Source organism: Cetorhinus maximus, chromosome 7 (assembly GCF_964194155.1).
Source record: "Cetorhinus maximus chromosome 7, sCetMax3.hap1.1, whole genome shotgun sequence".
Classification (NCBI taxonomy): domain Eukaryota; kingdom Metazoa; phylum Chordata; class Chondrichthyes; order Lamniformes; family Cetorhinidae; genus Cetorhinus; species Cetorhinus maximus.
In genome coordinates this window covers 72,620,255-72,734,018 of record NC_135885.1, presented here as the reverse complement: position 1 = coordinate 72,734,018, position 113,764 = coordinate 72,620,255, and the positions used below count along the sequence as shown (strand labels likewise).

At 41.2% G+C, this 113,764-nt stretch overlaps 2 protein-coding genes across 4 annotated transcripts; both read right to left on the bottom strand.

Moving 5' to 3' along the window:
• Positions 1 to 5,172: 5,172 nt before the first annotated feature.
• Positions 5,173 to 56,594, bottom strand: LOC144682873 (ankyrin repeat domain-containing protein 42-like). Of its 2 annotated transcripts, XM_078545702.1 has the most exons (12): positions 56,456 to 56,594; positions 38,862 to 39,025; positions 37,689 to 37,796; positions 25,654 to 25,773; positions 25,181 to 25,316; positions 22,833 to 23,033; positions 20,754 to 20,879; positions 12,508 to 12,613; positions 11,093 to 11,262; positions 10,241 to 10,367; positions 8,765 to 8,906; positions 5,173 to 5,403 (listed from the first exon to the last, which is right to left on the bottom strand). In XM_078545702.1, the coding sequence occupies exons 1-12, from the start codon at positions 56,496 to 56,498 to the stop codon at positions 5,278 to 5,280; spliced, it is 1,569 nt and encodes a 522-aa protein (XP_078401828.1). In that variant the 5' UTR covers positions 56,499 to 56,594; the 3' UTR covers positions 5,173 to 5,277. The 2 variants fall into 2 exon arrangements, with proteins under 2 accessions (XP_078401828.1, XP_078401829.1); XM_078545703.1 differs by lacking the exon at positions 22,833 to 23,033.
• Positions 56,595 to 71,096: 14,502 nt separating this feature from the next.
• Positions 71,097 to 112,782, bottom strand: pcf11 (PCF11 cleavage and polyadenylation factor subunit). 2 transcript variants are annotated; one of them, XM_078545700.1, is made up of 16 exons: positions 112,418 to 112,782; positions 105,624 to 105,749; positions 102,592 to 102,780; positions 102,168 to 102,365; positions 94,162 to 95,348; positions 92,444 to 92,627; positions 87,468 to 88,347; positions 84,103 to 85,823; positions 83,460 to 83,562; positions 81,644 to 81,760; positions 81,413 to 81,533; positions 78,712 to 78,895; positions 77,305 to 77,460; positions 73,552 to 73,644; positions 72,354 to 72,389; positions 71,097 to 72,077 (listed from the first exon to the last, which is right to left on the bottom strand). In XM_078545700.1, the coding sequence occupies exons 1-16, from the start codon at positions 112,583 to 112,585 to the stop codon at positions 71,865 to 71,867; spliced, it is 5,676 nt and encodes a 1,891-aa protein (XP_078401826.1). In that variant the 5' UTR covers positions 112,586 to 112,782; the 3' UTR covers positions 71,097 to 71,864. The 2 variants fall into 2 exon arrangements, with proteins under 2 accessions (XP_078401826.1, XP_078401827.1); XM_078545701.1 differs by lacking the exon at positions 105,624 to 105,749 and having other exon boundaries at positions 112,418 to 112,728.
• Positions 112,783 to 113,764: the final 982 nt, after the last annotated feature.

The window sequence follows — 113,764 nt, the reverse complement described above, 5'->3', positions numbered from 1 at the left end:
CTCAGGAACTGACAACAAACGTCTGCTGAATGGACTGCCACCTACAAACCACTATTAGCTTGGTAACCAAATCCCCAGCCATAAGTCAACGATCTCCCTCTATATCTCCACTTTAAGAAAGATGTCAAGGTCTTGAGGCAGGTTCAGAGCTTTACGAGAATTGCATCTGGGTGAAGGACTTCAGTTAGCTGGAGAGACTAAAGAAGTTGAGATTGTTCTCCTTGGAGCAGAGAAGGCTAAGGGGAGATTTAATAGAGATGTTCAAAATTTTGAAGGGCTTTGTACAGAGAAACTGTTTCACTGAAAGGAGGGTCAATAACCAAAGTATACCACTATAGAATCATTGCTAAAAAATACTAGGAGGGATACAAGGAAAATGTTTTTTCCCCCCACAGTGAGTTACAATCTGGATTGCAACACCTGAAACAATGATGGAAGCAGATTCAAGCATAACTTTAAAAAGTTCCTACGTACTTAACGATTATGATTCTACTCATAACTGCAATATCGATTAGAAGTTAGGATTACAAGGCTTTGCTGAAGGGCTCGCCTGATTGGCATCAGCTAGAACATTAAAAGCTCCACATTCATGTGTAAACAGGGTTCCTGCTAACATTATGGAAGCCGGTCATGAGAAACCCTGACAAAATGCGCACTGCTGTCAGACTGCACACAGCAACAGCCACTGGTCATCAGGTGGCATTGAGAAACAGTCGAAGGGTCTGAACCTTCAGTGGTGTCACCTATTTTGCAACGGTAAGCTTAAAATAAAACTTGAGGAAATATTATTTTAAATGTATTTGAACTTTTCAAATTCCCTTTTTTTATTCATTCATGGGATGTGGGCGTTGAGGGTAGATCAGTCCATTCCTAATTGCCCTTGAGAAGGTGGTGGTGAGCTGCCTTCTTGAACCGCTGCAGTCCATGTGGTGTTGGTATACCCATGGTGCTGTTGGGGAGGGAGTTCTAGGATTTTGACCCAGTGACAATGAAGGAACAGTGATATATTTCCAAGTCAGGATGGTGAGTGGCTTGGAGGGCAACTTTCAGGCGGTGGAATCCCCATGTGTCTGCTGTGTTTGTCCTCCTAGATGGTTGCTGTCATGGGTTTGGAAGGTGCTGCCTAGGCAGCTTTGGTGAGCTCCTGCAGTGCATCTTGTAAATGGTACACACTGCTGTCACTGTGCGTTGGTGGTGGAGGGACTGAATGTTTGTGCATGGGTGCCAATCAAGCAGGCTGCTTTGTCCTGGATGGTGTCAAGCTTCTTGAGTGCAACTGTGGAAGTTGCACTCATCCAGGCAAGTTGAGAGTATTCCATCACACTCCTGATTTCAGTCTTGTAGATGGTAGAAAGGCTTTGGGGAGTTAGGAGGCGAGTTACTTGCCGCAGGATTGCTAGCCTTTGACCTGCTCTTGTGGCCACAGTATTTATATGGCTGGTCCAGTTCAGTTTCTGGTCAATGGTAAGCTCCCCAGGATGTTGATAGAGGGGGATTCAGTGATGGTAATGCCATTGAATATCAAGTGACAATAGTTGGATTCTCTCTTGCTGCAGATGGTCATTGCCTGGCATTTGTGTGACATGAATGTTACTTGCCACTTGTCAGCCCAAGCCTGGATATTGTCCAGGTCTTGCTGCATTTGGACATGGACTGCTTCAGTATCGGAGGAGGCGCGAATGGTGCTGAACATTGGGCAATCATCAGCGAACATCTCCACTTCTGACCTTATGATGAAAGGTCATTGATGAAGCAGCTGAAGATGGTTGGGCCAAGGACACTACCCTGAGGAACTGCAGTGATGTTCTGAGGCTGAGATGATTGACCTCCAACAACCACAACCATCTCCATTTGTGCTAGGTATGACTCCAACCAGCGGACAGTTTTCCCCCTGATTCCCGTTGACTCCAGTTTTGCTAGGGGTCCTTGATGCAACACTCGGTCAAATGCTACCTTGATGTTAAGGGCAGTCACTCTCACCTCACCTCGGGAGTTCACCTTTTTTGTCCATGTATGAACCGAGGCTGTAATAAGGAGCTGTTGGCCCTGGCGGAACCCTAACTGAGTGTTGGTAAGCACGTTATTACTAAGCAAGTGCCGCTTGATGGCACTGTCGATGACCCCTTCCATCACTTTACTGATGATCGAGAGTAGAGTGATGGGGCAGTAATTGGCTGGGTTGGATTTGTCCTGCTTGTATACAATACATACCTGGATAATTTTCCACATTGTCGGGTAGAGGCCAGTGCTTTAGTTGTACTGGAACAGCTTGGCTAGGGGTGCGGCAAGTTCTGGAGCACAAGTCTTCAGTACTATTGCCAGAATATTACCAGGTTCCATAGCTTTTGCAGTATCCAGTGCCTTCAGGTGTTTCTTGACATCACATGGAGTGACTTGAATTGGTTGAAGACTGGCATCTGTGTTGCTGGGGACCTCCAGAGGAGGCTGAGATGGATCATCCACTTCTGGCTGAAGATCGTTGCAAATGCATCGGCTTTATCTTTTGCACTGATGTGATGGGCTCCCCCCATCATCCTCCAGTGAGTTGTTTAATTGTCCACCACCATTCATGACTGGATGTGGCAGGACTGCAGAGCTTAGATCTGATCTGTTGGTTGTGGAATCACTTAGCCCTGTCTATCACTTGCTGCTTATGCTGTTTGGCAAGCAAGTAATCCTGTATTGAAGCTTCACCAGGTTGCCACCTCATTTTTGGATATACCTGGTGCTGCTCCTGGCACACCCTCCTGCACTCTTCATTAAACCAGTGTTGATCCCCTGGCTTGATGGTAATGGTGGAGTGGGGGGTATCCCAGATCATGAAGTTACAGATTGTATTCGAGTACAATTCTGCTGCTGCTGATGGCCCACAGCTCCTCATGGTTGCCCAGTCTTGAGTTGCTAGATCTGTTCAAAATCTATCCCACTTAGCATGGTGGTAGTGCCAAACAACACGATGGAGGGTATGCTCAATGTGAAGGCAGGACTTCATCTTCACAAGGACTGTGCTGTGGTCATTCCTACCAATACTGACATGGACAGATGCATCTGTGGCAGGCAGGTTTGTGAGGATGAGGTCAAGTATGTTTCTCCCCCTTGTTGCCTCACACCTGCTGCAGACCCAGTCTAGCACCTACATCCTTTAGGACTCAGCCAGCTCAGTCAGCATTGCTGCTACAGAGCCACTCTTGGTGATGGACATTGAAGTTACCCACCCAGAGTACATTCTGCACTCTTGCCACCCTCAGTGCTTCCTCCAAGTGGTCAACATGGAGGAGCATTGATTCATCGGCTGAAATGAAGTGGGGGGGGTGCTGGAGGTTTCCTTGCTCATGTTTGGCCTGATGCCATGAAACTTCAAATTAGATTGCAGTGCTGACCATTCCTGAGTCACACAATGAATGCGAGTGACCTGATGTGGAAGTACTTCAATCATATTTCAAGTTCTTAAATGCAAAGGGTTGGATTTTCATGCAGGAGGCAAGAAGGTCGAGTCGGGAAACTGGATCCTGCAAACTCATCTGCTTTAAAAGTGCCACCGCCCGCACCTTGTTTCCGCTCTGCAGAGGTGGCTGCAGGATGGAGTCGGGCCCACCACCTCTGGAGGCAGGCCTGAGGCCTCAATGGAGACAAGCGGATGGTGAGACTGGCAGACTGGAATGCCCGCCACCCTTCACAGGGTCATGAGCCTAGTTTTAATGATGTATGTCAAAGCCACAAACCCTTATCCCTCACCATCCACCCCACATGCCCTCCTATCCCCCATGCCCCTCTCCATACCCCCTCATACTTCCATTGCCACTCGCCCAGTATCCACTTTGGGCATTGCTCAGGAGTCATGTCTTTGAAATGCACATTTAAAATAAATTAAACTTCTAACATCTCATCGAGTTGTCATTCAACTGTACTTCATACTAGACAAAAAATTCTCATTCCACTCAAGTCGTTAATCTGTTGCAAAAATAAACAAATGTCTATTTCACTAATCACAAAGACAACTAATCCTTTATTAACCTCTTAAAATTGTCAATCAAACTGTGAACACAGCGAGATAAGTGGTTCTGGAGCTTTAGATACAGAGCCAAGTTTTCATAATGGGCTCAACTGTAATAACAAACCATTGCAGCTCACAAACAATGGCTGGGATTTTCCGATCCTGCAGCAGGACCTATCGCGGGCTGGACAGAAAATTTGGAGAGGCAGCCAAACATCCATTGACTTTGGACAGTGGGGCCAGTAAATCCTGAAGATCGTTGCAAATGCATCGGCTTTATCTTTTGCACTGATGTGATGGGCTCCCCCCATAAATTTCAAAAACAGACGTTTATGGTTTTTTTCTAAGCTACGCCAGATGGCCTGTCAATGTACTCCAGCAGCAGGTGTCTTTTTTTTTACTCTAAGTGAATACTGCAGACGTTTTTTTAAATTTTGAAGTGCTAAGGATTGAAATAATTTCAGATTCATGACACAGAGTTCCCAAACAATATATTCTTCAGTTTTGAACACATAATAGCACTTTCCCAATAGGAAAAGTACTCTAATGTATCTCAACACTTAAGCCATGCAGATCAATGTAATCACCAACTTACCATTACAGGTCAGGGCCCTATAATCAATCATTGCAGTAAAAACATGTCTACCTTTCAATACAGCATCTAACTGTTGTTGGAACTAAAAGAACAGTTTTTTTTGTATTTCGTAGTCCATCAATGAAAGAATTCTGGGAGCAGGTGATTATTTTTTATTGTTGCCCATTTGAGATTGGGGTTCTTCCATGGTTCATTACTCCTCTGAGGTGCCATGAACCATGTATACCTACAGAAGGGGCCCGCCCACGCCCACAACGTAGCCGGCAAGGGCAGGAGTACAGTATGCGGGAGGGCTACCCGCACCCTTATCCCGCACCAGCAAAAATTGTCGGAAACAGGAATGGGGGTGGAAGTCCCAGAATCAGGTCTCACCCATCATTTTCACAGGGCTCCCGGGTTGGCCTGACTCAGCAAAACTCCAGGCCAAACTGTCTAATCAGCCTGTGTAAAATTGCCAATTTAAAAATGGAACAGTTACTAAATAAGCACATAAAACAGTAAAACAAAATTATAAGGAAAATAACTATTATCAACCACCAACAGAATTACTTTCAAAATTCACACTTATACTATAAAACAGTAGTGACTGTCAGTTGTTTGTTTAATAAGAGACTGTAAAATAAGAGAGCAATGTATATGCAGGTAAGACTATAATCTGAACAAGCCTATGGCAAAGGATTCTGGAGTGTCAGAGAGGTCTGAGGTTGGCACTGTTCCTGTCAGGAATACGTCGCACAAACACACCTCCAGAATTGACCATCTGTTTCTTCTTTCCTTTTTTTTTCTCTTTAACTGGCTCTTCAAAACTCTCTTCCTGTGAAGGCAAAAGAAAAAAGTATAAACTAACACAACCAAAAAATATAAATGAAGTTAGGCCAAAAGAAACAGGGCTACTCTGCTCTGGTAAACATGATCTACCTTGCAAAAACAGTGTTTTGCATCAGTGCAAGTGCAAATGCCATTGCATAATCAGTGCTATATAATGGAAAATCTGAGAAATTATGGGCCAGCACCAAGAAAAATGACCATGAAAGCTACAAGATTAGCTTAAAAATTCAATTGGTTCATTAGTGCCCTTCAGGTAAGGAACCCTGCTACATCTAACCAGTCTGGAGTTTGACACAATATGGTTGTCTCTTAATATACCCTAAAGTGGCATAGCAAGATCGTCAAGCAAGGCAATCCCTACAGAACTCAGGAAATCCCAATCCAGCCAACTTAGTAAAGCCTTATTAAAATTTGAGCATTGCTACCTAAATTGGATGAACTGTCCCAAAGATTACTCAAGCAACAGCCTGACAATCATTCCCACACTGTAACATTTATCAACCAACATTGGCACCCTAAATTTACCAGAAGTGGGGACAAAGGGATTTACAGTTGGCTGGGCTTGGCCCTGGGAGTCCTCAATATTGACTCTAAACGACATTAAGTCACAAAGCTTTAGGAGGTCAAACAAGGCCACTTACTATCTACAGTTCCCCAACTGATGAATTAATGTTCCTCCATGTTGAACCCCATTTGGGGGAAGAACTGAGGGAAGGGAGGAGCAGGCTGTACCCAGGGCAGGGACCTTCAATGTTCACTACCAAGAGTGGCTAATTAGAACCACCACTGACCAAGCTGGCTGACTCAGGAACAAATTAGCTAGGAAGCCTGTCCTCCATCAAACAGTGAGTGAACCAACACAAGTGAGTAACCTAACTGACCTCATCCTCACCAACCTACCTACAGAGAGAAAGTGTACAGGAACATGTCAGAAACAGTATCAGGCATACTTTAAAACGAGTCATGATCCCAGCGAAGCTACAACACAGGGATACCAGTCTAATAAAATGCAAAAGCAGCAGGATAGAGAAAACTATGGTCCACAGCCAAAAAGCGGAACAAAGTCCTATTGTCCTACAGTACATGGTCAAGAATAATGATTGGCACTGGCTCACTGGTTAATGAGTGCATTGGACACAGTGATGGTTATGGAGCCTGACAATATCTCTGCTACATTGTCAAAGATCTGCACATCAGAGCTAAGCACCCTGCATTGCCGTTCCATTGAAATTATGGAGATTGCAAAGTAGAAGGCCAGCCAGGAGAGCAATGGAATAGTCAAACGTAGAGATAACAAAGGCTTGAATGAAGGTTTCAGCAGATAAACTGAGGCAGAAAAGAGCCACCCCCATCCCTGCCCCCACATTCCAGCCCCGCTCTTCAAATGCTTCTGTGACATCAGATCAACTTAACAATTTGGAAGTTTGATCAGGTAAGTCCTATCGCATGAAAAAAACATGAGAAATCTAATGCAGTGAAATCATCAAAGAAATCAAAAAGAGGGCATGAAAAAATATTGGCAAGTAAAATTCAAGAAAACCTAAAGATTTTTAAAAAGTATATACTGTAAAGAGCAAAAGGATTACTAAGGAAATAGTTGGACCTATTAGAGACCAAATAGGTAACCTGTGTGAGAAGGTGGAAGATGCAGTCATGGTGCTTAATGAACACTTTGGGTCTGTCTTCACGAAAGAGAGAGAGAATTCAGGTATTGTAGTTAAGGAGGAGTATGAAATATTGGATTGTATAAACACAGCAAAGAGTAAACATTAAGAGATTTAACATAATTGAAAGTACATAAATAACCAGGCCCAGCTTAAATATATCCCCAGCTTTTTGACAGAAGAATAGCAGAAGCTCTGACCATCATTTTCCAATTTTTTCAGGCTGCAGGTGTGGTGCCGGAGGACTGAAGGATAGCGAATGTTTCACCATTGTTTAAAAATGAAAAAGGAGGTAGACCGAGTAATTACTGGCCAGTCCAGTATATCTAACCTCGGAAAAAACTCTGAGGTACTGTATAAATTGTCGTTTAGAAAGGCATGGATTAATCAAGGGCAGTTAAAGGAAGACTGTATCTGGCTGAATTTTTTTGGGGGAGGCAATAAGGAGGGCCGATGAGGGTAGCGCATTTGATGTAGTCGAAATGGATTTTAGCAAGGCTTTTGACAAGATCCCACGTGGCAGACTGATCAGAAAAGTAAAAGCCTCTGGAAATCCAATGGAAAGTGGAGTCAAAATTGTCTCAGTGCTAGGTGGGGGGTTTGGTGACTGCAAGGCTGTTTCCAGTGGAGTTCAGCAAGGCTTTGTACTATTTGTGGCATATGCCAATTATTTAGATTTAAGTGGAGCTTGAAGATGGTACAAAATTGGGTCTGTGGTTGATAGTGAGGAAGTAAACTCTAAACAGCAAGAAGATATCAATAAACTTGTCGAGTGGGCAGAAAAGTGACAAATAGAATTCAATCCAGAATCACTTAATCACAGAATCTTAACGGCACTGAAGGAGGCCATTTGGCCCATCGTGTCTGCACAGGCTCTCCAAATTAGCATTATGACCTAGTGCCTTTGCCCTGCCTTTTCCCTGTACCCCTGCACATTGTTTCTATTCAAATATTCATCTAATGCCCTCTTGGACGCCTTGATTGAACCTGCCTCCATCACACTTCCAGGCAGTGCATTCCAGACTCGAACCACTCGTGTGAAAAAGTTTTTTCTCACGTCATATTAGCTTCTTTTGCAAATCACTTTAAATCTGTGCCCTCTTGTTCTTGATCCTTTTACGAGTGGGAGCAGCTTCTCCCTATCAAGCCCCCTCACGATTTTGAAATCCAGAGAAGTATGAGGGAATACATTTGGGGAGGGCAAATTAGGCACAAAAAAAATACAATAAACTGTAAGGTATTGAAAATGAAGTTGAAGCGCAGCAACCTACAAGGCTATGAACCAAGAGCTGGAAAGTGGGATTAGGATGGATAGATATTTTTGGGCCAGCACAAACACCATGGGCCAAATGGTTTTTTTCTGTGTCGTAAATTTCTATGATACTATGATTATCAAGAGTCACGGATAGTGCCATCAAATGGCACCTGCTCATCAATAACCTACTCTCCGACATGTTAGTTTAGGATCTGCCAGAAACTCTCAGCCCCAAACCTCATAGCAGATTGGGCTGAAACATGGATGCAGGAACTGAATGCCAGAGGAGAGGTGAGAGGAGCTGCCCTTTCAAAAGATTCACTGGGTTCACTCCTGAAACACAGTTACCAGTACATGCACTTACTTTATAAAATTCTTTTAAAATACAAGTAATCTTCAAGCCAGCTGGACTAGTACAACGCACTCACCACAGAGCCATTAGATGTCCTCAGTTTTTCCAGACACTGATTTAGGTGGCCTATCTCTGCTCGACAGTCATCCAGCTGACACTCCAGCTTCTCCCTGCGTAAGCGCTCATACTCCAGTTGAGCCTGCAACTCCTGCAGCATTCTGTGCAAAGGAAAATGGCATTCTACATCATCCCCTTCCTTATATGCTTACATGAGAAATATTTCCTAAATGCTGCTCCCTACCTAAGAAAACAACTTTCTAAACACTATCTGAGCTTTGGCAGCGAGTGCCAGCAAGCCTATATAACTATTAAGGAAATAACAGCCTTGTCCTCACCCAGCCTCCTCCTTCTCAAGGGCAATTAGAGATGGACAACAAATGTCCCAGGAAACATTTACAATCTATGAAAGAACAAAGTATGTGTAGACTTTGCTGTACAATCACCAGAGGTGGAATCCTTGGCTGATTTTCTTAGCTAAATGATGCTACTGTAAATTGCAACATCCAAATGGCTACCTTGGCTGTGATCTAACTCAGAACAAATTGTCTCCTTACAGAGAAGGAAGACAAGAGGTTCATACAGAAACAACGGGAAGTGTGCATGAATCTTTTACATCAGACACACTATGGCAGTTATCGCTCAGTCTACCTGCTCACCTTGCAAAAACCAATAAACCTTAGTTAAAAACAATTTTGCTTCCCAAGTACTTCCCTCCACCTCGATAAGGTGCATTCTTTCAATCTATATTGCATTCTTTCAATCTAGAATGCAACTAGGAACGAATTCAACCTGTTGCTTTTGAAATGATAGAAGTCTCTTCTTTCAGTGTTGTAATGACTAATGCTGTTCCATCTGACAGCAATATAACGGCAATATTTTCTTGTTTCTGTACCTGGTGGTGGTCTCCAGCATTGGCAAGTGACATTCACCAAGGTTCAATGTGTGGTAAAGCTCTTTCAATACTTCTGTGAGAGAAATATTTGTCCTCTAACTGAAAAATACAGCTGAGCTGGATAAGTAGGAACGCAACAGACAGCACAAGTGAGGTCATACCCTACCTCAGCAGCTCAGTGCAGTTGTACATTGCGCTCTTATACAATCCAACTCAATCGGTTTGAGTTAGGACAATGAAAAAAGGCAGCATTTCCACATATAACTCTAATTCAGTTTAAATTAAAGCTCATCTCCTAAATTACAATCAGCCATTTTGGTACCAGGAAGGGGACCAGGTGCTGTCTCAAACTTCCATACTAAACAATTTACTATATTAACAGGAGAATGATTAACTCAATTTTTAATTAGCATTTATTTTCAGGTTACATATTGTCGGTGGGAAATCTTGTCTGTGATTTCTATCTATTTATTTCAATGGACAGAAAGTCATGGGCAGCACAGCCACTATTTTCTGCCACATGCAGTGAGTGAGATTCTTTGCTGACAGTGCGCATTGTGAACGTTTTCATAGTAATAAAGAGTTGCACTTGATAACTACCTTTCTGCTTCTATTTCTTCTTTCCGCCGGAGGTGGTCTTCCTCCAGCATACCTCCAAGCTGTCTGTAGTTGCTTTTTGCAATTTTTAATAACCGCTCAAAGTTTTCAATCTTTTCATAGGCCCTCACTGCATTAATGAACACAACATTGTTGAGAGAGAAATATTTATTTACAGAATGTTTCCCCATATGAGTGAAGGATAATGCTACAGTTAGGTTCTAAGGTAAACACCAATATGTACCCAAGAAAGACAAGGAACTATATAGTTGATGTACTGTATATGGAAATATCATTCTAGAGAAAGGATTCATGTGTGCCAGTGTGAAATGTGCGGTGTTCTGTTTAATCCATATTTGGGGTTTTCCTTCAAAGCAAAAGGAACATGTATCATGCAGATTATAGGGAGCAAATCTGTGAGGAGGGACAAATAAATGACTGCTGGCCGGTTCAACACTAAGCACTCCAGATACCCAACATCATCTTGATGCCTACACTAGGAGATCTGAAGGTGTGATAGGGACTTGGGAAGGCAAGAATATCAAGGCCCATTACAGGATTTGAAGCAGGGGGAGGAGTGAGAGAAGCCAGGAAAGGGGAACATAACTCCTGCAAAAAAAAAATTGAGAGTTGTGCCTTTATTACAAATGGGTTACTATACATTTTGCATTTTTCTCCCTGGGCAGCATTTAAATGTCATGTCAGCCATGGTCAATCTCTGTAACCCACTTTAAAATAAAGTGAGATAAACTGGCATATCCTGAGCAGGAGAGAATCTCAACCTGTTAGTTTTCCAATGCACTCTGCAGGATTACATATTATTTAATGTAAAGCACACAAAAAATACCAACTTACTCCTTGCCTCCCTCTTCTGACCAGTACTTAGAGTAATGTTGTCCTGATTATCTGTACTTCCTTCTATACCATGTTGGTCAAAGAAGCTAGGGTTGTCTTTATTCAGCTCTTCATCAGAATCATCATCTATGCCTCCTCCCAGCAGATTAACAGCTGCCAACTGGGAAAATCTGTATTGGAAAATCTAGAGGTCAGTTTGTGCTAGATCTGGCCTATACAAGCATAAGAACAGGTTCAAAACAGAAACAAACTCTTGCAATTGCTACTAGGTTGCCTGGAAACCAAATACAGCTGCCCTGTTCTAATGGAGTATCTGTAAAAATTAAATTTGGTACTGAAATCCTTAAGGGTCCACAACAAGCTCCTGACAAAGGAACTCAAAGTGCGTGTCACAACCACCAGTGAACCAGGTAGCATGATTGGTCTAACCAGACATTGCTGTGCCAACCATATGCCGGATCCAAATGAAGGCCCAGAACACACAAACTCCAACTTTCAGGGTCCTGTTGCCCTCTTATAAGGGTCAAGTAGAGAGTCCATTCCTCAAGGTTTCCTGAAAACATCAGCACAGTAATAGTCTCCAGGCCTTGGCCTAGTTTTTGATTGTGGGTCCATGTTATACTGGGGGTCTGCTGGAATATCCGTATGAAGTGAAATCAAATCACAAAGGCTAATGATTGGAATCTCCCAACCCGCCAGCAGGAGTTGCTCAGCTTCTTAATAACATACATTTTCAACTGTTTTTTTCTAGGTTTTACTCTGTAGCATTATGTCAGCTGCAGTAATAGACATTTTACACAAGGAAGTGATCACTTCCTTACTTTTGCACAAGTAAGTGACCATCATCAAGTTATTGAACAGCCTCTGTCTAAGATGAGAAACAAAAAGCGTGAATAGAACTCGAGTTTAACACAAGTAGTTTGAGACAAACATTTGCACATCATTCATTTCCTGTCATTTTGTTTAAGGTTATTCTTACAGTGTAACTGCAACCAATGAAAGTATTTTAGCAGGAGACAACACTTCCATTGAAATTTCAACAATAGTAAAATGTTCAACACATTATACTCAGTTTCTGGCACTATGAAGTTATTGCAAGAGTTTTGATTCTTCATTGATCTGTACAAATTACCTAACTATTGTAACTGTGAAAGATTACCACCTTCTATTTTTCAAATTTGAAAAAGTTATCTGATGTTTGCCAAAAACATTGTTTTCCCAAAAACCTGTCTGAAACGCAAATTATTAAAATAACCTAAAATGAAACATTTGGTAGAGACTTAAAATAGTTTTAAGACTCACATATTGCTGGACACAAGTCTCACAAGTTGAAAGCTTGGCCCATCATTGCAGATGAAGTTAGATGATCATACATTTCTAATGGCACTATATCTTCAACATTTAATGTTGATTACCTTTTAGCCACATCCTTTGGTGTCTCTCCAGCATCATTTCTGATGTGATGGTCTGCTCCCATCTCGATGAGCCATTGCAGGCAGCCAATGTGTCCTTGTCCAGCAGCTAAGAATTGTACATACAAGTGTTAGGCACATATAATCCAATCTTGCCATTAAGAAAAGCCAACATATCATTTGTGTCCACAATATCGTTATTGACCATGTGCCTTCTGTTACAACAGCTATTTTGTATTTTGTAGTGGTGTTCAAACCAATATTATTGCAGCCCAAGGCTTACAGCCTGTGGAAGTGGACTCTTTAAAGCAAATGTTTCGTGGAGGCTGAGTAGAACAGGAGTTAAAATGCGAGCAATACATTTTCTGCTTGGTTGCGGCCCAGCAACTATTTTAACACTGCTGCTTTCTTCGAGAAGCTGAGAAACCTGACAATATATGCAAATCATTAATTGCTGACTGAGAGGAGCATGATAACCCTAGCATACACCTGATAGAGGATCTGTCACACACGTAAAACTTATCGTCGAAAAGCTCATAAGCAGAATTCTTCTCTGGGCCCTATGAAGAAAGTTTGGGCCACTGATGTCTGAGCTCTCCACCCAACACCCAACAAACCCTTCCTTCATAACTAATATGACTGCATGGTAGTCTCCACCCACCCAATCTTAGTAGTCCTGAAGCCAGTGATCTGCCTCTGGACACCTGTTTGAATGTGAGGCCAACCAGCTGGATGTTAATAAGGCTTGGCCATTAAAATATCCTTGCTGCTGCTCTTGTACTGAACCCCCAAACATCTCACTGGATTCCCACCTGGATTTAAAATACTCTGTTTTATTCATGTTATCGGAGAAGTAGTCTACAATTATTATTGCAACAATGATTATAATGTACATGATTACAGCAACAGAAACAATAAAGAGAAAGTTTGCTTCTCTGGATTACTCTTGAGCCACAAAGAAGTTGGCATAGAGTCAATAAGATCGAAAAGTTGAATGCATGGCTGAAAGATCACTGTGGGAGAAATGTATTTCAATTTGTGGAGCACTGGTACCAGTACTGGAGAAAGGAGGAGCTGTTTCGTTGGGAGGGGCTTCATTCCTGTGTCCTAGTAAATTGAATAATTCAGCTGTCGAGAAGGCTTCAGACTAAATAATGGAGCTGGGGGTGATGGGGAGAGGGTTATGGTGAGGGGAAATTTAGAAAGTTAAAGAGAAAGGACAAGGCAATAGTGCAGGATAGTGATATGGATAATGATAACCAAAGTGTGACAGGAAGGAACAGAGTGTACAAACATAAAAGTGCACCAGCAAATAAGGTCAGAGTAGGGAAAGATGGTAAAAAGAATGAAAGGCTCTTTATTGGAATGCACAGAGCCTTTGTAACACGATAGATGAATTCATGGCACAAATAGAATTAAATTGGTATGATATGATAACCATTACAGATGACCAAGGCTGAGAACCAAATATTCAGGGTTATTTGACATTTCAAAGGATAGGAAGAAAGGAAAAGGAGGTGGGATAGTTCTGTTAATAAAGTATGAGATCAGTACAGTAGTGAGAAATGATCTTGGGTCAGAAGATCAAAATGTAGAATCAGTTTGGGTGGAGAGAAGAAATAGTGGGAAAGAAATCACTGGTGGGAGTAGCTTATAGGGCTCTAATAGTAGCTACTCTGTAGGACAAAGTGTAAAACAAGAAATAATGGGGACTTGTAAGTAAGGTACTGCAATAATTATGGCTGATATTAATCTTCATATGGATTGGACAAATCAAAATTAGCAAAGATAGCCTGGATGATGAGTTCATGGAGTATACTCAGAACAGTTTCTTAGGACACATTGTGGAGCCAACAAGAGAACAGGCAATTTTAGAAATGATAATGTGTAATGAGATAAGATTAATAAATTATCTCATGATAAAGGATTCTCTAGAGAATAGTGATCATAACATATAGGATTTCACATTCAGGTTGAAGGTGAGAAATCTGGATCTGAAACTGGTGTTTTAAATTTAAATAAATGCAATTACAAAGGTATGAAGACAGAGTTGTCTAAAGTAGTCTTGAAAAATAGGTTAAAAGGTAGATCAGTAGAGAAGCTGTGGCAGATATTTAAGGATATATTTCATAACTCTCAAAAATTCCATTGAGAAAGAAAGACTCCACGATAAGGATGCACCATCCATGGCTAACTATGGAATTAAGGATGGTATCAAATTGAAATGTTGTGAATATTAGTGGCAGGCCTCAAGATTGGGAACATTTTAGAAACCAACCAAGGAAGACTTAATAAAAAAAAGAGGAATTAGAATATGAGGGTAAACTAGCAAGAAGTATAAAAACAGACGGTAAAAGCTTCTACAAGTATATAACAAGGAAAAGAAAGAATGGCTAAAGTAAATGTTGATCCCTTAGAGGATGAGACTGGGGAATTAATTTGGCAAACAAGGAAATAGCAGAGTGTTGAAAAATGTATTTTGTATTTGCCTTCACAGTAGAAGACTCTAGAAGCGTCCCAATAAATGAAAATCAGAAGGCAAAGGGAAGGGAGGAACTTAAAACAATCACTATCGCTAGGAAAACTAATGGGATTTAAGGCTGGACCTGATGGCCTGCATCCTAGGGTCTGAAAAGAAATGGCTGCAGAGATAGTGAATGCATTAGTTATAATTTTCCAAAATTCCCTAGATTATGGAAAGCTACCCACAAATTGGAAAATTGCAAATGCAATGCCCCAATTCAAGGAAAGAGGGAGACAAGAAATGATACACCAGTTAGCTTAACAACTGTCATTGGGATAATACTGGAATCCATTATTAAGGATGTAGCAGCAGGACATTTAGCAAATCATAATACAATCAGGCAGAGTCAACATGGTTGTGTGGAAGGTTTGTGTTTTGTGTTTGACAAATTTGTTAGAGTTCTTTGAGAATGTAACAAGCAGGGTGTAAAGGGCAACCAGTAGATGTAGTGTATTTGGATTTCTAAAAAGCATTTGATAAAGTGCCACATAAAAGGTTACTACATAAGATAAGAGCTTATGGTGTTGGAGCTGATATACTAGCATGGATAGGAAATTGGCTAACTAATAGGAAGCCGAGAGTTAGCATAAATGGGTCATTTTCAGATGGCAAACTGCTACTAGTAGGTTGCCACAGGGATGGCTGAGTCTGGTCAGGGCTAGTTGGGCGGTAGGGTCGCAGAGGTAGTCAGGTGGTTGGGTCGGTGAGGTAGTCGGGTTGGGTCAGCGGGTATTCAGCCTAGTTCGGGGGGTATTCAGCTGGTCTTCCACCTCCCATATATGTTGAAGAGACTCTGGCATATGTTGAGCCCTTCTCATATATTGGCAGCCATCTCTCTCAAAAAGACACCATTGATGAGGAGATCCAACATCAGATCAGCTGTGCCAATTCGGCCTTCTACAAACTATAGCAGCAAATGTTCGACAACAAAGACCTCCTGTACTGCAGTGAGATCTGGGCTGTGTATGAGCTGCACATAAGAGCGCTGGATAAATTCCATCAGCAATGTCTCTGCTGCATTCTCCGGATTCAATGGGAGGGCCATCAAACAAATGCTAGTGTCCTTCTTGAAGCCAGCTCCAGAAGCTTTCAGGCAAAACTCTTGCAAAATAAATTTGATGGATTGGACACTGGTCTGGATGGCCGAAAAGTGTCTCCCCTGCCAGGTCCTGTATCCTCAACTCTCAAATGGCCAACATTCTAGAGGAGGACAAAGACAATGCTTCAAATACACCCTGAGCTTTCATTGAAGCATGGTGGCATTGGCATTAATGTCTGGGAAGAGCTTGCTACCAATCATTCAGAATGGGGGCAACTTGTCCATCAAGCTACGTCATGTTTTGCATCACATCTTAATGATGAGGCACAGTGGTGGCACAGAAGGAAGGAAAAGGAACAAAATCCAGCATTCTGGATCCCACTATCTCGTGAGATATCCTGCCCCGTGTGCCCAAAGATCTATAGATCAAGAAACGGCCTGTTCAGTCACATGATGATCCACGACAGAAACTCACGACCCTGAGCAGACATCATCCTTGAATCGAGGGACAACCACTGAAAATCTATTTCCTCTGGTGGGGAATCCGAAACAAGAGGGCATTATCTTAAATATAGAACTAGGTCATTTAGAAATGAAATCAGGAGTCACATTTTCAAGCAAAGGGTAGTGCAAATCTGGAAAACGCTCCCACAAAAGGCTTTGGACACTGGATCAATTGAAATGTTCAAGACTGAGATCAATTAAAATTTTGTTGGGTAAGTGTACTGAGGGATATGGAGCAAAGATTGATAAATGGAGTTGGAGTACAGGTCAGCCATATTCTAACTCAATGACAGAACAGGCTCAAGGAGCTGAATGGCCTGCTTCTGTTCCTGATCAACTTTTGGAGTGATAGGAAAGCATGATGCCAGTCAGATCAATTCATCAGGAAGAAAGAACATAAGAAATAGGAGCTGGAGTAGACCATTTGGCTCTTGAGCCAGCTCCGCCATTTAGTAAGATCATAGTTGATCTGATGATGGCCTTAATTCCACTTTCCTGCCTGCCCTCCATAACCCTTGACTATCTTGTCGATCAAAAGTCTGTCTAACTCCACCTTGAATATATTCAATGACCCAGCCTTCACAGCTCACTATGGAAGAGAATTCCAAAGACTCATGACCCTCTGTCTCCACCTTAAATAGGAGACCCTTTATTCTGAAACTATGCCCGCTAGTTCTAGATTCCTCCACACTGGGAAAGAAACATCCTCTGAGCATCTACCGCGTCAATCCCCTTTAGAATCTTATGTTTTAATAAGGTCACCTCTCATCCTTCTAAACTCCACTGAGTATAGGCCCAACCTGTTCAACATTTCCTCATAAGACAGCCCCTTCATCCAGGAATCAACTTAGAGAACCTTCTCTGACCTGCCTCCAATGTAACCATATCTCGTTAAATAAAGAGACCAAAACTGTATGCAGTACTCTAGGTGCAGTCTCACCAATGCCTTGTCCCCGATCTGACCCAACTATCCCGCTAGCTACATCTTGACCAGACCCGGCTACCCCTCCAATCCGAACTGACTACTCCCCTTGGCTACACCCCCAACCTGATCTGACTACACCTGACCCGACTACCCCCAACTCTGCAAGTCTGGTTTTGGCAACTCAAGGACAGGCCGGGTTTCTTGAATGCAGGATTGAAGAGATCGAGAGTGGCTTGCCAATCTGGTGGAGAGTGGGCAACAACACTGTGGTCTTTAGCAAATTGTAATCATGTATGTCTATTGTGGTCAGTTTAGTGTTTGCATGGAGGCAACTGAAGTTAAAGAGCTTTTCATCCCAACTCATGCCAGAGGGCAGTTGATCTTTGAGGTGAATAGCCACCGTCAGGAACATTCTAAATAGTATGGGGGCTGTCACACAGCCTTGCTTGACCCTGTTCCAGATTTTGAATGCGTCTGTTTCAGATTTCCCATTCAAGACAGTTGCAGTCAGAACGTCATGAGGCAATTGCTGGATTGTGATGAAGTTTCTTGGACATCCAATCTGTGGAGCACAATCCACAGAGCCTCGCTATTTACCAAGTCAAATACTTTGATCGGATTAACGAACGTAATGAAGAGTTTCTGGTGTTGTTTTCAACATTTTTTCGATTTGCCTGGGAACAAAGACCATGTCGGAGGTTCATCTGGAAGGTCTAAAGCCACACCATGTCCCCAGGAGGATTTCCTCAGCCACAGGAAGTAGGCGATTGAGGAGAATGCCTGTCAGGATTTTCCTTGCTATGGACAAGAGGGAAATATCTCGATAGTTTCTGCAGCATAATTTATCTCCCTTTTTGAAGATAGTTACTATTGTCGGATTCCTGAATTTGGGGCGGGGGTGATGGTAGTGGGAATAGTTTTTTTAAATATTTGTTCATAGGATGTGGGCGTCACTGGCATTTATTGCCCATCCTAGTTGCCCTTGAGAAGGTGGTGATGAGCTGCCTTCTTGAACCACTGCAGTCCGGTCCAGGACACCCACAGTGCTGTTAAAAAGGTATTTCCAAGATTTTGACCCAGTGACAGTGAAGGAATGGTGGTATATTTCCAAGTCAGGATGGTGAGTGACTTGGAGAGGAACTTCCAGGTAGTGGTGTTCCCATTTATCTGCTCCCCTTGTCCTTCTAGATGGTAGTGGTCGTGGGTTTTGAAGGTGCTGTCTAAGAAGCCGTAGTGAGTTGCTGCAGTGCATCTTGTACATGGTTACACACTCCTGCTGCCATGTGTCAGTGGTGGAGGAAGTGAATGTTTATTGTGGTGGATGGGGTGCCAATCAAGCAGGCTGCTTTGTCCTGGATGGTGTTGACCTTCTTGAGTGTTGTTGGAGCTGCACTCATCCAGGCAAGTGGAGAGTATTCCATCACACTCCTGACTTGTGACTTGTAGATAATGGACAGACTTTGGAGAATCAGGAGGTGAGTTACGCTCCGCAGGATTTCCAGCCTCTGACCTGCTCTTGTAGCTACAGTATTTATATGGCTAGTCCAATTCCGTTTCTGGTCACTGGTAACCTCCAAGATAGTTCTATCTCCTCCTAAATTTGTAGGATGAGTCTTGATGTGAGGTCAGAATAGAACTTTTCCTTAACATCTTCATCTAAGTCAAGGGGCGGGGCATAAGTGCTGATGGCAGAGGCATACTGTGACTCTTTCATTTATGCAATTGTGGAGTTCTGGCAATGCATCCAAGATGCTGTTCCTGATGTCAAAACTAACTCCATGGACATGAGGCTCACTATCAACCTTTCCTGTCTGGTGGCGTGTTCCCTGCCTGTTCCTTCAGCTTCCCCTCCCCAGGAAGGTGAGCCTACTGAGGGTGGTAACATCAATTTGGAGTCTTGATAACTCATGTGATACGATTGCAGTTCTTCTTTCCCAATGATTACTCTAGAAATTATCCATGAGTGTTCTAACATTCCAAGTTGCAAAATTTAAAATTTTCTTTCTTCAACCACAAAGATGGCGATCCCGCTGAGTGTGGTTCCCGAGCCAGCAAAAAGTGGTTCAATTAGATTACCCCCTCAACCTTCTAAACACAAGGGGATGCAAACCATATTTACGCAACCTGTGCTCATAATTTAACCCTTTATTAAACCCTACTATCATTCTGGTGAACCTGCACTGTACCCCACTCCCAAGGTCTAGTGTCCAAAACTAAATACAATGCTCAGATGGAGTCTGACCAAAGCTCTGTAGAATTGAACCATAAATTCTTCACGTTTTAATTGCAACTCCTTTGAGATAAAAACCTACGTTCAATTTGCCTTTTTGATTACTTTGTATATTTGTGTGCTAGTGATTTGTGGACCTGGATAATCCATTTGTTTCTCCACAGCTCCTAATCTATCACAGTTAAAAAAAACTATGTTTATTCTGACTCATTTTGTTGCTATCTATTCTAATAATTACCCAGAAATAAATCATGTCACCTCATCTATTTGGGATGGATGGCTATGCAACTTTCCAACACAAAAGGGCAAAAAACATTATTTTTTTGCAATTTGAATTTTATAAGCTAACTTTGTACAGACTGGGTGAGATTTTCAGTGAGAAAGTATAAATCACTTATGCTCTGTGCAAGTTAAATCATTAACTGTATTTCCGTATCTAGGAGTGTAAATCGACAGTTTCACCTTTCACTTTTCCTATTAGGTCTATATTATTTTGGGCTACACAACTGGATGCACTTTCAAATTGAACCTCTGCATATACCAGTGGGGGAGATCCTCTATTTCTGTTTCATTGTTTTTTTTATTCATTCATGAGATGTGGGCTTTGCTGGCTGGGCCAGTATTTATTGCCCACCCCAAGTTGCCCAGTTATTTTTTGTGGATAATTTTCCTCTAGTTCCAAACATCTGTATTGAGCATTCCTAGGACAAATATAGTGTCCTGATCCTGATACCCTGCTTCAACAATGTGCCTAAAGCAAAACCTCAAAAAAGCACCATCTTGCGAATTAGTGGGAATTTCTCCACTTCAAATCCCATCAGACTCTCTGATTATTTTAGTGCCAATTCTGCTAAATTATGGGCAGTTCTGAGCTGAACGGAGACAGTTTAATTTATTTTGATGTGCAAGTGTATTGGTTGGCAGAGGCCTTTACCACATCAGCTTTCAAACAAAAGTTGCAGAAATAAAATGTCAATATGCTGACGATTGTTATTGCAACTAATATTGTGGAGAAGATGGGGAATACCTTTATGCATGGGGGTGGATCCCTTATCATCTCGTTCATTGATGTTAATTACTCCAGATTCCACTAGTTGTCGCAGAGTCTCGTGATCTCCTTTGAATGCACTTACATGAGCTGGAAATACGAGATCTAAAAATAAGCAGGAAGCAGTAGATCATCATCATTACTCACATGCATCATTTTAAACTTGTCAAAATAATAATAGCAGGTACTCATTTACCCACAATTCTTTGGACCATTGCCCTCTACCCATTTATGTACCTCCACACATTTTCCTTCATTCCACAACCAGAAGGGTAAGCAACATGCTTCCAGGCATTAATGCTGCTCTTGAAGCAACTATTTGGAGGTTTGAAAGGTAAGACCAATTTGACTCATTTTCTGATTTTCTCAATTTATGGAGAATTAACTTTTTTCATCCTTCTCTTTTTGCTTATTTCTCAACATGACTATGAGAATTGATTTCCTGGGCTATTGTTTCTCTTAGACACAGGTCAATTGAACTTTGTATAGTCTTATCACATAGCAACAGGGTTAAAAAAATCACATTGCTCATTCTGCCTCACTTGGAGTGCTTGTGTTGCTGGTTAACTTCTATTAATAACAATCATGTGGAAACCCATCTATGTATCCTGCAAAAGATTTTTTAAAATGTGATTTTACAAAGTGTTCTGCAATTAAAAAAACTATATCATTCATTAATCCTTTTTTTTCAATATTATATACAATCTATTATAAATATCTAGTTCATGGTTCAGGTTAATATTTTAGAGGTAATATTTTAGTTCTGGGAAGATTGAAGTTGTAAAGGGTAACGTAACTAAATTCTAGAGATTGGCAAAACATCTCTAGAAGTGGCAGTTCAGAAGGTTACACATGTTTAATAGAGTCAGAATAGAAGAGATGGAGCCATAAAACAGGAGGTGGGCTTACTTTTAGCTGGAGACCTGGAGATATGATTTCTACACTGCTTGAAAATAAATGCAGTAGAGGGAAATGTTTTGTTTTAGAAGTTAGAGCCAAATTATTTTAAAAGCATTCAGTGAACCCTAAAGGGTTACGTCATCTTGGAGATGGTGGAGCTTAAGAAGGTTCTTCTAGTTTCAATTTATTTGTGTGTTTTCTGGGTGAGGGGGGTGATTGCACTTTGGATCTTGTGTGGTTTGCAGCTCACAGAGAAACCCTGGGCGCTATTTGGTGCAGTTAGGGCTCAGGAGTAGTGCTGGGAAGCTGAAAAGGTGGTGCAAGATCTCTGGTTCCAAGCTGGAAAGGGTTAGGGCTCAGAAGAAGCCCTGGGAGCCATTTATAGTTCGATGCAGCCGGGAGACTGGAGCTTGGAGAAATCCAGGGGCAGTGTCAGCTTAGTGAAGCTAGCGGCCTGTGAAAGAATTGCAAGTGTGCCTATAATTAGAGACAGGAGTGCAGCTTTTTGAATCCTGTGGAACACAGTCTCAGGAGAGGAGATTGAACAATCGGGAGGTGAACAGTCATTGAGACAGTCCAAGTCAGAATGGCTTTTGAGGGAATTCAGAGGCTAGGTCTTCAAAGATTGAAATCCCTTGTGTGGGAGACAGACTTTTAATAAGATTTTGTGACTCATATTAGTCACTGACATCTGGGTGAGTTGCTGAAAAATACATGGAATATGTCATGGTCACATCTGCCATTTAATGTGCAGTGCGGCTTGTTCAGCCACAGTTTGTCTGTTAATTCATATTTACCTCATGTTAATTCTGAATGTTAAGAGTATAAGATAGATATTATAAATTGTTTTGCTTTGTTGACTTTGTATAGTGAAGGTTATTTTGTTTCTTTGAATGGAATCTTGTGGCTTTATTCTCCTAGTGGGTAACTGGGATTTCAAACTTTGCCTACTTTAAACAAAAAGGTATTGGTCCCTAATCTGATCGTAACAAATCACTTAAGAAGTACCATTAGTGTAAACTGAAAAAGAGTTTCATGTTCTGCAAGTGCGACAAAGCTTCAGTATTCGATGTTAACAAACTAATTCTTTAAACAGCACGATAATTTGCAGCAGCTTCATAGTGAACTAAATGTGACAGCACCATCTTGTCTGCTTACTTTCTTGATCAACTGGATGATCCCGTTCATATTCCACAGCTGTAATGTACTGCACTATGTTGTCCTTATAGAATCTCTTTGCAAGATCCTTCGGAGTTTCACCTTGGTCATTCCTGGCTCCCAGTATGTGGGTCATGCTAGCTCCTTGGCAGACAAGAAACTTAAAGCAATGCAAGTGGCCCTCCATTGCTGCAAGATGAGCTACGATTAAAACAATAAAAAGACACATTAAAGATACACAAAATTATTGCCTTTACAAAAAGTCAAATAAACAATAACCAAAAACCCAGTGCAATTCACTCAACAGCATTTTAACAGTGTGGCTGTTTTTATTATACAAAACAATTTAATTTGATCAGGATCTCGCCGCTGCTTCATATCCAGTGAAACTTACTGGAAAATGCATGCTTACGGATGCCATTCAAGAATTGAATAGTTTAAGATTTGGGTGCCCTCTTAAATTGAATGACACTTAGTCAGGGTTTCTCCATATTCTATGGAATTATAACTCCACACTGTGCGTGTTTTAGCCCTGACAGGTTCCCTGCCTGGGAGGCAGTCTGTTTGACAGGTTAGGCTTCCAGTCAGGCAGTGACCACTCAAGAGGAGGCCACAAGACCAGGATCAGATCCCTGACCATTCCAGTGGGGTCAGAATCTAAACCCTGACCCTGAGAGAGGGGCATAGTGGAGCAAGTTGGGAATGGGGGCATGGGGAAAACACTTCTCTTGTTCATTGCCCTCAAGCAGTGCTGTAAATGGGCTTGCCTTCCCTCCGAACTTGTCCTCCCCTTGCTTCAGCTGCTCAGTTTCCCAAGGTTCAGGTGAAGGGAGATTTAGAAGTCCAAAGAGAAGGGTCAAGGCTCCAGACCAGTAATGCAATTGGATAAAGGCAAGCAAAGTGGGACAGGAAGGGGCAGATCGTTTAAGTAAAATTGTACGTTGGCGAATAAGGTCATTGCAGGGAATAGAAGTTTTAAAAATGAAATTAAAGGTTCTTTATCCAATTGCATGATGCATTTGCAATAAAATAGATTAACTAGTGGCACAAATAAAGGTAAATGATTTAGATTTAATCATAATTACAGAGTCAAGGTTACGAGGTGATCAAGGTTGGGAAACAAATATTTCAGGGTACACAATATTTCAGAAAGACAAACAGAATGGCAAAGGAGATGGGGTAGCTTGATAGGATAGACTTGCTGGAAAATATGACATAAGGACATTAGTGAGGAAGGATTTTGCTTCAGATGATCATGAAGTAGAATCAGTAAGGGTGGAAATTAGGGGTAGCAAGTGTTATGATCCCAGTTAAGATTACCATGGACAAGCCTGATCCCAGAGCAGAACCCAGTTTGATATATCCTAACTTTTAATTTGTTTGTTTGGATATGTGGAGAGTGGCTACTGAACAGAGTGACTGAAGTCAGCTAATGAACTTCTAACAAAAGAATTAAAACATTTATTTAACAAGAACAGATGAACTATATTACAATACTGCTTCACCCAGAACTATACCTTTACAGATATATACAGATTTGAAAGGATAACACAAGTTACAAAAGCTATCTTAAATACTAATGTTCACAGTAAGTACACAGTCCATGTAAACCAATTGGTGACCTGTGGTCAGACACACCACACTCTGAAACCAAGTGACAGATGCCTCCTCAACCAGATGCTATGGATCTCTCATCAACTCCTCCGAGATGCTTGTTACACCGTGAGTCGACCAGTTTCACTAAGCTCTATCTTTCACATGAGGATTTCCAATCTCCATTCTCCAAGACCTCGCCTTGGAATCTTCTCCCAAAACAACATTTTCTCTCAGATGCCTCCCATGAGGGTTCACCTCCAGGGTTTCGAACTCTCCTTCTGATGTTCCTCTCCCCTGGGTCACCACGTGTTCAAGCTTCAAGGCCTTGGAGCGAGGGGGTGGAGCGAGGTGAGAGAGTGTGTATGTGCACGAGTGTGAGAGAGTGTGAGACAGTGCGCAAGTGTGAGAGTGCGCAAGTGTGAGAGTGCGCAAGTGTGAGAGTGCATGTGCGTGTGGTGTCTGGCTCACTCCTGGTCTCAGGGTTCTTATTCATCCTCACACTAACGTACACTCTCTCACACACTCACCCCTCACACTCTAATTGTAACCTTTATTTATTACTCTTTTTTTAAAATTATCAATTTCTTGTTTTGACATAGTTTTTTTGCTCAGCAAATTGTTTCTTTTCATATATCGACATTTTATTAGAAATTCATGTTTAATGTTGTGCCAAATGTTATCTTTCTGAGCTTTGCTTATCGGCCCCTTGAGTGAGGAAAAGAATGGAAATGTGGCCACCCATGAGAGTATACCTGGTAAATTGCCATCCTGATCCACTTCATTCACGTCTGCTCCCCATCTGACTAGAAGTTGCAAGCAGCCCAGCCTGCCATGGAAGGCAGCATAATGAACACTCCTCCAACCAGACTTATCTATTGGATTTGTATCCTAGAGCAAAACAAATAGAAAAGTGGTGCTCAACATTATATTTCAGCAAACGTTGAATGTGTGCTGTGTCTCTGTGCATCCATATGTAGCCCAAATACCTTAAAAAATGAAATTAGATAACCATTTCCACATTGGTCAGCATTCAAAATTATGAAATCAATTTAATTTACCAAATAACACTTATCTGGCCAATGTTAAAAGCAAACATTATTTTCAAGCTTTATTAGAATCTGTGTCTCTATTATTGAATCCATGAATGACTGTCCTCCCTTTCCTGGAGACCGTGAAATTTACTGTGAAGAAAATCCATCCTATTAGTTAACTAACAGTTCCTTACCACACCACTGCGAAGAATGGTCTGAAGTGTGTACGAATGTCCATGGGCAGCAGCCAGGTGCGATGGTGTGCAGCCTCTATCATCCTTTGCTGTTAAATTGGCACCATTTGTTATCAGGGCCTGAGAAGCAACACATGAAGGCATTACACTGTGCTTCTTTTTGTGAAATAGAAACATAGAAAACTTATGGCACAGAAAGAGGCCATTCGACCCATTGTATCTTGTGCTAGCCAAGAAAGAGTTCTCCAGCCTAATCTCACTTTCTAGCTTTTGATCCATAGCCCTGTAGGTTTCAGTACTTCAAGTGCAAATCCAAGTATTTTTAAATGCAATGGGTTTTTCTGCCTCATTAACTCCTTCACGCAATGGGTTCCAGATTTCTACCACCTCTGGGTGAAAAAAGTCCCTGCTACCAGTTTAAATCTATGTCTCATTTATTGACCTCTTTGCTAAAGGAAGTAGGTCCTTCCAATCCACTCTATCTAGGCCCCTCATATTTTATACACCTCATTTAAATCCCCCCTCAGCCTTCCCTTTTCCAAAGAAAACAACCTAGCCTATCCAATCTTTCCTCAAAATTCTCCATTCCTGGCAACATCCTCATAAATCTCCTCTGCAATGTGGTGACTTGAGCTGTGTTCTGTTGTGGCCTAACTAATGTCCTAAACAGTTCTAGCATAATTTTCCAACACTTATATCCTATCTCTCGGCTAATAAGGCAACTATCCTGTATACCTTCTTAACTCCCTTTTCTACACGTCCTACAACTTACAGGGGTCTGTGGACATGAACCCCAAGCTCCCTCTGTTTCTCTATAATTCTCAGGAATCTTATCATTTACTGTGTATTCCCTTGCCTTAATTGCCCTCTCTGAATGCATTTCCTCACAAAGGCTGCACTCATGATAGAAACTGAAAGCATTTCAAGGCTTCAAAATGTGCAGACAATTAATATTAAAGGGTGAATGCTATGCGTGAGACATATCAGTGCTCGGAATGAGACTAACTCAAAACAGGTAACAAATTGTACAAGTTAATTACATGACAAACACCCGCTGCTCAGCCACAATAATAAACCTTAACCCCAACTTCAAAAGATGAGCTCTGCACTGCACCAGTGTGGATTTCCACACATATTATCATTAAAGATTCTAAGCTGTGTTGACAATTCAGTGTCTACCAGCATACAACTGTGCCAGTTTTGAGCCAGTCCAAGTTGAGATGACCTATTCTCACATTCCTAGCAAAAAAGGGAAACAAGGAGATAAAGGAGTGAGCGAAAAAGGCAGAATACAGCAAACTCTCAGTGAATCAAATCCCAGGGCAGCTGCCTTCAAATTCGGGTTAAGCAGAGCTTCGTTTTAGCCAAGGCCCAATTTGCCACATGACTGTATCTGTTTGTAGCCCAATATGCCTACAACTACTTCTAACACTTATATTACTCTCTATTTTTCAGATTCAAATGCCAAATAAAAAAACATAGTAAAAGACAGTAAAAGAGTAAAAAAAATCTTTATTCCATTTGTTCATAGTTTACATTGTGTTGTCTTGAATCGATCCAACCATCCGTCACTGAGGTGAACTCCATGGCCTGAGTTTTAATTTTGGTGGGCGCGTGTGATCAGCGGGCCCAGGAGTGGTCAGGAAACAGGCCCCCGACCGCGATTTCACGCTGGCTTGGCCAATTAACGGCCAGCCAGCGTGAAACACGCGCTGAAAACCTCAGCGCTGCCGGGGTGGAGGTGGGAAGAGGACGGGCGATGACGTTTCAGCGGGCACGGGTGAGCACTGCGAGAAAGCTCCCTGAAGGCAGACAGCTGCCTGAGGGAGCTGCAAACCTGAACAAGCTGAAATAAAGGTTTAAAAAGCTGCAACAAAATGTCCATGCATCACAATCAATCGCCTGAACACATGGCTAAGAATGCTGTCCACAGAAATTTATTTTTATTTTATTTCATAATAGAAATCTTATCCTGCCCTTGGATGAGGTTTGATGAAAAATGCAAAGGCCGCCTGGCCGATTCACCCGTCCGCCAACCATAAGGTTGGACGGGTCACAAAAAATCGGAGTCAATTGTGCCATTAATGGGCTTAGTTGCCCTCTTAATTGTCGACAGGTGCGCTTAATTTTCACGCGCCTGCCAAGCAAAATATCGTGCTCAATGACGCTCGCCCGACGTCTTCTCATGCGATTTTACGTCCGATTGGGTTGGGCACGCGCCCACCCGCAAGATGTAAAATTCAGCCCCAAGTGTCTCAGCTTCTTCGCCATGGTGACCCTACTTGCCTGCAGAATTGGGCTGGAGGTGGGCACATTCTCTGCTTGGGCTGACTTGAACCACATTAGCAGAGCTTCTTCGATGTTGGGATAAGCAGACATTCTCATCTTCTTCCCTGCTGGACAGAATGCCCATTTTTTGAACTGTTCCAAGATGTTCTCCTTGGCTTTCAGAATGGTGGACAAACTTGATGGTAAAATCTCCCACTGTTCCATGATGCACGCGTTCTGCTTCATACCAGTTTTCCACCTGCCCTATCAACTTCACCTTCTCTCCAATCACAACACTTTTAACTTTAGTTGTTTGGTAGTACAGAACTTGAATATTGCTGAAAAAAGAAACATGTCAAAGCTTTTCGTCTTGCACATGAACATATAAACATATGAATTAGGAGCAGGCGTAGGCCACTTGGCCCCCTGAGCCTGCACCGCCATTCAATAAGATCATGGCTGATCTGATTGTAACCTCAACCCCACATTCATGCTTACTCTCAATAATCTTTCACCCCCTTGTTAATCAAGAATCTATCTAGCTCTGTCTTAAAAATATTCAAAGACTCTGCTTCCACCACCTTTTAAGGAAGGGAATTCTAAAGGCTCACAGCCCTCAGAGAAAAAAATTCTCCTCATCTTGGTCTTAAATGAGCAACACTTTATTTTTAAACAGTTCTAGATTCTCCCACAAGAGGAAACATCCTCTCCTTGTCTGCCCTGCCAAGACCCTTCAGGATCTTAAAAGCTTCAATCAAGTCATCTCTTACTCTTCTAAATTCCAGTGGATACAAGCCTAACCTGTCCAACTTTTCCTTGTTTGAGAACCCGCCCATTCCTGGTATTAGTCTAGTAACCCTTTTCTGAACTGCTTCCAATGCATTTACGTCTTTCTTTAAATAAGGAGACCAGTACTGTACACAATACTTCAGATGTGGTCTTACTAGTGCTCTGTAAAACTGAAGCATAACCTTTGTAATCAATTCCCCTAACAATAAACAATAACATTCAATTAGCTTTCCTAATTACTTGCTGTACCTGCATACTAGCCTTTTGTAACTCATGCACTAGGACACCCAGATCCCTCTGAATCTCTCACCATTTAGATAAGTTTCTTTTTATTCTTCATGCCAAAATGGACAATTTCACATTTGCCCACATTATTCTCCATTTGCCAGATCTTTGTCCACTCACTTAACCCATGTCCCTTTGTAGCTCCTTATGGTCTCTTCACAATTTACTTTCCTACCTATCTTTGTATCATCAGCAAATTTAGCAACTATCCTTCAATCCCTTCATCCAAGTCATTTATATAAATTGCAAGAAGTTGAGGTCCCAGCACTGATCCCTGTGGCACACCACTCATCAAATCCTGCCAACCAGAAAAAAGACCCATTTATGCCAACTCTCTGCCTCCTGCTAGCTAGCCAATCTTCTATCAATGTCAATGTGTTGCTCCCTACACCATCAGCTTTAATTTTCTGCTATAACCTTTGATGTGGCACTTTATCAAATGCCTTCTGGAAGTCTAAGTACAGTACATCCACTAGCCCCCCTTTATCCACAGCACAGCACATCCTTCAAATGATTTCCCTTTCACAAAACCATGTTGACTCTGCCTGATTATCTTGAATTAATCTAAGTGCCCTGTTAAAACATCTTTAATAAAAGCTTACAACATTTTCCCTGTGACGGATGTTAGGCTAACTGGCCTATAGTTTCCTGCTTTGTCTCCCTGCCTTTTGAATAAAGGAGTTATATTTGCTATCTTCCAATCTAATGGAACCTTACCCGAATCTAGGGAATTTTAGAAAATTAAAACCAATGCTAACCACTTCTTTCAGGGCCATAGTGTGAAGTCCATCAGGACGTGGGGATTTGTCAGCCTGTAGCCCCAACAATTTGCTCAATGCCACTTCGCTAGTGATTGTAATTTTCCCCGAGTTCCTCCCTCCCTTTCGTTTCCTGATTTACAATTATCTCTGGGATGTTACTTGCGTCCTCTATGGTGAAGACCAAAGCAAAATACCTCTTCAATTTATCCGCCGTCTCCCTACTTTCCATTATCAATTCCCCAGACACTCTTTCTATAGGACCAGCACTTGCTTTGTAACTCTTTTCTTATTTAAATATCTATAGAAACTCTTCCTATCCGTCTTTATATTACTACCTAGTTTTCTCTCATACTCTAATTTTTCTCTCTTTATTAATCTTTTTGTCATTCTTTGCTATTCTTTATATTCTTTCCAATCATCTGACCTGCCACCATCTTTGTGCTTTTTTCTTTAAACTTGATACTGACTTTAACTTTTTCAGGTAACCATGGATGGTGGGCCCTTCCCTTGGGATTTTTATTTCTCATTGGAATGTATATATTGTGTGTATTCTGAAATATCCCTTTAAATGTCTGCCACTGAACCTCTATGGACCTATCCTTTAACCTCATTTGCCAGCTCACTTTAGCTAGCTCTGCTTTCGGGTCCTCATAATTGCCCTTATTTACGTTTAAAATACCAGTCTTGGACGCACTCGTTTTTACCTCTAACTGAATGTAAAATTGAATCATATTATGATCACTGCTACCAAGGGGTGCCTTCACCATGAGGTTATCAATTAATCCTATCTAGTTGCTCAATACCAAATCTAGTAATAACCTGCTCTCAGGTTGGCTCCAGAACATGCTGTTCTAAGAAACTATCCTGAAAACATTCTATGAACTCCTCATCTACGCTATCTCTGCCCATCTGATTTTTCCCGTTTATATTTAGATTAAAATCCTCCATGATTATTGTTGTACCTTTCTGACAAGCTCCCATTATCTCTTCTTTTATACTCTGTCCTACCATGTAGTTGCAATTAGGGGGCCTGTACACCACTTCCACAAATGACTTCTTGTCTTTATCATTTCGCATCTCAACCCAAACTGCTTCTACATCCTGGTTTCCTGAATTTAGGTTATCCCTCTCTAATGTGCTGATACCATCATTAATTAACAGAGCCACCCACTTTTTCCTAACTTCCTGTCCTTCCTAAATGTCATGTACCCTTCAATATTCAGATCCTGCTTTTATTTTCTGCAATAACCTTTGATGTGGCACTTTATCAAATGCCTTCTGGAAGTCTAAGTACAGTACATCCACTAGCCCCCCTTTATCCACAGCACATGGGACTCCTTCAAATGATTACAGTCACCCTGTAGCCATGTCTCTACAATGGCTATCAGATACTACTTATTTAGTTCTATTTGCGCTATCAGTTCGTCTGTTTTGTTTCCAACGCTACGTCCATTTAGATATAGAACCTTTAGTTTAGTCCTTCTATTATTTTAGTAGCATCTAGCCTTATCTGCTAAATTACTCTTAGATTTGTACTCTCTGTCCCTTCCTGTCACAGTCTATTTATCATTTCCCAGATTAGTACCTTTCTCTCTTGCCTTGTCTCTACTCTTTGGTTTCCCACATCTTCCCAAATTCGACCCCTTGTCCCCACTATTCAGTTTAAAACCCTACTTCCTTAGTTATGCGGCTTGTGAGGACACCAGCCCCAGCACGGTTGAGGTGTAGACTGTCCCAACAGTACAGATCCAATTTTCCCAGGTACTAGTGCCAGTGCTCCACAAACCAAAACCCACTTCTCCCACACCAGTCTTTGAGCCATACATTAATTTCTCTAATCTGATTTGTCCTGTGCCAATTTGCACGTGGCTCAGATGATAATCCAGAAATTATTACCTTAATTATTAAAATTAAAATATAAAAATTATTACCTGCCATACTTATGTGCTTTAATTAATTAGTTAATTATTTTATTCAATTATTTATTTTCTTTTATATATTTATTAATCTTAACACAAATTCCTGCTTCTTAGTTTGGTGTCTAGCTCTTCATGCTGACTATGCAGAACCTCCTTCGTCATCCTGCTTATGTCATTGGTACCTACATGGACCATGACCACTGGATCCTCCCCCTCCCACTGCAAGTTCCTCTCCAGCCCTGAGCAAATGTCCTGAACCCTAGCACCGGGCAGGCAACATAGCCGTCTGGTTCTTGCTCCTTGCTACAGAGGACAATGTCAATCCCCCTCACTATACTGTCCCCTACAACCACTACATTCCTTTGTGCTCCCCCCAGTTGAATGGTTTCCTGTACCATTGTGCCATGGTCAGTCAGCTCATCCACTCTGCAGCCCCCACTCTCACCCAAACAAGCTGAAAGAACCTCAAACCTGTTGGACAATTACAGAGGCTGAGGCTCCTACCATCTAGGTCCCCTTACATGCCTCAGCTACAGTCACACCCTCCTGTCCCTCACCACTTTCCAAATCAGGGGTCCTATCCTAATGGGTGTGGCCACCTCCTAGTACAAAGCATCCAGGTAACTTTTCCCCTTCATGATGTGTCGCAGTATCTGCAGCTCAGCCTCCAGTTCAATGGCTCTGAGCTGACAATCCAGGCGGCTATGTTGCCTGCCTAATGCCTGCCACCTCAAGCTGCAGACACTTACTGCAGACGTGTTTGCCTTGGATCACACTAGTACCCAGGAGCCCCCATATGCTGCAGCTATGACACATCACCAATCCTGCCATACTTATGTGCTTTAATTAATTATTTAATTATTTTATTCAATTATTTATTTTCTTTTATATGTTTATTAATCTTAACACAAATTCCTGTACTATTTTAAACCTTAGGAATAGAACAGACCTTGACCACATACCAGATAATCACCAAACAGCTCGTTTCTTCCCCTGTAGTAGAGCAAGAACCAGTGCCTACAAAGTTAGAAAAAGCAAAGGAGCACCTCCCTCCCCTCCTCATCAAACTTTCTCAGCTCACCAAGCTCTCACACTCCGTTGAGGTCGCACACTCAGTGCCGGTCTCTAGTTTTCTTAATTAACTATTTCAGCTGCTGCCAGTGGATAGCTTCTATCTCCTTGCTTAGGCCCCTGGATGAGACTTAAGAGTTTAAACAGCACTTGCAGTTAAACTGAACTTGCAATTAAACTGTAGGATCGAAATCCCCTCCAACTGGGAAATTTATGGAACTATAAATTTCAAAAAAAGACAAGCTGCATTCAGCAGTACAGGGTTGGGCAGCAACGGGGTTAATTCAGACATTTAGTGAAAACACAGTGACTCACCAAAAGGGTTTGGACATTGACTGACTGCTATCAGGAAACAATGGTACCAGGTAAATGCCATTACCTGCCATCAGCTAATGCAATCAAGAAGGCCTGATTACCCAATACAATGGCACAAAGGGCATATCATCAATACAATACACTCAAGGAATTATTCAACCACCACAGACTAAACTGTCTCTTTATGGGGTATGTGGAACATTCTTTGTTTCAATCCTACTCCGGCCCCCTCCCACAACTCTTTCTCCGGTACATCGATGATTGCTTCGGTGCTGCTTCATGCTCTCGTCTGGACCTGGAAAAATGTATTAACTTTGCTTCCAATTTCCACCCCTCCATCATTCTCACATGGTTCATCTCTGACACTTCCCTTCCCTTCCTTGACCTCTCTGTCTCAATTTCTGGTGATAGACTGTCCACCAATATTCATTACAAGCCTACCGACTCCCACAGCTACCTCGACTACAGCTCCTCACACCCTGCTTCCTGTAAGGACTCCATCCCATTCTCTCAGTTCCTTCGCTTCCGTCGCATCTGTTCTGATGATGCCACTTTCAAAAATAGTTCCGCTAACATGTCTTCCTTCTTGCTTAACTGAAGTTTTCCACCCACGGTGGTTGACAGGGCCCTCAACCGTGTCCGGCCCATCTCTCGCGCATCTGCCCTCACACCTTCCTCTCCCTCCCAGAACCATGATAGGGTCCCCCTTGTCCTCACTTATCACCCCACCAGCCTCCGCATTCAAAGGATCATCCTCCGCCATTTCTGCCAACTCCAGCATGATGCCACCACCAAACACATCTTCCCTTCACCCCCACCGGCGGCATTCCGCAGGGATCGTTCCCTCCGGGACACCCTGGTCCACTCCTACATCACCCCCTACACCTCAATCCCCTCCAACGGCACCTTCCCATGCAACTGCAGAAGGTGCAACACCTGCCCCTTTACTTCCCCTCTCCTCACCGTCCAAGGGCCCAAACACTCCTTTCAAGTGAAGCAGCATTTCACTTGCACGTCCCTCAATTTAGTCTACTGCATTCGTTGCTCCCAATGCGGTTTCCTCTACATTGGAGAGACCAAACACAGACTGGATGACCGCTTTGCAGAACACCTTCGGTCTGTCCGCAAGCATGACCCAGACCTCCCTGTCGCTGGCCATTTCAACACTCCACCCTGCTCTCATGCCCACATGTCTGTCCTTGGCCTGCTGCATTGTTCCAGTGAAGCTCAACGCAAACTGGAGGAACAGCATCTCATCTTCCAACTAGGCACTTTACAGCCTTCCGGATTGAATATTGAGTTCAACAACTTTAGATCATGAACTCTCTCCTCCACCCCCACCCCCTTTCCGATCCCCCTTTTTTTTGCCAATAAGTTATATAGATTTTTCTTTTCCCACCTATTTCCATTATTTTTAAATGTATTTGCATCCATTGTTTTATCTCTACCTTTTAGCCTATTTCAATCCCTTCCCTTTACCCCACCCCACCGCCACTAGAGCCACCTGTACCTTGCTTGTCCTGCTTTCTACCCTTAATTAGCACATTCCTTAGATAATATCACCACCTTCAACACCTCTTTGTCCTTTTGTCTATTACATCTTTTGGTTATCTCCACCTATCACTGGCCCTCTATCCAGCTCTATTTGTCCCCCTCCACCTTAAACCAGCTTATATTTCACCTCTTTTCTATTTTTACTTAGTTCTGTTGAAGAGACATATGGACTCGAAACATTAACTGTTCCTCTCCGCAGATGCTGCCAGACGTGCTGAGCTTTTCCAGGTATTTTTATTTTTGTTTTGGATTTCCAGCATCCGCAGTTTTTTGCTTTTACCTCAGATAATAGTACTGGAATAGGGGCATTCAAATCCTCATTAACTTTGGAGCCAGGTGCTATTACTGTGCCACCTCAAACAGCAGAATTGCTCATGCAATGGGAACTGATAATATTCGTCTGGATACAACTTCCATAGAAAACCTTGTATTGTTTCAACCAGCAGGCACTGATGACATTTGTCTGGACTTTGCATGGAATCAACTAAAGGGACATTGGAACAACAGGAAATATGGTTTGACATGTCTGAGTTAAATTATTATAAAAGCAAAGCAGATCAGAGCATCTGGGCTGCAGCCAAGGAGGGAGTCAGGAAGGGTCAACTTGGCTCAGAGACCTACAGTTTTCACCGAAAGGGCCAAAATAGTTTGCAAAGCATTGCCATAGCCCTTTGCTTCACTTCGCATGTACATAATCCAGCATGGCTGTGTTCTGTTGTTAGTATGGAATTCATCCTGTATTACATGCACAAACTGCATTGAATGCTGAAATGCTGAGGTCACTTCGGTGATCTTATAGAAGTGTTTTGGTCCATGGTCTTGATAGGAATAGAAGGTAAACTAAGGAAAAACAAATGTATCTACCTGTTTTAAGTCTAATAATTTCACCTATTTGAAGTGGCCTAAAAACAATTTGCATTCACTATAGGTCATAAAGTGCTACAATTACATGATTCCTTTTTGCAACCACCGATGTTGGGGATTGAGAGTGTTTTCAGCCATACCGTGGTGATACTGGCCTGAGGTTTTGGGCTCCAGTCAAGAAGAAAGATCGAATTTATTCTCTTTGGCTCAGGCCTACAGTCAACACCGGACAGACCAACTGTGTTGGGGATTGTAAATTTCAGCCAAATCATAGTGATATTGATCTGAGGGTTTTTTTTGGAGGTTTGGGGCGAAAATTTGATGTTTTTTGCCAGTACCTTGTAACTTGTTCAAGCCATATCTTGGTGATATTGGTCTGAGGGTTTTTTCTTAAGGTTTCAGGACAGGACGTGGTGTTTTGCCTGTTTTTTGTAAGTTTTAACCGAGTTGTGGTGACTTTGTGTCGGGTACAGGGAATAGGTTGTTTTACATTTTGAGTTTTGTACTGAGTGATTCAATAAAGCAATTGTGAATTATCAGAAGAAACTTGTCCCACTGGTCATTCTGTTCAAGCCATACACTTGTGAATCTGGTGTCACGAACTTGAGTGTGGGGAGGGTCTCTGAGGGAAAAGGGGAACCCCTACAAAACAGTACTTGCGGTTAAACAGTACTTGCATTTAAACGTTAAATACAAACAATATTAGATTTTTAGAAAGATATTTAAGTTTCCCTCAGTTCACCAAACTCATACTCCATTGAGGTCACACACTCAGTCTTGCACTCATCAGGACACTAGACAAGAGTACCAATATAAATGGAAAATAACAATTTATACTGTATGAGAAAAGAGTGCTGATTGGTTGACAAGTAGACTCTGATTGGTTGGTACATCAAGCCAAAAAGATGTTCTGCTTATCACCCAAATGAGTAATGTGGTATATGAAATTCAGTGCCAATGTGATGCTGAGTGTGAAGGCCATACGTCCCAAAGTCTGGCGGATCATATCAAACAGCATGTCCCAGCCACTGTTCACAATGGGCAAGGTACAGACCATTCCCAACTAGCCCGTGCTTGCAAAACTCAAAACACAGTGTCCAACATTAGATGTCATTCCACAATTGGACAATATTTGCTAAATAACACTCAGTGCACCAAGAATTACACTGATAACCAATTTAAGATTGTCAGTCAGGCTCACAGTGTTATGCATGTGTGTGTACTGGAAGCTACATATATTAATATACACAGGGCTCTGTGCTTTGCGGACAGAAAGAACATGTACACACATTGTGCCTGTTTCAGCTAAACAAAAGAAGTGACAATCATTTGCTGACTCATTCCTCAGGGCAATGCCTTGACCAATCAGGGTCAAGCTGCCTGGTTTAAATTTCAAACAATGCTTGGCAGTTAACTGTCAGTCACCATCACTGTCATGGCAATGCCTCTACAAATCAGAGTCCACTTGCCAACCAATCTGCACTCTTTTCTCATATGGTATAAATTGTTGTTTTTCCCTTATATTGGTACTCTTGCAAAGTGCCCTGAGTAAGACAGAAAGCTTTGAAGTATCTCTTTTTTCAGCATTACTTTTAACTTTCTCACAAGTTTTGCCATACTCGCATGCTTTGCAAGTTGCTCCACAGAGAAATTTGAGTGCGTGTAGGTCCAACCACTCCGCTCTGATTGGTTAGCACAGTCATGCCCCCTGATTTTCTCTTGCCGATGCCAGAGAAAGTTCAGCTAACACATATCAACCACTGTGGAATTTCATATAATCACGAGCTTCGTTGTATAGGTTTTGTTACTCTGCCAGCTGGAACGGTTGATAACTTCGACACAAGTGGAATTTCGTATCACCAGAGTTTGACTCATCGAAAATTCACTGTACTGATTCAAGTTGAGCTCCAATTAATTGATTTCAATGATGCTGCTTACAGACAAGAACTAAAAATAAATGTTGTAGAACCCTTATGGCCAGTGAAGAGAGGTGATCTTCATCCCAACAGTCCACTGGATTTGAAATAAAATTTCTTTATGTGAAAAAGTACTGCTCTATTCAGTCATCCTTCTCCCCTCTCCAATACTTTAGCTTAATAGAAAAATACTTGTACTATATACTAGAGACTAAATTAAATTATTTCAAACTTCTGCACTAATTAAAATATGTATTTTGGTACAGAAGAATACAATAACAAAATTAATTTACCTGCATACAGGCATCATGACCCCTGATGGCTGCGATGTGTGCTGCTGTCCAACCCCTGGAAGTGACATCAGTCATATCCGCACCATGCCATAGCAACCAGTGCAGGCACTGTAACACAGAAACCAAACTGTAAATGTGTTGCTCTTTTAAATCAAATATGATTAGGATTGCTATGTTTTAAATTTATGATAAGGCTGCTTTTCAAATATCTGGATGATGATTAAAATTAGTATCATTTAACAATTAATAGACTGACAAAGCTGAGATTGAAAATTTTGTAGAATCTTCAAAATCCTGAACATATTTTATAAAATAGCCTTTTTTTAAAAAAAAATAAACGGACAATAAGCTTGATTCCTGCCCCTCTCTCACGCACCCTCTTCAGTGTCTCGGTGTATATATGTGTTAGTAAATGTAAAGCTAGGAATTACCTTCACACCTTCCCACCATTAATCAGAAATTTGGAAAAAACAGAAGACACTCAGGAGAATGGGAATGAATAAGGCACAGCAGGATTACTGGTTCAACATTAACTGTATGCTGGCAAAAGTAAAGATAAACGTTTCCTATAACAGTCTCTGTTTAACTCCCACTCTGCAATTATTTCTGCCTCCCTCATGTTTTTCTTGTGTCTCCACTCTTTATGATTCTCTCACATTTTTTCTTATAGCGTCTGCCTTGCAGTTTGTTTCTGACTCTTTGGCCCCAAAATTTACAGGGAAGTGGGGAAGGGATTAGGTCTCCTGGGAAACCTGGAAATGTAGCATCAAGGATCAGTGGGATGGGAGTTGGTGGGTGCCTGAAGAGAGGGAGAACAGTTGGCTGGAGGGGAAGAGGGAAGAGATTGGCTGACGAGCGAGGGTAAGAGATCACGGGGGCGGAGCGGTGGAGGGGGAAATGCGACCGTGATCATGGGCTGTCAGCCAATCACAGGGGAGTAGATCATGGCTGGTTTGCCTGAGGCACCAGGGAAGCACTCCTGCTTGTCCTGGCTCGTAAACAGTATGGGCAAAACACTTGTCTGTTGGATCCATCAGCTCCCGTTTCCCTGCAGCTGTCAGGTTCCCGAAACTCTGGAAAACTCGGCTGCCAGCTGTTACATCCAATCCACTGACAATAATCTGTGACATAGATCTATATGTATTGACTTTACAGATGAAAATAGCTCTTCACCTCTAAACTATCTGAATGCACTGCCCATTGCAATGGAGTGAATTTGTGAATGGGATCAACTTCATTAATGCTGGCTCCATTTTTCACCATCAGCTCAAGCTCCTCCACATCACTGGCTTTAACTGCATCATGAATCCTGGCAAACAATTTCTTCTTCCTTGCAGCTGTCAAACAAAAACAATTTCAAAAATGAATGCACTAACAACTGGCAATAATATCACAATAGTATTTAATCACATTGGACTTATTAGTATTTATGTTTTTCTCAAATAGGGCTAGTCAGTGGTTCTCAAACTGGGGGTCAGTGGAGACTTTCCAGGAGATCTGCAAAATAATCTGAAAATTCCTACTGAGCAGAGGTAGCCTTATGGGTGGGTGACATGAGTGATCACCTAGGGTGCTGTGATCAGAGTGCACTGTGGTCAAGATAACTGAATGAGCAGTGCCTTTAGGCTGGCTTGGTGCAAGTGGTGAGGTGGGAGTGGAGTGCGGCCACCACATATGCAGCAGAGTGGGGAGGAGCGTTGAGAGCAGCAGGAAGATGACCAGATAGAGCCGCAGTTACCAAGGATGCTACTGGCTGGCAGCCTTGCTCAAGAGAGGGGAGGTTATATTATAATACTACATACTTAAAATCAAAGAAATATCTGTTTTCTTTAAATAATTATTAAAAGATTATTTACATGCAGCACTTTCATATAGTATCATAATTTAGAAAGGGGTCCTATAATTACTAATCTATTTGAAAAAGGAGTCCTTCAACAACAGAAGTATGGGAACCACTCTGCTTGTGATATTAAGGGAAGAATGAGTGCCTCACCATTGACAAAAACAAACCTGAAGAAAATCTTTCTTTTATTCCACATTTGACTATTCAGCACCGGACCTTTTTTCAAACTTCTTTCCTGAAGGCACTGATTCGTCAGGTTTCTACAATTCCATGAGTACTGACAATTCAATGGTACCTCATTCAAGTGGACAATTATGAGCTTAGATAGTATCTTCAGGCTAGCTATTCCTTCACTAGGACATTGCAGCAAACCTGTCCTCATCAGCACGTGTGCAGTATCCAGCTGGGGTCTCTGAATAACAAGGGCAGAATTTTACGGCCCCGTTTCAGCGGGGATGGGGCCGTAAAATGCGGTGGGCCGTTATAAATCCCATTGACTTCAGCGGGAACGTAAAACCCTGCTGTCGTAAAATTCTGCCCCAAGTGTTAAGTTGGAACCCAGGCTGTTTCTCTTCCTTGTGTGGGTGGCATACTTTGCTCCCCACACAACCTCTCTGGCTGAGAGTAGCCAACTCAGCACAAATTGGGGATTGAGCTGGAGCTACCCTGATCTTCTGCACAGAATCTTTGCCCATGGAGCTATCAGGGAAATTATGTTCTGATTTTTTTCAGTGCTATAGAACAAGCACATCTTTCTTCGAAGTTGGAATGAATGGAACTTTTTAAAAGGCCACTTTAATTATTGGTTTAGGCCATAGAATTGCCAACTGAATATTGAGGAGACCAAAGTCAGTGTGTTTAGTCTCTGCCATAAACTCCATTGCCTAGCCACTGACTTCATCCCTCTCCCTGGCAATTGTCAGGGGCTGAACTGGACTGCTCACAGCCTTGATATCATATTTAACTCCAAGAGGAGCTTCTGACTACACATGCACATCATCATTATGACCACCTATTTTAATCTCTGTAACATTGCCCTCTGCTCTGTCTCAGCTCATCTGACACTGAAACCTTAATGCATGTCTTTGCTACCTCTAAGCTTGACTATTCCAATTTTCTCCCATCCAACCTCCCACCTACCCTCCATAGGCTTGAGACCATTTAAAACTTGCTGCCCGCATCCTAACTCACATCAAGTCCCATTTACCCATCACCTCTGTGCTCACTGACTACAATGGTTCTTGGTTAAGCAATGCTTCTATTTTAAAATCTTCATCTTTGTTTACAAATCCCTCCAAGATAGCTGCACACCTCGAATCCTGGCCTCTTGAGCATCCCAGTTTTAATCACTCCAACACTGGCAGCCGGGCTTTCAGCTGCCAAGGTCCTGAGCTGTGGAATTCCCTTCCTAAACCTCTCTTTTCTCTTTTAAAATGCTCCTTAAACTATACCTCTTGAGCCATCAGCCCTAATATCCCCTTCTGAGGCTTGGTGTCAAATTTTGTCTGATAACGCTCCTGTGATACAGCATTGGGACTTCTTCTATGTTAAAACACTATATAAATACCCGTGTTGTTATAATATCACAAATTAAATAAAAATTGATGCCAAGAGAAAGAAATAAGAAATAGGTTAAAGTAGACAGCAATAAAAAGTAACTAAATCAACTTAAGTCCATCTGATAATCAAAACTTATTAAAGATGAATCATTAGCACTGAAAATAGGTAAATAATTGTTGTACAATAAAGAAAAATGACAGGATAGGCAGTACGGGGAATTTTATGGATGAAGGAGGAATAACAATATTTTTTAAAGGGCACAAATACATTAGTAGAGAGAAAGAATTTCAGGCAGGGTGGACAGGCAGCAGAAATAGTATGAATAGAGCCAAGGAAGAGTAAAGGATAGAATACTCAGCTGGGAGTCCTTTACAGACCTCCTGACAATTCATTAACATGGAGATCCACAAAGCATGCATAGAAACAACATGGGTATAATGGGAGATTTTAATTTTCACAAACTGGGAAAAGCAGAATAGATCAAACAGTGATAGTAATGATTTCTAGAATGCATTTGAGACAGTTTTCTGGAACAATGTGTTCTTCAATCAACAAAACATAAGGTCAACACACTGAGGTGTAATGAACCAGAATTAATTAACAATCTGACAGTAAGGGAGCACCTTGTGAATAGCGAGTGTAATATGACTGAGTTTGGTACAATGTAAGAAAGGGAATTGCAAAATCACAAAACCAGGGCTCTAACTGTAACTAAAGGGTGAAAAAATAAACTGACCACAGTAAACTGGCTACAGCTAATGGGTAAAATATACAAACAATTGGAAGTATTCAAAGATTTTGGTGCAATACAAAATTGTACATATCATAGAAGGCAAAAGCTTCACTCGTACAGTTAAGCAACCATGGTCAACAAACAAGGTAGGTGACAGTATCATTCTGAAAGCAAAGGCTTACACAAATGCAGAGAAAAGTAGAAATCCAACAAAGTGAGCTAAAAAAAAACAAAGAAAATAATGAGGTGCAAAATGGAATATGAAAAAAATTTACAAGAGATATCAAAACTAGCAGTAAAAGACTTTATGAATACACTAAGAGAAAGAGTGAAGGTGAGCTCTTTAAAGGCAGTTGGAGGTAAGACTTTACTAGATAATAAGGTAATAGCAGACTTGTTAAATTAACACACTATATCATTTTTCACAGTACAGGAAGAAGACAAAGTAGGAGCTCCCACAGCAAAATACCACCCCCTATTGATTAAGATTAACAGCGAGATCCTGGAAAATGTGGGCTTTTTTCCATATCTTTGGAGCCTCCTCTCGACGACGGCAGGCATAGGTGACGAAATTCATCACCACCTCCAATGTGCCAGCTCAGCCTTTAGCCAACTTAGTAAAGATATTTGAGGATGAGGATCTCAAACCCAAGAATAAGATCATGGTTTACAGGGCAGCAGTGAACCCACATTCCTATATGCTTCAGAGACTTGGACAACCTACAGCAGGCACCTCAAAGCACTGGAGAAGTAGCGCCAGCAATGCATTCACAAGATCCTCAAAATCTGGTGGCAAGAAAGGCCGTCCAAATCAGCATCCTCTCCCAAGCCAACTTGCCCAGTATCGAAGCGCTAATCACTCCAACTATCTCCGCTGGGCAGGACATGTGGCTCATATACCTGACACCAGGCTCACGAAGCAACTGCGCTACTCAGAACTCAGTAGCACCAGAAGACTCTCAGGAAGATAGCAGGCACACTTTAGGGGTGCCCTCAAAGCATCCCTAAAGAGGCCAAACATACCCACTACTCTTGGGGGACCCTGGCTTGTAACTGATCAAAATGGAGAGGGCTCATTTGGAAAGGCACCAAACACATCGAGAGGCTTCATCAGGAACATGCAGAGATGAAGTCCAAGCATCAGAGCAAGTGCACAAACCTCCAAATGACCCATCTACCCAACCCTTCAAACACCACATGCTCTGCATTTGGCAGAGTCTGTAGATCAGTAAGGGGCACGCGAGGAGACAGGCGGCTACACTTGAGTGAGATGGAGACCGGATGAGTAGAGAATTAGGTTCACATGATAAGTTCTGGCAAGTCTTTTTCAGGTTTAAATATAGATTGAGAATCAAGCACCGACATAGAACTAACAACCTACAGGTAAGTTAGACTAGCTTATTAAACAGGGAACTGCCTTGTACTGGCAGTTAACTGTCAATCAACTGAAAGCAGTTGGTTCAATTGGTGTTAATTACTGTAGCAGGAAGCTAAACTGGCTAATGACTAATCAGAGGGTCTATAAAAGAGAAAGACTTTTCAAACTGCACGATCAGTAAGGGGCGCGTGAGGAGACAGAAGACTATGCCTCGAGACCGAGACGAAATGGGTTCTGCTAGGAATTTGGTGCATGGAGGAAAGAGGTGTATATACAGAAATTATTCTAAGTTAATTAAGAAAGTAATTAAATTAAGCCAACAAAACAACATTAGAGAGCCCATAAAGCATCAGGAGTTGGGAGAAGGTGAGAACTGATAAAGCAGCAAAGAGAGACCGAGCCGAGAGTTTACAGGTAAATCCAAAAGTGACGTCACAGGAGTCCTGCAAGTTGATTAGTTGGTAATATAGGCATTTCATGAATTGGCATGGAGGAGACGACTGGTAAAGTGACACATACGAAATAGGAAAAGAAGTAGGCCTTTCAGCCCCTTGAGCCTGCTCTGCCATTCAATAAGATCATGGTTGATCTGTTTGTGTCTTGAATTCCACATTCCTATCCAGCTCCGGTAATGTTTGATTCCCTTGCCTAACAAGAATCTATGATCTCCACCTTGAAAATATTCAATGACCCTGCCTCCACCACATTCTGAGGCAGAGAGTTCCACAGTCGCACAACCCACAGTGAAAAATTCCTCCTTATCTCTTGTCCTAAAAGGGCAACCGCTAATTTTAAACAGTGTCCTGTAGTTCTGGACTCACCCACAAGAGGAAACATCCTTTCCACGTACACCTTGTCAAGGCCATTCAGGATCTTATATACTTCAATCAAGTCACCCCTCACTCTTCTAAACTCCAGTGGAAACAAGCCCAGTCTGTCTAAACATTCCTCATAAGATAACCCACTCATTCCAGGTATCAATCTAGTAAACCTCCTCTGAACCACCTCCAATGCATTTACATCCTTCTTTAAATAAGGAGACAAAACTGCACACAATATTAGCGATGTGATCTCACGAATACCCTGTATAACTGAAGCATAACATCCTTACTTTTATGTTCAGTTCCTCTCTTAATAAAGAATAACATTCCATTAGCCTTCTTAATTACTTGCTGTACCTGCATACTAACTTTTTGTGACTCATGCACGGGAACAACTAGATCCCTTTGCACCTCAAAATTCTGCAGCCGCCCTCCATTTTAGTAATACTCTGCTTTTTTTATTCTTCCAGCCAAAGTGAACAACTTCACATTTTCCCATATTATATTCCATCTGCCAGTTTTTTGCCCATTCGCTCAACCTATCTATATCCATCTGTACCTCCTTATGCCCTCTTCACAACATACATTCCTACTTATCTTTGTGTCATCTGCAAATTTAGCTACCATGCCTTCACTCCCCTCATCCAAGTCATTTATATAAATTGTAAAAAGTTAAGGCCCAGCACAGACCCCTGCGGGACTCCATTCGTCACAACCTGCCAATCAGAAAAAGACCCATTTATGCATACTCTCTGTTTTCTGTCAGCCAGCTATTCTTCTATCCACACTAATATTTTACCCCCCCCCCTACACCATGAGCTTTTATTTTCCACAATAACCTTTGATGTGGCACCTGGTAAAATATCTTCTGGAAATCCAAGTACAGCGCGTCTACAGGCTCCCCTTTATCCACATGTGAATAGCACATTTAGAGAGGTGGTCACACCGCAGCTAAGAAGTACACAGGCAGAGGGGAATGGGTGACCGCCAAAGTGTCCAAGAGAAACAAGCAGGTAGTGCAGGAATTCCCTGAGGCTATCCCACTCTCTAACTGCTTTTCCATTTTGGATACCGGTAAGTGAGATGGTTCCTCAGAGGAGTGCAGTCAGAGCCAGGTTTGTGGCACCCACAGGTGGCTCAGTTGCACAGGAGGGGAGGAGGAAGACTGGAAGTGCTATAGTGGTAGGGGATTCCATAGTTAGGGGAGCAGACAGGCGTTTCTATGGCCATAGACGAGACTTCAGAATGGTATGTTGCCTCCCTGGTGCCAGGGTCAAGGATGTCACAGACAGCTGCAGGAGAGCCTTTTGGGGAGGGTGACAGCCTCATGGTCCAGACTGGGACCAATGACATAGGTAGGAAAAGGGATGAGATCCTGAAAGCAGATTTTAGGGAGCTAGGAAGGGAATTAAAAAGCAAGACCTCAAGAGCAGTAATCTCAGGATTACTCACCAGTGCCTCGTGCTAGTGAGCATAAGAATAGGAAGATTGAGCAGTTCATCATATTATAACATGGCAGGTGATGTGTGCCAGACAGACAAAATCCACAAGGGAAGCTTGGTCACGCTATCAAAATGGTTTTGCAATTTGTGTTTATTACGAGATGTGTGCAATGAATTCAAAAGTAATGAGTCCACTAAGACCTTTAGAGGTTTTTTAAAATTAAATTAAAATATTTGTTAACAAAAGAAAAAATTTCAAGCACATACATAAGATTACAGTTTAAGGCAACAGTCCAAAATAATTTTAAAATTTAAAAAGCAAGCCAGCAAGTTACCACAGCACCCACTCGACAGTGGAATTCCAAAGACTTTTCTCTAACTTTAGTTACTGGACACAACAGACTTTTGCAAACATGGCTGGAGGCTTCCCCAAGGCTGTTTCACATTCTCCTGTTGGATCTTACATGGCCCCCCAACATCGCCTTTCATTCTCCTTCACATATATTTCTCTCTTTAATCTGGAAATTCCATTGTTCCATATGTCTTTGCAAATTTACTTTTCCCATAATATAAAAATCTTTCATGTTACCAATATGACCTCTTTCCTTTTGGGAAAAACAAACACACCGCTTGGCCTTGCTTATCTTACCAGTTGTAAACATCCTATCATCCCTTTGAAATCCAAGCAACTCCTTCATTTACCTAAAAATGCAACTTTCTTTTACACTGTATATGCTAAGACCTCATCCATGTTTACTCATTAATTAGCATTTCAAGTACCCTTCTACACCTAACTCCTTTTGATAATTTCAAGCTTGCAATGTAGCTGACTCCAACTTAACTAAATCACACAGACAGAATCATCCAAACCCACCCTTTAAACCTACTTTACAATAACCCACAATAATATTATGAAAATTATTATAGTTTCGTAACTTCATGTTACTGCTGGAGAAATTGAGTAGGAGGAAGGGTTTTAGATTTGAGGCATTGGGACCAGTTCTGGGGCAGGCAGGACATGTACAAGAAGGACGCCTTACACCTTAACAGGACTGGGACTAATGTCCTCATGGGGAGGTTTGCCAGTGCTTTTGAGGAGGGTTTAAACTAGATTGGCAGGGGTACGGGAACCTGAGGGGAAATTCAGAGTGAAGAAGACAGAAACTAGCTGTGGGATGTAGAGAAGTATTAACTGATGAGGAGGGTAAAGCACAGAGTAGAATCAAGGTAGATAGAATACTTGGAGAGTTTGATAGAATTAGAGTAGGCAATAGCAAGTCATTAGATGGGGTCAGAGTAAGGGGGAAAGTAAAAGCCTAAATCAGGGCTAATGTGCATGCATGCATGTGAACACACGGAGTGTGGTTAATAAGATTGGTGAACTAGAGGCACAGGTTGACAAATGGAATATTGATATTATTGCTATAACAGAAACCTGGTTCAAAGAAGGGCAGGACTGGGCATTAAATATTCCTGGGTACAAGGTGTTTAGGAGACAGGAAGGGAAGAAAAATGGGGGCAAGTGACAGTATTAATTAAAGATGGCAATACAGTACTGGAGAGAGAGGGTGTTCCAGAGGGTTCAAGGACAGAATCTCTCCGGCTAGAGGTAAGGAATGGAAAGGTGTAATAGCATTGATCGGTGTAGAATATAGCCCACCAACTAGTGGAAGGGATGTAGAAAAACAAATTGCAAAGAAATTACAGAGGGGTGCAAGAATTATAGAGTAGTTATAATAAGGGACTTCAAATATTCAAATATAGACAAGGGTACCAATAGTGCAAAGGTACAAGAGGGGCATGAGTTCCTGGAACATGTTCAAGATAATTTTCTGCAGCAGTATGTTTCCGATCCAACGAGAGAGAAGGCACTGGTGGCCTGGTTCTGGGGAATGAGTTGGCCCAAGTGGATCAAATATCAGTGGGAGAGCATGTTGGCAACAGTGACCATTGTATCATAAGGTTTATGTTGGCCATGGAAAAGGACGAGGAACAATCCAGGGCAGGGATAATTAATTGGGGGAAAGCCAACTTCAATGGAATGAGAATGCATCTGAGTCATGCGAGTTGGAAACAAATGTTGGCAGAAAAGACAGTGGCTGAACAATGGGCTACCATCAAATAGAAAGTATTTCAGGCAATGTCAAGGGGAAGGGGAAAGGTAGGACAAATAAACCCAGAATGCCCTGGATGACGAGAGAGATAGAGGTGAGATGAAAGGAAGAAGTGCATGTATGACAGATGTCAGGTAGAAAATACAATGAAGAATCAGGCTGAATATAGAAGGGCCAGAGAAGTAAAAAAAAATTAAGAAGAAAAGCAAGGAGAGAGCATAAAAAGAGACTGGCAGCTAACATAAAAAGGAATTACAAGGTCTTCTATAAGCATATAAATAGTATAAGGGTGATAAAAAAGAGTAGGGCTGATTAGGGATAAAAAAGGGCACTTGCACATGGAGGCAGGAGAAATAGCAGAGGTATTAAATGAGTACTTTGCATCTGTCTTTACAAAGGAAGAAGATGCTACCCAGACCAAAATGAGAAAGGAGGTAACTGGTACACTAGAAGAATTTGCAATTGGGAAGGAGGAAGTTTTAGACAGGCTACCTTTACTTAAAATTGATAAGCTACCAGGACCGGATAAGATGCAACCAAGGGTACTGAGGGAAGTGAGAGTGGAAATTGCAAAGGCACTAGTGATAATCTTCCAGTCTTCCTTAGACACAGGGGTGGTGCCAGAGGACTGGAGATTTGTGAATGCTACACCCTTGTTCAAAAAAGGTGCAAGGATAAAGCCAGCAACTACAGGCCAGTCAGTTTGACTTCAGTAATAGGAAAACTTCTGGAAACTATAGTTCGGAACAAAATCACTAGTCACATAGACAAGTGCAAGATAATTAAGGAAAGCCAGCATGGATTAATTAAGGGAAAATCATGTTTAACTAACTTCTTGGAGTTTTGAGGAGGTAACAGAGAAGGTTTATAAGGGCAATGCTGTTGACGTGGTATATATCGAATTTCAAAAGGCACCTGATACAGTGCTACACAACAGACTCGTGAGCAAAATTCTAGCTCATGGAATAAAAGGGAAAGTAGGCACTTGGATAAGAAATTGGCCGAGTGACAGGAAGCAGAGAGTAGCGATAAATTGTTGTTTTTCAAATTGGAGAAAGGTCTGCAGCTGAGTTCCCCATGGGTCAGTGTTGGGACCCTTACTCTCCCCAATATATATTAATGGCCTAGGCTGTGGTATCCAGGGCATGATTTCAAAATTTGCAGATGATACAAAAATTGGAAACATTGTCAACTGTGATAAGGATAGTCCTGAACTTCAGAAGGGAGTATACATGTTGGTGGATTGTGCAGACAAGTGGCAGATGAAGTTCAATGCAGAGAAGTGTGAAGTGATTCATTTTGGCAGGAAGAATATGGAGAGACAGTATAAAATAAAGGGAGAAACTCTAAAGAAGGTGCAGGAACAGAGGGACTTCTGTGTATATGTACATAAGTCATTGAAGATGGCAGGGCATGTTCAAAGAGTAGTTAATAAAGCATACAGTATCTTCGGCTTTATTAATAGGGGCGTTGAGTACAAGAGTAAGGAGGTCATGTTGAACTTGTATAAGACACTAATTAGGCCTCATTTGGAGTATTGCATCCAGTTCTGAGCACCATACTTGTGGAAGGATGTGAAAGCACTGGAGAGAGTACAGAGGAGATTCACAAGAATGATTCAAGGGACGAAGAACTGTAGCTATGAGGTTAGATCAGAGAGGTTGGGACTGATATCCTTGCACAAAAGAAGGCTGACAGGAGACTTGATAGAGGTATTCATGATCCTGAGGGGTATGGACAAGGTAAATAGCGAGAAACGGTTCTCATTCAAGGGAGCATCAAGAACTAGAGGGCATAGATCCAAAATATTTGGCAAAAGGAGTAAAAGTGATGCGAGGAAAAAAATTTTCACCCAGAGGGTGACTGGAGTCTGGAACGAACTTCCTGAGAGGCTGGTGGAGGCAGGTTCGATTCGAGGTATTCAAAAGGAAATTGGACTTCTATCTAAAAAGCAAGAAATTGCAAAGTTACGGGGGTAGCAGGGGAGTGGGATTAGGTAGCTCAGACAACCAGTGCAGATTTGATGGGCCAAATGGCCTTCTTCTGCACTGTAAAGATTCTGTGATTGTGCACTGGACCTATCAGCCATTTCAGAACCCATCACATTGGACTGGAAGAAGGTCATCCTCAATCCTAAGAAGATGGCAGTAACCAGGAACTTAACTGGATTACCGGTGTAAATAGTGTGGCTACAAGAGCAGATCAGAGGCTGGGAATTCTGTAGCGAGTAACTCACCACCTGACTCCCCAAAGCCTGTCCGCAAGGCACAAGTCAGGAGTGTGATGGAAAACGCTCTACTTGCATGGATGAGTGCTGTTCCAACAACATTCAAGAAACTCGACGCCATCTAAGACAAGACAGCCCACTTGATCGGCACCCCATCTACCACCTTAAACATTCACTCCCTTCACCACCAATGCAGTGGCAGCAGTGTGCACTACCTACAAGATACACTGCAGCATCTCACCAAGGTTCTTTCAAAAGACTCTTCCAAACCCATGGTTCTACCACCTAGAAATATAAAAGCAGTAGACACATGGGAACACCACCACCTGCATGTCCTCCTCTTAGTCACACACCATCCTGACTTGGAACTATATCGCTGTTCTGTAACTGTCGCTGGGTCAAAATCCTGGAAATTCTTCTCTAGCAGCATTGTGGATTGAACTACACCACGTGTATGGCAGTAGTTCAAGGTGGAGGCTCATCACCACCTTCTCAAGGGCAACCAAGGGTGGGCAATAAATGTTGGCCTAGCCAGCATTTCTTTCATCCTAACAATAAATTTTTTAAATGTACAAATGACAATGAAAAGAGAAAAATGAAGTTAATGCTTCAGGTCTGCATCACAGACCTGAAACATCGGGTTGGGTTTTTGTCTCCAGATCAGGAACTGTGAGCCAAATCATTTCTAGATGTTGCATTCCCAACTTCTAAAAGGCAGCGTTTTCACCTGGGAGTCAGATACAGACTAGAGTCAGGGCTGCCACCTTCCAAGGCTGCGACAGAGGCAGATGGAGGCGAGACCAGCAGGTTAGAAGGCCTTTGTTTACTGGGACATCAGCCTAGTTCCATTCATGGTTGTTAGGAATTCTAGCCCTCACTCCTCAGACCATCTGGCAACTGTATGAACAGAAGCAGGATGAACAAATGGTCAGGCATCTGTTTTACCACATGGTCTCATTCTGAATGATTGGCTGAGCTCAAATATTGCCTAATGCATTCATCCCTTTAGAAGGTTGCTTACACAGCTTGAAGGGGACTGCTAGCTTTGCTTGACTGACAGTTTTACGAGTTTGTAATAAGTTTTTCTTTCTTTGAAGTGGGTTTCAATGCCCGTTTGCTCATTTGCAGAAGACTGGGAGATGTTATGTGGAATAAAGGTTACTTCAATGGGACTTTCACTGCCTGCGTTTGATTGACAATTTTGAGAATGTAAGAGGGGCAATTTTTTCAAAGTGATTTTTGAATAGCTTTTTTTTTCCATGAGCATTTCAAAGCTTTGAAAGTGTTATTATATGGCTCATTGGTTGTGTACCTAGTACAAAATGGAAGAATGCCTTAAAGGCTCAACAGATGACAGAACGTTAAATCAATGTGAAAATCAAATCACCAAGTCACCTACAAACATTCATATCTGATTCTCCATACTGCAAAAATGCAGAAGGTCACTCTATCCACTGGACAAGGTACTCTAATGCATCTGAACCCTTACACAGCACTGATCAATTTAATGGGACAGAATTTAATGCAATTGATGCAAATTTACTGATTGGATGAATGTTGGAAAACCCATGTCACTTCGGAGGGGGAGGTTTGACCGGATTACTGGCCAGCATCAGTCCTTCCCCAGAATTCATGACTCCAGGGGCAGAAATCAGCCTGCCAAGAGCTGCCGAACAACTGAAGCCGGCAGCTCTCCATTATAGTGACCGCCACTGGCAGCTGTGGCTGCAACCGATAATGCACAAAGGAGAGGTTTATCACCGAGAAACTCAAGCCACAGGTGAGTGAGGATGAGATGGGGATTTTGGGAAGGGCAGTCTGGACCAACCATATAAATACTGTGGCTACAAGAACAGGTCAGAGGCTAGGAATTCTGGGAGTGTAACTCACCTCCTGACTCCCCAAAGCCTGTCCGATACCTACAAGGCAAAAGTCAGGAGTGTGAGTGCAACTCCAACTACACTCAAGAAGCTTGACACCATCCAGGGCAAAGCATACCGCCTGATTGGCATCCCATCCGCCACCTTCAGCATCCACTCCCTCCATCATACAGTGGCAGCAGTGTATAACATCTACAACTTGCACTGCAGCAACTCATTAAAGCTGCTTCGATAGCACATTCCAAACCCTCGGCCTCTACCACCTGGAAAGACAAGGGCAGCAGATGCATAGGAACACCACCTTGGAAGTTCCCTTCCAAGCCACACAGCATCCTGACTTGGAAATATATCACCATTCCTTCACTATTGCTGGGTCAAAATCCTGAAACTCCTTCCCTAAAAGCACTATGGGTGAACCTACATCACATGGACTTCAAGATGGTGGCTCATCACTTCGAGGGCAATTAGGGATGGGCAATAAATGCTGGGCTAGCCAGCAACGCCCACATCCCATGAAATAATTTTTAAAAAGGTTGCAGAGGGGATTCACAGGAGGCGGTTTAGAGGCGATGTTGCATCCCATAGTCCAGCACTAAGTGCTTTTGAAAGAGGGACTACCCCCATCCTAGCACCCCCCCTCCACAGAAGATCATTCTGACAGCATGGAAAAGCTGTGCCACTCACATGTAATCCTTGTGCCACCACTAAATTCTGGTGGGCTCAGGGATAATTGGTGTCAATTGGCTCAATAATGAACCTAATTGACAACCACCGCAAGTGAGTAAGTTTCCCCCATGGACCCACGTCAACCTCCAACTTAACCAGGTGAGATTTTCCCGCCGCCAGGAGACTGATGTCTGGCCTCTCGCATGATCAAGTAGGCCTGGTCTCCATGTTTCCCACTGTAAATGGCTGTATTAAATCCAGATTATGGTGTCTTACCTTTTAAGGCCAGAGCCCTATGATCAATCACTGTATTGAAAACATACTTAAGTCATCAAACACCATTACATTATGACAGTTGAAGTCAGCAAGTGCTTTTAGACTTACCTTTCAAAAGGTACCCAACTCCATAGCAGGCTTCCCCCAAATTTCATGAACTGACATACCTGGTGTGCTTCCCACAGCCTTCAAGAACCCACCTGCCTCCACAAAAATAGCAATGACAGGGAAAATTGAATTTGGAGCAGGCGTTTAAATGACAAATCTAACGTCACTTTCTGTGGGTGTCAGGTTGCAACCTGCTATGTTTCTCAACCCAGTGAAAATGGCAGACCATGGGAATCAGAGGGGAAATATAAAAATGTGGCCCTGCACACCTCCTGTTTCATCCTTACCACATGGGTCAGCTCAGGGTCAGGAGATGAAAATTCAGCCCAATAACTCTGTTTTTCTCTCCATAGATGTTCCTGACAACAGACGTTAGGTTAACTAGTTTATGATTCCCTGGTTTCCCACTCTCACTTTTCCTAAGTAGCAGAGTGAGATGTGCCATTTTTCTAATCTAAAGAAACAGTTCCTGAAATCGAGAGATCTTTGGAAGATCATGATAGAGTATCTGAAATGCTCTGACCTAGTTTCTTTAAACCCTGGAATGAAAATCATCTGGTTCCAGAGATTTTTCATCTTATTGCTGATCTACATGTTGCCCCCATCAACATTCTCCAAAAGCACAGTTTTCGCTTGTACCTTGACAACACCCCGCTCTACCTCAACACCTCCACTGTTGCTAATCATCAGACTGCTTATCTACCATCCAGTACTGGATCTGAAGAAATTTCCTCCAATTTAAAATTGGGAAGATTGAAACCATTGTCTTCAGCCCCTAATCCAAATTCCATTACCTAGATACCTACTCTATCACTCTCCCTGGCAACTGTCTGAGACTAAATAAGATTGTTCACAACCCTGCTGTCATTTTTCACCCCAGGATGAGCATCCAACCACATATCCACTATATCCACATATTCACTAAGATTTCCACCTTTGTGACATGGCCTGATTTCACCACTGCCTCACTCTATCTGCTGCTTAATCCTTCAATCATGCCTTTGCCACCTCAAGACTTGACCAATCCAACTCATTCCTGGTTGACCTCCCACTTTCTACAATCCATAAATGTCATCCAAAACTTTGCTGTCCATGTCCTAAATTGCACCAAGTGCCAATCCCCTATCATCCATGTGCTCAATGATCTACATTAGCACCCAGTCAAGCATTATCTTGATTTTAAAACTCTCATCCTTCTTTTCAAATCCCTCCCTGGCCATGCCTCTTCCTATGATAACCTCCTCCATCAAACTTCTGACACATCTGCGTTCATCTAATTCTGGCCTCTTGAACATTCATAATTTTAGTTGTTCCACCAATCATGGCCATTGCCTTCTTCTACCTAGGCCTTAAGCTCTGGAATTTCCTCCCTAAAACCCTCTGGACTCTCTACCTCTCTTTCTCCCTTTAAGACACTCCAGGAAACCGCTCTCTTTGACAAGTGTTTGAGATTTTCCCTAATATCGACATATTATAACTAATATCATTATTTAATTTTATAAACTCTTGTGAGGCACCTAAAGATGTTTTATTATGTTAAAGGTACGATATAAATATAAATTGTTGGTATTTCTTCATTAAAGTTAACTTGCTTACATTAATTTTGGTGAGTCCCAACCTCTGATTCAATACAAGCTGTCCTGGGAAGTCCAGTAGGCTAAATTCTCTCAACTGTAAATACTGATGCAAGGTGATTGTTTAACATGGCCACCATTCCTTATCAGCATATACAACAAGATCACCATTGACAGTTTGTAAAAGGCCCACATTGCGCTTAAAATCATTGTAAAAGTTTTTTAATATTACTTGCAGGTTTTTATTCATTCTCCCTTTTTGTTGCTCTGACAATGTTTCATCAATTCTTTGTATCTTTCCCATTTCCCAGCATCTGTACTGTTTTTCATTGTTCTATGATTTCTTTTTCATATTATGTTATCCCTTTCCTCTTTAGTTGTCCGTGGTTTTATTCAGCAGTAGATCCTTAGCGGTATAAACTGGTACTATATCCCAAATTATTTTTTGAACATCTTCCACTGATCTTCAATCATTTTACCTATTAACAAATCTGCCCAGTTTATTGCTTACAGCCTGTCCCGACCCATTGAAGTCAGCCTCACCTAAATCTAGAATTTTATTAGCTGTTTTGTATTTTTCCCTTTTAAACACAACATTGAAATCAATTATATTATAGTTGCTATTAGATAAATGTTCACACACTGTTAGGTTCTTAATTAAACCTGATACAGTGCTCATTACTAAACCTAATGTGGCCTGTCCCCTTGTTGGTTCTCAGGCATGTTATTGCCAAAAAGCTATCATGAACACTCTCATGAAATTTACTACCTTTCTGACATGAGCCCATCTGCTTGTCCCAATATATATGGAAGCCAAGACTCCTCATTAAAAATACTTTGCCATGTCCACATGCTTGTCTAATTTCTGCATTGTTATCTGCCACTTCACAGCTGCTACCAGAGGGCCTATAACAACTCCCAACGGCGTCTTACATCCTTTTCTATTTTATAAATCCTGTGCTTAGTTTCCACTGCCTGCTTTTTTTTATTCTTTCATGGGATGTGAGCATCACTGGCAAAGCCAACATTTGTTGCCCATCCCTAATTGCCTTTGAAGTGAGAGGTTTGCTAGGTCATTTCAGAGGGCAGTTAAGAGTCAACCACATCGCTGTGGTTCTGGAGCCACATGTAGGGCAGACCAGGAAAGGAGAGCATATTTCCTTCCCTAAAGGACATTAGCAAGCCAGATTTTTTTTTTTTTACAACAATTGTCATGATCACCATGAGACTAGCTTTATATTCCTCAATTATTAATTAAACTCAAATTCTACCAACTGCCATGGTAGGCTTTGAACCCATGTCCCCAGAGCATGGCTTACTAGGCTAGTGACATACCAGTACACCACAGCCTCCCTTGACTTCACTACCTTCTCATTATATCGTCTCTCAGAGAAGTAATTTCCTACTTAATCACTAATGCTTCTCCTCCCGCTGTGCCAGATTCCCAATTCTTCCTATAGACCTTATGGTGTATTTAGTTCACAGTCCTGACTATTATGCAGCCTTGACTCACTGGTGGCTACCCTATCATACCCTCAAGCGGAATTTGAGCCTGCAATTCATTCAATGTGTTTTTTTATTATACTCCATGTATTGGTATAAACACCTATTTGGGCCACACACCCTAACCTGTCCAGATACAAGATATTCAGGTTAACAGCAGCATCTATGTGAAACAGAGCCTTATAGTTACATTGTAACTAAATAACACTGACCATATCAATAATTTTAAACTAAAAATACTTGGATATATTAGGCATAAAACAATACAAACGAGTAATTTTTTTTTATATATTCTGATGATTTCGTCAACAAATTAAATGATTCAAAGAATCTAACAGAACAGGAAGGGCCAATCGTGCCTGTGTCCACTCCGAAAATGCTAATAATCCCCTGCTCATTTCCCATTCCTAATTCAGCTGCTGCATTCGGGAATAGAGGCTTTACTTGTCAATTAAATAAGTTTCCATTTGTAGAATATTTTTCCGGGTTTTTTTTTTCTCCAGCGAAACTAAAGGCAATGTTTCAGATCTCTAGCTACATTTAATACGCGTTCCAGTCTTTCTGAATGAATGTTTCCTCCCCGCTCCCGTCCCATTGCTGCTCACACTCGGTCCCTCTAAAGTTCCCGGTGTGTCGCATTACCTAAGGCGGCTGCAGAGACCGCGGGCATAGCTCCACCTTGCATCAAATGATCTGAGACCCGGGTAAATGTTCACTATCTGCTCTTTAGCTCGGAGTGTGGCAACAACTGTAACCGACTTGATTAGCAACGGGAATAAACTTCCGGTGTTACTGGAAATGGCAAATTGCTTTCATTTCCGGAGAAAGGACTCTCGAAAAACAAGTGGAGAAAGACAGAACTCACTCCAACTGAAAGAGAATGAAAGTTTAGGGTCAGAAAGGGAGAGAGAGAGAGAATAGAGGCTCAGGCTAACAGAGGGCGGGGAGAATGGAGCTTAGGGTGGGAGTGAAAAGGAGCATAAAGGTGGGAAATTGTAGAGCCGCAGCAAAGATGACAGAAACAAGATCATGAACGAGTTTAAATAGGAGTTTGAGAATTCTAAACTGGAGGCATTGTAGATCTGCAGGGATAGAAGCAATGAATTAGCGAGGTGCATCATATATGTGGGCAATAGAGTTTTGGATGAGTTGAAGCTTAGGCTGTGTAGAGCGTTTGGAAGCTGACCGCATATGTTTGGATGATATTCTGAAGGGTCAACATGCAGATGTGGGGAGAGAGAGAGACAGTACAGTTATTCGTTTGGGACTCTAGAGGGAATGATACAGAATGAGGAAGAGAAGCCATTGCTGGAGTGGGCCTGGCTAGGATTTAATAAGAGTAGAATCAATTGAGGGACAATCTGACTGAACTAGACAGTGGGGGAGAAGTGTTTAGAGGAGAATGGTGTGCAAGATTATGTTAAAGGCTGCAAAAAGGTTGAGGAGGGTAGGTGCATCACACCTGTCATGGGAGATGGCATTTGTTTCTTTGATTCGGTCTGTTTCAGTGCCGTAGTATGGTCAAAAACATGATTGGAAAGATTCAAACATGGAGTTGCAGAAAAGATAGGCACGGATTTGGGAACCGATTACATGTTTAATCAATAAAAATAGAAAATTCTGGAAACTTTCAGAAGTCAAGCAGTATTTGTAGAAAGAGAGGGAAAGAGAAACAGTTAATGCTTTAGGTCAATGACCTTTCATTAGAATATGTTTGAGGACTTTGTTGGGGAGGCGGCAGTAGTTTGCAACAATAGAAAGGAAGGGGTCAGCAGTTGGGGTGAGGGAGCCATTTGTAATGCCAGCTAGCATGTTCTGCCACCCTTACCTGGTTCGGTATGTGGTTGACTTTTAATGTGTTCTATGGTGGCTTACCAGCCCACTCGATTGTAAAACAACTTCAATGAAACAGGTGGGATCAGTCACAGCTTATCCTCCATAGCTCTCCTCACAAACCTCTGGGGTCTGAAGTCCAAATTGAGAGACCAGAAAAGACATGACCTTGTACTCTCAGAATTGAATATTTCAACCAACATCCAAGGCTCCTCCTCCAGTACTATCCTTGAGTGTGTCCTGTCCCATCGGCCAAATAGACGCTGTGTAAAGGTCAGGCGAGTCTGGCCCTGGGTGACTTCAGTTATCAACTCTGCAAAGTCTTATGACTTAAAGCCAAAAAAGGCTTTCTACCTACTGCTTCCTCTCCCTAATCTCTCCACAACTGACAAAGCATTATTCCTCTATGCTGTACATATTTGGAAAAAAGCAATGAGGGAGGGAAGGACAAAACATTTTCTCTTGTTGGGGCTTATTTGTATACTCAGTGGCTGAGTCTTGATGGACTTAGCTTCATGTGAGTTCTGCGTCATGTGGTGAGTAAAGTAACAATGGAATAACCTTTTAAATCTTGGCCTCACTAACCCACCTGTTATAGACACATCTTTTCACAATAACATTGGTAGGAGTGACGCTACACAGTCCTTGTGAGAAAAAAGTCTCATCTTCACGATGAGGGCACCCAACATTGTGTTACATGGCATGATTTTCATGTTGAGTGCAACAAAGAGATCTAGGAGCCCAAAAGTGGACACCTATGAGGCACTTGCTGTGAGCCATCAGCAGCAGAATTGTATGCCACCACAAACTGTACCTTCAGAACTGGCACATCCTTTATTCCTCCATCTGTCATGCCACTCTCCTTTGGCACGATTTTTTTACGTCCTAGTCCTAAAATAATTTTTTGCTTCTCTTCCACAGTTATATTTTTCTGTTGTATTATCTCCCACACCCAATATTTATCATTTGCCTTTTTAAAAAACATTTTTGCTCCAATCTATTTAAAAATTTTGCCTTTGATGCATCCAAGTTTCTATGTATAATGTATTTAACCCTGTATCCTACCCATCTGATATTTAAATATTTGCCATTCCCATTGTGTGATGTTTTTACCTGAACACAATTTGAGTTCAGTCCCCTTTCATCCTAGTAAAATTAGTTCTCTCCAGCCCAACAGCTTTATATTTGACTCTTTATTTTCAAGGCTAACCAAGGTCAATATTTATGAAATGTTCTGCTAATTTCTACCCACTTACATGTCATGCTTCATTACTCAAAATTGCAAAGAACACTTCCTTGTTCGACATGCAACATGCTTACATGTGAAGACAAAAATTGTTGGCGATATCAAGATTATCAAAGTTTTTATAGTTACATTAGAAAAAGGGTAATCAAGGATAATATAACTGTGGAAGAGAAGCAAAAAATTATTTTAGGAATAGGACATAAGAAAATTGTGCATTCAATATAAAGGGAAATTATAATGAACTTTTAAAAACAGAGAATCAAATGGACCAACCATATAAATACTATGGCTACGAGAGCAGGTCAGAGGTTAGGAATTCTGCAGTGAGTAACTCACCTCAAAAGCCTGTCCACCATCTACAAAGCACAAGTCAGTGGTATGATGAAATATTCCCTATTTGCCTACTTGAATGCAGCTCCAACAAAAGTCAAGAGGGACAAAGCAGCCCACTTGGTATGCACCCCATCCACCACCTTCAACATTCACTCATTCCACCACCATTGCACAGTGGCTGCAGTGTGTAACATCTACAAGATGCACTGCAGAAATTCGCCAAGCCTCCTTCAACAATACCTTCCAAACCTGTGACCCCTACTACCTAGAAGGATAAGGGGAGCAAAAGCATGGGAACATCACCACCTGCAAGTTCCCAAGCCACACACATTCAGACTTGGAAATATATTACCATTCATTTGCTGTCACTGGATAAGAGCCCTGGAACTGCCTTCCTAACAGCACTGTGGGTTTACCTACACCACATGGACTGTAGCAGTTCAAGAAGTGGCTCACCACCAAGTTCTCAAGGGCAATTAGGGATGTGCCAATGACACTCACATCCCATGAAAAGAATTTTAAAAATGAGGGTAATGTAGCAAATGAAAATAAGGAAACCGGTTAGGGAAAGTTAACATTTAAAGAGAAATCCTAGCATTTTGTTTTAACCAATAGAACTACATCACAAGATGTCATATTTTTAAACAAAATACAGACTTTATTGTACATAAAAGACTTAAACAAAACAAGCGGCATTAACTTAAAAAATTGGCCGGGATTTCCTGTGCCTGCTGGCGACGGTCATGTTCGGTGGCGTGAGTGAACAATATGGCACGATCAGTTTCATGATGGCGTGAAACCAGTTCGCGATCGTCCACACAGCCTGCCGATGGCGGGCCGCGTTCTCCACCATCGGATGTCAGGAACCTCATTGTAATACATCAACATATCGTTATTAGGCCTGCCCATTGGAATCGTTCCTCCGCCCCACCCCGCTGGCTCATCCGCCCACGTCGGCAGGAAAACACACCGGTATAGAACACGTCTTGCCAAGTGTGATGTGCAGAAATCGGAACTTACCCAGCAGGGCTTTGCTCACTTCGCAGACACCCGTGGAGCAGAAGATGCTGGAGCCCAACAGCAATGGCACACTGGAGGAATGTCCATGGCATGCTGGGTGGATTCTCATGGACATGGCTCTGCTGGGAAGCAGCACGTGGAAGTTGGAAAGTCACTGTTGGTGCTCACAAAGGATGATGGTCGAGGAGGTGGGAGAGGAGAGTCAGGGATTGGCTGGGCGGGGAAGAAGTGTTGGGGGGGTGAGGTTGGGAGGGGGTAATGAAGGTGTCAGGGGGTTGAGGTTGGGAGGCAGGAGGGGGTAATGGGGGAGGAGACTGCAACTGGAGAGGTAGGTGTAAGGGGGGGGTGGAAGATGTAAGGGAAGGAGAGGGGAGGGGGTCTGGGAGGGAGGAAGTGGTGTGGAGAGGGAGGGTGTCCGAGGGGGGTGGTGGAGAAAGGTGCGGAGAGGGGAGGGTGTCCATGGGAGGGAGAAGTAAGAGTGGAGGATGAAGTGAGGCTGGAGGAAGGAGTTGGGAGGGACTAAGGGTGGTGGAATAGGTAAGGGTGGAGGAAGGGGGAGGGACTAAGTGGTGGAGAGTCCAGGGGAGGGGGGTGCGGGAGGACTGGGAGGGGAAGGTTTGCAGAGGGGGGAAGGGGTGTGGAGGGGGTGATATGCAGGTGAACGTGGACAGGTCGGATAAGTCCATGTCTGCCTCCTGGGGAGCAAACTGAGGGTGGGTGTGGTATGGAGGAAGGATGAGAATGACTGAGGGCAGAGCGAGGTAGTAGGGTGGGAGGGTGAGGGTTCGATGGTAGCGATAGAAGGGACGGCGAGCGTGGTTGGTGGGGACCCGGAGGCAGACACGGACTCTTGGGGGTGGAAAGGAGGAGGTCGTGGAGGTTGATGTGGGTGGGAGTGGGATTTTCAGGAAAGAAGGGAACCTGCACGTTCACCTGGACATTCCCGAAGGAAAAGGCGTTGTGGCTGATAGGTAACAGAGGGGAGGTGGAAGGTGATGCTGGGTGGGTCAACTGTGATGGGGGAAAGGAAATGGGTGACTAGGGAAGGGGAAAATTTGGGGAAGCGCAGTGAAACCAGACCTTACTTGCTAAATCAAAAGTGAAATGAGTTGTGGGTGGGCGAGATGAGGTGTTGCATGGGAGTGTGATCATTGGGTGAGGTAGAAGCAGGTCAGCTCAGATGGACAACTGAAAGCGAACCCCAGCAGGCAGCATTGAAAATGCACGGGACATTGAAATGATTGTGAAATGTGAAGGATCCACGTGCGGGGGAAGTGCTTGCATGAGGCTCTGAAAGGCCCTGCCACACGCATACTTCTCCCTCCAGGATCGTCGGCCGGCTGCTCCCTCTGCGGTGACAGAAGATGAAGTTGAGGGCGTGATCAGTAATGGTGACGCGCAGGGAGAGGACAGCCTCTGAGATTCCTCAGTGGATGACCCAGGGGTGTCCAGTGTCGCTGCTCCTCCCCTTGGGTGCCCAAGGGCCTCGACCTGATCCTTGAGGGGAAGGAGCACCAGGAGGGGCATCGAGGTGCCCCGTTTCCCTCTCGCGTTGCCAATGCAGGAACTCACCCATGGCTACCACAATGGAGTGCAGGTTTACATGCATCTCTACATTCTACCAGTGTCTTCATGGTGTCCGCCATCCTCCCCATGGAGACTTCCATGCACATACATGTGGGCACCACTACATCGGAGAGCAGGCGAATGCACTCCTCTGACTCATATGCCACTCTGTTGAAGGCCTTCAACAGTTCTGTGTGATGTTCCCCCGCCTTCTGCTGACTGTCCAGGATGAGTTGGAAGGCCAAATCCAGAGGTTCATCATTTGACTCGTGCCCCACAGATGCCTCCTCCCCAGCAGTCCTCTGAGTGCCAGGGAGCAGGGGTGAACCTGTCTCCTCCTGCTGCGGACACGTCCATGCAGTAACCTCCAGATTGTGAACCCGAGCCTGCTCTAGATCTAGGTCCCACCGAGGTGTGTCTCTGCACTGGTGGAGGGTGCGGGTAAATGCTGTGACGGGTCTTCCAGGCTGTTTATTTCCACTTCTCTACTGGAGGAGGTGTCCTGTTGACTGCAGATGAGAATATGGATGGAGCTGAGGGAGTGACTGGCTGAGGGTGTTGGTCCCTTGGCAGAGCTCCCTGTGAACCAACGTAGAGATCATTAGTGCATGGCAGCAAAGTCAAAAGCAGGGGAGAGAGCACTCACAGTTGCGTTGAGGGAGGGATGATGTGGTGCAGGATCCCCAGGTGGATATTTGCCACCAACCTTATCGTTGCTGCAGGCAGGATCCACATCCTCACCAGTCAGCACGAAGGCACACTCCTCAAAGTGAGTGAGAGGCCTAATGTGGGTCACTTAGCCCCCATTCTGGGACCTCTCCCTGCAGGTGTGAGCAGGACACATGGCACTGCATAGAATGTTTGTGTGGTCAGCGGCGCCGTGGACAGGAATGACAATGTGAGCTCCAGAGGATGTGAGCCTGATGGAGATGTGAGGATGTGTGTGAGAATTATTGGTGTTGTCCCTTGAGGTGTGAGATCCCTATGGATGTGTGATTGGTTTGTGAGTGTGTGAGTTGAGAGTGATGAGAAGACTGAATTACCCTGGCGGAACGGATGAGACCATTCTTTTACAGCACTGGGTGATTGTCCTCTTTTGCAGGGCATTGACACTGACCACCACTGCCACTGTCTGCCATGATGGATTGGTGATGCCGCAGCCCGTCCTGTGGTCAGAGCGAGGGTAGAGGAAATCACGACGGGCCTCCACAGTGTCCAAATTACATTCCAGTGACATGGCATTAAACCTGGAGACTGCAGTCTTTTTGCCTTTCGAGGGCATCTTCCCTGCAGTAGTCATGGGCTGGAAGCAGTGAGATGTGTGCGTGCGGCTGGACTTTAAATATCGTGCCCAGCGTGCTGAAGCGGCAAGGTGATGGCGTGGTGGGCGAATGAGAGCCCGCCCACATGGAAGCAACGTTTTTGACAGGAATGCATAAGTAATGCGGTGGGTGTGGGATGACATGGCGTGAAAACCAGCCGGAAAACATTTTACCCGCCCGCTACTGCACTTTGTGCAAATCTGGGACGATTCCGCCAATTGTTTATAACTGCGTATGTTACGCACTCAGTTTTACTTCTTACTACCCTAAGAATTTTTTTTTAAGCACATCAACTTAAAGTTATTTACTTCTGTAGGGAACACCCATAAATATGCCACAGTCCTCTGGAGAATTCTCTTCAGCTCCAGCTATTCTCAGAGGTAAAACTTTCATTTACTGTCTCTTGATGTCTGGATGCCTCAGATCCTTGTTCTAGTGACTTTTCTAACACAACCAAGCTAATCTGCTGGCTGCTTTCTTTGCCAGAAGACTGTTTGGAGGACTACTCACAACATTTAAGAAGTATTTAAATAAGGACTTGAAACACCATAGTATACAGGGCTACGGGTCAAGTGCTGGAAAATGGGATTAGAATAGTTAGTGCTTGATGGCCGGCATGGATATGATGGGCCGAAGGGCCTGTTTCTGTGCTGTGTAACTCTATGGTTCTACTGTAGATCCACCCACAAGTTTCAAACGAGGCAATCTTCCAGCTTCTATTCCCTCACAACATTCAAACTGAGATTAAGCCTCACCTGCATTCCACATGGTGAATAATGTTAGTTTTTTATTCTGCTTACAGTGTAGGTCTATCTAACTGTCGTTTATTTTGGCTATCTTCTCTCAGTGAGCTGCAAACTGCTCAAGCTGTAACTACTACTTGGATAGTTCTGTGTCCCCCAGTTTCAGTCTGCCAATAATTTTTGTTTCCAAATCTCAGGTTCAGTTTTTGTTTCCTTAGAAACTCAGAGGGTCAGTTTCCTTTCTATGTTTCCCTTTTCTGTTTCCATTTTCAGTTCCTGTTTTCAGTTAAGTTATGCATTGTTTAAGTTTCGCCACCTATTTTATAACCCTATCTCTTCTATTGTGATCTTTTAAGTGTAATAACCTCCCAGCTTGTTTGGGTTACATTTACCCCATTTTCTACAGTTAAAACTTTAATTCTTAAAAATACAAGTTATGTTCTAAAACTAAAAGGTATATTCTAAAGCACATGAAACATGAACTAGATATTTGCAACAAAACATATGCAGAATGACAGACAGGAAAAGACCCTCCAGTCTGTTTCACAGAATTGTGATATCTTGTGCATCACAATATGTACTTTGTTGCCCACCCAAAACCATGTGATCTCCTGGGCAACACGATAAAGCAGATAGAGACCCTGGCTAATTTTGTTGGAAAATCTGGGAAGTTCCTCCATGGTTCATCTAGACGTTTGAATCTAGTTCAGATCACTCTAAAACTGAATTCCCTGCAGTACCTGTTTTTTTGTAAGAGGTGATGTCTGCACCAGCCAAAACAGGTCCAGATCACACTTGAAGGAATTCAGCAAATCAGCGTCGACTGAATAAGATGGAAGCTTGTTTCAGAGGTTCATTATTCTATGGGGAAGGAACTATCTCCTGTTAATCTAACCTCAATCCAGCATATACAAATTAACCTTGTGATCCCTGGTCTCCCTAATCAATTTATTTGGAACAAACTGTCAACTGAAACACAATGTATTCCCTTTATTATTTAATGAACCTCAATCTGATCACTTCGAAGTCTATGCTTCTTTAAAGTGCAGAGTCCCAACTCTTTTAGCCTATCATGATAATTGTGATGCTTTATACTGAGGATCAGTTAGGCAGCACCTTCCAAACCCACAACCACTACCATCTAGAAGGACAAGGGCAGCAGACACATGGGAACACCACCACCTGGAAGTTCCCCTCCAAACTACTCACCATCCTGACTTGGAAATATATCGCTGTTCCTTCACTGTCGCTGGGTCAAAATCCTGGAACTCAATCCCTAACAGCACTGTGGGTGTATATACACCACATGAACTGCTGCGGTTCAAGAAGGCAGCTCACCACCACCACCTCAAGGGCAATTAGGGATGGACAATAAATGCTGGCCTGGCCAGCAAAGCGCACATCCCGTAACTGACTAAAAAAAAATTAGACCTGTGGCCCTCCTATGCACCCATTTCAGAAGCACCCCCCACCCCCCCACTGCGCCCCACAATGTGAAAAGACCAAAACTGGTCCAAGTATTCCAAGTGAGACCTGACCAAGGTCCGAGACAAGGCCAAATTAGAACACCTCCTCTTATAATTAATAGTTCTATGAATGCATCGCAACACCCTATACACTCTAGGTATAGTTTCATGGCATTGCTCATGTACCCTTAGAGATTTATGTGCAAGAATACATATTTCTTTCTTTCTTCTCCTTCTTCAATGCTTTTTCCTGAAGGATGTTGAGCATTCACCCGGACCCACGTGCATAACACTGTACTTTTACAATATTAAACATAATTTGTCAGTCATGAGTACAGTCTCTCAACACATTAACGTCCACTTGAATGTGTGGAGCATCATGTACAGCCCTAACACTTGACAGATCTTAGTATACTCTGCAAAATTACAGATCATGCCCCCTAGATGATTAATAAAAATAATAGAGCAATTGTCCCAACATCAATCCTGTGATGCACTTGGGCAGGACAAACAAAGCATGGGAATACACAATGAATGGTAGGACCCTGGGAAGTACCAAGGATCAGAGGGACCTTGGTGTGCATATCCATCGGTCCCTTAAGGTAGCGGGACAGGTAGATAAGGCGGTTAAGAAGGCATATGGGATACTTGCCTTTATTAGCCTAGGCATAGAATATAAGAGCAGGGAGGTTATGCTGGAACTGTATAAAATGCTGGTAGGGCCACAGCTAGAGTATTGCGTGCAGTTCTGGAATCCGCATTATAGGAAGGATGCGATTGCACTAGAGAGAGTGCAGAGGAGATTTACCAGGATGTTGCCTGGGCTGGAGAGTTTTAGTTATGAGGAGAGATTGGATAGACTGGGGTTATTTTCCCTGGAGTAGAGGAGATTGAGAGGGGTCATGATTGAGGTGTATAAAATTATGAAGGGCATAGATAGGGTAGACAGGAAGGAACTTTTCCCCTTGGTGGAGGGATCAATAACCAGGGGGCATAGATTTAAGGTAAGGGGCAGGAGGTTTAGGGGGGATGTGAGGAAGAATTTTTTCACCCAGAGGGTGGTGGGAGTCTGGAACTTGCTGCCCGAAAGGGTGATAGAGGCAGAAACCCTCATAACATTTAAGAAGTATTTGGATGTGCACATGCCATGCCATGGCATACAAGGCTATGGGCCTAGTGCTGGAAAATGGGATTAGAATAGTCAGGTACTTGTTTGACCGGCACAGACTTGATGGACCAAAGGACCTTTTTTTGTGCTGTAGACCTCAATGACTCTATGACCACTAGTGACTGGTCCAATCAGATCTTAATCCATCAATAGCTAATTTTTGCTTACTTCCAGCCAGTTCTCACTCCAGATCAATACATTGTCACTAATATTCGAGACTTCAATTTGTAGAGAAGTATTTTCTGCAGTGTCTTATCAAAATGTTTTTGGAAACAGACAATGTCTACTGGGCTTCCCCATCCACCATTTGGGTGACTTCTTCAACAAATAGTCAAATTTTTAAGCCATGAGTTTTTTATGAAGCCGTGTTGGATGTTCCTAATGTTTTCCATCCAGTATCATTTCCATCCAAGTAATCATATATTGCATCCATAATGATTTCTCAAGCATCTTTCCTATGACTGATGTTAAACCATCTTTAGTCAGAAGTGCCAAGTGGATTATCCATCTTAGCCTCCTTCTGAGGTCAACCTAATGGGTCTAGATCCATCTTCTCACCTTTTCACAGAAGGAGGCGATGGGCCCCAACAACATCCTAGCTGTAGTGTTGAAAACTTGAGTTCCAAAACTAGCTGCATCTCTAGCCAAGCTGTTTCAGTACAGTTACAACACTGGCCTATACCTGACAATGTGGAAATTTTCCCAGGTATGTCCTGTCCACAAGAAGCAGGACAAATCCAATTTGTCTTATTACTGCTCCATCAGCATACCCACTCATTAGCAAAGTACTGAAAACTGTTATTGACAGTGCTTTATCAGGAGGTTGTTTTACTCCCAGAGAATAATGAAAGAGGTTTCCATTTTGTTCAGTGGATGCTGATTTGCTGAATTCCTTCAAATGAGTGCTGGGCTTGTTCTTGGCTGGGGCAGACATCACCTCTTACAAAAAAATAGGTACTGCAGGAAATTCAGGTTCTGAGTGATCCGGAGTGATTCTGTCATCTAGATGGAGCACAGAGGAACTCCCCCCACCGCCCCACCCCCAAATTAGCCAAGGTCTTTATCCGCTTTATCATGTTGCCCAGGAGATCAAATTGTTTTGGGTGGGCAAGTGTACATATTACATTACCAATAACCTGCTAAGTGTTAGCTGTGGCTCAGTAAAATTGAACCCAGTTGGAATCTGGGGAATGTTCTCCACTGGCTGAAATGATACCTAACACAAAGGAGGATTGTTGTCATTGTTTGAAGCCAATCATCTCAGCCAGAACATTACAGGAGTTCCTCAGGGCAGTGTCCTAGGCCCAAACATCTTCAGCTGCTTCATCAATGACCTTCCCTTCATCATAGTCAGAAGCCAGGATGTTCACTGATTATTGGTGTTCAGTACCATTTCTGACTCTTCAGACACTGAAGTGAGTGTCCACTTGGAGCAAGACTTAGACAACATTCAAGTATGAGCTGATAAGTGGCAAGTAACATTCATGTCACACAAGTGCCAGGCAATGGCCACCTCCAACAAGAGTGTGTGTAATCATCTCTTCTTGACATTCAATGGCATCACCATTATCACAGCACCACCAACTTCCTGAGGGTCACAATTCACTAGAAACTTAACTGGACCAGCCACATAAATCCTGTGACTACAAGAGCAGGCTGGGTACTCTATGCTGAAAGGACTCATCTCCCGATTCCCCAAAGCCTTTCCACCATCTACCAGATACAAGCAGGAATGTGATGGAATACCCTGGAATGAATGCAGCTCCAACACTCAAAAAGCTCAACACCATTCAGTACAAAGAAATCTGCACGATTGGCAACCCATCCACCACTGTAAACATTCACTCCCTTCACAACCGGCTGTAGTGTATTATTTACAAGTTGCACTGCAGCAACATGCCGAGGGTTCTTCAACAACACCTCCCAAATATGTGACCTGTACTCCTAGGACAAGGACAGCAGGTGGATGGGGCATCATCACCACTTCCACAATTACCTATAATTCTCTTTTCCAATTGCTGACCTAATAGCAGCCTGTTCCCTTTAGATTTTTACTATCCTCAGTATCATATTTCTTTTAATGTTTAGAAACATTTTTATTTTATTTGTCCTTGTACATATCCATTCAGCCACCTTGGCTCTTCCTTTTAACTTTGGGTACATATTTGTCTTCCACATATACCTTGTTCTAAACTTCGTTAGTCAATTCATCCATTTAAGTAAGTTACCATTCATGTAGTTTGCATTTCTGAAATCTGATACAAATTGTAGATTGAGTATCTTTAAGCTTACCAGCCAAGTGAAACCATATAATAGTCACTGCTGCCCAGGTTTTCTCGCACATGTAAAAATGATAGACAGGCTCGTGACTAAACATTAAATAGAATTTTATAGGAGCTAGACATCGTTTAACCAACCTAATTGAATTATTGTGTAACGAAGTAGATTTGGAAGATGGGGTATAATGTAGGAAAATGTGGTTCTCCAATTTGGCAGGAAGAATAGAAAAGCAGGATAGTATTTAAATAGAGACTACAGAATGCTGCAGTACATGGGAATCTGGGTATCCTTGTAAATGAATCTCAAAGTTATCAAGAGATGGAATGTTAACCTTTATAAAACCAGGGTAGTCTTGCTCCAACTGTACAGGGCATTGGGGAGACCACACCTAGAGTACAGGTTAGTTTTGGTCTCCTTACCCAAGGAGGGATCTCCTTGCATTAGCAGTTCAGAGGAAGTTTACTAGTCTGATTCCTGGGATGGAGTTGTCTTACGAGGAAATGTTGGGCCTATACTCATTAAAGTTTAGAAGAATGAGGTGTGATCTGAGAGGATTTGACATGGTAGTTGCTGAGTTTCCCCTCACAGGGGAATCTAGAACTAGGAGATAGTTTCAAAATAAGGTACCCCCATTTAAAATGAGATGGAGGAATTTCTTGAGTGTTGTTAGTTTTTGGAATTCTCTTCCATAGAAAGCAGTGGATGCTGGGTCATTGAATTTGTTCAAGGCTTTTAGGTTTTTGATTGACAAGGGAGTGCAAGATTTTGGGGGGTGGGGTGGGGAGGTGCAGGCAGGAAAGTGGAGTTAAGGTCACAATTAATTCAGTCATCTTATTGACTGGCAGAGCAGGCTGAATGGGTCAAATGACCTACTCCTATTACTAATTGGGCAGGAATGATTATTAACACCACAGATGGATTTCCAGAAAGCATTCAACAAGGTTCCACAAAAGCGACCGTTTACCTGGTTAGGAGATTAGTTAGGTAGTAAGACAGTGTGGGGATAATAGATATTTACTGAAATTATAAGTGCTGGGCCTCAGCCATTAATATCATGGATAACATTAGACGGCTACATATCCCAATTTGCTGATAGAACAATTACTGACAATGTACACTTATAATTACATAAAATTAGACATTAATTGATTAAGTGGGTGGTCAAAATTGTGGCAGATGGTTTTCAATGGAGCCAAGTGTGGGGACATCTAATTTGGACTAAAGGATAGATAGAGTTTCAAAAAAAAAGTGAACAGCTAGGAAGTGAATGGCCAGAGATTGTGGTCCATTTCCACATCACCAAAAATGTAGCAGCCACATACAAATTATAATCCAGATGGCTAATGAATGTTAGCATTTACAAGGGTATATGTTTTGCTACATCTTTTGGCAATGTTAGACATTAATAGTACTAGATAGTTATAGACACTGCAACTTAAAAGATATATTGGCCTGGAAAGGAGTGCAACTCAAATTTGAGATTACATTACCCAGGCTTGTTCTCTGGAATGTAGAAAGTTAATAGGAGCCTGAGAGTTTTGTTTTAGGATTTTGAAAAAAATCAGTAGGATGGTGGACGAGTCTAGGACAAGGGAACATAACTTTAAATCAGAGGCAGGCCAGCGAAGTTAGCAAAGTTATTCACACAAACGGTGGCAATTTATCCCACAAAAAATGGTAGTTGCTAACTCAATTAATAACTATATTGCTGGAAGAAACAATGTTCTGTTAAAGCTTTTCATCTTGCACTCATCAGGACAATTCTCAAGAATACAATGTAAGGGAAAACAACAAATTTATACTGTTTGAGAGTGTGCAATCTGATTGGTTGGCAAGTGGACTCTGATTAGTAGAGGCTTTGCCCAATCAGCACAATATAAATTTTGTTTTCCCTTACATTGTATTCTTGCAAATTGTCCTGAGTGCAACATGAAAAGCTTCAACAAAACGTTTTTTCTTTCAGCAATAAATATATTTGAGAACTGATATATTTTTGCTAGCCAAAGCAGGTGTACAGATCAGCCATTATCTTACTAAATGGCAGCAAAGACTCTAGGGACTGCAAGTTTACTCTTGTTCCCATGCAACGCACCAATTAAAGTTTCAAGCAGATGACAGTTTATTTTTAATTTTCCAAATGATTAAATTTAGTCAATACCAGAATTAAAATGTACAGCAGTTGGAATGCTGTGCAAAATGCTGCCTGGTAGGAAATCTTAAATAAACATTCCAAGAAAATATACCATAAATGCATATTAACTTTAATGTTGCTCAGATTGAGAATTACAGAAATGAAAACAAAGATATATTTTGTGCAGACGGTTTATTTAGTTTAGTACATACAAGGTTAACTTCTAATGGTTTCAACACTGCATTGTTTTCAGGTGCATAGATCGTTTTGCTGTATGAAGATTTACTAACTTATCAAAACAACTACTAATGCAGGAATCCACATGAAAAACAAAATAACTTTTATGTCAGGTAAATATCAAGTTTTATTTCTATTTTCAATAGTTCAGATCCTGTAGTTTTAACAAATTTTATTTCCTAAATAAACCGAAGTATTAATTTCCATTGCACCATAAATATTTAAAAAAAATTAACTTAAATACTTTCCATCAACTGTACACAAAACATATTTCAAAAATATTTTATTGTTTTTAGAATTTACATTCTTACAAAAGTAACATTTTCATTCCCCAAGTGCATTCACTCACTGGCAGCACTCACACAGTAATACACACCTGAACTGCACATGCAGTTGAACATACAAATACCAAAATGTATTCAATATAACTTCTGCTGAGATCCCTGCCTCAAATAATAAAATATAAACAAAAGGGGAGAAGTTCAAATTTGACATGTTCCTTGAAGGTAGCATGTACTATTGCTGCTTTGCATGTTTCCCAATGATTTCAACTTAGCAAGAGGTAGTATCACTTCATGTCATACAATAGTCACCCTCATACAAAAGGATACATCAAATCCAACCATTCATATTGAATCTGCTTCTTCTTGTAATACTAAAGTTTGTAATAGTGAACAAAAAATCATTTTCTTCATCAAAGGAAGACCTAGACTGTTTCCATTTTCACAGTTGCAGCATCTTTTTCAGTTTTATTATCATCTGTCAACACACAGCTCCCTTCATTCTCAGTATCTTTACAGCTGTTAGTAGGATCTGAGGTCTTGCAACTACTATCCAATTGCTCCTGTTTAATAACTGAATGTAGTGGATTTTCTATAGGAGCTTCACTTGGAGATGGAGTTGAATCTGTAAATGAAGCCTGAAAAAGGAAGGCAACGAGGAAAACAAATGTAAAAGCAATTTTCATGAATATTTCATAAAGTGATAGTAAAATTTACTTTTAGCTGAAGTTTATATACTTAAAAGTAACTACATATTGTTCCTATAATGTACAACATCCCACAGAACTGCTGCAGGGTTTTTTTGAAAATAGCACAAAATCCAAACTAACTGTACTTTGACATATGAGTAATATTTCAATATATTGGTGTTCAATAGTTATATTTGGTAAAATGTAACTTGGGTTTCTACTCACATTTTTGTAGTCTTCATAACATGCCGGGTGATATGTCTAAAAGGAAAGACGTCATGTTATTGATATGAGCTCACATTTCAAAGATGAAAGTAATTAGTGACAATTTCTGTGCTGTTAAATAGATTTAAAATTATTTTGCTTTGTCAAAATAAACCAGGTTAGAAGAACACCATAGCTTAGCATCTGAAATTAATATAGATGAGCTGAATCTTACTAGAAAAGTAATAGTATAATAATGACAAACGGTTTAACGTGCAAATCACTCAAGGGATTAAGAGGCGAATCTCCAGAACCTGCTGGTTATTTTACAACGCTCCACCATTTATTTTGCACGAATGGTATCTCGCCCTTACCCTCCTTGTTATTTTTAAGACCTTGTTAGATTTGTACTGTGTCATTAAACTCACCAGGATGTTAAATTTTGTAATTAACAGTACAAGTACTTTTTAACATAATTATTAATACAGTGCCGATCAAACTTTCTGGCCTAGAAATTAAATAATTTAAACTGTGGCGTCTCCTCAGATGGGAAAAAAAAGGTTTTTTTTTAAACAAAATATTTTTTCCTCTCTTTCCCCCTTCAATCCAATCTTTCTTGCCCTCTTTCTGTACCGGATTGGACTCCAATTCATCTGCCCTAACACACCCTCAGCGGTTTCTCTTTTCTCTCAATCCTTAAACCTTAGCTTGCACTTCTAGCAACTTCTGATACAAAAAGAAATTTGAGCTGAAATGATGCGAGATACCCTGCTCCACAAATTCTGGCCTGTCATCAGTTACAGGTAACTAATATATAGCAGTTGCCTTGGGTAGCAAGCTAATCAACTAACTTAAAAAATGGTTTTATTGGAAACGAAATGATTTTTCAACACAACTACAGTAGAACAGGAGGATGGAAGATTTTAACTATGTTGCATATTCTGGTCATTTATACTGGCTGACATGTCTGCTTACACTTAGTGTAAGTAAACTGGAAGTTGTAAACAGCACAATATAAATGCAATATCTTTCTTTACAATTGCCCATTATTGACCATAATAATTCATCAGATTAACCACTGATGAGTTTTGAGAATGTGACCTCAGCCAAACTATTATTTCAAATGGCAAATTGTGTCAATGGCTGCACACAATAATTTCTACATTTTTTATACATCCTACTGAGCAAAACATTTAATTACTGGGCTCACTGTACTTACTCTATTATCCACACGAACTGCATTTTTCAGATGCCACTCTTCCTCATCCTCATCCCAGTACTGCTCAAAGGCCTCTTGACAAATTTCACAGACCTGCCAGATGAAATTACAATGTGTTTGATAAACTTAGGGCAAGTATTTTTTTTGATAAAGTTTAATATAGTATTTTACTAGCAAATACAATGCAGCACACTTCTGATTTAGGATACAGTAAACTTCCAAAAAGCTTCTGATGTATGCTTTTCTCAATATTGAAGAGGAGGACTCCAATGGCACTGCAATTTTCTTCCAACTTTCCTCACTGAGGGGATGGACTGGTAACTTGCAAGTGGACCTCTGCGAATAACATTTGATTTGCACACTTAAGTACTTTTAGCCCCTTTGAGTTTTCATAATTCATACTTGGTTACAATGTGATCAAAGATGTATGCATGACTTCCTAATACAAACACTTTCCAGGACGTTGCTCATTACAGCACCAGCATTATGTACTTGAGAATAGTGTATTTTCTTGGATACCTGACTTGTTTACACCAAATCCAGCATGCAACACCTCAGATGTAGTTGGGTGTAGGTCAGAGGTAAAGTTGGCAAGTCCAAAATAGACCTGAAGACTAGAGTAAGAGCAGGGGAGAAAGGGAATAGCTGGAAACAAGACAAAAGCAGAGACCTGGTGTAGCAAAAGATAAAATCTGCTGTTCCTTAAAAGGGGAAATGGCAGCACTGGAAAAAGCAAAAAATGTGGTTGAGAAAGATGGCAGCCAAGTCGAAGAAAACAACAACAATCATCAGTACGTTTGACCTGGATGTCGCCTAGCATTGCAAACAAGATGATCTGTTTGGGATCACAGACATGCAGTACGTACATTGCAGAGGTTGATGTCTGTGGGGGAGCCTATGCCCCTTCCTTAGCCTGCAGGAAATATTTAACCATTGTGTTCCCCGAACCTTCATGTGTGGGTCACTCCTCATTACTGTGCTCAAGGACTGTACTCATATCCCTCCTGCCATCTTGTCCTACCCAAGCATAAATGTATGAGCAAATAATCCAGAAGTTGCTATCAGAGATGCCCTATTTTTCTACAACTTGTATTGTTGCAGTACTTGCTGATATACTGTGCATTGAAATGACTGCAATAGCATGAACTTGGTTTTCTGACCACTAGTTAGTTCCACACGAGAAATTATTGAAAACTTACTAAACCTGGCTTTTCTTACTTAATGTCCTGCTTACAACCTTGTGTGTCAAAGTTGTAACAAAAGACTCTGCCCAGTCTTTACTGCAGGATGAGGCCCACAACCCTCTGGAAACTCAAGACATCACATTTGAATACACTCAAGTTGAAGCCTTAGATATCCTGGGAGACGTGATCTAATCTATTAGCAGAAGCAACTATTTTATAGACATTCCTGGAAATTTGATCATGTGACATTCAATCACATGGCATTTGTCCGTCATTTTCAAACGTTATTGCATTTACTGTAGTTGAACATCTTGGTATCACCAAGCCCAGAAGACTGTTTTGCAACAAGACAAATTTATAAGTCAAAGAACACAGAGAAGATTTAATAAGTGATGTTTCTACATTATCAATTGCAATGGGAAACGATAATTGGAATTGTAACTTCTGAAATTTTAGTAATTTTATGATTGACAATACAAATTAAAGTAGTTTCTATAAGCTTAATATGAGGATTAAACCTGATTTATAAACATTCAGTTCACTGGCTTGCACAGCAAGTTGAAACCCAGCTTCAGGGATGAGGGGTTCAATTTTCAGGGAGAAGCTGGCCAACTCCCATAAAACAACTTGTACAACAACACACATCACAGTTTGACAGGAACTCTCCCTCCTAGGAGGAACCAGTCACCCATTTAAGTAGGTGGGAGGACTGGGGACCCTAAAAAGATGTAGGAGGAAAATGGCCACTGCAGGTCTGTCTGCACCATATGCAACTCTGCCAGGCATCAAGGTGAAGCCGGGATATTTGATAGTGGAAAGCAAGGTCCAGCAGTAGTTAATATCGGCACCAGAGCTGGCAGAATCAATTTTCTGGGATCCTGCTCTAAAAAGGATGCAGGATGAACAACACATTCATGATGGCATTGAAGACCATCTCAGAGACAGAGAGCAAAAATCACAAGTTGAATCTTTCTTCACTTCTAATATCCAAGGATTCAAAACAAAGCAGAACTGCGTGACACCATGTGCCTTCTAGCGACAGAAAGGTCAGATAATGCTTTTACAAGACAGACAAGTGCAGAAAAACCACTGTGATATGAAATCCAGTACTCCCAAGACATATCCATTCCTTGGTTTCACGTATCTGTCCTTTGATGTAGCCTTAACCTACCATCTTGCCATTTCCTCTTGCTCCTCTTTCATCACAGGGAAACATACATGGTTAGAGCAAATTCTATGGTAAAGGTTCATGATAAAATGATGGGAATAAAAATGTTACCCCTGCCTGAAATTGTTAGGTTAAGGAAAAACAATCAGAAAAAGACAGTAATAGATTTAACTAGAGCCTGTTGACCTCTACCACTTCCAGATTTGTAGGAAACTTAGTTTCTATCGGCTTAATAAGTCAAGTTTAATTCTCATATAAACAGCAGCATTTTTGGGGCAGCCTGTTTTGCTCTCATTTTTCTGTCATTTACATGCCGATCTTTGGGATGGCACATCCAATCTCATGGTTCCACCAGAATTTAGCACGTATTTTAGAACAGGCATAACTGTGGCATATCCAACTTTCCTCTACATTTAGTATAGTGCTAGAGCAACCCACTGACCAAATACAGTCAAATGCCATCTTATACCAAGCACACAATACCAGTTTGAACTACGGGTTTAACTCCCAATGAGTATAGGTGAAGTATAGGTGAAATTGACTGCATTTTCTGAAAAACAGGTATTTAAGTAATGGCTAAGTTGCAGCCCTTTAAATATACTGGGCCTAAAATAAAAGCCTCAGCTCTGAAAGAAAGGCCATGCTGATCGATACAGTGCACAGAAAAGTGGTCTCATAGAAGTACCAAAGATCTACCCCTTAATATTATTTATCAAGACAGGATGGAGAACAAGCAAATTAGAGAGAAAAGCAATAGAGATTAATTTGAGTACTTCCAAATCATCAAGTTTGAAACTCTAATTCCTGCCATTTACTGTAATCCATATCTGGGAATTATCAATTGCAGGAAACAATGTTGTAACCAAAATGGCTACCTTATCAGAAAGGATAAAATTTGGTGACTTTCATATGAATTCAAGTAAAACGTGTTATTCAGGGAGTCTGCTAAAAATATAATATAGGGAGATGGTGGCACATGATAATGGCTGGAATAGTAATCCAGAGGCCCAGACTCATGCTTTGGGGGCACGGGTTCAAATCTTACCATGGCAGCTGGTGGAATTTAAATTGTACTAAGAAATCTGGAATATAAAGCTAGACTCAGTAATGGTGACCATGACAACGGTTGATTGTTGTATTAACCCATCTGGTTCACTTATGTCCTTTAGGAAAGGAAATCTGCCATCCTTACCCAGTCTGGTCTACATGTGACTCCTAACCCAATACAATGTGGTTGACCCTTAACTGCTGTCTGAAATGGCCTAGCAAGCCACACAGTTCAAGGGCAATTAGGGATGGGCAACAAATCCTGACCTTGCCAGTGACACCCACATCCCGTGAAAGAATAAAGAAGAAAAAGCATAAAGAACATGATCAGATGCACTTCCATAACAAACCTACCTCATGTACTCCAGCCGGCCCAGCAGGGACACTTTGGAATTCCTTTTCCTTTGCAGCTTCTTGTGTTCTCTGTACAACTTCTTCATGGACCTTCTCAAAGAACTGACTCTTTGCACGCTCTTCCAGGTCAGCAATTTCCTCAAATTCTATCCAGTCCTGGCGATATGCAAACATAAAACGTTTCAGAAACCAAACATTTCAATTTCTCAACTTTTCTGCCATTTTTAAAAACTAGAACCATTTCTTACTATTTAATGTTCGTGAATAGATATGCCAATCTTCTTAAAGGAAACATCTCCAAACACACTGATAATTTTGATCAATATTCAGTTTTAAGACCCCAAGGCAGCTAAATTCAGGGAGATAAACATACCAGCTAGATGATCTGATCTTGAGAATATTCAAAACAACACACTGCTGTAAAAGCGATTATTTTAGTTATGTATTTCAAATTTTCAGTGGGTAGAATGGTCCAAGTATTCCACTGGAAAATGGATTAAATAGAGAGGTTCACCTACACTACATGCACTCAGGACAGTTAGAGAGCCTCACTGTTTCCTAACATTTTTAACATTGCACCTAAAATCACCTCTTCATTGATACCCTGATGTTTTTGTGAGAAGCTGAAAATTAATTCATGGAATAAAGAAATATTTCCTTGGAAAATGTAACTGAGGAGCAACAAGTCAGGATATTGAAAACTGTTGAGATCAGTCCATTAGAGCTCAATGACTAGACCAACTGAAAAAGAATTGGAGAGAAATGAAGGGCTACAAACCAAACTGATCTCTTCATGACAGAGATCAAAGCTTGCAGCACTTTGAATCAGGCCCCATTAAAATCACATGGCCACTGACTTGGCCTTCACGAAAAATCAGACACTCTAATGCAGCTTTCAAGTAAAACTGGGAGGCAATCTGAGGCAGCATGCATTGTAATCTGAGCAAATTGACTAAATCAATCCCACCATAAGAAAACTAACCTTGGCTTTCAGCCTTCCATGCAGGTCATTGAAATCAGACACCTGACCCTGCAATCTTCCACTGATCATTTAAATCAGCACTGGTACTCATTTCCCCCTTTCTATCCAAATAGGCCCCTGAACCCACGAGTAGTGCTCCCCACCACAGTCCACTGAACAATAAAATTGGGGATACTGTCACTGAACCCCATCCACCCAAGAAAATTACAACCCCTTTTGCCTCCCCTCTGTTAATACAAGATTTTTTTTGTATCTTTTCTGTTCTAATCCCCATTGCTTCCCCATTTTACCCTCTCATCACATCTTCCTTCCCTTATCCAACTTTGTTCGACCTGAATAGTTTACAGGGCACTGACTCATGCTAAATGTCACAGATCAACTAACATAAAAATTTTGTGCTAGTTTTATACATTCAACAAACTTACAGTTAAACTGTAGTACCACTTTCTGTAAGTCACTTTCTTAGTGATGTCCTTTTCCATTCTGTTCATACGATAATGCCAGTCCAAATGGTCCGCATAAACATCAGTTTGCGAAGCTGTGAACCTCATTCCACAGGAATAACACTGAATACCTGTGTATAGTCGGCTGATGACACCATCATATCTCCTGTTTTTAAGAGAAATCAATAATAAGCGTAATGTTCAATGATTATATAAAACACCTTAATCTATTTTATAAATGGAACATTTATTATAAAGGCCTTTCACCAATGTGGTCGGAGCCACAAAATGCTCATCATGATTCCTTAATAGGCTGGAGACTGCATCAACATCCTCAAGCTCCTCTCAGCAAATAAGACACATGTTGGCTTTGTTCAACAGACTGAATCAAAAAATTTTTTAATATAAAAGATATATCCGTTACCCATTTTTGCCACTTTCCAAGTCCAAAAGGTGAAGCAGAATGGCTAATTTTTTTACTAACTCTGAATGCAGTTAACCCTCACATACCAACGAATAGGTTGATCTCCCATTTGTTTTGAAAGAGAGACCGGGATTCTCCAAGTTCGCTATGCCTAAAGGAGAAGCACGGGAGTGTGTACATGGAGTTGAATTACATTTAACAAATACATTTCAACCAATCTAGAGACTCTGACGCTATAGAAGTGCAACCAACTGTGAACATGCAAGTCTTCCTACACTGGTTGAAATTCAAAGTAAACCAGCCCACTCCGATATCCTCAACATTGTGGATGCATAATTCTTCTGCCAACGCAAGAAAGCGAGTCCTACGTATAGTTTCCTTAAAAAAACCATCTCTCCAATCATATGGAAAATTGTACAGCATTTCACAGATTCCTCTCCAAAAGTAGTGTCAAACACAACTATAAAAGCATCTTCTTTTTCGGTTCTTCAACTACGGAAACTAAAGTTATTTTGAAGTACCCACTGAAGCAATTATGAAGGTATGGAAGTACAAACATTATACAAAATTACCTTGCAGACAATATTGAGAGAAATACTTTGCATGTTGGCCCATGATATTTAACAGCACGAAAGGAAATAACCGTTGTTTATTCCAGGTAATTTCTAACAGCTAGTGAACACCTCAGCTTTCAAGTGAACATTGTTGACTAGTATTTTTTGTACAATTATGTGATCAATTTTATGACATGCAGTAAAGCCTCTGATTTTTAAAGGACTTGCTTTTAATGAAGCTCAAAACACTCAGAGGTCTCAGCTCAAAAACAGGCTGTGCACATGTGAAAATAATTTGATATCAGTGACTAGCACAATTACCCTTCAAGAACGGCTTTCAAAATCTAGACATCTTAAAACCAGGACTGGCATCAATTAAACTGAAGGAGAATTGATCACAATGCAGGCCTCGACTAATCAACTTTTGTGAAAAAATATACACTTCAGCCGAGTGTGTTTAGGAGCAAAAAAATCAACAATGCTATAGGAAAAAAAGAGTCAGACTTAATCAGATAGCTTTTTCAAAAAGTTGGCACAGGTTATGATAGGCTGAATGCCCTTCTGTGCTGCATGATTCCATGGGGCAGAATTTTTAGCTCGGCATGCGGTCACACGACCGACCTGATCAGATGCAAAATCGCACGAGATGTCAGGCGAGCATCCCAACATCATCCTGCGCTCGCGTGATATTTCGGTTGACGGGTGCACGCAAAAGTAGGAAGCGTGCCCTCTTGACAATTAAGGTAATTAAATGTACAATTGTCTATCTTTTATCAACCTTAGAGTGGCGGACGGGTGAATCGGCCAGGCATTTTTCATGAAACCTCATCCACGGGCAGGATGAGATTTTCGCTATTAAATGAAAGAAAAAGAAAAATCTATGGACAGCATTTTTATAATGTATATGTTCAGGTGACTGTGATGCTTGCACATTTTTTTCCTGATTTTAAAAACTTTATTTTAATGCTTTTGAGGTCTTCAGCTCCCTGAGGCAGTTCTCTGCCTTCTGGGAGCGGTCAGCACTTGCCCACACTAGCGTCAGCATCCACTCTCTTCCCACCCCCACCCTGGCAGCGTTGAGCTTCTCAGCATGCATTTCACACTGGCTGGCCGTTAATTGGCCAGCCAACGTGAAGTTGCAGTTGGCGATCCATTCCCCAGCACATCCCTGGGCCCGCCAATCGCGCCTACCCACCGACCTAAAAATTCAGGCCATGCAGTTAGCACTAATTGCTGTGAATGTAAAAACTTCAAAATTTAAAAAACTTAATGATTTACAAAGAAAGCTATTTGGAAATAAATAATGTGAAAGGCAAGTGAAACTCTACAAGGTAAATCTTTTCCTAGTACATACTAACAATGCTGTCCACTGCAGAAAAATAACTAAGATTTATTTCCAGAACAAGCTCTGGATTTAGTGAGCAGGCAAAAATCTTAAAGAAGCATTTTGTTTCCCAGTGTTCTGCCCCTATCCCTTTCAATTACCTATTCAGTAAACAATTAAGGAAAAATAGAACGTGAAGTATCATTGATTTAAAGGAATCAATATTAACATATAGTTAAGTATGCCTATTTTTATACTTGATCTGTCAAGGCCTGCCCCGCTTTGACCAGAATGCCTTCAGCTTGATAGTAACTGGTTTCAAGATTTACAGTCCTTATAAATGCTGAGTTCAAAATCTAGAATTAGTTATAAATTACTTACTGCTTCAATTCCTCAATTTGAAAGCCAGTAAGATCTGGAATGTTTTCCTCATTTTCTTCTTCCTCATCGTCATCAATTAAAGCTTGAGCCTGAGGATCGCCTTCTGGAAACACTTCAGACTCTAAATTCATTAAAACAAAACAATGAAGTTGTACTTTGATTTAGGTTTTCTGAAGAAAACTGCAGAAACAAAATGAATCATTTAAAAAAATGTTTCTATAAAAAACTTACGTGCTTGGACAGATTCTACTGGATTTGGCTTTAGAATTCCAGTTGAAAGCAGCTTGGAAAACAGCTCATTAACATCCAGCTGTCCCAAATGATTATCCAAAGGTGCAAAAGATGATCCTGTGATATTATAACACTTGATTACACGACAGATAAAATAAGTCAAAGCTCTCAACTAAATGGGCTAAAGCACCTAACTTGGCAGCAAACAAAATCCAAAAAGACCTCAGCAGATGGATGTCTGCATGAATTTGTCAGCACCAAGTTATTTGCCATTTCAAATCCAAGGCTTCACACTATAAAGCTAATATTAGATAGTTCTCGGATAACACGCTGGTTTAATGCAACATTATAGAATTATTTTTTGAAAGCAAACATCTTTCTCACTATTGTTGTAAAAATTACATTCTGAAAGTTCCTAACTATAAAATAGGAGTACCAGAAGAGACAGATCATAAGTCATAGTTTGCATATTTTTAAAGCCCATGAACCCTGGGGCTGTAAGGTATCAGACATTATTTCCCTCCACGCTTCCATCCCTAATTAGCTCTGCCTGCTTCTTCCTTGAATGGAGGTCCAACCAGTCACCATCCACCATAGCTCTTCATAGCTGGTAGAACGTATTCTTGCATTGAACACTGATCAACTTAGGGCTTAGAACTAGGCAGTTAAAAGCATGCTGTAAATAGAGCAGCGATGAAAGTTGGGGATGTGCAAAAGGCCAGAATAGGAAGAACGCTGGGATCTCAGAAGATTGCAAGGGGAGTGGTTAAAGAAATTGGGAAGCGCAAGGCCATACAAGAATTAGAAAACAAGGATGAGCATTTTCAAATTGCGCTGCCACAACAGGAGCCACTGTAGGTCAGTGACTCTAGGGATGATGGGTGAACAAAACTTTGCAGTAAGTTTTGGATGAGCCCAAGTTTACAGTGTGTGCAAGGTACGAGGCTGACCAGGAAAGAAATGCAATGGTTGAGTTTGGATGAAGGTTTCAGCGAGCTGAAGTGGGAGGAGACTAGCTTAGGCAGTCTTGGTGAAGGAGAGGATTTGGGGTTAAAAATTAATCTGAGGATCAAAGAGGATGCCACAGTTGCAAATGGACAGTTTCAAACAGTGGCTAGGAGGAATGATACAGTCAGCGGCAAGGAAATGGGAGTTTGTGGTGGGGACAGAGGATAATGCTCTTTCTTCCCAATATTTAATTAGAGGAAACTTCTGAATATCGGACAAGCATGAGATATCAATGACAGTGGAGGAGTCAAAAGTTGAGGGTAGTCAGTCTATATTTGGCTGTGACATTTTTTAAGATGTTGCAGAGGAGCCGCATCTAGGTGAGAATTCAGAACGAGGCAAGGATGGATCTTTGGAAGATTTCATAGGTAATGACACGGGAGACGGAAGATAAGCCATTGCAGGTGATCTTCCAGCTACAACTGGATAGATATGAAAGCCAGTCAATGGCAGTTGGACAACAGAAGAGGCGTTGAGGGAAGATGGTGTAGTCAACCATTAAAGGCTGCAGATCACTCGAGAAGGATGAGGACGGATAGAATGCTACACATGCATAAGGTGTAATTTGTGGTTTTGATAAGGACAGTTTCAGTACAATGGAAGAGGAGGAAAATTGAATGGAGGGGCTCTTATCGGAAAGAGGCATATGGATTTAGGAGGTGATAAGACATTCGGAGAGGTAAGAGAATTTTGGAGATGGGGCATAGTTTGCCAATAAGACCTGGGTGCGACTTAATGTACACGAAATAAAGAGTAAAGTAAATTACAAGAAATTCATCTGTCCAATTTATCAGCATAAAATGCATACCTTGCTGAATCTGTGTAACTGGAACAGAAGATTGAGGGGGTATGTACTGCTGGCCTTGACTAAAAGGAGCCTGGTTTTGAGAAAAACCAGTCATGGCATTAACCTATGAAATAAAAAGTTCAGATAATGAAAATATCCAGAGATTACATCCCAAATTTATGCTCTTTCACTTATCAAAGAGGCTAATGAGAAATTTATTTTCCACTTCAATTTCTACCCTTCTCTCCTGAAGGCAATGGATACAATTCTAAAGGCAGAAGCAGCTCTCAGTGCCTCATTCAAAAGATTTTCACATTAGCCTCAATATTAAATTTCTGCATTGTTTTGACTGTAGAGTTTGTGTGATGTCCACACGTGAGCACCTTACTATACAGGGGGAATCAAGGTGTACAAACTGATTTTAACAGTCCGTAGTCAAGTGCCACTGAAACAATTATAATCACCTCAATGGCATCCCAACTTACACCTACTGACAACCACACTTCCGACTGTCACTGGGATCTTCTGACCTGTAGATCTTAATAATACAAAAGGACATCTCTACCCATTCATATCTAAATTACTGGAGGCAAGTAACATTTTAAAAGCATTTTTTGACTTAAGACTTTTCCCCATAAAAAGGAATAAAAACGTTGATACTTACAGGCTGCAGTTGACGCATGTTTTCAGGTAATGATGCAGGAAGGTTACTGCTGTAAAACGTTCCACGTGCTGAATCATATTGGTCATTATTATGGGGTCCTGCCAATCGAGGCAGTGGTGTCTGACCATCAAAACAAGGACCAGCGGGTCCATAGGCTGGGTTGGCCAATGTTGTTGCTCCATGTACGGCAGATTCATTATAATGAGATCCTTGAGGCATATTAAATCTGGGTCCAGACTGTCCATCAAATCTTCCCTGATATTGTGAACTTGGAGGATGACCATTGAACAAATGACCAGCAACACTGCATCTAGGATCAGGATGCATCGAAGCCCCTTCAAATTGTGGTCCACGAGAACTATCAAAATATGCACCAGGCTGCGCAGCAATAATGTCAAACCGAGTCCCAGCAGGACCATCAAAACGAATGGCAGGCTGCCCTGGGTGACTGCCTGAACCATCATAGTGTGCGCCAGGCTGTCCCAACTGTGGACTATCAAATCGCACAGTACACTGTGCTGGGTGACCACCAGGGCCTTCAAAGTGTGCATTGGGCTGCCCTGGATGTGGACCATCAAATCGTGTGACAGGTTGCCCTAGGCGAGAACTTGGTCCATCAAAGCGGATACTGGGATGCCCAGGCTGAGGGCCATCAAAACGCATACAGGGCTGCCCTAGACCATCTGGACTATCAAAGCGTGCGCCGGACGGACGAGGATGTGGGCCATCAAAGTGTATGGCAGCTTGCCCGGGGTGTGGATCAAAGCGAGGGTGCCCTAGATGATTTCCAGGATTTTCTAACTGTGTGCCTGGCTGACCTGTGTGTGGGCCAAAGCGTGTGCCAGGGTGGCCAACTGGACTGTCAAAGTGACCACATGATTGCCCAGGATGTGAACCATCCATGCGAGTGCCAGGCTGTGGACCATCAAAGTGTACTCCAGGCTGCCCAGGATGACCGCCTGGACTATCAAAGCACGTTCCAGGCTGCCCTGGGTGTGGACCATTAAACCGTGCCCCAAGCTGTCCCGGATGTGGGCCATCAAAACGCAGTCCAGGTTGCCCTGGGCGAGGACCATCAAAACGTGGTCCAGGCTGCCCTATACGAGGACTATCAAAACGTGGCCCAGGCTGTCTTGGGCGAGAACTATCAAAACGCAATGCAGGCTGCCCAGAACGAGGGCCACATGGGCCATCAAAGCGTACACCTGGCTGCCCTATGTGTAAAGTACCTGGACAATCAAAGCATGCACCAGGCTGTCCCCTCTGTGGGCCATCAAAGCATGCACCAGGCTGTCCAGAATGGGCACCACTTAGACCATCGAAGTGTGCAGCAGGTTGCCTGGGAATACCCTCAATCCAATGACGAGGTTGCTCAGGGGCACTATCAATTGGTTGGATAACTGTTTCAGGGGATTCCTGCAACCTCATCCTAGATCCAGCAACGCAGCCATCACAACTCGGGGATCCATTTCGACTACGAAGCCATGCCCTGTCTGGTTCAACGGGGTCATCAGTTCTCAGTTTTTCCAGATTTCTTGCAGACCCAGGTTTTCCTTGCCCTGGTCTATCGGTAGCTTCTCTAAATCTCTGAGGCATTTCAAGTATGCCAGATCTTAGCCTTGAACTCTCAACTAATCCATTGCTTCTCTGTGGTGCATCAAAGGCAGGTCTTTCCTCTGAATGACGGTCACAATGAGGTCTTGGTTCTTCTCTTTTTATGTCTGATAAAAACAAAGTACATTAAATTATTGATTTGGAGGGACCTGAACACTAACTCAAAGGACAAGGTAGGATTCAGAGATCTGATGTAAAATATTCATAATAAAACACTATTTACTATAATAAATCAATCATGATTTTATTGCAACCAGAAAATGGTTAATTCTATACATTTTAATATCCATGATTAATTTTAGCACCCAGCTTTGTCCCCTGCCATAGCAGTATCTGCAAAACTAAAATTTAGCGGACTCATTTTCAGTTCAATATTGGGAAAATGAAACCATTTTTTTTTAAATTGTGATCTCATGCATATTAGAATTCCAAAATCATTCTAGAAAGATTTGTCCATCCTAAAACCATCCTAGTCCAACTAGTGCATTGACTGCAAAGCACAAATTTGATTTAGAAGGGACCAATATGCATATTAGGGATTCTGGTGATAATTATCCAATATTTGTATCTTGAGAGATATTGAATTTGGCATTCAATTAAACTTCCTTATTAACAAATATACCAGCTTCTCCTAATACTTTTGTGCAGAAAAGGACATGTGAGCAGTGGTTGACACAATAGCAGGCTTCAACCCCCATTTGCTAAGAATGGGCAGAGAGGGTAGGTGAGGAAGGGGACAAGATCTGCCATGATTTCAATGTACAATTACTGTCCAGTAAACCATGCTGGAAAATGTCCATGCACAGATATTAAGCAAGCTCAGCCGTGATGTTTCAACAATGAAATAGCCTGCAAATATTCACTCTAGACTAAATGTATGGACAATGGTCATGAGAAAAGGTACTGCAGATGTGTGGGTACTCATCGAAGTAAGAGTCAGTGCCACAAGCAAAAACTAAAAATGCCATGTGATTTTTCTCCCATAAAGCCCAGTGCAAATGATGAACCCTAACTTCAGGAAAAGTGGCAAATCTGGAGGATTGCAGCTATATAAAATCGGTACCAGGAAACCACAGTGGACGGGAGTATTTTGCCATTGAGTGGGAAAAATTTGCCATAGTTCAGTGGGGAAATTGCTTACTAGTTCAATAATGAGATACTTTACAAGGCCCAACAGTCAATTCAGTGCTTAACTGATCCCAGCTACGGCTCCAGCAGTACATTAGCAGCCTTGGAATCTATCAAGAATTCTCTTTTCTATGTCAGTCAGGTTCTCACTCCTGATCACAAGTCAGATAACATTTTAACCCTCAAAAGCGAGGGAAGAATCAGTGCTTGGTTGAGTTGCCTCCGCGAACCAATGATTGCTGACAACCATTGCCCATGTTCAATTTAAATTTAGTGATAAAAAGCAGTTGCCACTTAGTTAAGCTTTTGGTGCCATTTGGACCAACTGTATCTACAACTTGAGTTACACCTTCAGTAAAGGTTAGAAAATTGGTGAAAACATTTTTTAAATCCTGGCCAACCTGACCTTGAATAATAGTTTTTAAAAAATGATGCCAATCACAGATACTTCCATATGAAGATAGCATGTCTTCTGTTCTTTTTCATGGCCAAAAGTAATATTCATAAACCTCGGGAGGAGATGCTTGCTTGCTAGTGACTAGGGATTCTGTATATTGTGGCCCAGAAGAGAATAAATTTAACAGGTGAATTAAAAGAACTATTAATTACTTTTCTAAATTTACCTTGTCCATCTCTTTGACCAAATTCTTGAAGGTCTCTTTCAACCACGGGCTGATGTTTTGACCCCTGCCGCTGATCTTTATGTTCGTTCCTTGGCTCCGTCCAGTTATTACACAACTTCCCCTGGTTAGAATCCGTTTTGTATCGATCTTCAGGAATTGGAGGAGAACTTCTCATTTGTTTAATTGATAACTTGTCATCTCCATGCTTTTTGCTATCTCGTATGTTACTTTGGTTTCTCTCCTCATCTGCTAAAGGACTCATACGTTGACGAAGTGGTGATACATGGTCACAATGTTTGTCATGCAACTGTCTATCGCCAACAGGAGAACGTCTTGCAGGCTTGTCACACAGCTTTCTTCTTTCCGAATGTCTTCCTTCACTGTAATGTCCACGTCCACTCTCACTGGCCTCTCTTTTTTCTCCAGGTTTCCTTTCCTGACCAGTACCTCTTGTATCATGTCTTTCAATTAGTGAATAAGAATTGCTGCTCATAGTTGGAGACTTGCTGCCTTGGTCACCATCTTCTCTTACACTAAGCGGCAGATCACCCGATATATCTTTATTATGAGCCTCTCTTGTTTTCCAACGAGATTCTGTTTCATGTGATTTTTCTAACTGAACCCTGGTTCTTTTTAATTTAGACATGTGCTCAAGATAGCTCAGTTCTGCTTCGGATAATGGCGCACCTTTACCTTGGTTTCTAACTAATGGAGATTCACCTTTCAGTTCAGTTTTAAAACCTCTGGGGGTAACATGGGATGCTTGCCAGTCACTAGATCTACTCTTTTCCTCTTGATACTGGAACAGCTGATTGATTTGATGAGCAACAACAAGAAACTCATCATAACTTATTTCTGCAGCTGCTAGTCGTTGATTTGCCTACGAAAACAAAAGATTATGAACTTGAATAAATGAAAAGCCAAGAGCTAATTAAAATCAGCAGCTTTTAACATATCTAACAATAGTTTTAAAACAGAGAACCTGAAAAAAGGAACTAAAGTTGAACTTTGTAACCCTAGACTTGGTAGAAAGAGCACATGGATGTCAATTACAAAATTATACTGTGATGTCTCCACCCTGATTGCTCAGAAAACCTAGACTCATTAAAAATTAGTCCTCCAATTTGGAGGTTTACTGGAGTGGTAGCACCTCTTATGAAGCTATAACTCAACAGAAATAATCACTAAGAGAGATGAGGAAAAGGATAATTTTTCAGGGTTAAGTACTTACAGCAAGTCATTGATTTTTTTTTGAAGTAGAGATAACCAATTGCACAAATTCAAGCAATCGTGAATCTGATCAGTAACTTGTAACAGTTTTCAGCAAAAATGTATTTTCTGTCCACGTTGATTGAATCAATTAGCATGTAATAAATTTCCTCCCATAAAAATAGCTTTCCTCATTCCATTAAATTTTAACTTTCAAGCACAAGCAAGCTAAAAGCACAAGGAAAGATTTTAGGCCCATCAACCACTCTTCCCATATGACAGCAATGCAAACTTCTGAGTAAGGTTAAAAAAATCTGTAAGCAATTTCTTCCCAAATCTACAGCAATATCAAATTTCAGGAGACAGGGACCCCCATGACTCATGTGTGATCTTACCTAACCCAACAACAGCCCCTCATAGTGCTTTACTTCCTTAGGAACCTGTCGATGCCTTTCTTGAAGGGCTGTAGCTTACGTATATTTCCCACATCTTTGCTTCAGAGTGACAACTTTTTATGAAATACTTTCTGCCAATCTAACTCTTTCCATTCGTAATTTACAGACATGTCCTCAAGTCCTGAAAGTCATTATTAATCTCAAGCACAAGGAGGAAATTACCTTTAACAGAATAACTAACATAACTCTTAGGTGACATTTCTTGACTCTGCCATTATGTATTACATCCAACTGTCTTAATTCTTTAACTAGAGCTTCATATTTCCTACACACTAATAAAGACTTCTGGTTTAGCTCATCGCCAAGTAATAGAAATCAAGGTTTTGTCATGTGTATATTATTTTCTTTCACTCCACGAGTTAGTTTCTAAATTGAAGGTCTTCTTGGATGCAAACGATCCACCAACTTGATTCTGTAACTTATAATGTCATTTCACAAAGTCCATCAATCTCAGTTCTGAAATTTTCAACTGACCTAGCCACAATGGCTTTTTGGGCAAATGCATTTCAAATTTCCACTACCTTGTGTGTGAAGAAGTGCTTCTCGACATCGCCCTAAAAGACCTAGCTCTCATTTTTAAGATTATGCCCTTTGTTCTGAACTGTCCCACCAGAAGAAATAGTTTCTATCTACCTATCCAAACTTGACACTTGCAAAGTACTTGATTATCTTCTCAAGTCCAAAGTGGATGACCTCATACTTCCTCACATTCAACTCCTGCTAATTTACAACTCACTTTGTTACAAATTGTGACAAGTCTGTTCCAATCTATTCATTTACTATGCCATCTAAAGATGCCATCAGCAAACTTGGATCTATGGCTCTGAATTCCATTATTGAATCCTGTAGCAAACTATTTGAAAAGCAGGTCACAAATCTCTCTGATGAAAGGCACTGTTTCATCTGCTCTTTGAACCAGATCCCTATGAATAAATGATACTGAAACTTTCCACCCACCCAATGCCACCACTTTATTCACAAACGCTAAACTTTCCACTGGATACCATTCAAGGCTACTCAAAGCAGTTTTCAAAAGTTCAGCATGGCATTAAGAGCACACAGGCAACTTTCATGGGAAAGCTGTCACCACCAATCAACGACGACTGCAAAAACATTTGCATGCTGATACTGGGGCAGGGGCAGCATAACTTTTGGCTGAGGGGTGGGGTTGCTTAGGGACCAAAAAGGATGCATATATTTGGTGGCAGAGGACAAGGCTGAGGTTCTAAATGAGTACTTTGCATCTGTCTTTACCAAGGGGGAAGATACTGCCAAGTCATAGTAAAAATGGAAGCAGTTGAGATTCTTGATGGTCTTAAAAAATTGATAATGATGTGTCAGAAAGGCTGGGTGTACATAAAATTGATTAAGTCACCAGTACCAGATGGGGTGCCTCTGTGGATGCTGAGGGAAGGAAGGGTGTAAATTGTTGAGGCACTTGCCATAATCTTCCAATTCTCCTTAGATATGGGGGTTGTGCTGGAGGGCTGGAGAATTGCAAATGTGAAACGTGAAAGGTGTAAGGATAAACTACAGGCCAGTCAGTTTAATCTCAACAATGGGAAAGCTTTCAGAAACAATAATCAGGGGGCAAGTTAACAGCCAGTTGGTGAAGTTTGGATGAATTAAGGAAGGCCAGCATGGATTTTTTTAAAAAAATGTAAATAGTGTTTAATTTTTTGATGAGGTTACAGAGGGGATCGAAGAGGACACTGTGTTTTATGTGGTGTACATGTTTGATAAAGTGGCACGTAACAGGTCTGTCAGCAAGTTAAAGCCCAATAGAATGGAAGGGACATAGGCTATGGGTGGACAGATGGCAAATGAAATTTAATGCAGAGAAGTGTGAAGTGGTACATTTTGGTAGGAAGAATGAGGAAAAACAACATTATCTAAAGGGTATGCAGGAACAGAGACATCTGGAGATATATGTACACAAATCATTGAACATGGCAAAGGCAGGTTGAGAATGTGAATAAAAAGGATTTATAACCCAGGGCTTTATAAGGAGAGACATGGAGTACAAAAACAAGGAAAACAAAATGAACATTTATAAGCAAGTGAAGGATTTACAGACAGTGCCAGAAAAGATTCCAGGGATAAGAATCTGGATGGATTAGAGAAGCTGAGGTTGTTCACTTAGAGAAGTTTGAGAAATTTGATGGATGTGTTCCTAATCATCAGGAGTCTAGCCAGAGTAGATAGAAAGAAACGGTTCTTGTTGACAAAAGGTTCAAGAACCAGGAGACACTGAATTGCGGTGAACAGCAAAAGAACAAGGAAAAACTTTTTTTTTAAAAAAACACAGCGTGTGATAAGGATCTGGAATGCACTGCCCGAGAGGGTGGTGGAGGCAGATTCAATTGTGGATTTTAAAAGAATTGGGAAAGGGCTGGGGAGTGGGACCAACAGAGCTGCTCTTGCAGCGAGCCAGCAGACATGACAGGCTGAATGGCTTCCTTCTGTGCTGTAACCATTCTATTATAACAGTTATGTGGATGCATAGATCTTTGAAATCTTCTAGCCCCACTACCTGAATGGTCAGTCTGAGGGAAAGTGAAATTTCAACTTCTTAATCAAACCCAAAAGCACACTCACTTCGAGAAACAGAAGTAAAATTCTGAATTTCCTTGGTCTAATGGAACTTTGTACAAGGTCCCTGTAAAGGACAATTTTTACATGTCACTGCTTCAAACATTCCTGGTAAATGCATCCTCAAAGTCTTCAAACCCTTGGCCCTCCTTCACAATGCATTCCCCACATCTTACATATACAAGGATGCTAAATATGTGACCTGTTGAAATTCCTGACAATGCTAGGAGTGTAATTATCATCTCTAATTACTGCTTAAAAGCAAAGCAGAGGCGGCTCCTGCTTTATGATTTCCTAACCTGGAATGGTTGATCTCAGAACAAACTCACCTTTGTCAAAACAATTAACTTGCTTGAAAGTGGCTGCATCAGGCAGGATATCTGCTGGACACTGCTGAAGGATCATGCTACAAATTGCTGTACAAACTTTGCTGATATCCATCGAGACCTCAAACAAACCTTTTACTGTAAATTGTAAACTTGTGCTCATTTCCTGAAGGTTTGTCAAGAAACACTGTGCCAATGTGATTTCCCACCGTCTCTCTCAATTCTCTACCCCCCCCCTCCACCCAAACCACCTTTCTACCTTGCAATTAACGAATAATCCTGTGAGACAGGTGAGCGGGGGGGAAAAGTTTTAATACCAGGCCAAAAGATCAAGAAAAACTGAGGTATAGCAATTTCACTCACTACAAAACACAATTAATACATTTCCACTTACTTTTTTCAATAAGTCTCTCTTGTTAGCAGATGTCAATTCTTTTGGGATTTGTAAGTTTGCATCAACACTCATCCTTTGCTGCCTTGGTGTTCGAGGTGACAGAATACCTTTATTTCCAGGATATACATCCTTCTGTTGATGAGGAAACTTTGTATGTGCCTGAGTCTCTTGTTTCTGCTTCACGCTACAAAGCAAACATTTAACATAAAGTATTACATATCAATCTGTTTAACTTTACCATCTTGTAACTTACTGGTCATAGTGATTCCTTTAGAGGACTCAAAAGTAAAATCCCATCAAAAATCAATTATTTTCTTGAGCATGCTCCAATCAACAGACATCTGAAATAATTTTCCTTCCTTTAGAAGCCAATCCATCAGCTATGTATTTCCAGACTGTGTTCCAAATATCAAACCAGAAGAGACCCAAGTGGCTCGTTAGCAACTGACAGTATCATTACTTTACAACATGTGGTAGCAGCCATAAAAATATCTGAAGCCTCAACTTTTCGAATAGAAAAAATGTTCACATATCTCAGTTGCATCACTGCAAGATATTAAGAATGAAGGTGAAGGGAGCCTCAGGATCATTGCAAGAATCATTAGAATTTCATTTCTACATAAGTGTTAGTAGGAACATAAACTAGGTCATAATAAAAGCAAAATACTGCAGATGCTGGAAATCTGAAATATACACAATGTGCTGGTAATACTTAAGAAGGTATGGCAACATCTGTGGCAAGAGAAACAAAGTTAACACTGAGTCTATATTACTTTCAGATGAGTATTTTCAGCAATTTGCTGATAATCCAAAATGTGTGTGGGGGTAATGGGGGTTTAGGGGAAAAAAACAGGGAACATGCAGACCAATTACAGTATGACTGGGATGGACTGGCTAACTGGCAGATGTCATTTAATATGGACAAACGTGAGGTGACAAAACCAGACAAAACTAAATAGTACATATTCCACACAAAGAAGATAACACAAATCTAAATCACAGCATGCAACAAAGGGGAGGTATCAGTTTTGGGGTGGGGTGGGGGGTGGGGTGGAGAAAAGAGGGACTGATACATTGTTCACTGTAACCAACAGGGCAACATTTTGGATGCAAAGCTGATGGAATAAAATACAAACTTTCAGGAGTTAGTACTGCATACAACATGTTCACTAGCAGATATATGTATGTGACTTTGAAGAAATAACTATTCCCAGAGATTGGCGTTTCTAACCTGGAAAGAAAAAAATTTGCAGGGCTATAAGAATGGGGGAGTGGGATAATTGGACAATTTGTTAAAAGGGCAGCACATGCATGATGAGCATAACGGTCTCTTTGTGTTTTTCTGTAAGGTTCTGTGATAAGAACTACCAGGAGAGACTAAAGTGGAAACTGTTAGTGTGGAAAAAGTGGGCTCAGTGAAGACCCCATGAAAATATACTGATACCTAACTATCTCTAGCCAATGAAATGAACTCAGGTATGAACTGAAGAAATGGGCAAATCAAGCACATAAGTGAAGAAGTGGACAGACAACTTTAGATTTAATTACTCCATGCCAATGATGGTCAACAGTGTGGAATAGATTAACCATGTAAAGATGATTTTTCAACAAGTTCAAAAATTGGCAAAAATATGTGATTGAAGGATGTTAAGAAAATAGTAGGAACCACATGGAATATAATGATCTTTCTGGTCTGGTCCTGTACATTTCTAACTTACCTTTTAGCTTCCTCCCACCCAGACTTCCATCTTTTTGCAGACGGCTGGTCATGCCAGTTTTCAACATTCTCCTTTGGCTCAGGAGAGCGTCTTGGGGAATTCCTGTTTTCAGGACGTGCAACCTGGGATTCCTGACATCTATCCTCCCGTGTTCTCTTCAATTTCCTTGGATCTCTTACTTCTGGTTTCGTACTGCCTTTCTTTCTAACATCTCGGCGTTCCCAATTATTAGCATTCAGTTTATACTCATCAGACAGGGATCTCTTTACTAACTTTTCTTTGTCCTGTGTTTTGGAAAGTGGTGAAACACTTGTACGCCTCCTTTTTGGTGACAATCTCCCTCTTTGCCTGGCAGAACGTGATACAGGTGACCGTGATATTGGTGAGTGTGATCTTGGGGATCGTGATCTTGAAGATCTAGAATGTGATCTAAAATTAAATCCTCCAGATTTAGGTGCATCCTTTCCAATCTCTTTTCCATCCTTTTCATTTTTCAAAAGAACACCATTAATTGCTTTATTTCTTATCACTGAAGGTTTACGTTCGGTCCCTTTACTTTGATCATCCTCTACTTTTTTTTCAGCACTTGCCCTCTTTTCTTTTGTTTCTACTTTATCAGTCTTATCCTGAGAAGACTTGCGCAATCTTGGATCTCTTTTACTGACTTCTATTTTTACCCTCTCAGTGTCCACTTTTTTGGCATTTTTAACAGGCAACTTATTTTTCACTGGCGAAACCAATTTAGATTTTCCTTCTGAAGCTCTGGATTCCTTTCTCAATTTCTCACAGTTCTTATCTTTATCTTGTTTTGATGTACTAATTTGATTTTCCGTCCTATCAGAAGATCCCCCAGCGGGGCTATTTCTTTTGCTTACTGGTGTTTTCTCTAATTTTTCCGTTTGCACTGGGCCTTCTTTTTTAACAGGCTCTTTTGAATGAGTTGACTGTTGACTGAGCCTATTTATCCGAGGGTCTCGATTTGACACTTTGGTATCACTGACATGTGTTGCCTGAAATTTTTCTAACTCTGCTGATTCTTGCTGCAAGGGTCTAACTGTAGCTGGAGTTGGCTTTGCTGTTCCCATTGAAAGCATAGGAGAAACCTTTGTGATTGGCACGTGTAGTTTGGAATGTCCAAGGGTTACCGCTGAATCAGGAATAGGATGTTGGGAAGCAAGTGAGGCAATCTAAAGGGGAAAAAATACACAATTATAACAAAAGTTAAATACTAGGAACATGTAGATACTTGTATAAAATCACAGGCTAAAATGATTTTAACACTCAACCTGGAAAGCAAGCATTTGTATTAAATTCCCGTGGAGCCATGTTTTCCCATGTGCACACCAATAACATTTTCAGTAAATCTACAGCAGCTATTCAACAGAAGAAATTTTCACCATTTGTCACAAGTTAACACTAAGAATCTGAACATAAAATGTTAAAGACGTCAACATTCGAAGAAATATAGAAAATACTTTGGATGTATTCCTTCGGCAAAACTTCATCAAAACTAAAATGTTAATCTCCCTTTTCTATAGATGTTGACTGGATCTGTGTACTTTAGGCAGCTTATTTTTATTTCAAGCATTTGCAGTTTCTTTCAGTTGAGTTTTTGAATGTTGGTACTTTCTGTAATCACCTTCCTCATTATTTTAAAAAGTCCAGTCCACATACAATATGAATTAGTCATAATTCCAAGCAAGGCACCAACCCAGACTCAGAATTTTGCACTGGGGCAGTCAAGGTTTTTTCCCCCTCTCCATTGCTCTAAAGAAGCTTTCACTCCAGGACTAGCATATAGTTCTTTGCCAATAGGAGTCTGCTTTGCCTTGTGTTGCCCCACCCTGCCACCTACTGCTGAATCTGCAATGTTGACACCATAAAGCAGATTATGGAATAGGATTAATTTTATCTGCACTGTTAATATAATATAAACTTGCACAATGATCAATGTGGCCAGGAACCACATAGCTTTGTGGCAAGCCTTTCACAAGACATGTTTAAGTTTCTCCAAATGCACTTGCACCAAGTCATTTACATTTCAAATGCACTTTACTGTGAGATGGTCAATTTGACAGTGGAAGAAGGAATTTAGTTTTAAAAGTATAAACATTCTTTCAGGTTGCTGTTTTGCAGATACCATCTGAGAAACCCCGTTTATGTTATCAGCAATAGTTAAATAGAATAAGTCCCTTCCATAGAGAACATTATGCTGCCTACTGCTTGGATTGCGCCCAGTGAAGACAGAAATATCCAGTCCCGTCCTGACAAACTCCTCCAAAGATGATTTCTTTTGTCAGGCAGCAATGGGATTTCAACTGACTGGTCACAAACACAAGACTCTTCATAAGAACCTCAATCACTATTACTTCTATAGCAAAAGCTTTCATCAGCCAACCTTCTAAATATGAGCAAAAAATGAGCCCTTGCTGCCGACAGGTTATTAATAAAACAATAATTTTTAAAAATCAGGTTGAATTGTATTAAGTGCTTCTAACTGAACTAAGGGCAAGAATACCATTCACCAAGTCACATATTACCCCATATTATTTATATTGTTTAAGTAGCCTAGTGGTAATGGACTAGCAACCCTGCGACTGAGTATTCCCAATTCCAGTGGCAAGCTGTGAAACTGAATTTAATATATGTGGCAGTCTATACGATTGCACCAGCAAAGGTTACCATGGAAGCAGGGTTGTCAATTAAGCATCCAACTCGCTCACTGACAAGGGAGGAAATGTCACCTCTTCATCAATGTGGCTAACCCACTCTTAATGCCCTCTGAAGTGCCAGCTTAAGTTATAAACAAATGCTATCATGGAAATTAGGGGCACGTAATGACTGCAGCCTTGTCAACTTGCCAGAACTTACTCCAGAACTGGCCACATCCTTCGCAAAACTGTTCCAGAACAGCTATACACAGGCATCTGCCAAATATGTAAAATTGCCCAAGTATGTCCTGCCCAGAAAACGCAGGACAAATCTAATCCAGCTAATTAATGGCCCATCAGTCTCCTCTCCAGCAAAGCATTGGAAGGTGTTGTCAATAGTGCCATCAAATGGCACGTACTCGCCAATAACCTGCTCATCAATGCTCAGTATGGGTTCTCTCGCGGCCACTCAGCTCCAGACCTGATTACAGCCTTGATCCAAACATGGACAAGAGCTGAATTCCAGAGACAATGTGAGTGACTGCCCTTAACATAAGGCAGCATTTGATGGGAGTGAGGCACCAAGGAACCCTAGCAGAACTAGAGTCAATGGTAATCGGGGCAGTGGATAGGGTGGTAACAGTCCACTTGTTGGAGTCAAGATGGTTGTGGTTGAGAGGACAATCATCTCAGTCCAGAACATCAATGCAGGACTGCCTCAAGGTAGTGTCCTACGCACAACAAGCTTCAGTTGCTCCAATGACCTTCTTGACATGTCAGGAATGGGGACGCTCATTGATGATTGAGTGTTTAGTACTAGTCGCAATAGGTCTGACACCAAAGCAGTCCGTGGCCACGTGCAGCAGTGCCTCGATATTCAAGCTCAGACTGATGTGTGGCAAGAATGTTACTTGCCATTTAAGTGCCAGGCAATGACAATCTACAAGAAGAAAGAATTTAACCATCTTCCCATGACATTAAATTGCAAGACTATCAACATCCTGGAGTTTACTATTGATATTGTGGCTACAGCAGGTCAGCGGCTGGGAATTCTGTGGTAACTCATCTCCCGAATCCCCAAAGCCTGTCCACCATCTACATGGCACAAGTCAGGGGTGTGATGGAATATTCTCCACTTGCCTGGGTGAGTGCAGCTCCAATAACACTCAAGAAGCTCAACATCATGCAGGGCAAAGCAGCCAACTTGACTGGCACCCCATCAACAACCCTAAACATCCATTTCCTCCAAAGCCGGCATAGTGGCAACAGTGTACACCATATACAAGATACACTGCAGCAACTTGCCAAGGCTCCTCAGACTGCACCTCCCAAACCCTCAACGTCTACCACCTAAAAGGACAAGGACAGCAATGCACAGGAACACCAACAGCTGCAAGTTCTCCTCCAAGTCTCTAATGCCATTCTGTCTTGGAAGTTTATTGCTATTCCTTCTGTTGCTAGGCTAAAATCTAGAACCCCTTCCAAACAGCACTGTCGGTATACCTACACCACATGCACTGTAGCAGTTCAAGGTGGCCTATCAACACGTTAAGGGCAATAAATGTTGCCTTTTCCATCAATAATCATCCCAAGAATAAAAAATAACCTGTAACACTTCATCACCATTGAACCCATTCAGAAGGCAGTTCACAACCACTTTAGGACAACTAGAGATGGGCAATAAAATATTTTTGTACCAACATCTCTCAAGTCCCAGGAAACAGAAAATTTTAATTTTTTCACATTTGGTTCTCAATTATTCTAACAGGTCCTGATCTGGATGATCTGCACCAAGATAATCATCTTGCATATCTCCTTTATGCCACCCTTGGTATTATTTATCGTTTTTTACCCCCCAAACTGATGTAACCTCGACAATTACATCAGTGAACAGGAGTTTGTACATTTCCCTACTCAAAAGGTCCCTAATCCAACAGTCCTCGAACTGCAGTGTTAACACTTCTGCCCCTTCACTTCCTCTCTCCTCACCGTCCAAGGGCCCAAACACTCCTTTCAAGTGAAGCAGCATTTCACTTGCATTTCCCCTTAGTCTACTGCATTCGTTGCTCCCAATGCGGTCTCCTCTACATTGGAGACACCAAACGTAAACTGGGTGACCGCTTTGCAGAACACCTGCGGTCTGTCCGCAAGAATGACCCAAACCTCCCTGTCGCTTGCCATTTTAACACTCCACCCTGCTCTCTTGCCCACATGTCTGTCCTTGGCTTGCTGCATTGTTCCAGTGAAGCCCAACGCAAACTGGAGGAACAGCACCTCATCTTCAGTCTAGGCACTTTACAGCCTTCCAGACTGAATATTGAATTCAACAACTTTAGATCTTGAACTCCCTCCGACATCCCCACCCCCTTTCCGTTTCTTCCCCCTCCCTTTTGTTTCTTCCAATAATTTATATAGATTTTTCTTTTCCCACCTATTTCCATTATTTTTAAATCTATACCTTTAGTGCCTTGTTAGTCTTTCCACCCCACCCCCACTAGAGCTGTACCTGCCATCCATTCTTAATTAGCACATTTGTTTAGATAATATCACCTTCAACACCTCTTTGTTCCTTTGTCTGTGACATCTTTTGATTATCTGCTCCTATCACTGCTTGCTTGTCCCTACAACCAACCACCCCCCCCCCCCTTCCCCCTTAAACCAGCTTATATTTCACCCCTCTCCTAATATTACTCAGTTCTGTTGAAGGGTCATGAGGACTCGAAACGGCAACTCTTTTTTTCTCCGCCGATGCTGCCAGACCTGCTGAGTTTTTCCAGGTAATTCTGTTTTTGTTTAACACTTCTAGATGCAGCAACCATGGAACTGTGGTCTTAAAGGCATAAGTAATCTTCAATAGGGAGAAAAATAAACCCAAATCTTGGAAGGTAACACCCTCTTTCATTACGTATAATCAATTGCTTTAGGGTCTTCTTTGCATTGAAAAAGCTCAATGAGGGAGTCATGAATTAGTTCAAATATCTGGTTTTGTGAGAAACTGGTGCCAGGCTTCAAGAAGTAATGTCATGCATTTTAACTCCCAACAGAACATCAGTTGGGGACATCACCAGAAACCATCCCGACACCTGGAGCATCCAATAAGCCTCAAATGAAATAAAAAACAAAGCGCTGGAAATACTCAGCAGGCCTGGCAGCATCTGTGGAGAGAGAAACAGAATTAATGTTTTGAGTTAAATATGACTTTTCTTCAGAACTGGGGGTAGGTAAAAACAGTGGATTTAATGCATAAAACCCATGTTTAATTAAAATGGTCATGTGCCTTCAGGAAAGTTCATAGATGTGAATGATGCAATACACCTTGCTTCAGCACTTTACAAACAATGGCAAGGTTTCTTCTGTGGCCCCCTTATGTTAATAATCTTAACCGTCCTGACTATGGGAGTAGAACTGAGCAAACACCTCCCCACAAGGAGAGATCATTCCCCTGGCCATTCATGCACATCCAAAGATGCATTCACAATCTGTATTTTCGTCCATATCCTTGAATGTTTTACAATGTTATCCCTCCTCCATGCCTAAAGTCTATGCCGCTTGGGGATGGAACCCCATCCATGAGTCAGCTTAGAACAAACAAGTCAACTAAGGATTCTTCCCTGATGTGATGCTCCATATTTGCAAATATAACTGCAAATGCAGTCAAAGCACATTACAACATTATAGGGTTCTCATGGACAAGATGAGAATTGTTCGCTACCAGCCAGTCCTCATAGGCCACTATGTGGTTCAACACCGGCTGATAAAGATTGTTGCCTTGTTACTTGTAAATTTTGGTGCCGTGCAAATTTAAACATAAGATATAGATAGGTTGAGCTGGCAAAAGGTCTGGAAAATGGAGTATGTCAGAAAATGTGAAATTTTCCATTTTGGCAGGAAGAAAAGCAGCATATTATTTAAATGGTGAGATTGCAAAGCTCTGACATGCAGAGGGATCTGGGTGTCTTAGTGCATGAATCGTAAAAGGCAAGTAGGCAGGTACATCAAGTAATTAGAAATGCTAACAGAATGAACTGAATACAAGATAAGGGAGGTTTTGCTTCAGTTATACAGCGCACCAGTGAGACCACATCGGGAGTACTGTGTACAGTATTGGTCACCTTATTTAAGGAAAGATGTAAATGTATTGGATGCAGTTCAGAGGTTTACCAGACTAATATGTGGAATGGGCGTGTTGCCTTACAAGGAAAGGTTGGACAGCCTAGGCTTGCATCCACTGGAGTTTAGAAGAGCAAGAGGTGATTTGATTGAAACAAAAGGTCCTAAGGGGTCTTGACAGGGTGGATGAGATGTTTTCTCTTGTGGGAGAATCTAGAACTAGGGGTTAGTGTTTAAAGATAAGGGGTCGCCCATTTATAATGGAGATGAGGCAAAATTTTTTCCGAGGCTTGTGAGTCTTTGAAACTCTCTTCCTGAAAAGATGGTGGAAGCACAGTCTATGAATATTTTTAAGGCAAAGGTGGATAGATTCTTGGTAAGCTAGGGGGATGATAGGTTATTGGGGGTAGGTGGGATGCAGATCTGAGGTTACTATCAGATCAGCCATGATCGTATTAGTGGAGCAGGCTCGGGGGGCCAAATGGCCTAGTGCTCCTTGTTTGTATTAGTCATGATCTGTTATTCATATTGTAGCAAATATTTATGCCACTACTGTAAATTTGGTTTCACCATACTTACAAAACTGCTACAGGATTGGCATGCCTGTATTATTGATCTTAAACGCTCAATATAACACATCTTAGTGAGTAAATACAACCCCCGCCAGTGTGATCTTTCATTGTTCAGTTCCGCAAAGGTCCCAGTGATGGAGTTAGCTTGTTTCAGCCTGGGAGACTATTACTGTGTGATCACTGACTCAGAGACCCAGGCTAGAGAAGGAAAAGGTCTTCCAGCATCCCTGGTTCCTGATAAGTGATCAGTGGCTGCTGCTGGAAAATTAACACTGGATGAGTTGTCTGTGGTGTCCTCCACTATTAAATAACATGCCCAGGCAGTCTGAGCTTAGATGAAGAATGCTCATTTTACAGATAGTATAGATCTGCCAGTACCCCTGCAACTCCATAACTTCAGGCCAGGGGAAATTACAAATGGAACTTAAATGGTTGCAGCTGAATCAGAAAAGCAACCCTGCCAGTTTCTGAGCCTCAATTTTGCTCCTCTCACAAAAGTAATGGTATTGTATGCAAATTTTATTAATAGTTTATCACGATTAAAATTTCATGGTATCTGAAATAAAAACTTACCAAGGGTAATGGATAACTCCACATCTGACCTCAATGTGTTAAGCACTACAGAAATTGCCTACAACATAATGACATTTAGTGATTAGTACTTATAACTTACCAGCTGTGCCTTCGTCTGCTCTAATTCCAGCTCCAACTTCTTCTGTTGCAACTCAAGTAACTGTTTTTGTTTTGCTAACAGCTGTTGTCTTATAAACTGCTCTTGCTCCTGTGTTACGTTTTTCTGTGAGTCAGCAATGTTTTGTTTAGCTGAGTTAACAGGAGCAACTGTGGAACTTGAGGTGGTAGGTTCTTCAAGCTACGAGTAAGGAGAAAGTGAAGTTATGACCAGGGTATTCTACAATTCTCCAAGGAAACTGCTACAAAAAGAAATGCCAAATAAGAGAAGCACCACAACATTTTGCAAATTGTCTTTATTTACACTCATGAAGTTTAATTTTGGCAACCACATTAATTCAACATGGATGAGTAACACAAGCTGCACACGTTCCTTATGTTAGAGGTGAGATTCCTGTAATACTTACCGATCGGTTTAAAAACTTGGGATTTACATGAATGCTTGAACTATTCACATTTGGTGGTAAAGGCTTAATAGGCCATGCAGGATCTAGTTTGTTGACTTTGACGTCTAAGGCATAAAGTTTCGTCAGTTGAAACATTTCATCCCATGTAGAGCGCAATTTAAACAAACTTTTTCTAGTGCTCTCATCCACCTAAGAACAAAACAATTATCCAGCTTTATGCATGTTAAACATCTTTTATATACTCTTACAAACATACCTATATATGCAGATCCTGAAATGATACATCTATTCAATACAAGAGGAAGCATAGATTTAAAATTTGCTTTGACAAATTTCAAAACCAAAGAAAATATGGGCTTTCCTGCTAGATCCCACTAAATGATTAGCTCCTCTATTCCAACAATTGAAGGTTACACTTGAAATTCCATATTTAATTGTAGGTACTTGATAACTGAACAATTGCCTCCCTCATTGTTTGTAATGATCCATGTGCACTTATGAAACAACTGCACTCCAATTTTCTTTCTCAGGCAAGTTAGTTTAACTGATTTTGACTATCTTAATCAAGTTTTCAGTTGGAGTACAAGGTTACCCAAAGTACAGTTTCCTTGTGATCACTTAAGAGAGGAATGCCTAGGATACAACACTGCTAAGTATGAAGAGCTTAATTTGAAATGCTTATTTGTAATGAGAAAACTAAGTTTGTACAGCCAGGACTAAAATCCAGCATATTATGACACATTGTCACTCACCAGGGCTATTTTCTATTGTACTTGAATTCAACTATTGGTCAAGAGGATTTAATCAGATCTTGACTAAAGTCTGGAAAGAGAACAGCAGAGAACTGGATGGTGTGATGGGTTTAGACCCTGGTCTTTTGTCTCTGGGGCTGGAGTTCAAATCCAGCTGAGACTGATGGGGCTAAAGTTTCTTCTGCTGTACAAGGAACCTGTGAAATAAGTTGGACAGTCTCAGCTCCACAAAACCCTAATTCAGCATGAACTGGCAATCCTATTCAAGGCCCCAGAGAATAGCTGGTGAGAGAAATGGGAAAATGGTTATGCTAGTGCAGAAGCAGGTTGGAGCTATGTCAGAACAGGATGCTTTATTGCATCCTGTTGTTCAGTATGTGCCTGGAGTGTCCTGGATTCTATTGCTAGGTTTCTAAACAGGGAATAATTTAATTCCCTAGTTACAACAATTGTAATAATGTGCATAATGATTTCAGTGAGAACTGCAAACTCACTTTAAAACACCCAACTATATATATGCAGAGAGATGCAATTGGCTGATGTCTCAATTCTGTGACCTCTTTCTAACAGTGTATTCTTCACTCCAATTATTTGGTAATTGTTATGTCTATATTTCTACTGCACTGTCATTTTTATTGCTTACTTCAAATTATTCAATATTTTATTATGTACAAATCATCAACATTGTAATGCATTTGTGCTGATTCTTCACATCACTTGCAGTTACAAAAAATATTGCATTTTACTTGAAAAATCAAGTATATAAAAATTGGGCTGAAGTCTGATATCTCCAACTAAAAAGCATAATTAGAAGAAATTGGCATTTGAGATCTAACCATTTTTACACAATCAAAACCAATTAAACAAGGATCTAACACTACATGCATGTTGCACTTGAAGCACACTAAAGTTTAGTTTCTATGATGCAAATTTCAAACGTTACGAAAAATATTGGGCAACACAGAATAAAAGTCAAGTTGGTGCTCAAATGTTGCACTATGGAATTGCACATGTGGGTTAACATTAGCCATTCTAACATGCTGATTTTAGTCACTGGCCATTGGCAATGGTATCAACCAAACAATGAAGATTGTCTCAGATCATCATTTGCCTATTGTATTCAAGGTACAAATCCTTTGCACATATGAAAACATATGAACTCAGCATACATGCAGGACATTAAGTATGTTTAAGTTAATTTTGGAACGTTCTGTTGACCCCAGTTATCTCAAATGAGACATGCGGGTGCAACAAACACAATTAAGTTTTGATTCCATGCATCATTAGAAATTGGTGTCATACTTAAATTGAAAACTTAATTTAGTAGCTTTCCATACAAAGCAATGGGAATGTCCATACAAGCATTGTTTCCAAACACTGTCCACTATGTTACAGTAACTCAATTTTTACTCATAATCAGGCAGTACAAGCTTTCTTTTAAAAACCCTGAAATTTACCAAAAAATGTAAAGCTAGATCTGTCACAAATTAAAACTATTTACCCAAATAAAATTTATTAAAAAAGGTGCAACCTTAGATGAAATTCAAGTGGCAACCATTATGTGCTGGATCCTTCAAACTAATGCATATTTTTATGTATATGTTATAGTTCATCTAAACAATAGGGGTAGATGAAAATTGGGATTGGTATAATCCATTCTACTGAGTATAAATAATGACATTTACATAGGTTCAATTAAGGCTAGCTGAAGTGGGGCCTGTTTCACAGACCTATATATACTAACTTAACTACAGGCCCCAATATTTCTATTGTCAATAATTATTCGGTCAAATGATCAAACTAAGTCACTTCAGCCAAGATATTTACAATTTCATAGCTGATCAACCAATGCAACCATTAGCAGTCAGCAGGATCGCTGTTCAAGATTAACTTAATTCTATCCAATGTAAAATGCAATAATAACCCAGTTCAACATGTTTTAACTTTTCGAACAAACTATTGCAGCACAGACAGAACGTTATTATGAGGCTTGACTGGCTGGGAGGGGGACAGGCAAGGAAATAAATTCCATTCACACTTTCATTGTTAAAGTCGGAACAATCTAGGCAAGAGTAGTGATGTTAGAACGGACTCTTGTTTTCCATCCAGCATCAGGTTCGGTTCAAAAGGGCTGACAAACATCACCGCCGAATCTCACCTACGTCACAACTCCATAAATGTGCATTTCTTCCACTAGTACATTCAGTGATATCTAGTTATCAAAACATTTAAGTACAATGTTTACAAAAAATATATTCACAGTGACAAAAGTATAGATACCTTTTCAAAAACACTAGAAAATATAGGACTTAAGTTTTGAGCAAACAGTGAAATATAGCTTCCTCCAACATTCTTCACAATGGAATCCATGAGGTACATTACTGGGAGCTTCTCTGAAGCTGGGGCCTGCAGCAATAGGAAAACTCAGAACATTAGCAAAACAGAGAAAAGCAAACAGGTTAAGGCAATTCTTTTTAAATTGTAATGACATGAAACATTTTATTCGAGGATTTGTTTGCAAAACTGTCCTCTAATCTTGCAATTCCTTAAATGTAAGTACACCAATTCAGTTACTTGACAGCGGCTGTGCAAACAACTTCAGGATTTTGGTCATTGACAAATACTTAACAGAATCTTTCAATCAGAAGTCTCAAGTGACTGAAAGCTATATCTATAATACACATTCATGCCTATTATGGTTTACATCCACCTGTGGTGCTTCAAAGCAGGTCTTCCATGTTCTTTTTTAAGAGCATCAGGAACATGCTGGCTGAAGGGTTTCAATGCAATATGGCAGCCATTCTTCATTTGAGTTACAACAGTAATCAGCTGCATGATTAATTATCGGTAGAAATTACTTTTCTAGATAAAACCAAACCCAAGTAAAATCTGATTTTCAGTTTACATTATTTGAAATTTGTGCTTTCACACCCAAAGGATTGAGCTCAAGCTACTGTGGTGTCTATCTTCTTTGCAGTTATTTGCAAAGCAGCCATTTCCTTAAAAGGATATATTCTAGGGTTAATTGAATTTATGAAATTGACACCACCGAAATATCAGCAATTCTAATTTAGCTTGCTAATATTAATCACCCTCCATGAGGTCAGTCAACATAAAATGGCAATATACACACTATGCTTGAATTTAAACAATGCATTAATATTTCCAATTAATTCTGAATGCGATATAAATTCTATAAAAAAGTAATTTTGAGTTTTGTCACAAAAAGTAGATGAAGAAAAGTACCATCAGTAGCAAAGGTACTCCATAACTGGACATTTTTACTAGCTTCATTCAGTGAACGACAAAACGACCGTTTCTTTAATGCACCCATTTGATACCCAATTACTATCATGCAAATATGCAGTTAGTTTTCCTCTAAGTTTCTCTCCCTTCAAATTGAATTTAGAATTGCAAGTGAAAGAAAAACAAGTGTTTGACATCCCTTTGATCTTTTGCATACTTCCTCCTTGTCATGAAGACATTAACTCCGCTTTCACCCAATAGGTCAATTCATTAACCTCGTGTTGGCATATGATTCAACTACATGGGAGCATCATTGCCAACACCAATCCTGTCCAATTCACATTTTCCAACATGTTCTGGTTGTTCTTCCTACTTAGTGCAAGAATGATGAGGTCAACTGGAGCATAACTATCCAAAGCCACTGTATCAGCATAGGCCAGAAGTCAAATCTGGAACCTTGCTGGTCTTCATTCCCATCAAGTCCTGAAGGACTATGGTCTACTACTGTAAGGAGAGTGGAACACCAGTAGACACTTTTTGTGTATGTTAATTCAGTTCTGTCAAAACCAGGTTTCTTTCAAGTGAGTTCTGCACACACAATGCCCTTCCACAAAAAATAAAAAGGATGTCTAACAGTCTTATTCTTTGCATTTTTAAAAAATGCAGCTTAACATTAAAATGTTTAATTGATTTTGATAAACAAAGCATGCATCATAAATACTTCAAGGAAAGGTGACCACCTGCAACACAAATGCAGAAAGCATATATGACATCCATCCTAAAGGTAAAGGCAAAGTACTCTGCAAAATAACCTTATCGCTTGTCTGTACCAACAAATTCTCCATTAAAGTTATACACCAGGATTACACAACTTGCACATGTAATTTTGATTAGATGCAAAATATTGCAAATATCCAAAAAAACACCATTCATTAATTGAGCTATTTATATAATAAACAGCAGTGCACAAGGATATTCATTTATCTGTACATTTTGAAGGTACAGTGGGCTAGATAATCTTCATGTAATAGCAACAGAACATTGCTAATTAAACACCGCTGGATTTGTGGAATCATAAAAGTGGTAGCTTGAATCTTTCAGTTCTGAAGTTACTACACTGTTTTCTGGCCAATGTAGAGGTACATCAATGTACATCAGCCTACAGATTCATATAGCCAGGGAACAGTTGTGCAACTGTATAGTTGAGCTTTCATTTTGTTGGCTGTTAAGTGAATTTTGGAAGTTGACCATCTGATGCTGACCTCAGTCCAAAATAGTATTGCTTATTGAATACTTGACATTGGAGAGGGGCTGCAGGATAATGCTGGTTAACAGTCCAGAACCACATCTTTGACATTATTCTTCTTGCATTTTTCAGTCGTGTTTACATAAGTAATGTCGGTGATGCTCCAGGCTAGCCTACGTCCATTCCAAATCAACGATTTAATTTTTAAATGCACTGCATTTGATCACCTTTAGCTTAAATTCCTTACACCAAGATGCATTAAGATAAAAGCAACAATATGACTCATGATTTGAAACTTCATTAAGTTTACATCTGTAGGTGTAAGCTGAACACATTACACCATTTGAGAAAAAAAATCCATGAAACCCCAAGGTATATAATAAAGCAACTTCAAAATCTCATTTATACCTTATCTTTACATCAAAAGCAAAAAGAATTGACAGTTAACTCATTCACTATGGACGACTCCATTTAATATTTTCCCCACTGCAGTCCATGGCTTTCTTGAAGACAGCATGTGGCATTGCAAATGTGGAGTGGACACAGGCCAATAGAATTCTGTAGTACTGAGTGTAACTGTCTTTTTTAACCACGCACATGAGCAACTTCCAACATCTTTTGTAATTCCAACTCTTTCAAAATTTAAATTATGCATTATTTGAATACTTCCATTACACGATTACGAATTACGTGCTTTTTATTTCATATGGCGTCCAGGAATATATGTGCACGCTTACGGTTCAATGGGTTTGCTGACCTTGCAATTTAAACACCATAATGACCACATCTTGGGTTGTAAATATAAAACATGCAGCAATATGCTGCAAATGTAGCAAATATTTACAAAGCATGCTTAAGGTCCCTACAGCTAGATTATCAGTGCTCCTGGAAATCAGAGTCCGTTCAAGCAAAGTCCAATTTCAGCTTTGAAAAGTTTATTATAGAACTTGCATCGATGAGGCTATTGTGGTGTTAACTGCTCGTGAACAAAATACAAAAATTCCTTCCATGAGTCCAGTCTAGCTGCAATATGGCAGCCATGACATATTGGAATTACTGCAAATGCATTTTTTGCTTAAAATGTCATGCAGCCAGTCACATGTAACTTTCTCCCAATCAAATTTACTTTGGAATGGTTAAGTCTCTGGAGTAGAGATCAAGCACGCAAATGTAATGCATCTTGAAGATGTTTAGAACTAACAAGCACCTCACAACCTTCACCAATTCCCCCCTCTGTAAATTACAAAGAGGTCCTTAGTTATTGAATCATTTCTTTAAATATTTAACTGGTCAGGCAATGCTTGGTTAATAAAACTAATGTTTCGCTGTTTCATTTATTTAATTGAAAATGATTTTCAGCACATCCATGAAGCGCACACTAAGGAAGCACCAGATAACGCCCGAAATATGAATCAGGCACCAAAATTATTTGGCATTTGCAATCAATGTCCCATTTAATGCATGAATTTATGTATTATCATGGTCAGATGCCAAAATCGTGGCAATACTGGTATGCGCTGCAAGTGATCTGCGATAAGAATCTCTTTATCCAACAGGAAACTTTTCTTTAAAATTTATTCTTTCATGGGATGAGGGGGTCACTGGCTAGGCCAGCAGCTGTTGCCCGTCAATAATTGTCCTCGAGAAGGTGGAGGTGAGCTGCCTTTTTGAACCGCTGCAGTCCATGTGGTGTAGGTACACCCACAGTGCTGTTAGGAAGGGAAATGCTAATTTCAGCAATTGTTTATTGTCCTTTCAACTCCAAGATTTCTGGAACTATAGCAGTCAGTTGAGATATTAGCTCCACAATCTATGAGGAGTCAAATGGAAGAAATATCAGGAGAAATTCAAGTGCATGAAGCAGGAATATGTACATGTCAAAAACAATGGGTGTGGGGAGTGGCACATACCTCCTGCTCCAAAAAAGGATCGCGTTTATCCACAATAATTGGCAATATTTTTCAATTGGTAAAAGCTGAGATGTTGCCCAACAACATAAAAATGAAAGTAGAGACTTTAATTTATTTAAGATGTTAATATATTGAGAATGAATATATAAAAGATTGCTATAGGGTTCTATGCTTAGAGGACAACGTCATACCATTCACTTTTTCTGAGCCCGGTTCCTATTCTAATGATATACTGAAGGAACTATTTAAGTATACTATTTATGCATCTTCAGTGATGCAGACTTTAACAGATACGACTTTTTCCTTAGTGATAAAATAATCAAAAAACAAAAATGCCACAAATATTAATTCTATGAGTTAGAATTAACTGAAAAAAAGTGAAAATGTTACATGAGCTATGGGCACCATAGAATAGTGATTACTAAAATTTAGTTTCATAACCATTAGGGGATTGGTCAAACACTTTCATTTTCAAAACTAAGCCAGGAATGGCAGTTGGATCATTAAGGACAAAACTAAGGTCAAGGTCATAAAGCCATTGCCAGGTGAAAATGGCCACCAGTGTAATTTTAAATCACCAGGACCAGAAACATCACATTAGTGAAGTAGTTTGCAACAGCACAAGCAGCAGTTGCAGCACCCAACTTGGTTCAGCAACCTTTGCTTAAAAATCAAGAACACTTTCAACAGAGATCAACAAAACTGAACACTTGGAAGTGGGCCAAGGTATCATAGCAAAAATCTAAATTTCAGCTGATAATTCCTAACATGCCTTGTGGTTTTGCCTGATGCTAAACATGCTTAGCACAAAAATGAAATTATGACCCAACCTAAAGTAATCTCACGACTGCTTGAGGTACTACAGGTCCTAATGCTGGACTTGCACTACAAATGTTTACCAGTGCAAACCTGTGTAAAAGCACTATTAATGGCAACTTGGTCCAAAAACACATCAAGGACCAATCAAGAATGCTTGATCTCGTCTGAAATAGTTGTTTCAACTGCAAATTCCACCCCCTGAAAAATTTAGCAAATACAGTTGTAAAACAGAATCCAAATTGATGACTTTTATCACCACTACTTGATCATATAAAAAAAATTGCTTTAAAAAAATTGAAGAAAAATCTCAAGTGGATGGAAATTAAAAACAGTAGCTAAAATGTCCAATTTTGCAAAACCGATTAAACAAATTCAAATTAAAGCAGAAAAAATTGTGAACAATTCTAAAGGAGTGGCATGTTGTCAAGATTACACTTCCTACTCTGGCTCTGCTATGCTCCAAGTTAGTCAGAGCAAGGTAATATTGCAGATTTAGAGCAAAACAACCTGAACCCATAGCAGTTACTGGGATTGGATTTTTCTGATTATGTTGTTGCTTTCAAGGCGTCAATAGAATGGATGTGTCTAGAACTCGCCAGGAATCTGAAACAAAACCCATGGGCAAATATGGAAAACCAATCCATCTATAAAAGCGGAGTATCAGTTCAGAAATTGAATCTTCTCGGGCATCTTTTAGTTTCAATGGTCAAGCTGCAACTTTTCAGATCCACAGAATTGTGTCATGCTTCCTTCCTAAAATATATACATGTCCTCATCTCACCATAAGCATTCAGTTTTGTGATAAATTTGCTCTTGAAAGAAAATCAATGAAACACTATAATGAAAACCTTGTAAGACTGTGAAAGAAATAAGACAAAAGAACGTATTTCATTTTCTTTATTAACATTTTTTCAAAGAACCAATCATTGAAACAGTTAACCACCATTTAGAACACGTTAAATAAAAAAACTAAACGCATCTATTATTTTAAAAAAAGAAACTTAAACTCGCTCTGTCCCAGTTACAAAGTCAAACCCCCAACTACACTATTGTTTATATTCAATTAATCTCAATTTACGTTAGAAATATATTCAAACTAAAAGGCAAGCAAGAAAACGTGAGCCACTTAACTAACGACGAATAAAACGGATCGCAAAGATTTAAATGGGGCAGCAATTTGCATTAGTCTCTCCGGGGATTCCAAAATTTAAACTACATAAACGAGTGTATGTCTACACTAGAAATACCCGATTTAAACACGCGAAGCTTAACAGAGGTTTCGTGAACCACTTAGTAATTATAACACCCAACATGGCGTCTCCTGCGGTCTGGGCGTGGGTGCAGCTTTTCTCGTACAATGTCGCGGATCTTGCGTCTCAACTGCAAGAAGCCACTGGGGCCGGAATGAGTGAGAACGGAGTAGCTCCGGGGCGGGGATTCAGAAACCTCACTCGCTGTAAATAATACACTGGTGTCCGCTCCACACCTAAATCTAAAACGGCCCTCAACTAACATCTCCGCGGGAGAGTATTTAAAAAGAGGGATTTAATAATATAAAAAAAAATTTTTTTTACGATATTAGAGGCGCGGCCAACGCGTTGGGTCGGGCCGGCGCCTGATCGGTTAGAGGAAGCTCGGCCTTTGTGCGCCAGCCCTGGGCCCCGCCGCCATCTTGAGTAACATTACAACACCGACAGAAAAGGTGTGGGTGGTGGGGGAGAAGAGAAAAGCCTCGGCGGATCACTGAGCCGACCATCGAACAAAGACTTTCATATATATTTTTTGAAAACTCCGAATTTTTTCAGTTCAAAAAAAATTTAAAATAAAAACAAAAAAAAACTGATTTTAAAAACCTTGGTTATTTGTGCTTCGATTAACTTGACGATTTCCGGCGAGTACTTCAGGTTCTCTTCGGCCAGGATGGTCAGGTTATTGATGTGGGGTTTGCTGTTGAAAGTTAGGTCTTCGAGCGACGACTGGTATTCTTTACAGGCGTCCGCCTTGGCCGTGTCTTCCGCCATCGTTGCGTTTTAATTTTAAACTTGCGTTCGCTGATAGCTCTTAAATAGCAAAAGAACGGTTTTCTTTTGAATATAAATAAGTATCTATGCTCTAAATTTACACATGGTACGGAAGTCCTTCCTCAAAATCAGGAGAAAAACAATACTAAACTGCCCTCAACAGCTCAACACTTCTGTCCTCTCTCCTCTCCTAATACAAAATGGCGGCCGTGCCAAGTTAAACTATTCATAAGCATCACAATGGGGAGTGATCACATCCAGAACCCATTGGCTACCATCGTGACCGGCACAATCCGGCCGTATCCCATTTGTTGTCTCGATAACACTTAGTACAAGCATTGTGACGATCCACGAAGTACGACAGCTGATTGGTGCTTCCTGTTATAGTTCAGATTTCTCGATTTGTGATTGGCTGCGAGGCGGTTTGGTGGCGTGTGCACGGGTGGAGGCTGACGTTTGTGTCACAAGGCCACGTGGATTCGCGGCAAGGCCGGATGTGGACATGTGACAGGCCCCAAGTTGCGCACGGTGGCTGCTGGAGTGAAGTAATAACAAGGACAGTTTTTGTTTCTCATAATTCTGGAAGACATTTTGTAATCATACTTGATGTATTTCAACGTCGTATTGAGTAGACATCATAAACACTTAATTACCTTAATTTTCATAATCATATAATACATAATTTGAATTCCTTTTCTATTTTCTCTTTCTGTTCCCTGGCTTTACTGAAAAATTTTCCCAAAGGAAGTTATTGATGTCATACAGGCATGGTAACCTGTAAGGAAATTCCCAAATGACACAATGTGAGTTAAATACAGTCACCACTTAGAGATTTTTAAATCTGCCAATATTTTTCCCACTTCCTATTTAAAATATAAATCTTGATGGCATGTTTTGAGATTTTTTTTAACTGTTTACCAGGGAAAACATTGGAAACAAATGGTTGCATTTAAAGCTTGTATTTAAAACAGGGTATTCACTGAATTTTCTTTTAAAACCATACATGCTTAAAAATACAAACAGATAGCCTCTCACACCAAGTGTGTTTACTTAAATTGCTGGGATGTTTTCCGTGGTAAAAGCATATTCTAAATTAAATTGGTTCTGTTGAGAGGTACCTGATACCGGTTACTGAGTTTTCTGTGGATGGTCAGAATTGTAGTTAAATACTACTGGCTA

Coding starts and splice junctions, on each gene's coding strand:
- pcf11 (XM_078545700.1), bottom strand. CDS start 112,585: ATGGCGGAAGACACGGCCAAGGCGGACGCCTGTAAAGAATACCAGTCG. Junction 78,896..81,412: donor CAAATTGAGGAATTGAAGCA/GTAAGTAATTTA, acceptor TCTTAAAAACAG/GAGATATGATGGTGTCATCA. Junction 73,645..77,304: donor GGCCGGCTGGAGTACATGAG/GTAGGTTTGTTA, acceptor TTCATCTGGCAG/GTCTGTGAAATTTGTCAAGA.
- LOC144682873 (XM_078545702.1), bottom strand. CDS start 56,498: ATGCAAGGTGGAGCTATGCCCGCGGTCTCTGCAGCCGCCTTAG. Junction 10,368..11,092: donor TCAGAAGAGGGAGGCAAGGA/GTAAGTTGGTAT, acceptor TCATTAATGCAG/TGAGGGCCTATGAAAAGATT. Junction 8,907..10,240: donor GAAGAAATAGAAGCAGAAAG/GTAGTTATCAAG, acceptor TCCTTTGCACAG/AATGCTGCAGGAGTTGCAGG.